The sequence below is a fragment of the Saccostrea echinata genome, unplaced genomic scaffold (genome assembly GCF_033153115.1).
Source record: "Saccostrea echinata isolate AGI-Se365-2 ecotype Australia unplaced genomic scaffold, CSIRO_AGI_Sech_v1 ptg000033l, whole genome shotgun sequence".
In the NCBI taxonomy this organism is placed as follows: Eukaryota; Metazoa; Mollusca; class Bivalvia; order Ostreida; family Ostreidae; genus Saccostrea; species Saccostrea echinata.
Window position 1 is genome coordinate 18,574,878 of NW_026889782.1, and position 126,504 is coordinate 18,701,381.

The 126,504-nt window shown below is 33.7% G+C and overlaps 2 protein-coding genes across 2 annotated transcripts; one reads left to right on the top strand and one right to left on the bottom strand.

Annotated features, from left to right (window-relative positions):
- Positions 1–660: 660 nt before the first annotated feature.
- Positions 661–36,513, bottom strand: LOC133199025 (transient receptor potential cation channel subfamily M member-like 2). Its single transcript, XM_061334913.1, has 5 exons — positions 36,256–36,513; positions 24,355–24,550; positions 17,155–17,314; positions 2,829–3,001; positions 661–1,098 (listed from the first exon to the last, which is right to left on the bottom strand). The coding sequence occupies exons 1-5, from the start codon at positions 36,328–36,330 to the stop codon at positions 959–961; spliced, it is 744 nt and encodes a 247-aa protein (XP_061190897.1). The 5' UTR covers positions 36,331–36,513; the 3' UTR covers positions 661–958.
- Positions 36,514–86,465: 49,952 nt separating this feature from the next.
- On the top strand, positions 86,466–88,151 carry LOC133198223 (submandibular gland secretory Glx-rich protein CB-like). Its single transcript, XM_061334348.1, has 4 exons — positions 86,466–86,488; positions 86,869–86,938; positions 87,043–87,108; positions 87,510–88,151. The coding sequence occupies exons 1-4, from the start codon at positions 86,466–86,468 to the stop codon at positions 88,149–88,151; spliced, it is 801 nt and encodes a 266-aa protein (XP_061190332.1).
- Positions 88,152–126,504: the final 38,353 nt, after the last annotated feature.

Genomic DNA, 126,504 nt, shown 5'->3' on the forward strand with positions numbered 1-126,504 from the left:
AATCCCACAGCACTCATTGCAGCTTTCATACTTCACAATAGGAACATTCTCAGCAGTTATCTCTCTATGCCCAATGGCATTCATTCTTATGTAAAGTTTAGGAATCTACCCCTCCACCCCAGCTCCACACTGGATGACATAGAGAACCAAACTTAACATCAAAATATGTCTTTCTGCCAATTCAACCAACATCCCAATTTGAACTTAACTGGTCAACTATAAAATAGGTTATTAGGAAAAAAACCCAGAAAATTTGTGAACGGGAGAATGACAGGGGGACAGAGTGATTACTATAGGGCACCCACAAATCCTTGCGGAGCCCTAAAAAATAATTCCCTTCAATTTTTTTCAGAGGTACATGCAAGAACCATCAGTTTTCAATTATGAAATTTAGATGTTATCAAACAGGAATAGCTCATTCATCCATGAATGCAAAAAGCCCACACCCATTTGATTCTTTATTCCATCACCTGGGAAACATATGTTTTTGTTTTTATTGATACAATTTTTATTAATACAGTTTTAGAAAACGAATCACGTATGTATTAGACAGCTAATTCTAATCTTATTGAAGAAATGTACATTTCAAGAAAACAACAACAACAAAAAAAACAAAACAAAACAAAAACAAACAGAAATAGTTGTCAATGCTGAATATTGTTTAAAATAAGACTTTTCTTGTTACTTGGTGAACTTCCCCTCTTGAAAGCAAATTAATCTATAAAGAAATCGTCTGATCATATAATATTTTCCATATGGATTTTGTTTTCCACTTCATTTCAATGCAATGTTCTTTCATCAGTCTTAGAAAAATATTAGTTCGTTGGTTAGTGTTTCATTATCAGCAACGACATCCTATTATGTTATTATTATTTTTTTTAATTCATTCAATTCCGAATTTTGTATTTGATCCAACATTTTAAACAACAAGGAATAACAGAAAGAAGAACATAGTATTTCAAATGTTATTTCTTTCAGCAGTTCTCATTACAGTTTTTGACTGTGCATAAACGACCCTCGTCGCCATGATTTTTTGAAATTTCATCAAGTTCTGCTTTTCCTCTTTCTTCTTACTTTCGGTTGTTTCCCTGTTCACAGCTGTGAAAAATAAAAAAAATTAAAGAAAAAAGTGTTCAAGAATATTCAGCATAGCCTGGACATCAATTTCAACAATAAAATGCTTTCTCTGTTTATCAATGCTGGGATAACGACTCGGAAAATCCAGAAACCAAGTTATGTTTATTTTTTCTGAAATGATAGCGACCTTCGTGTATATCCAAGCAGTAATAAACAAAGATTTTTCTGTTGTTTGTATCAAAACTTCATGTATTATTCGTATAGAGTGAATGAAAGCACAAAGAATGTTATATTCATTTTTATATTATACGTTCAATTTAAAAAAAAAACGTATTTCCTAAGATGTTTAAAAACAGATAGCTTACAAAATTTTTCTAACTTAGGAAGCCATATTATCGATAACTGATTGATAACGGATACGTTTTAATAGAAATGAAGGAGAAAATATTCCCAACATTTTTGTCTTAAAAAGCTTTTAAGCAAGGATTTACTGATTGTTTTCCCCAAGAGTGTGAGGCTTATTTTTCTTCATCACTAAATTGTTCCATGTATAGATCTCTAACAAATAAGTAATGCATGCAATCCTACTTAATGAAACCAATTTCAAAAACAAGTATATTCAATTGATTGCAAAATATAGATTAAGTGCACATTGATTAATGATTGAGAAAGGAAGATTTACTAATATTCCTAAAGAATAAATTATGTACTTTTTGTCAATTGGAGTTAAAGATGAGTACCATTAATATTTTATTTTGAAATGTTCACTTTATCATGAGTACAGGGAATTGTATATCAAGAAGTATTATTGGTATAGACCAATTATATATAAACCTTTACAACCATTATCAACTGAAAATGTAAGTGAACTAAGTAAAATAGGGAAATTCCCCCAGAAAGCAGAAGCACTTAAAAGAATCACGTCTGTAAACTGAAGGTTTTTTTGTAGTTGGAAATATTATTCACAAACAATATGTAAAAACAAGTTATGTAAATATTTTGCGAATATACCGTCTGTGTTATATATCCTTTATAGTGATATTGCCTAATAAATATGTAATCTGATCAGGGTTAGCCGGGAAATACAAGTGTTTGGAATTACCAGTGGTTAGTACCCCGGTATTGCCCGTCCCGGTAAATACTACAAATTTTCTTTTCATTGGGAAATACAAAGTTTTTTTTATTTCTTTAATCGATTCAAACTTATACAAAATTCAGACTGACTCCTATTTCACAAATTCAGAGTGTATCACTACTTCGGGTCCACTACCTATACACAGAACATAACTCAAACTGGATCTTTGGGTTCATTTCATTGACTCTTTTAAAATGCATCTGATTCAATCATGAAGCAATCAAATGACACTCATCATATTTGAATATACTGTTATGTGATTATCTAAAATTCAAGAAACCAGAAATTTTAATTCACGGACATTGATACCGGGTAGATATCTTAGCCAATAAGGTGTCTTACATGATTAAAATTATGAAATATGTAGCTATATATGCCGCTATTATTTATTTCCCAGTATTTCCAAAGAAGTATACTAGTAATTCCCACGAAATACCAGTATTTCCCACTGTCCTGGGAATTATGAGTATTTTCCTTGTTTTCTGCCAACCCTGAATGCGATAATTTAGCCATATGACTTATGGAAAAAATAGACAAACAAACAAACAAATATACAGCTTGTTACCACCCCCCCCCCCCCTCCCCCCGAATGTTTGTTAGTAGTTTGAATACTTACGGTTATTTGTCACTCTGTTCATGCATTTTTGAAACAGGCGATTGATGATATAACGTACAAAGCAAATTAAGTTTATCAAGGAAGGTTTTCGATTCTTGAAGTCGTTTATGACCACATAGCGCTCATACATCCAGAGTTTTTCGGAATTAGATTTGACTCTCCCGAAGGTGTAGCTAAAGAAAAAATATAGAAAAAAGTTGTGACATGGTTGCGTATGATCTAAAGCGCTGGGCAAGGTAAAATTAATTTTCATTGAATGAACCAAATTATGGTAAGATTAAACTAGGATAGTACTAGATGAAATCCCGCGCAAGCGCGGGGAATTGAATTTATAACCACTACCGACAGAGAATATATTGTAGCTTCTACTGACAGCATACAGGCTTACAGCAGGAAGAAATACTTTGTTCAAAATCCCGCATGAAGTAGATGTACGTCTCCAACCCCAACCCCCCTTTTTATAAAAATTTGAAAAATAACAATTTCATTAATTGACGTTTATTATGAAACCTGTTATACTATGTTATGGATATTGTACTTCAGGTGCTCTTATTTCATTTCTGTCAAGGATAAAAGCAGGAAATATGGACATTTTACCGATAATTTTTTTTTTTTGGGGGGGGGGGGGGTACTTGGGTCTTGGTTTATAAATACCTTATTGATATGTAAAAAAAATGTACTTTTTTTTTTTTACATATCAATAAGGTACATACATATTTATAAACCAAGACCCAAGTACCTGTGTGAAAATTAGCTTTTAATGCTCCATGAATAGGTCGAGTATTTGATATAGAAGACTGTATTCAGAAAGTCGCTCCGCCCTGATATATAAGGAATTAGAGCTCAAAATAGCTATTTAACGACAATTGCAAGAATTTGCAACAAATGTCCGTATTCTTGTGTTTAAATAAATTAGTAGTGATTTTCTCTTGTTTAGAACATCATATTGTTGAAATTGTTGAAATAATTCGCTTTTTTGTGTCGTTTGGCTGCACTCGGCTTCAGCCAAGCGCTTGCACTCAGTGACACGGAATGTTGTTTACATAACGGACGTGGCGACAGCAGCTGAGATTTGCGATGGAAAATACAACCAACAGGTAAATCTTTTAAAGGGATCAGTAATAAAGTAACAGATTTATGGTTTGTTTATCGATATTTAGAGAAATCATTGAGTGCTGGGGCTACTGCACCCCACCTCTCTACCCTGGGCAGCTGCAGGGTTTTTCATATTAGATTCGTATATTATGTACGCATAGGTATCAAGATTTCGACATACTGTTGTTAACATCAAAATGAAATAATCGAGTGTGAATGTATACATGTAGCAAGATGTATTGGCAGTGCCCAGGAGCTGTGTCTGTGCCCCCCCCCCCCCCCCCTTACACACACAAACATGGTATGAAGTTGCACACCAACAGTTTAATTTGCACTGAATATGCAATTCCTTGTCGTTCAACTAATTTTTGAGGGAATGCATGTATAATGGAGATCTGCAGTCATGCAAGTTTGCTGTTAAATTTATTTAAATTAATTATTGTTCTATTTCAATCATTGATAAAAGATTCACTGAACATGTACATGTAATTATGTTGACATACAATCATCTTAATATGTAATTTGAAAAGGAAAGCAGGATATCAAATGATAATTTAGCACATCCATAAAGTGTATATTTCTGTAAAGTGAAACTGTATTGTATATGTAACATACATGCATGTATGTATTTTATACCCCAGTCCTGTAAATCATAAATATAGGATAAAAGTTTCAATTTTCACCAGCTAGTGTTTCATATTTTAAAATTATTCTTAGCATCTGTATTACTAACCTCTAAATCTGTAGAATGATATTTCTAAATTTAAAATTGAATATCATGTTATTTTATTTTTCTAGTCTGAATACATGATGTACAATTCTTTCATCATTGTAGCTATCAGGTGCTGCATGCATATAACCCAGTGTTGCAGAAAAACAGAAAACATATGCAGAAACTTCTAAACATGGTTCACTATTAAAATATTTCACAATAATTTTATTGTATGCCAGTATAATAGTTTTTGTTTCAATTTTGAACAGATGCAAGAATTTCATTAATGAATTTGTTTCCTTTAATCAGTTATTTTCAAAGCTTAAATTGCTATTGCAAATGTCAGAGTTTTAAAATTCCCAGAAAAGTTTTGTTACAAAAGATTTAATGAATTTTAGAAAATATTATATTACTTGGTTTGTTTTGCATATTGCAATGCCATTCATTTAAAATATTATGTATTTGACTCATTATATTTTTGGTATATTTTATGTTACAGTAGCTGTTCACAAACAATTTGAACCATTCCAGTGTTGACACAGGGAGCATGTGTATGGACCAAGTAAAAAGGTATGCTTAATGATACCAACAACACACATATTCATGGCACTATTATTTTACAAGAGGCCCAAGGGCCTTAACGGTCACCTGAGTATAATACAACAATTTAGAGGATCCATAAAGTATAAATTGAAGTGAAAGGTGAAGCTTTGTTGCCCAAAAGCAAGAAAAATAGGGTGATCAGGATCAACAAAATAATTAGTCTAGTATTCATTAACAGTTCATAAATTAGGTTCTTATCTGTTTCCCATTTATCACTCTCACCAGACAGTACCATATATACTCGCTTATAAGTCGACGTCGGTTTCGTGGGAGTTAAACTTTGGTCCAAAACTCTTTATCCGACTTATACGCGAGATATAAAAAGAATGGTATTTTAGTGGGTCAATCCCTCTAATTTAAGCTTAAAAAATACAACCGACTTATAGGCGAGTATATACGGTATATTAACAAACTATCAGTGCTTCTGTACTCTTTTAATTCCTTGTGGAAATCTCTTACATTGGCCTGAGTAAGACTCTTGGTCTTTGATGAACATTTAAGGTACTGGTATTCCATTCCTAATAGCCTCAGTTTCAACGAATTTGAATACATAACAGCGCAGCTATGTTAAGGCTTCCCGAAGCTTTTAAACGCGCTCAAAACATAATATGTCATTGCGAGGTCGGTTTTGATTTTAATTTATAAGTATTGAACTTAAGTACTTCCAATTTATATAAAGGGTTTCCTCGGCTATATATTAACATATTTGTTATGGTATCACATGACTTTGTTGATCACGTGAAGGTCATTTATAATTTTTTGAAGTGTTCCATATAAATCGCTTCGGCGCAGGTGATTAACACAATAATTATTAACATTTTGTTATATAAATAACCTCATCGTATTCTTGTGTATCCGAAATGTGCTTGGGAAAAGTCATAGTATTACTTAGATACAAAATATTTCCTGAGAAATTCAACTTACCTACAAATTTGAGGGTATTTTCCACACAATATCGTAATCTGTATTAAAACAAAGCCAACACATATTTTTCCCAAGCAAGATTCAGTTAGAGAACAACCTCTTCTTACAGATTTCGACAAAAATTCTCAGATTAATCCTCATTAATCACCTGCGCCAGACTCTTTTATACACACAAAATAAATTCTACCTCCAACCACGGGTATAAAACAGAGTACATTTCAAAAGTATATTTTTCAAAAGCATTTTAAGCATGCTGAATTTCAATCAAGGGTACGTAAGCGGTGAATTTTTTAAATATTCGGACATATAAGACTTAAAAAACCTTTAACGACCCGTGAATTTTGCAATAGTTATCTAGCATTTTACATGCAGTTTGAAATAAAGTGTAAAGTTCATGACACTCTCCCCGTCATAACACCTCAAGTTTGCAGTGACTTGACGTCATTTTCCATTATGACGGTAGTTCAGAGATGTGAAGGCACAGAGTGCACTGTGATATTCTACGGGAAGCCTTAACCTACCTGCGAGATGTGTACGGGTGAAATACTCAGTATATTTAGACATAATTTCCATTTATTACTATTAGCACTTAAGAATGGAACATGTCCTAATTTATGACTTGACCTTTGTTGAAGAGTTATCTCCCTCTTTTTAAAAAATATTATGTATTTAAAAATAATATACGGTAAAAAAATTGTTTTTAATTGTCATTCTATATTTGATGCATCTTTCCATCACAGTATTTATTGATATTCTTATTATTTGAATTTTTATTTAAAAAAATCACTTGTCTCCATAGACTTCAATGCAATTTCTATTAATTAAATACTGCTTAGTTAATTACATTTTTGAAACTTTCACTTGGTAAATCCTTTTCTACTGTAAAGTTCTTTGAATTAATATCAGAGTATAATATACGTGATTGATATTTAAGGATAGAGAATTAGGTCCTATTAGGGATGGAAAACCTTAATAAGACAAGTCTACCTGATCATTAAAACTATGAAAGTACTTTTTGTATTATACAATAAAAGTTCTAACATAATTCTCTTATTCTATTAACCTTTCAAGTACATTATTTACAGTGATTAATTATCACAAGTAAATGGCAAAGGGGAGTAACTCCTCTCAGTAGAATACAAATTAATAGAGCCCTGGCCTGGACATCAGAACCTCTGATCCAGGGGTCATGAAATTCACAATTTTGGAAAAGGCATCCTTGCTTATCATAACCATGTATTTGTTTAAATAATACCCAGGAGAAGAGAAGAAGATTTTCAAAGAAATAATGCACTTTCACTGTATGATCTATATAGCCCCGCCCTAGCACCAGAACCCCTGACCCAGGGGCCATGAATTTCACAATTTTGGTAGAGTCACTCTTGCTTATCATAACTATGTATTCAATTTGTTTCAATAATACCCAGGAATAGAGAATAAGATTTTTCAAAGAATTAATGCATTTTCATTATATAATCAATAGAGCCTCGCCCTAGCACCAGAACCCCTGACCATGGGGCTATGAATTTCACAATTTTTGTAGAGTCACTCTTGCTTATTATAACTATGTATTCAATTTGTTTCAATAATACCCAGGAGTAGAGAAGACGATTTTCAAAGAAATAATGCACTTTCACTAAATGATCTATATAGCCCCGCCCTAGCACCAGAACCCTTGACCATGGGGGTATGAATTTCACAATTTTGGTAGAGTCACTCTTGCTTATCATAACTATGTATTCAATTTGTTTCAATAATACCCAAGAGTAGAGAAGAAGATTTTCAAAGAAATAATGCCATTTCACTATATGATCTATATAGCCCCGCCCTAGCACCAGAACCCCTGACCCTGGGGCCATGAATTTCACAATTTTGGTACAGGGCTCAATGCTTATTACAATCATGCCAACAGTTTGACTGCTTGATGTCCAGGAGTAAAGAAGAAAATTTTTAAAGATTGCATTAATTTTGATGGTTTTGGCTCCACTCCTCAGGCCCCAGGGCGGCAGGGGCCACGAATTTCATAATTTTTGTTCCCCTTCACCCATAGATGCAAAATGCCAAAATTGGTTGAAATTGGTTCACTGGTTCCAGAGAAGAAGCTGAAAATGTTCAAAAGTTTACGACCGACGGACGACGACGGACGAAAAGAGATAGCAATAGGTCACCTGAGTGACTCAGGTGACCTAATAAAAATAATTTTAATAAATAAAAATAGCAGAGTTACAGATATTTGATACATTTTTATGTGATTTCATTAGATTTTACTCATTCCATTGTTTAAGTTTTACTGTTTTAATCACCAGTGCACTTAATAATATTTCATTTTATTTTTAGAATTTTATCCCAGAGTACATGTCTTGATGGACAAACTATGCACCTGATCAGAATTACCCTCACAGTCTGGCTTTGTATGAGAGAAGCTGTAGTTATGAAATAAATTTACTAGATGAATAATACTTTAACTGTTATCTTTCACTGGCAACAGTGACACGAATGTCAGCTTTTAAGGCTGTAAAGATGTGAAAATCCAGACTTGCACGAAAATGGTGTTTTAGGTACATTGTACCAAATGAAGCCTAATATTGGCATAATTATATATTTATCATGATCACTTGTATCAAAGAAGTATCAATTTTCTGATAACATTTTTATATCATTTAGATTGGGTGCTTTCATTTTTTGTTGTTGAGAAAATATCAATCCTTAAGGTTTTATACACAAACAATTTTATCACAGGAAAAAGACCCCCCCCTTTCCAAAAAAAAGAAAAAAAAATGAAAGCACCCGCTCTAAATGAGATACAATGGTTATATCCTAATAAATAAAAACCATGATGTTTGCAAGTTAACAACGCCCAAGTATATATCATTGCCCTTTTATCAAGGGAGCTACATGTAAGAAGCAAACTATAAGGGGTTAAATATACAGAAAGGGCAAGGCGACATATGAAGAGGTGGGTTTTTTGTATTAAATTGTTTATTTTACTGCATACTTTTTTGAAAAGTAATGCTCATTTCTCTGAAATTCACTAAGTAATTTATTATTTAACATGAAATGTGGAAAGTACCCTATTTTTTCAATACCGGTCTTTGTTTTTACTGAATAACTAAATAATATCAGACATCTAACTGAATGAGCATTATTGTTGAGATAGGATAGATATTTGGGGACACATTGAAACCTTGTGCAGTGTAATTTTTCTTTGCCTTGCCCTTGAACTTTTTGGTTAAATTTGATATTTTATATCTTGAGCTAAAATAGGAGCCCACAGGACTACTAAGGGTCAGATGATGACAAAAAGATCGATATTAAAAGCGAAGGACACACTCTTTAAAAAGACACAAAGATTTTTTCAGTAGAGTCTTACGCTAGAAAATAAGACGGTTAAACTCCAAGTGTCTTGTTTTCAGTGTCTTTTTATAGAAAATGTTGCATTAACTGTAGTGCGTTATTCATTAATTTTCTCTTTCCATGTAAGCAAGTTTATTACGAAGTAAAATTGTACGTCGGGTTCGTTGCCACGATGCTCTCAGTAAGGAATATATAAAGATTTTACCAATAAATGTATTAGGAAAACCTACTACATATATGTAATAGTCTTTCGATATATAAATATATTCACAACTTATACTGTTATCAAATATTTACCATTATTTCATGTTATCAAATATTTACCATTATTTCAATGACCATTCATACAAAAGCTTTTTTTATGTTCATAATTGCCTTGTTTTTCTTTTTAACATCGGGCTCGATGCTATATGCTTCCATCAATAATAAGATCGGTGATTGACGAAAATAATTTCCACATCTCCCTTTAAAATCGGTTATTACAACTTATTTCTTTTATGTCATTTAAATCAAGTTTTGATTGAAGAATTCAGTGACGACGTTCTATGAAATAAATAAACAATTGCTTGTTGTCAGTTTCACAAAATTGCCAGTAACTTAGATCCGCCAACCGGAAACGCCACCGTACTCACGTTTATTTCATGGCTGTTTATAGACAATGAAGTAGACTTTTAATTAAATGTACGATACTTACTATGTGAGTGAAATCTAAATATAGCTTACGGACACCATCTTGTATATAGTGTATTGTTAGAGGAGTTAGTAAGAACTGTGGTGCACCTGTTTCGGAGTTTATTTGCAAAATGTTATCAATAAGTATAGAGAAGTACATCTACTTCATGCAGGAATTTTACAAAGTATCTCTTCCAGCTATAAACTTGTAAGAAGTCAGTAGAAACTAGTTATAATTGTAACGGGGACCGTTACAGATGTTCCCCAAACGCTCCCCAACACCCTTTTGGTGTCTTATTTCCTGTAAGCTTCATTAAATAAGGCAATGAAGTATATTGGTCGTTTTTTGCATTTCACGCGCGCGCACGTGCATGCATGGGCAGGATGACCATGTCATCCCGTCTATACTATTAATACATCTTTATATTCTCAGTGTCAAAACATTTCATCAAAAATACATAAGTTCCGGCTATATCAAGTATATTGGTCATCTTAGCATTGCGCGCACGCGCACCTACATGCATGTTCATAATGACCATGCCATCTTGTCTACACTTACAATTTGTCTGTTTATTCTTAGTATCAAAGCTTTTCATCAAAAAATATAAAAGTTACGGCTATATTAAGTATATTGGTCATTTAACACATTGCACGCGCGCGCATGTGCATGCATGTGCATGATGTTTACATCATCTTGTCTACACTTTTAATATATCTGTATATTCTTAATATCAAAGCTTTTTATCAAAAAATATAAAAATTACGGCTATATTAAGTATATTGGTCACTTAACAAATTGCACGCGCGCGCACGTGCATGCATATGCATGCATGTGCATGATGACCATGTCATCTTGTCTACACTTCTAATATATATAAATATTTTGAGTATCAAAGCATTTCATCAAAAAGTATAAAAGTTACGCTTATATCAAGTATATTGGTCATTTTACGCTTTGCGCGTGCGCGCACGTGCATGCATGTGCATGTTGACCATGTCACCTTGTTTACACTTTTATTATATCCTTATATTCTGAGTATCAAAGCATTTCATCAAAAAATATAAAAGTTACAGCTATATCAAGTATATTGGTCATTTTACGCAATGTACGCGCACGCACGTGCATGCGCGTGCGCGCAAAATGACCTTCGTTCCGCAAATCTACATAACATTCCTATTAACCCTAAAAAGGTTTCACCTCAATCGGATGTGTAGTTTCGGAGATCACTCACGGACAAAAAAGTACCCAGGAAGAAAAATAATAATAACTAGAAACTCATTGCGAGCAATGAGAGGTCTTCCGTCCGATTCTGAAAATAAAAACGAAAATTCAAGCTGAAAAAGTGATAAAAGAAATTCAGACACTGGAGATTTAACCCTAGTCGTCAGTGTGAAAATCCAACGTTCTAACCATTAACCATTCACTTTTTTGCATCACTTCCTGTCGAAACCGGAAGTAACGGCGACACACGATTTTCATACTATGCAAATAAACTGATGACGGATTATCAGTCCTGAAAGTTTCAGACTTCAGTCGTTTATTGTTGCCGAGGAATTGTGAGAACAAATTCTAATTTTGAAGACAGGAAAACCACGACCGGAAGTGAATTTTATAAAAAATCTCTAACGTGTCTCTAGACATTGCAGTATCTACAACATGTATTAAAACATTTCAATTCTTTTTCTATAAGCGATATTTATGAGAAACTTAAATATCGAAATAATGTATTTTATTTCCTAAATTCGGAAGTTGACGTTTTAGTTTCCGGAGGATTCTAACATATTTTAAAACAGCGAAAGAGATGCAATAAGGTGATGCAAGTTTTAACTTAAACAAGAAAAGTTGAATTTTTTCATTTCTTTGATCACTTCCTGTGACGACCGGAAGTGACGGCTGACAGTTTAACCCCAAATGTTTTTGCCTACTCTTCAAGGTCTATTACTCATATAAGTTTGTTGTCTTAATCTCTTACCGTTTCTGAGATCTCACTCAGATATTTTCTTACTTTGAGGACAGAAAAACACGCGACCGGAAGTGAATTTTGCAAAGATATTTGACGTTACTCTAGACATTTGCAATCTGAATAACATATCTAAAAATCATTTCAAATACTTTACCTATAAAAGATATTTATTGGAAAGTAAAATACTCAAATTTGAAGTTTTTCTCTTATAACCGGAAGTTGTCGTTTTTGTTTCCGGTGGGACCAACATATTTCGAAACTGCGAAAGAGTTGCAATAATGTGATGGAAGATTTAATTAAAAAAAGAAAAGTTGAAATTTTCGATTTCTTTGAACACTTCCGGTGACGACCGGAAGTACTGACGACGAAAACCAAGGCAATTTTGAACATCTAAAAGTCATGGTCTATCATCTTTAACAAGTCTCCAGTTCATATCTTTAGCCGTTTCTTAGATCCTTCGAGGACAAAATTTCATTTTAAAATCAGGAAATTGTCCATAACTTGGCACTGGAACCGAATTTACCAAAAAACGGAATTTTATATAAAATTCATATAAAGACCTTTTATCCCTGAAAATTTCAAAGAAATTCATTGAATAGTTTTCGAGAAATCGCGTGCACAAAATTTTGTCTAAAAAAAAAAGAATAATAATAATAAGAAACAATAGAATCACTATAAGGTCTTCCGTGGAGACGGAAGACCTTAATAATAATAATAAGAAACAGAGTAAAAACAATATGTTCCCAAACTTCGTTTGGGGAACATAACTACAATATATTTTCTGTCGGTAGTAGTATAAATTATTCCCCGCGCTTGCGCGGGATTTCATCTAGTTTATTGTTAATTGATAAAACGTCGTCGTTATATTTGAAGTCGAATTTCGCCCACGGTAAATGTTTGTAAGTTTTTGCATAAATTCTGCTTCATGGGAATACATGTATAAGAATAGGTCGAATAATAAAGGAGCACATAAATGCCGATCGGGATTCCCAAAAGTTTGATGGAAAACTTGGTCTCCGAAGACTAAATCAATGCTGTCAATGGGGAACTCCAGCATCCTTTTAATATCAACTTCAAAGTACTAGTGTGTAGAATCTGAGTGATTTTAACTAAGTAATTATGTTAATGACCAATCACAAGATGTGGAAATGTTCGAGTTCTGTTTTTATTGATTAAGTTGTTGTCTATGACGTCAAAAAGGCTAGTTTTTATCGTGAGGATTGGTTGTATAAACTAAAGTGTAGAAAATTGGTATTTTGGTAATATAAACTTTTTTCCTTTTCAGTTCTTTTTAAGGACCTACATCTGATTAATACCACTTTTAGAATATGCTGTAAAATTTTTGTGTGGCATTCCTCCTTAATTAAGCTGAAGCACAGTACGTCTGAAGTCTCTCCTTAACAGCAGTTAATATTTTGGTAAGGGGTAAAGATAGGGGCTTGGTAGACCATTTGCTGGACCCGGCAATGTATCTTTGTTTGTAAGGATTTTTATGAAGGAATCCAGTAAAGGTAGATTAGTTCGAACTAATCTTGGATGACTGGTATGTTAAAAGTACATTGTATTCAACACTGATTTTGAAGAACTAAGATACATTATTCTTTTTGTCGGTTTTTGATTTCGATGAACAGGGTTTCCATGTTTACTAAAAATGGAAATTTTCTGTTAAACACCTTAAAAATGCTACTCCTCCTTAGTTTTTGCCTGATTTCAGTATAACTTTGCACAAAAGTAGATTACACTAAGATATACAAGCTAACTCAGAGAATTTGTGTCCCCCAGCTTAAGAAAAAAAAGAGCATATGCGCAGATCTGGGGACCCCCCCCCCGATATTCAGAGTTAAATGTATATTCTGAAGGAAATAAAAAAAATGGCAAAATGGATATATAGATTTGACTACTTGTTCTTTAAAATGGAAACTGAGGATTCTTTTAATATAAAATATTTAACACACTATTATAATGATTTTATTAGATGGTTTGTACACGCTAGTCGTCATAACTTCTTCATTTCATATGTTGAATACTATCATTTAGTAAACCGAAAAAAACATTTTTTAAAAAATAGATCGTCCGGGATTTGAACCCGGGACCCCTTGCATCCAAAGCGAGAATCATACCCTTAGATCAACGAGGCGCTTGACACCGATACAAATCAAATGCAAACAGCAGGTCACATATACATATACATATATATATATTCACGTTCGATATTAATTGTCAAAATTTTAGACAAGACATGGTATTTCGATTATCCTTTACTAAACAGTTCTAATAGATGTTATTATTAGAATATAAAGTCCGCCGACAACCTGTATTATATGTAATAACTCTCCACATGCTCCTGTCCTAAATATAGTGTCACGCGACTTCTAATACAAACGAAGAGTAACTCTGAAACTTTGAGCGTGATCGATGCCAACAAATTTCCAACTGACTTAAAAAAAAAAAAAAAAAAAAAAAAAAAAAAAAAAAACAGGGTGGGACACTTTGGGAGGGGCGGGCGGGGCCATAGGGATGGTATAAAAATTCATTGCAGAAGCCCAGAAACTTCTTGAGATATCGCCCGAGACGAAGGTGTTGCACACAGACATACAATCTCCTATGCAGAGCTGTCGTTCGTTCCTCTCTCAGACACCTTTGCAATGGGCTTGCATCAAAATTTTTGACATAAGGTAGAAAACATGATATTCCATAGATTATTTCAAATTAAAATAAATGCTCTAGATCTTCTTAGTAGATATATACCTTAAAAGACAAACATTAGTGCAGGAATTTTAATTATAATGAATGAAAACAATCGCACTATTTCTTGTGCTTAATACTGTAATATACGCGAGCCAACGACAGAGGTGAATGTACGAGTCGATGGTAGAGAGTGACAGACATAATGTATGAATTTACAACCTTGACCTTTTGACTTCAAAATCTATAGGAGTCTTCCTTGGGCCACATGGAGTTATGTAAAAGCTCATAGGCTTCTCGAGATATCGCGCGGAAACGAGAGGCAGAAATACAGACGGACGGACAGACCCAACTTAATATCCCCCACTTTCAGTGAAAGTGACAATAATTCTGTTTATCGTTTTTTGATTTTGGGGATCGATGCTGCCATAGTTATTAAAAATAGAAATTTCTGTGAAAAACATCTGAAGTGTAACTCCTCCTACATTGTTGGTATGATTTCATTATAACTCGACACACTAGTAGATTGCACTAGGATACATAAATTTGTATATCGGTGTTGCCATGGGTACTACCAATTGAATTTTCTGAGAAATGCTTTCAAAACGCTACTTCTCCTACAGTTTTGGTCTGATTACAATATAACTTGGCACAAAAGTTCATTTTACTAAAATGCTTAATTATCTTTATCGATTTTTGATATTGATGAATGATGTTGACGTGGTTACTGAAATCGAAATTTCTGTAAAATTCTTTTGAAAGGCTACTCCTACAGTTTTCGTCTGATTGCATTAACTGCACAGTTTCAAGTCCCCATGCTACTTTTCTCTTCCTTTGTTACAAGTACAAACCATTAGAGCTACAAACTCATCAGAGACTTTTGGTTGTGGTCTGTTACCAATCCCTTTTGCTTTAAGAAGACTTTGTTAAGCTTTCAGAGACTGCTTGGTCCCTTTTATAATATACTCCGATGATTTCCTGTATAGAACTACTAAGTTTTTCCAAAACACTTTATGATGGCTACATGTATTTGTAGCCTTATATAACACTTTACATTATCGTCAACTATCATCATACATGAAGCAATAAAGACTTTCTTCATAGTGTTTTGATGTAGAAGAAATTCTTGATTGTCGGTTTCGCTTCGTGAAGGGGAGGCCCGGGTTCGATTCTAGTTCGCCGCGCCTGAGACAAAATAGACATAAACAAAGGCAATACTGTTTCTTCACCAAGTGCCCGGCACTAATAGTAAAAGTATATGGTCTTTCGAATGAGTTTCCGTGTCACAATAGGCGTTGGCACGATAAAGAATCCTCACTTTTTAATGGCCCTAAGTGCCGAATATAGGCCTTAATTTAAATCCCTTCAACTGTATGTGGTTACCTCTCTGTATGAGTGAAAAATGACCAAATCGGGATGTTTAACAAAATACTATCAATCAATTACTCTCGACACATCTGCTGTTGTACTGTTAAACTTTTTTTTACGATTTTCATAATTTCCCCAATATTCTTTTCCTATAGCACTTCCTTACACTTCACGTCTTGAAAAAATGTAAATGATGAACATTCGACGTATTTCTTTACTCGAAAGAGCAGCAAACTTCATAATTGAACATATCGTCATTAAATGCGTGATTGCGGGGAAACGGTATATGCGTGATTTTGCGTTAGAAATAGGAAATGGTATATGCGTTAAAATGCGTGACTGCGGGGAAGAGGGTTAAAAAAGAAGATTTTATAAAGATCTTCACAAACTTTTTTCACTGAAGCGTTGAAGCGAGGAACAGTGTCTAATGTATTTCGGCGAAAATTTATGTTTGATAAAGATTTATTTAAAGGGAAGTTCATAAATTGCAATCTATAGACTTGCAAAATGAATGTAAATACGACTCGTGACATCTAACAAAAGTTTATTGTTTAAATTTTATAAAGAGCCTCTTATTCTTAGTTTACTTACGATTGGATCTTTGTAATTTACTGTGTAAGAGCCATTTTTTGAATTGTTCTTTATAAATTTGACAAAGCGATGTCCTATAACATTACACAAACAATCTGAAAGTGCAATTTTAGTCCCCTAACTGAGGTATTGAATTGTTCTCCTAAAAATTAAAGGCGTATTCTCTTAAAAAAAATATTTGCAGGAAAAGGAGGTGAAACTTAAGGTAGAGTCTCACTCCAAAAAGACATTTGCAACCACTTAATTTAAAATCTGGAAAATAAAGTAAGACAGATTCACTGGCAGATATGGGTGCAGATGAAGAGAAAACCTTTTTGCTCATACGTTTTTTTTCGGTTGGAGTTAAAACAATACACACCTGAACATAGCTATTACTAGATTCACCAGCAAAAGGTTAGAGAATAACATGTAGAATGCAGCAATCAAAACAACCGTCCAGTCCTCGCGTGGGCACCGCTCTCGAGATAGGTCTGTTGTCCAAATAGACGTAATATTGGTACAGTCAGACTGGTCCTTTCCTGATTAGGTATAAAACAAAGTATTTCTCAGAATCGTTAATCAAATGAAAAACATTTGAAGCAACAACAGACGTTTTGTCCTCCATGTCTAAACTAAGGGTTCGACAATTTTCCTAAGTGTAAATCATGTTATCAGTCGGCTTTCTTATAGATTCAAAAATGGATTTTATGACCCTAAATTAGCTTAGAGCCCCAAGCTTCAGAATCCTGTGTGTAAACCAATGTGTGTGTATATATTTTCGAAATAAGGAGGAATTTAGTTACATACTTTACAGGGAATGAGTAGTTAAGCACTTGATCCCACTACCGAGCCAACCTCTGTACTTTTTGATCTCCATGTTTAATCTGCTCCCAATCTGTATTCAGTGAATGTTTGAGCTTGAATACTTTTCATTTATCTTCATATTTAACATTTTTTATGCCATGATCCCCCTAGTGTGTATAAACCTATACTTCAGAAACGCCTGCAAGGTGTATGTTTTGCGTGTACACCCAGCTACAACATACTGCGAGTCAAGGTTTCTGATATTACAAGATATGTTTATGAAAAGTGATGCCCCCGTATGGCAGCTCATGGCTAAGGTAACAGTTTCTCAAATGCTAGTCAAACTTTAAAGTCAACATCTAGAAAACAAGACATGTTTGTGAAACACTTATGCTCCCAAAATAAATGGAATTTTTCTAAGTCCAAGGGGCATAACTGTCAAAAATTGCTCGATCGTATCCAAAACAGAACTTGACCTAGATATTTTTATGACAAATCTGTATACAAAATTTCATATCACCTCTGCGAAGAAACTGAACGGAAACAGCAAATAATTTGAATTTTACTAAGTCCAAGGGACATAACTGTCAAAAATTGCTCGATCGTACCCAAATCGGAACGTAACCGAGATATTCTTACGATAAATCTGTACACCAAATGTCATATCAGTGTGTTCAACTTGTACGAAGAAAATGAACGGAAACTAAAAAAAAAAAAAAAACCAACGGGATTTTTTTTACAAAGTCAAAGGCATAACTCTATCAAAAATTGCTCGATCGTACCCAAAACATAACTATACCTAGATATTCTTACATGTATGAAAAATCTGTATACCGAATTACATTTCATTATGTGCAACCTCTGCGAAGAAAATGAACCAAAAATGTTGATGGGCAGACAGACAGACAGACCAACCGACAGACAGGAGCAGAGCAATATATGCCCTCCCTTCTTCCAAGGGGGGCCATAAAAAGAAATGATACCAATATATGTATAAATGTCTTGTCACAATAAAAACACATACAAAATTAGAAAGTCTTAGCAACAACCGTTCAAAAGTTATGACCAAGTTTAAAGATTTTTAAAATAGTATATTCCTTGTCATAAGGAATATACATATGGAAAATAAAAGGTCTAGCAATTACTATTCAAAAATCCTGGTCAAGGTTAATTTTTTTTAAAAATAAGCCAAACTCCTAGTTTAAGGTTAAAGGATCAAAATTTTTGGTACCCAAGGGATGGTCATGTTACAAGAAATAAACCTGTAAAACATTAAAGACTTGGCACTAACTTTTCAAAACTCATACATAGGTTTAAAATTTCTTTTTTTTAAAGTAGCTCAAACTCCAAAGTCAAAATATTTGTTTTATAGGAAACAATATATATGTGAAGTATAAAAGCCATATCACAAGCCATTCAAAAGTTATGGCCAGGGTTAAAGTTTAGTAAAAATGTGCAAAAAAGTCAAATACAAGGTCAGGATATCAATTATCTTTGTACCCAAACAAAGTTTTCTTTACAAGAAATACGACTGTAAATATGAAAGATATGGCTCCAACCAATCAAAAGTAGGATATAAGGCCATCATTAAAAATATCTTTGTTTCCCCTAACCCGACCCTAGTATCTCATGTTGGGTAGGTAGGTAGGTAAATATTTTTTTTTTTGACAGCAGTTTTGAAAATACATTCTGAAAAATTGAATAATATTCTTATAAATAAGAAAGAGCATAAAAAACATACAATTGAATTTCAAAAAGCAACATCATGGTACATTTATTCACAAATATTATTACTCCGAACTTGTGAAATATCTCACGCCAGAGTAAATCTATTGAAATCGAATATTCAACCTATTTTCATCTTCACGTTTATACAGGCAATGTAATTTTTCAAGGTCCTTGCGTGGCGCAGTCTTCTAACGCTTTTCGTTTTGGAGTCACTACATAATTTAGGAGCTTATTCCAAGTCACAGGTTCCTAAGTGGGATGTGAAGACCGGTCATTCGATTGAGACCGTAAAACGTAGATACAGTGTCGTAGTAGATGCTGGCACGAAAAAGAACCCTTTATGATCAGTGGTCATAAGCGCCGAGTAAAAGTCTAAATTTAAAGCCCCCACCAGGCAAATGTTGAAATGGTGTGGCCCAACAATTTTAAAGGGATTTCAAAGCAAAGAAACCACCTTATTTCTAAGGTCCTAACTAAAGAAAAATACACTTGACGTCTCAGGAAGCCGTACCATATGCATACAATTTCAAAACTATTTGGAAAGAGTACACAGTCATGTACATGTGCATCTGTATAAACAATATTTAATTCAACCAAACCATATCTAAAAAAAAATGATTAAAATGCTATATCCAATGTTATCTCCACGAAGTTTAACCTATGAATAAAAGGAATGAAGCAACAACGTCTGAATTATATTTATCAGGATGAAATAATTATGCAAAGACATATTACAACTGCTATGGTCCCACATAGTAAAAACAAGAAAACATTGATGTAACCATCAATTGTCGCCCGGGAAATAAATAAAGTAAACAATGGAAATGAGTCTTTATCATCAAAACGCTTCGATATGTGTGAAAAAGGCATGCGTCTAAATGATGGAGACGATAGTCGAGAATATTTTGAAACTTATAGTCGGATGAAAATCGAACAAAAACGATACCCTTTTAAACTTTATCAATTCCTCAAGTAAATGTTGGCTGCATAAAATATAATTTGAAACCAGACACATGAAATATCTTTCACTTTAAGAATATAAAACACGAACTGTGTAAAGTACATTTTTACGTTTTTATGCGATAAGTAAAATTCGATGTTCTAAAAAAAGGGACCTGTCGTTTTTTCGATAGTAAATGATAAGCAACTTTATATATTAAATATGAAAAACATATATATTTTACAGATTCACTTTATGGAAGTAAATATATTGTGTATCTCGTAATTTATAAAGGGAAAGAACATTCTGATTAACAATCTTTTTAATGTTTAGAAAACCTTTAATTTTGAATAACTTCTCCCACCTCAATCCCCATATACCAACACTTAAACTTATATGTATAGAACAGCCCGGTCCTCCGGGCTGCAATGAGATCATACATGAACTGGTAATTAGATCAAAACAAATGAAATACCGTGAAATGTATTGATATGTACACAAAACCGTCACAAGGTGTGCCCTTCATCTGCCCATGAGGCAGGCTTTGCCATGCTTACGACATATGTTAATTTGTAAAGACACATTTGTAAATACCATCGAAACACTCCTTAGATAGTCATGGTATATTAAATTAGCGAACTGTTTCAAGAGTGTAGGATTTTAATAAGTTAATGATATATAAAAGGTCGCCGTTTTTTTTTTCTAACACGAACTAGCCCTTTGTGACCACGTGTTGTGGAAGCCATTTTGTTTCCAACAAACGCTTGAATTCAGAGTAGAACAAAAGCAGCCGTTCTGATAAAAACGGATTTTGAAGAAATTGAATTTTAAAAAGCTGATAAATAAAAAAAAAATATTTGAATAATCTTATTAAAAAAAAACTTTTAAGTCGGCGCGATTTAAGTGGGTCGGTCGCGTTAGGGGAAACAAAGGTATTTTTTATTTTGGCCTAAGGTAATTTTTTTATGGTAAAGATACAGATAGACAGACAGAGGGACGAACAGAGCAAAAGCTACGTCCCCAAATCTTCTATTAAAGATAAAGAGGTACATTACGGTAATTTGATTTTTATTTCTGAAAAATATCTTTAATAAAGAGCTTTATGCTGTACCTTGACGAGAAAAAGTACCTTACTCTCGGCCCGGGATTTTGTTATGCTCCGCCATGAATATCAATCCCTATATGCCTATACGCACTGATGAGAGCTATTCAACTGCATCCACATACTTCATTTGACCTTGACCTCACCTTTTTAAATAATTTTAAGCTCTGTTATAAAGAAACTATGCAAGATTGTCCAAACAATCTAATATGCTGACACATGTACATGAAAATATTTTACACTGACCTTCCCTTTGATGTTGACTTCACTTATCACACAGAGTACAACTTTGCTGTTCGGTTAACTGAAAGGTAACTGAAAGTTTTTTAAAAGGTAATTTACCTACAGACATCTTCCATTTGGTCACCTTTTCAGACCTTTAAGAGACCATTTAGTTGACTAAAAGATGTTTTATCCTGAGTTTAGCTCAAATTCAAAGAGCCATCCTACATATTTTTTGTACGTATACCATCCTACATATTTTTTGTACGTTTATGTACTCATTCGTTTATGAACTGAAACTTTTATGCCCCCGTAATCGAAGATACGGGGTATATAGTTTTTGCCCTGGCCGTCCGTCTGTTTGTCCATTTATCTGTTTGTACGCAAAAACTTAAACATTACCCAAAACTTTTGATTGTTTGGAGCAATTTTCAGGTGTATACCTTGTGACACAACCTTCCTTTTGGTACCATCTTGTTTGACCTTGGAGTTTGATCCACTTTTGCAAAACTGAAACCAACTTTAATCTTGGCCATAACTTTTGAATTGGTGCTAGGGCTTTCATCCTTCACCTGAGTAATTCTTGTGACAAGACCTTCCTTCGGATACCAACAACTTTGACCTTTTGACCTTTGAGTTTGACCCAGTTTTACAAAACTTTAAACTTGGCCATTACTTTTGAACGGTTGAAGTTAGGGCTTTTATACTTTACATGTGTATTTCTTGTTCCTTAGGAAACCAACAAATTTGACCTTGACCTAGGAGTTTGACATACTTTTGAAAAACTTTAACCTTGACCATAACTTTTGAATTGTTGGTGCTGAGACTTTCATACTTCACAAATGTTATCCTGTCGCCCCCGTGGCGCAGTGGTTAGAGCGTTTGCTCTAAGTCGCGGAGTAAGGAGTTGATCCTTATGTCGCCGGTTTGAATCCAACTATGCGACGTGGAGACCGGTCCTTCGGATAAGACCGTATAAACCGAGGTGCCGTGTCGCAGTAGGTGCTGGCACGTAAAAGATCCCTCACTGCTCAATGGCCCCGAATGCCGAGTATAGGTCAAAATTTGCAGCTCTCCACTGGCAAGTGGTGGCGTCTCCATATGAGTGAAAAATTCTCGAGAGGGACGTTAAACAACAAAAAACAAATGTAATCCTTGTGACAAAACCTTTCTTTGGATACGAACAATTTTGACCTTGACGGTTGACCTACTTTTGGAAAACTTTAATCTTAGCCATGACTTTTGAACAGATGGTGCTTTCATAATTCACATGTGTATTTCTTTTGACAAGACCTTCTTTTAGATACCAACAATATATAGCCCATTGACCATGACTTTGGAGTTTGACGTACTCTTGAGACCTTTTAACATTGGCCATAACTTTTGAATAGTTGATGCTAAAACTTCAAATTTCACATATGTATCCTTGTCACAAGGCCTTACTTTGAATACCAACAACTTTGACATTTGACCTATGAGCAGTGATGGATCTTTATCGTGCCAACGCCTGCCGTGACACGGGGCCTCGATTTTTACGGTCTCATCCGAAGAACCCGCAACTCTCACTTCAAAGTGACCGTTCACGGTAGCTCAGTCGGTAGAGCGCTCGCTTCATGATCGGTAGGTCGTGAGTTCGAATCTCGGCCGCGACAGACCTAAGTCGATAAAAATGCGCCATGCGCTCGGCACTTTGAAGTGAAAGTTGCGGGTCCTTCGGATGAGATCTTAAAAACCGATGCCCCGTTTCACGGCAGGCGTTGGCACGATAAAGATCCCTCACTGCTCAATGGCCCTGAGTGCCGAGTAAAGGTCAAAATTTGAAGCCCTTCACCGGTATAAGGTGACGTCTCTATATGAGTGAAAAATTCTCGAATGGGACGTAAAACAACATACAATCAATCAATCACTTCAAAGTGCCGAGCGCATGGCGAAAGAACAGTTGCTACCCATTTTTTATCGACTTCGTCGCGGCTGAGATTCGAACTCACGACCTCCCGATCACGAAGCGAGCCATCTACCGACTGAGCCACCGTGAACGGTCAATCGTAAAAGAAAAGATGTTGACAAAAGTCGCTGATAAATTGAAAATAATGATGAAGAGAAAGTTTTTGACCATTTTAAAAAAAAATCATAACGGGTATTTCTGAAACGTTTTTCGTACCACATCTCATTTGATTGTTTGGAATTCAAGGTTTCAAACTTTAGGTTTTCTTTTCAGTGTCAAACGTGTTACCTTTAATCACAGGCCAGAACATTATACTATAATCACTAAGTTTCAGCTTACAATGCATATACTTAAACATGGCACTAAAAGAAATTTTCATATTTTCTTACAATCAAATAAAATAAACGTCGGTTTCGTGTTTAAAATATGTTGTGTAAATATGTTTTAAATAAACCTCTCTAACGTCACGAAAACATCTTTTGGGGCAATTATTGAAAACAGCAGTTTCAATATTTTATCATTTTTAAACTTAAAAACAATTTTTTACTTCTAAATTACACATATAAAAAGGTAATAAGGGTTTAAAATTTAAGACCGATACATCCCCTTAGTTCCAGAGCGAGACGGAGTGATCTTGCCCTTAGGGCGATGCAGCCCTTGCTCCTAGCAGCTGTCTCTGCAAGTCCAAAACACTTGTATGAGACTGATACACTACATATATGAAATTCACTTTTTTTCTTAATACAGATTTAACATTACAGCCAGTATAACTACCTATGCTACAACAGCATATGTTAAACAATGATAGAATTCTCTTGATCTATTAAATAAGATTTACCGCTGATGTATTCTTCGTTAGATTCACCATAAAGTTGCCAGTAGGGAAGGCTGATAATTCTCCAGATCCTCCATGATTCTATGGATCCGTCACCAAATATGTACAGGTGATCTGGCCAAAGATTGGCGTGGTAATATATGCCTACTCCAAATACCACAAATATTGCCAACCAAATGAAGGCAAGAAGGTCCTTCAACTATATAATTTTAAAAGAAATATTCTTTTAATCCTGTTCTCATTACAACATATTTGATGTAATTAATCAAATGTTTACAGTTTCTGACTATTGTAATTGTTACCAGGTTTCTCAACATCTTTTATTAAATCATTTTTCAAGGAAAAGGAATAACTGTCATATGTAACGCCACACGTTTTTGACTTATTACTATTAATAGTAGATTATTAAGCTGGAGTGGGAGTTTCTTTTTGGGAGGTGCAATTTTCAGTTAATAGGTTTATGAATTCCTTTAAAATAGTAGTTTTACATTCTTCTGTATCATTGCTTTCTTCCTCTTGTTTTTGATCAGGTACATTGTTATGGATGTTTTCATTCGGAAATGAACGGTTATTACATATAATGTTAGCTATTATAGTGTAGTGGAAATTAGACTCTTCAAAAGCGTTTAAAAACACGCTTTACTCCGAATGAACTGTTTTAATTTCAAAAATTCAAATTAGCCGATGTCTTTCCTTTTATGTCCATACAAATCAAATTGACATTCAATTTTCAATGATATGAAGTTGGTCAGACGTTCTTCCGTATGGAAAGCATTTGGAAAGTATAGCTCAATAATGCATTATTTTATTTGTTGCACGAAATATGAAAATAAGAAAAAAAGCAATTATTAAGATTTTTCTGGCTCCTCCGGAGTTAAAGGATTTGATCACATGACCAACTTCATGTCATATACAAATGAAACTCAAAAAATGAAACCTAAAAACAATATTATAATGAATAGCTTTCAAATCAGAAAAAAATGCTATATTGTAGCTCTACAAATACAATTTTAGTCAGAAAACAAGAGGAAAAGGTTGAGGAAAATTTTTTGTGAAGGTGGTTTCATGTTTAACACCTCACGAGTCAATGTCGGTTAACTAATCAGCGTTTTTCAGGACTAATCTTTACATCAGCGTTTTCTCTGAAACAAACTGTTCATTCTTTTCAATTTTCCTTTCTTACAGCAAAAACTTTCACCAGATATCTGGTAAAGGTGACTGACCGTCTTAGCAAAAATTAGTTTAGCAACTTTAAGCTGAAGGGCTATGTGAGCTTTAGAATCACATTTTTTCCGGAGTAAGTCAGCCTGTCTCTCCGCTGTTCGTTTTTCCGCCTTCAATTTTTCACATTTTCTACTTCCTTTCCAGAAGAGACCTAAAGTTTCCTTGCAAAATCATACAGAAACACTAAAATTATTACCTAAATATAAACAAGAAGTCTGTGAGCCAATGCTCACTAGTAAAACCCCCGCTTTAATGTGAATATACGCTCTTATGAATCCCACCATATGGCATGCCTTAACAAAGATTGTGCTAAAATTTCAAGCATCTGCCTTGAGTACCGGTAGTTGTTGAGAAAAGTGCAGCGAAAATTTGGTACGGACAGACGCACGGATAAACAAAAGTTGACATCGGATTTGTACCAAAAGAAACCCCACCATATGACATGCCTAGACAAAGAGTGTGCTTAAATTTCGAACATCTCTGATGATAAATTGCTGAGAAAACTGCGACGAAAATTTGTGACGGGCAGACAGACAGACACACAAAGGTGAAACAGTATACTCCCTCTCCTTCGAAGCTAAAAATGCAGCACAAATTTCTGACATTGCCTTCTGGTCCTCAAATCAATGTTTTAAGAAGGCAATTTAAATTTTCGAAATAAAATTTCATTGCAAAATCTCAATTTCATTTAAAGACAAAGTTTTAAAAAGCTTTTTTAAAATATAATGTGAAAAAAGGTGTAAAACACAGAATGTACGAATTTGTCGCACAAAAAAGCCCCTGGATTCGTGTGCATAAAAATTCTTAAGAATTTTCTTAAGTATATACTTAAATTTCTTAAGCTTATGCTTAGCTAAGTAAGATGCTTAGATTCCGTTGCATAAAACTTCTAAGCAACATATGCTAAGTGATTCTTAGCTAAGCATATCGGAATCTGCTAAGTACACTGCTGCCATGACAATAAAGTCACTTCCGCTTTCACTTTATTGTAAATATACACAAGTTTTAAAGGTGCTTGGACACAGATTTGAAGTTAATATTTTCTCAAATTTTCTGTATAATTTCATGACTTATATGTTGCTATAGCATTTCAAACTAAAATATAATAAAAATCTTATTTCATCTCGAAGTTATTAAAACTTCGAATTTCTGGACGCGTTGCATTGACACATTCTTGCGCTTTCACATATTTTAATTTTATTCTTAATACTTAAGAAAAGTTGCAATTTTGTTGTGTATTAATGAAAAATATTAAAACTATAACCCAGAAAATTCAGAGTAGAAATGTTCGAAAGCAAAACCCACACACAGTATTGTAAGTCCGTACTCGGTGGTGTGTGCAGAGTTTAACAATTGAACACACCCGGTGAATCGTAAACATTAACAATAACAGAGCTCGTGCCCTGTTTACGAAAACAGTTTACGTTTCACGGGTGTGTTCAATTTGTTAAACTCTGTCCACATCACAGAGCACGGACTGACAATACAAGTGAGTTGGTTTTGCTTTCGAACATTTCTACTCTGAATTTTCCGGAGTTTAGATGTAATATTTTTCATTAACACATAACAAAATCGCTTTTTTCTTAAATATTAACAATAAAGTTAAAATTTATGTAAGTGCAAAAATGTGTTAGTTAAGCACGTCCCGGAATTCGTAGTTCCAATAATTTCCAGATAAAATAAGTTTTTAATTATACTTTCGTGTGAAATGCTATTGCAATATATAAGTCGTGATATTATACAGAACATTTGAGAAAATATTAACTTCAAATCTGTGTCTAAGCACAATGGAGAAAAAAATAAAGAAATAAAATAATGAAAATATAATTCATATTAATTTAAGGATTTACCTTCCTGTTATAACTTTTAAGAGGATAGTGAATCAGACTTTAATTATAAGTTTTGAAATTGAAGTTATTTATAGAGAATAAAAGGACATAGTGTACACTTTTTTTTCCACGATGAACTTAGGTTTAATTCGTTTATATAATCACATGAGTAATATTTGGCACTTTTTCTGAATACAGTCATTAGAATCTCTCTCTCTCTCGTTACCTAATCAGTAGATTTGAGCTATTTATATTTTACTTTTTTATTTTTGATGTATTAGTTGATCTGCGATTGACGATTGAATGATTGTATAGATTACGTGTAATATAGGGTACATGTAAATCAAATTCTTTTGACGTAATGTAAACATAATTTAACATATCTAGAAGTACATCGCACTGGTGCATTAATTGGACTCGAAAAGGGGTGCATTGTCCCATGTGCTGGACGTTCACAAAACTACGCAACAATCAAATGACGTCATTTTTAAACCGTTTTGATAATAAATCGCTAGCGTTCGATAAAGTATGTAAATACCACATAATAAAGTAGATGCATATACATGTAGATTGTTATTTATTTCATTGATTTAATCTCTTCATTTTATTTTTATTTCATTTTTTGTACAATTCCTTTAATTATTTTTGTGTGATTAGCTCTTTGAAATATCTTAAGCAATATGCTTAAGAAGTTGAGACAGGTAAAGACCATGCTTAACTTTAAGCATAAACTGAGCATATACTTAAGAGTTGAGAAGTTTTATGCAACATTCTAAGCAAGATGCTAAGTATAATTCCAATCTGCTAAGTATAATTCCAATCTGCTAAGCAGGAAAATGGTACTTCAGTATATGCTTAAGGACTTAAGAATTTTTATGCATACGAACCCTGACCTTTTCACCTCAAACTCAAAAGGTTTCTTCTTTTTCTCATATGAGCTATGATATCAAATTTAATTGATTAAAGCTCAAGTAAAACTAATGTTTTCATCTGGAAACTGTTATTTGTAAGGTACAGAATTATTGACCTTTGACCTTCAGAACTAAAGAGATTTTTTTAAGCAAACGGAGTTCTTTTGTAAAAATTTCTTTACAAAAGCTCAAAACTTTTTAAAGATATTCCCCGTTTTAAATGAAAACATAATGCATGAATTTAGGATCTTAACCTTTTGCCTAAAAATAACGAGGTGTCTTCTCTGGGATTTGTGGTATAAAATTTTATTGCATTTTTTTAAAGATATAATCCGGAAAGGAAAGTGTAAAACACAGACAGAAGGTTTGAATTTCTGACCTTGACCTCAGAGTCAATATCATTGTTTCAGGCAATAGGGCGCTTTTGTATAACATTTCTTTCGTTACGTTAACATTTCAAAATGTATTTTGATCTCAAATTCAGGTTATTCTTTTATCAAAAATAAAATTCAAAATCTATAAACGTAAGTTTAAAGATGTAAAATGTTCGTTGGCCACACACTGGGAGTAATGGTTTTCACGTAATGACGTCACTTTAAAATTGACGTGGAAAATTTAATTCCATACCGTAACATTCAATGTTGAATAGATTTTCTTTTCATTTACTAGAATTTGTGTACTTAATTAAATTCATCCAGATGCTTGAAATACATAATATTATTAATTCTTAAAAGAAGAAAAAAAATCAACTAAGTATTTTTATCAAAAACTCTAGTGACGGTATGGAAAATCAGTATTTTCCCCTTTTAATTACTTCAAAATATGAAATAAAGCTTAAGTTACTCAAGACAGTAAAAATGCGTATATCATACAAAAAACCCCAGTGATGAATATTTCTTTAACATGCATCTCCACAAACAATATCCTGCTTTTTTTACAGACCGGTGATTAAAATATGCATCGTGACGGTAAGACATCCATAGTACGGTACGGAATGAATAGAATGGCAATACAGAATTTATTACAAATTTTATTATAAAAAGAATTGTCACTGAATACAACATCAAAATACAAAACAATTTCCTACCGAACAATTTAATAGAACAATACGTATGCTAATAATTTAAAAAATAATTAAAACTAACAATATCTCCCACCTATACATCCAAACGGTTTCATATTAGATCATCTAACAAACTCACACACTTGTAATCAATCAAGGTCCAATGATTTAACAATTTCTTGCCAGTGTGCACAAACAATTTCTACATGCCGTTTGGTTACATTTTTTGGTTCGCTTGTTAAAGAAATAACACTCTCGAACTTGTACCAAATAATATCTTCACAAAGCGGCCAGATATACCTATTTTTACCAACGCTGTGCATTGTTTTAACTTTGACAGAATCATGAGCTACATTCAGAATTATACCTGGATATGGGTTTCCATCATATTCCACGACACACCATTTCCTTATCAGTTCAGCATCTCCATCAGTGACCTTCATGATCTTGCTCCGAGAAACTGGTTCTACTGTTACCTTAACATTACTTTTTATGCTAGCATCATTAGACTGCTCTGGTTCATTTTCTTCCTCTCTTATCTCATGAAATTTATGTTCTGAAGGATAAAAGCAAAAAAAAATTGCTTGACATAAACATGAAAGACATCTTGTTCTGATCCAGTTCTCATTAACGTTTGACAACACCTGATGTAGTGTCATTGTCCCAGGGACTGGTAATATCATGTCCATGTCGTGATTAGTGTTTAGTTTTACAAGATACAAAGAACATTGAACTCCTCAAGAGCAATTTCTCGATACAGATCATCGCATTTTGATATATCCCTCCCATAACTATTCTATCAGCTGTTCTTTGTACTATAGCCCCAACACTATCCGGAGCCCCTTTGCCGTGTCCATCCTCCGTAAAATTCAATGTAGCATACTGAAAGCCATATTTTGAATGGATTTACTTCTTGAATAGGAAAAAAATCTTCTTGGATCCACAGGCCTTTAAATCGCTTTAATCCGACTTACAAAAATATGGGGTGTTAAAAAAAAATAAAGGTATTGAACTCATTTCATTGGGTACCCACTTCGCCAATAAAATACTTTTAAATCAAATGATCTAAAACTTTACTTTCTATTCATAACTATTCACATATAAACAATGTACATTACTACCAAAGTTCATTCCGAAATTCCATATACTTCCCGAGATACGCTAAAATAAAATCCAAATTGACCTTATTTTTTTACTCGACATTAGCTTGGGCCTCTGAATAGTTACATTAATTGTATAGCGGGAACGACGGGTCGAAATTTTCCCGGAATTTATTCTATACTCTCTAAATATTTGTTTATTTTGCACTCTGTCTCCACAAAAATTTATCTAATTTGATCATATGGTGTTACTAAAAGTTACAACCAACATTTTAGCGGTCAATTTTTTTTTTTAAATCAGAAGGTATATTATACATTCCGGGAAAATTCCGTTCAATCTTAGTTTATTTTACATTTATAAACAACATGGCTGTGCAGTTGTTGATTTGTTTGTATGTTGTTTAACGTCCCTCTCGAGAATTTTTCACTCATATGGAGACGCCACCACTTGTCGCTTGAGAGCTGCAAATTTTGTCCTATACTTGGCACTTACGCCATTGAGCAGAAAGGGATCTTTTTCGTGCTAGCACCTACTGCGATACGGGACCTCGGTTTATACGGTATCATCCGAAGGACCGGTCTCCACGTCCCACAGTGGGATTCGAACCCGCGACGTAAGGATCAACTCCTTACTTCGCGACTCTAGAGCAGACGCTCTAACCACTGCGCCACGCGGGCGACGTGCAGTTGTTGAAGCAGCCGTTTTCCAATTTCTTTTTCCGAAAGGAATTATTACTGACTTAATCTTACGATCTGGAGTAAAGAATCAAATTTAAAATGTTGAAAGATTGTGTAAATACTATGCAGCTATTAGCTGCAGTTCAAACACCGTCTGTGCACATGTGAATAACCAGGAGCCCAAGCTAATGTCGAGTTAAAAAAAAAGTAGGTCAACTCTGGAATTTATTTCAGCATATCTCAGGAAGTATGCAGAATTTCGGAATGAACTTTGGTAGTAATGTAGATTGATTATATATAAATAGATATGAATAAAAAGTAAATTTTAGAGCATTCGATTTAAAGGTATTTTATTAGCGAAAGTGGGTACCCTTTGTAAGGTACCTTTTTTTGGTCTTTCTTATACATCCCAGAAGAGTCCCATTCAACATCCCATTCAAGTAGGATTTTAGCGATCCAAAGGCCTGTGCTTGGATCTATACTGCGTTGTTGGAACATCGCTTAAAAAGTGAATTGTAGCCATTGCTGGATAGTTCTGTTTCAATTGATGAAGAACTGGGTCTAGATGTGCCCAAATCGCTGCAGCGTCTTGGCATATGCTTGGTGATAAAGTACAGATTGGCCTTGCTTCCATTTGTGTATAAACCATGCCTGTATGCAGAAAAACTTGCTGTCTTGATGCTCCAAAGTACATGCCCTGTACCTCCTATGCCAACTTACTGGCATAATTTTCAGAAAAATCAACATGAACCATGCATTCCGTTTCAGATAATACTGATTTCATTTCTTTGACTACAGTGTATTGATGACTTACGTTAAATACCTGTCTACAAAATTTTCTTTTCAACAGACTGTTTGTTTCCTGCATTAACTGATGTAATGTAAGTATTTCTTTTTTCCTTAACAGTTACCTGAACATTGATGCTTTGGAATTCACCATTTGGTTTCTCTATTTTCCGCTCTTCTGTTTTGTTCAATCATTTTGGAACAACTTTCTGTGAATTTGCGCTTTCTTCCATATCATTAGGAAACTCCATTTCTCTACCTTTACAATCTTGCATTCACCATACCTACACTGCTTTTCACCTGTGCTACAACAGACTCTTGCACACAACTTTATCAAGTCACATGTCTCAATTATGCCATTCTCTGCCAAACCTATTGACATATACTTCATGTTTTCGTGTAATTTACATGGACATGTGTCCCGTCCTGAACATTTGTGTTGAACAATGTAAAACGGTCTTAATCTACAAAATGACTAATATGACATTTTCAGTTAAGATAGACATTTCAGAGAGTCGCAAAGTAATCTTTTCTGCATCTTCTTTTTTACACTTTGTTACTGTATCCTTTTTTCCTGGCATCCATTTGCTATTGATATCTTCTTCAAAAAACTGAACAACATTCTATTTGACTTCTTATGCTATTATCGGCCCCTTTCTACTTTTGATTGCTCTCTCATTTCTGGAATACTGTCTGTGCCTCCATGCCGACACACCCAATCTTGATCCGGAAACGGACATAATGCGATCCTTTTTGATTATTTTGTCGGAGACAATATTAGATAACAAACGCTTTTCATCCATCATTCTTCTTATTTCTTAAATGACCACACTGTCAATTAACAATTTCTTTCTAACATTGTTAGGTATAGTAAAAAAAATTTAAAGATCTTTTTTAGTTCAGTTCTTGAACTGTTCATTTGTGAACAGGTTTGTTTTTGATTTTGTTTTGTTTTATTTTTGACAATCGTTGCCACCTTTTCCTATATTTATGAACTTCTTTCTTTGCTTTTCTTAATCCCTCTTCTAGCTTTTTATTTTTTCTATAAATTTTAAGTCGTTCATGCTTCGTCTTCTTCCTTCCTCTTTGTGTATTACCCTGCGTAGGGGACACAGGTGACGTCAAAAATTTGGAGTTTTTGCTGTTTTCTGTTTGTTTTTTTTTTTTATTCCTCCTTCCATTTTCTGCCCAGTTTCCTAGCAGCCCTCTCACTAAGGCTCTTAATGGACGGGCGCTCCCCTTTTCTTTCCTCTTCCGATATCTTAATATTTCTTTTTCTAGATATTCTGCATGCTTATTCGGATCCGATTTTAACCGCGCCCTGTATTCCCTTGCCCTCTCTGCTGCTGTCTTCCCCATCTTTACAAAAAAAATCATGCTTTCTTCAAAAGTTCTAATTTATCTTTAAAAAGTAAGTAGTCAGAGCTCTGTGTGTTTATCCACCTTGTCTCTGTCTTTTGTAGAATTCTAACATGTGCCACTGCACTAAGTTTAAGGTTTCTTCATGATGTTTATCAAAAAGGATTATTTCTTTTTCAGTTTTCAAAATTTCTTTTTTCAGCAAATCCATGTCATTCTATTAAAAGAAGAAATCATTCAAATTTAATGAGTTTGATTTTTTTTTTTAACTTAGAAACCTTTTAAGTCAATTTAAAGTATTTTATTCATAGAATTTCCGTACCGTCACACAGAGCTCCGTACCGCTGTTGTTACTGATATTCCAAAACGGAATGTGATCGTATTGAAATTTTTTGCATTGGCCCAGAATGTTTTTAAATCTTTTGTCCGAACATAAGGAATTTGTATAAATTAAGTAGCTTGTTAAATATTTAATAATATAACTGCTGGTTGTTTGGAGCTTAATACTCACATTCACGGAGAAAATAATGTTCGGTACAGATAAGTTTAATTGACTACATATGAAAATAGCTACTTACATGCAGTGTTTCTGTTTTCACTGGCAGCCATCATGAAGAACGTATTACATATGATCCACTCATGACATCAAAAGTTACATTGGCGGGAAATATGCAAATATGGTTCATGAGTGTATCATAAGTGCAGAAAATAGGTGTGTTGCGGTATGGAACACATTTTAAAGGACAGGACATTCTGATTCAAAAAAAAAAAAAAAAAAAAATCGGGAGTGGTGTTTTCACAACATACACGGTGTAATAAAACCTAAGTCATATACAATATTAATATGCACTTTGAATTTAGATTCATTAATACCATTTTTTATGAGATGTGTAAGTTCAAATCTGATCTTGAATAGGACATTAACGTCATTGTGATAAGTTAATCTGGTTTGTATTTTTCAACATTATTCTTCGTCATTTGAGTCTACACCAATTATTTCTTTTTCTAGATAGTATTTAATGCATAGATATAAGGACATGTGAAATCTTTAAGCCAGCTTGGTAAGGTTTTCATATAAATTTGATGAAACAACATCTTGCAAGTCTGTTAACATAACGAGAAAATTGCCCAATCTATGCTCAAAGGCTTATTGAAATATCATCAGAAATCAAAAGTGTTACACACAGAGAGAATGTGAAAGCCAGGGATTAAAATCATCTTTTCAGATCTGTAGAACAGAGCCATGATTAGTCATTTATATAGGGAAGCATTTGTAGGTAGTATAGATTTATGTTGTTCAAATCATAACCCTCAGGCTTGGGTAGAGCCACATTAAAAATATATGAGAAAATTTTAACAAATCTTCTCAAGTTCATTCATATGAATATGGAAGTATCGTTAGAAAGTTTAAATTCAAGTTTGTTCAAACCAACACACGTGGTAGGGTCAGGCACAACAGGGAATCAAATTTTTACTAAAGGAATGTTAAGGGGAAAATATCATGAAACAATATGTGTTTGTGAAACACTGATGCCCCCGTATGGCAGCTTATGGCGAAGTTTAAAGTTTCTAAAATGCAAGTCAAACTCAAGGACAAGAGATCGGAAATGTTGGTACCCAAAGAAAGGTCTTGTCTCGAGGAATATACCTGTGACATTTGAAAGCCCTAGCTCCAACTGTTCAAAATTTATGGCGAAGGTTAAAGTTTTTTAAAAGTAAGTAAAACGTCAAGGTCAAAGTAAAGTAGGGCCCCAAGGGAAGGTCTTGTCAAAAGTGATACACATGTTCGTGAAACGTGAAAGCCCTAGAACCAAATGTTCACATGTTATGGCTGAGGTTAAAGTATTTTTAAGAGGTCAAACTCCAAGGTCAATGCCAAAATTGTAGGTATCCAAAGGAAAGTCTTGTCCCAAGTAATGTACATGTGAAGTATGAAAGCCGAAGCACCAAACGTTTAAAAGGTATGGCCACTATAAAAGTTTTTTCAAAAGTAGGTAAAACTCCAAGGTCAAAGGGTCAAAGTGGTTGGTATCCAAAGGAAGGTCTTGTAACAAGGATAACAAATGTGAAATATGAAAATCCTAGCACCAACCATTCAAAATTTATGGCCAAGGTTAAAGTTTTTCGAAAGTAGGTCAAACTCCTCGGTCAAGGTCAAAGTGATTGGCATCTAAAGGAAGGTTTTGTCAGAAGGAATAGACTTGTTAAATATGAAAGCCCTAGCACCAACTATTCAAAAGTTAACCAAGGTTAAAATTTGTCAAAAGCAGGTCAAACTCCAAGGTCAAGGTCAAAATTCTTGGTATCTAAAGGAAAGTCTTGCCACAAGAAATAGACATGTGAAGTTTTAAATCCCAAGCACCACTTGTTCAAAAGTTATGGCCAAGGTTAAAGCCTCATAAAATTTTGCAAAAGTTGGTCAAACTCCAAGGTCAAGGTAAAAATGATGGTACTCAAAGAAAAGTCTTGTCACAAGGAATACACATGTGAAATATGAAAGTTATAGCTCCAACCTATTAAAAGTTATGGGCAAAGTTAAAGTTTTTGCGGACAAACCGACAGACAGACGGACGGACAGGGCAAAAACTATATACTCCGAATCGTCGATACGGGGGCATAAAGGCAGGGTAATATAGACACAGGTGAGCATTGAGTCCTTGAACATCTTGTTAAAGAGTTCATTAACAGACTTTAGTCAGTGTGTCTGTATCAAAACTGTTATCAATGCTCTTTTGCATGCCTCCAAGCGATATGCAAATCTGGTATTTCAGATTTTACTTCCATTTGTGTGTGTGTGAAATTGAAAGATATTTATGCATATTTTCACTGTAGGAGTGGGATATTTAAAAACAATACTGAAATGTCTTTTAAATGATACAAAAGCCTTCCAAAATAAAATAGTGGGCAAAAAATTTAGAATACATCATTTATAAGTCATTCTAATATATACATACCATTTCTTTAATCATGATTAGAGTTGCTCCAAATGTACGAATCATCATAAAAGCTTGGAGGAATCTAAGATACATTATCAACAAAGATACTGCAAATATTCTTCTGGAATATGTCAGATTTTCATAGTACCCCGCATGTCGGACAGTTAACGCAATTGCAAGACAAATGTAGGAGAGAAGGTCTATCGCATTCCAGAAGTCATTAAGCTGCAGCTTTAACTTGAAGAAAAATCTTCGGAACTTTCGTCGTGGAATGAATTTCAGGAGTTTCTGAAGATATATTCAAATTTATATCAACATTTTATCGTTTTTGATTCAAAATTGATAAACACTCTTTCATGATACTTCAGTATTGTGTTTATCATGAGACACGATACTGTTACAAATTACAATAATAGTTTACTTTAAAACTTTACTTTATCTCAGTCAGAGTCTAACCGTCGTTTGCACAGAGATGAACCATTAATGGGATAAGAAGCATTCAAAAAGATGTATAAGAAAACTAAGAAAATCATTAATTTATCCATTAAGCATTCGTTCGTTATCACAGACTTTGACATTGGACCAGGATTTGGGACTAAAAGAAAGTTTTATAATAGTATAAATATTAGAAAAACGTGTTTTAAAAAGCACAAGGTAAAATAAGCATTTGAAAAGACTGTTAATTTCGTTAGCTATTCTAAAATAAAACGGAATGGGGCACAAGGGGGCGTATGGACACGAAACTTGTTGATTAGTTATTCATGCATCTTTTTTTAAACTAGACATTTCGTGGATAAAAAGAATGGGCCCAGGTAAATCATACCTTGTTGATGCTAATTCCAAAATTCTCGTAGAAGTTTAAAATAGATTTCAGATACCAAATGCATACATGTATATAAAGATCTGTTTAAATGTTAAAATAGATCTGTTTAAATGTTAAAATAGTGATTCAATATTTATTTCTTTTCTGAAGTATATAAATAGTAGAGCATTCTTAATAGTATTTAATGAATCACCTCTATTGGTCATATCTTTGAATTTAAACAAAGCATGGTATAAAATTATTATTTGGAGGGTTGTTTTGATAACAATTTACAGCTGGGAGTTGAATGGGCAAAATGCAGGTCTTAATGACACATTTTATTGAAGTATCATATGCTCATATGCATTACTGACAACGATTGTAATTATCAGTATTTAATTTGGACGCACATTTTTTACAGATTTGTAATGAATGATCTCTCCCTCACTACTACAGCTAGTACACCACCATTCAATTCTTCAGACCAAACGACAACTCGCACATGCGCATCACACACGGTATCAAGTTAAGTCGCACCTGCAGACACTCATACCACACTACATTATTTTCTTCTTTTTTTAAATAATCAATTTGATAATTTTGATAATCAAGCAACAAAAATTTAAATGTGTCCATGTCTATACCAATGAGAGGTAAAACAAAATTTTTGATAAACATCAAACTAGATCTAGACTAAGTATTAATTCTTTATGTGCATTATAATTATAAAACAAACTAATATTTTTATAAATAAGCCAATATATCAAATTAATTTACTGAGATATGAAGAAAAAGTTAGAGATTTTGAAAAACAGAAGGGCTTTGAACAAATTAAATTATTAAACTGTAAAATGTGACTGTGTTGGAAATATTTTCCTATTTAATACACATAATATGTATTATATAAAGTAATTGAAATGTAATTGAAAGTAATAAAAATTACAGGGTATTTTTTCAATGTAATTAATCATATCCAATAACAAGTAATTGAAAAAATGGTCAATTACAAATTACTTCCAATTACTTTGAAAAATGTAATTAATTACAGTCAATTACAATTACTTTTTTCCATTACCCATCCCTGGTCTCCATATGAGTGAAAAATTCTCGAGAGGGACGTTTAACAACAAACAAACACAGCGACAGAATCCTAATATAAATAAATAACATTTATTTGTTTTCCTTCCTTACTTCATTTTAATTAGTTATTTATAATACTTTCTCGAGAAACAATAAATATCTTATTTCAATGCTCACTTCCCAATAAGTATCATTCTTCTGATGAGTAGCCAAGATTGATTGATTGATTGAATGTTGTTTTACGTCCCGTTCTCGAATTTTTAACTCGTATAGAGACGTCACCATATACCGGTGAAGGGTTTCAAATTTAGACCTTTACTCGGCACTCGGAACGATTGAGAAGTGGGGGTTCTTTATCGTGCCAACGCCTACCGTGACACGGGGCCTCGGTTTTTAAGGTCTCATCCGAAAGACCCGCAACTTTCTCTTCAAAGTGCCGACCGCTTTGCGACGGAACAGTTGCTACTTATTTTTGTCGACTTAGGGAAACACCAAGAAGATAAGGTAAAAAAAAAATCATGATGTTTTGTATAAAGTCCTAAAAAGGAAGATAATGAAATACCCCCCCCCCCCCAAAAAAAATGTACGGAGAAATTAATTCCTTGCCTTGTTTATAATTATGTTCTGTAGATATTAATGACATAGTCAGGCAAGATTTTGAAAAAGCTATTACTTGTACATGTAAAATGTATTCAAGCAAATACTAAATTGTTACATGCTTTGTTAGCTGGAACCAGTACAAAGTGGTTATAGAATCCATGAATTTTTTGTCATTTCTCACTTTGTCAATTTGAACAAATACATAATGGTTATATTATATATCCAAATTTTTTTCGCTTCTGAATTAATGAAAAAAGGGTAAGGATAAAAAGCATTACTCGATCTCATAAAAAAAACTTCAAACAATACAAATCCGTGAACAGGTCATAAACACGGACCCCTGGAAATTCCAGAGGTAGCATCAGGTGCCTGGGAGGAGAAAGGATCCCCTGTTAACCGGTCATATCTGCCATGAGCCTTATGTATTGATCAAGTACAAGGAACACTCCGTAGTCAGATTTAGTACGAAAAAAGGTCTAACAATTGGTATGAAACAAGTTAAGCAAAATACGAGGGTTGTCCCAGATAAACGCGAACATTTTCAATATTTTTTTTTCACTATTATTATAAAGTTATAAATTGGCATGCATTAAAATCAACATTATCTGAATAATTCACCGAAACTTCAGTAATATATCTCTTTAAATAACATTTTTCTCTTTGGTAAACGGATCATTCAAAAGGTGCAGGCGCAACAGCGACGACGTCAAACATAGCTCGTGGAATTTAGAAATCGTGCGTCTTCAAAAATTCGTTCGAAGCATAAATTCGAAAGTTCATTTTTTAGGTCACCTGAGTTACTCAGGTGACCTATTGCTATCTCTCTTCGTCCGTCGTCGTGCGCCGTTCGTAAACTTTTGAATAGTTTCAACTTTTTCTCTGGAACCAGTAAACCAATTTCAACCAATTTTGGCATATAGCATATATGGGTGAAGGGAACAGACATTGTGAAATTCATGGCCCCTGCCCTTCTTGGGCCTGAGGGGTTGGGCCAAAACCATGAAAATTAATGCAATCTTTAGAAATCTTCTTCTTTACTCCTGGACATCAAGCAGTTAAACTGTTGGAATGATTGTAATAAGCATTGAACCCTCAACCTAAATTGTGAAATTCATTGCCCCTGCGTCAGGGGTCCTGGTCCTAGGGTGGGGCTCTGTTGACTATATAGTGATAATAATGCATCATCCCTTAAATATCTTCTCCTCTGCCCATGGGTATTCAACAAACTAAATGCAGAGTTATGATGAGCAGGTGTGTCTCTTCCAAAATTGTGAATTTCATAGCCCCTGGGTCAGGGGTTCTGGTGTTAGGGCGGGGCTCTATTGATTATATAGTGAAAATGCATTAATTCTTTGAAAATCCTCTTCTCTGCTCCTTGGTATTTAACAAACTAACTGAGTACACTGTTATGATGAGCAAGGATGCTTCTTCCAAAATCTTGAATTTCATGGCCTCTGGGTTAGAGTGGAGCTCTATCAATTATATAGTGAAAATACATTAATTCTTTGAAAATCTTCTCCGCCCCTGGAGATTAATTACACAAAATTAGTGCATGATTATGATAGGAAAGAATGCCTCTTCAAAATTGTAAAATATATGGCCCCAGGGTTGGGGGTTCTGGTAGAAGGGGGTGGGCTCTATTGATTATATAGTGGAAAAGCATATCTTTGAAAATATTCTTTTCTGCTTCTGGTTATAAAGCAAAGAAACTAAGTGTATAGTTATGATAAGCAAGACTGCTTCTTCCAGAATTGTGAGTTTCATGGCCCCTGGGTCAGATGTTCTGGTGTAAGGGTGGGGCTCTATTGATAATAATATGCTGAAAATGCATAACTCCATTAATTAATCCTGTCTGCTCCTGAGTGTTGAGCAGATGAACAAATTGCATAGTTATGATGAACAAGGAGGCTTCTAACAATTTTTTTTAAAACCTTGTGGTCCCAGGAACAGGGGTTCTGGCATAACGGGGCGGGGGGTTGATAATATAGTGGAAATGTGTTAATTCTTGAAGTGCATACTTATGATGATAAAGGAAAATGCATTGTACCTGTGAAATTCTTCTCTGCTTCTGGGCATATCTGGGGCAAACTGAGTAAGAGTTTTAATAAGCAAGGGTATTTTTACCTGATTTTTGAACATCTGAACCATTTGATTAGGGATTCTGGACCTGGACAGGGCTTTATTAATTTGTATTTTACTGAGAGAAGTTATTCCCCCTTTCCATTCACCTTTGATTATTAATCACTGTAAATAATATATTTGAAAGGTTAATAGAATGAGATAATTATGCATGATTTTTTATTGAATAATACTAAAAGTACTTTCTAGTTTTAAAGATCAGGTAGACCTGTAAATAATAGATAAATAAAAATGAGACAAAAATAACTTATTAAATGTTCTTCAAAGACCAAGAGAGGTCAATCTGAAAGGTTATGTATGGGGTTAAAAATAGTACAGGAGCACTAAAAGTTTGTTAATAGTCTACATGGTGATAGTGATAAGTGGGGACAGATAAGAACTTAATTTATGAATTGATTCTGAATATTAGACTAATTATTTTGTTGATCCTGATCTTCCTACTTCTCTTGCTTTAGGGTAACAAAATTTCATCAGTTTATTTTATACTCTATGGTTCCTCTAAATTGTTGAATTATACTCAGGTGACCGTTAAGGCCCTAGGACCTCTTGTTTAGTTACCGAGTTATCCATTTCACAAGTTCTACAGTTAAGATCAATATCAAGGAATACATTCTTTTAATATGTGTGACCGCTCAGCAGGAGATGCTCACTCCTCTAAGGCACCTGATCCCACCTCTGATGTTTCAGAGGTCTGTATATGCTCTGCTCCAAATTTTGTATTGTTTAATGGACTTTTGAGCTTGAATACTGTTCGTTATCTCCAAAAATTTCATTCATTGACAATATCCAACCCCGATTATATACCTAACTGCCCGAATACTTAGTGGTGGTCTCCACGTATGACTTCCAGCTCTAGCCTTTTCAGCTTGTCATATTTGATGGTCTACCAAACGCTTCTTCCATCGGATAACCAGTCCATTCGTCTTTGAACCTTTTTTACTATGTATAAACCTGTGGCCATGTATTTGTGTCGTTCCCTCGTTCCCATCTCTTTTTCTGTATGAACAGGAGTCAAATCCCATTCCATACAACACTGAGTGATAATTTGTTGCGCCGCATTATCACTCGACGTCGCCATTTTTGGCAATATCTAATTTATAGTGTTTGTGCATATAACGCCATAGTTTTGTTATTTATGATTTCAGAGTATTGATTTCTTACACACGACTAGATGGTAGTACTCTAGATCATAAAGTTGCTGAGGATATATAATTTGTGTCAAATTGTATTTCCGTATAGCCTGGTAATAAAGAAAAATATTGCTGCAATGCCAATAGCCGTGTTTCGAGTTATGCTGGAACACCGTTTTTATTCCCCGTTTAGTCACGCCGATCACGTGATTTTTGGAAAATGTTCCACATGGTTACTTCCAGTTTACATTCGAGTCGGGTTGTTTACTTTATTACGTCTGAAATCGAGATTATGTACACCTGAAATGACCAAATCGTCTATTTATGTGTGTAATATAAAATGTTTACCATGAAAGTAGAAATATATTTTAATGTACGTTTATTTGAAATATCTAGGGTTCTCTTCTCCGAGTTAAACCAGTTCTTGTACATGTATCACGCGATATCAGTATCCGTTATGTAATTTATGAATTATTCATAGTAAAAACACTGTTAAACAAATAATTTGTTGTATTTTACTGTATAAGCTGTACATGTATTTTATTCTAGAACGTGTAGTTTCAATATGCGTTGTCGTGAATTGTCAAATGGGCGGAAGTGCAGCAACGTTAAAAAAAAAAGGGGGGGGTGAAAATGAGACTACATAATATTGTTGCGTCCTCTATAAACACACAAAGTTCTAAATGCATATACGATTCTTACACCTATTTTAACATTATTCCCATGTGTGATGAAATGGAAATTCATTGTAAAAAGCCTGACAATTGGGTATATCACCTCAAAAGTCATCATCACATGATTTGTTCATATTCTAAATTCCACGCACAAGATCAAGGTTTTTAAATGCTAGAATGTTGGGGGGGGGGCATGTTCGGTTTCTGAAACTGTATCGATATAAACATTTGAAATCCTTTAATTCAGTAAATCATTTGAAAAAAAATATCTTGCTACTGCTTGACACTAAAATTGTCAAAGATCTCCAATGATGTACGACTGAGGAAATACATGCACCTTGTATTAAGTGTATCAAACTTGACACTGGAATTCAAACTAAAGTTGAGTGTACTGCCTCAGTGATGGTCAAGATACAGCACAGAAAATCAACTGTGTAATATTTAAGCATCTACATACACTTGTAACCGGAAAGAAGAAAAATCTCATGGACCAGACCAGCATTCAAAACCCAGGCACTTGCATCACTAGTCAGGTCCTCTAGCAACTGATCTATCTGGCTACAAGCGACTGAACCTGCCTAATTGCGACACACTCAATAACCCTAAATGATGCAGTAATGCCACATACCAATATGCAGTTTTATCAATTTAAAAAAAAATCTCATGTACATACAGATATACAGTGAAAGTATAATTAATATTTTGAAAATATTTTTTTCTTAATAGGTTTAGAACGTTTTATTGAAAAAAAAACAAACACATTTAGCAACATACAAAACAGTTTTTCAATGTATTTAAAATTGTTTCATTCAGATACTAAGACCACCTTAAAGTATGTCCAACTGTTTTTGCAGTTTGATTTGCATGTTTAACGGCAGTCCAATATTTTTTTCTATGATAAGCTAAAAAATCATATCTTTGTTGACACGGTCGAGGAGTGCACAGTAAGTTTTAAGATTTAAGATACACAGCAAGCTTCTGATTGGCAGGACTTAATAAAGCTCTTCTCTCTAGAACATAAAAATGGGCATCAGCCTAAATAATCTTGCTTAAAATATGTGTACTCTATATAAAATTTAGTACAATAATTAACTACTTCATTTTATATCATCAAATTAAAACAAATTAAAGGTATGGATACTGTCTTGTATATTTACTGTCTAGTCCATAGCAATTTACTCAAACACTGAGAATACAAAGTATTATCATAAATCTCAGGTAAAATTGGCTACTCAAGGCAGGAAATGTATGTTTAAACCTTTGAAGTCTATGAAAAATGTGCATTTTAACTTTGTTACTTGTTTATCTTTGTTTGATACTTATGTAAGTATTATATTGAATTATGCAAGTGAAATATGGGGATTCCACAAAGGTGATGCTATAGAGAAAATACATTTAGAATATCTCAAAATTATGTTGAAAGTGAGAAAAAATACCTCGTCATTGATGATCTATAATGAACTTGGTCGCTTACCTCTTTTTATTCAAAGGAAAATTCGTATTATAAAGTTTTGGTTAAAATTATTGGAGTCAGAAAATTGTATATTGAAAAGTATTTACCAAGATATGCTTGAAAGTAGTGAGACAAGTTCTTGTACAAAATATAATTGGTTACTTAATGTAAAATATTTATTATTTTCATTAGGGTTTGGAGAAATTTGGTATTGTCAAAATATTACAAACAAAAATATATTTTTAAAAATTTTTAAACAAAGATTAACTGACCGTTTCCAACAAAAATGTGAGGCTTTCTTCGTCATCAAAGTGTTCTGTGTATAGATATTTAACAAATAAGCTGTGTATGCAATCCTACTTAATGAAACCTATTCCAACCAAGTATATTCAATTGATTACAAAATATAGACTAAGTGCACATTTATTAATGATTGATAAGGGAAGATTGACTAATATTCCTAGGGAGAATAGATTATGTTTTTGTTGTCAAATGGAGGTTGAAGATGAGTACCATTTTATATTAAAATGCTCACTTTATCATGAGTACAGGAAATTGTATATTAAAAAGTATTATTGGTATAGACCTAGTATGTATAAACTTTTACAATTATTGTCAACTGAAAATGTGAGTGAACTAAATAATATAGGGAAATTCCTCCAAAAAGCAGAAGCACTTAGAGATTTACATCTGTAAACTAAGGATTTTTTTGAATGTTTGGTTGGAAATATTGTATACAAACAATCGTATGTTAAAACAAGTATATGTAGATATTTTAGATATGTATATTTCTTCCGTGCTATACATTCTGTATTTGTAATGTTGTATTCTGATTATGTAATCTGATAAGCCATATGGCTTAAAGCTGAACACGACTCGTAAATAGGCATACGCCATTTTCGATATTACTATCTAAGATATTAGCACCAGGGTATACTCTTCGCATTCGTTACACCTGACTGCTTTATTGTCACGGGTATCGGCGTGGAATGGCGACCCGTGTTCGTGCTGGTTATCTTGCATTATCTTTGTTTACAATTTATTGCAGTTACTGACGTGTATTTGTGTTTGTTTGTATACTGCACTGATCTGTGCAACTGTTGTAAATCTCTTTGGTATCTTACTCTCCTGCATTAGAAGAAGCACACAGTTATTTTTGTCGCTACCAAGTGCTGTATAGCGTATGTTCGTCTACACCGGTGACAATTGATTACACTGAACAGTGGCCAAGTGAGCGGCTCTATATATAGGGACCCTCAGATATAGCTAGAGTCCAACCGAATATGGCGGACAGATTCTTTTTACGAAGCGTGTTCAGCTTTAAGGAATAAATAAACAAACAACTTGGTAATAAAAAAAAGAGTATATACATTACATTATGAGGATTTTATACAGCAGACATTCATGTTTCATTAGCAGGTATACATATTATCATATATATTATCTGTCATGTGGTACTCCAGCAACATCCTGTATGCAGAGCTTTTTCATTAACTATGGTAGAATTTTAGTGTTCTTTTCTATACTTCTTTTTGTCAGGGAATATACTTTCCTGGAAGCAGTGTAAAGCTATATGTACTATACTGATCAGATAAAAAAAAATGCCCATTTTTATACAAATCATAATTTGAAACATTTTTGCAATAGTTTTCCTTAAAAGATCTAGTATGACTTATCTCAATGATATTTGTAATGGACACAGTCAAGTTTCATGTATATAATATATAGTTATGCTTTAACTCTATCATTTAAATTTGTCAGTGTTTCTGTGTGGAGTTCCCTAAAATTCATTTACAACTAGTTAAGAACTGGAGCTGTCTGGGAAATAACATAAGGACAAACATCTCTGGTGTGTCAATGTCCTCATTTATTAAATTAATTGCAACTAAAATAGATGTTTTTAATTTTATTTTGTTCAACTCTGCATTAATTATTTATTTCTTAAAAATAGAAGTGAAATCTTAGCCCCCACCCCACCCCAGCCCCTCCTCCCGTGTAACACTTTCGAATTGCATTTCGTTTAAAGATACATGCATCATAGTACAAGTAACTTCTTAAGTTTTCCATTATTTTAAAATTATCATCCAATATGGTTGGCTCTACTTTCAATAAACCATTTGATTTCCGTACCTTTGCTCAGTCGCACCTGTAGATCTTCTGCAATTGACGTCTGGTCGAGTTTTTCTACCCGGACAACAAAAGTGGTGTGTGCAAATAAATTTTCTAGACAATTCCATGCTTCCAACTTAAAGGAAATTTGCATGACAGTAACAGAGTTAAGGATAAAAGATAAAAGTTTTCAATATAAACAAGTTATTGAATATTACCGGAAGTAACGTTGAGGAGAACATTTTTGATGCGACGTGACTAAACACGGAATAAAAACGGCGTTCCGGCAGAACTCGAAACACGGCTATTTTGAAAGTCAGGAAATTGTCCTGCGCCGACCACCTATATTTAACACCCTTTTAATGTTGTTAATAAATGCATATGACATTGAATCCTTATATTATTTAATCAAAATGACAAAAATATCCTTTTCCAACATTATGCCAAAATTGAATAATTTTTGTAAGGTTGTTTATGAAATATTTAAAAAGTTTGCGTTTTTCTGGGACAACCCTTGTACAACCCAGTGATAAGTTAAATTTGCTATTTAAGTCATTAAAACGACAGTAAAATTTACGAAATACTTACATTAATCAAATCCCAGTAATACCAACTAATGTGTGAGCAGCCTGTCTCAATTAAAAATTGTTCATACTCACAGCATGCTCTTGAGTAGCGAATAAATTGAGAGATAAACACCACATGCAGGTGATATCGGAATATTCCTATATGAATAAGGAGAGTTGACAATGGAAAAGCTGAAGTCGTCTCGTTTGTCAAACAATTTAGTTGGTAGTTAGACTTTGTCATAAAACATACAAATATGGAGCAGATATGACAGACTCTGTGGTGTCATTTATTTCAAGTTAACTGGGGTAAATCGAGTCGACGTATAAACGGAAGTAGTTTTTTGTTAAAATATCATCTATATATCCGAATGCCGAGTTGAAGGCCACGACAAGTGTTATCTTCTTCTCATGTGGACGCTTTTGAATTAATTCTGCTTCGTAGGAATATAAAAACATGTCAGCTACATGTCATAGAGGAGCACAATTAGTGCCCGTCAGGATTCCAACAGTTTGTTTGAATACATGATCTCCAAAGAATACATAAATGTTGTCAATGAATAAATCCAGCATCTTTTTAATTTTACCTTCAGAGTACTTGTGTGTATATTTGTGTACTTGTGTATACTGGTAAAGTATATTTAAAAAACTATTCTTCGATGTGGCTTCTTTTATAAAATCATATACCGCTATTAAACATGAACTCTATTGCTACATTTGAGAAAATCTCTTACAGCACGCCACTTAAAATGAAAAGAAATGTTCCGTTTAACTTTAATAAATCTTGTCTTTTTGCATAATTTCCAATTTCTTGCTTAAACAGGTAAACCATAAAAATGCATTTAATACAAGTGCAAAGAAGTTATACTAACCACAAGTGGACGATACTCTGCGATAAAATCTCCAAATCCCCATATATACACGGAATACTCCATTGCTCTAGCAACAACACGTGAATAGGAAGGATCGCTCACACTTGTCAATACGAATCCACTGTACAACACCAGTGCTACTAGGAACATCACCTAATATTGGGAAAAAATGCCTGAATCACAGTCCTACTTATTACCGTAGGAAGATGCGTTTATGCTTTATCATGCCTCATTTTTTTTAAATGCTGTTCAAAATATATTTGCTCAAAGTGATCTGGTGTCTGCGGAAGCCGGTAAGTGCCAGGTAGAAAAATATTTTATCTGGCGGCCGACAGATAAATTTATGGCGGCCGTCGGATAAGTTTCTGGCGGCCGCCAGATAAAATATTTTGTTTTTCTGCACCTACCGGCTTCCGTATGCGTCCAAGGTATTTTTAAATGCTGTTCGAAATATATTTGCTCGAAGTGATCTGTGTCTGCCGAAGCCGGTAGGTGCCATGTAGAAAAATATTGTATCTGGCGGCCGCCAGATAATTTTTTTTCTACCTGGCACCTACCGGCTTCCGTAGGTGTCCAAGGTATGTGTTTTCTTCAAAAATAACTACTAAACTTTTGTTACGGCACCTGAATAATTTTTAACCCCTGGATCATGGTTTATGGACTTGTGGCTTTATATATATATATATATATATATATATATATATATATATATATATATATATGATCTATGATTTGTGGTTGGATTTCATTTCCCGAGCCTTCGCATGGATTTGATAAAAAATCATATCCAACCAAATACCATGGAAGATTATTTTTTTATCACATGTTTTACACATACATATAGGTATTTCATGTTTTCCACAGTTTCATATAAGTAAATCCAAAATATTTGACTTCATCAAATCAGAGACATATAACAGAGGGACCGCTGACTCATTCGGGACGTCTCTAGACTTTTCACTTTAAGTTGGGTACTTTAATTCCGAATGAAAAATGATGTTCTGATTTCCGCGAGGGGGGGGGGGGCGGTTCCTACGGCCATGGAATATGTTATATATGTATACATTCATTAAAATTAAAATAAAAAAAAAAATGCTGAAATTAGCCCTGTTTAAAAATATCATAATGCTGTATATAAAATATATTGTTATATTTTTTTTTATTATAACATACCTAAAAACACAAAATACACCATCCTGAAACCAAGCATAGATTGTGACTTGTAATCTAATCGAGCAACTCATACATTGCATCATTTACTGCATTTTTTAAATATTGTTACAAGTGCCATTTTGTAAACAAAAAAAAAGTCAATTAAAGGCAGAGATTTTAGCACCGCCTTCAAAAATACCTGGTCTGTGTACCCTTGTCAATCACGTGCATTAAGGTACATCATTGGGTGCTAGAACTTGATTGACATTTACTTACTAGTTCCTGTGTATACCCTGTACACCTTGTTTGGCACTCGTGGTGACTTTGATCCTTTGATATTTACCACACGTGGTATAAACAATAGAGAAGATGTATTTCTATGGAATTTTTAGCTTGATAATATATTTTGATATACACACACCATTAATATTTGAAATAATTATGATATTCATTATGATAACATATATCAAAAATAGGTATAACTTTTTTTTCAAAGCTCAACAAATACTTTAAATAATAATTTTTTTTTAATGGGTGGGGATGCTTTGACACACATTCAATTACAAATTAATAAAAATTATTGAGATTAAACTTTATTTACGACTTTTTATTTCTAATTTAAAATCATCTCAAAATCCCAAGTATTCCCAACACAGGTAAAGTTTGACTTCTTGGGTATTCTACTGTGTATTAAATCACTTCCTGTGTATAGGGATTGGAAGACAAACGACCACGGTATACTGCTAGCCCTCATGGCATTCACACCTGTACAAAATAAGCCCCTCCCTCACCTGGAATTAACCACCCGGTAAAAAATCTCTGTCTTTAAGGGAAAAAACAACTAAATGATGCTGATCAAGAAAACCCCATCACAGTGCACGCGGTCTATGCAACTTAAGTAATGCTAATAGTTTTAGGAGCCTAGCTCTATTCATTGCACACCTTAGACTTCTTATGTAGTACTTACTTGCAGGAAGACTGACCTTCTGTTAGATCTACATTCAAATTAAAAATGAAATAAATTGAAATTTACAGTATATTCATTGATATTGATTAATTCAAGCATTCTTAACATTTACTGAGCCAAAGTAAGATTTAATGAATACTTTATTTACATGTACAGTCCCTGAAACGTTCTATGTTCCCATTTTTCCGTTCGCTCTCCGTTCACAGTTTTGAGTTCAGCGTTCACCGTGCGCTCGCGTTCACCGTTCACAAAGCGTTCAGCGTTCGCTCTTCGTTCGTTCACTTTGCGTTCAGCGTCCACGTATCGTTCAGTCTTTATTGTCATTCGGAACTCCGAATTGAAAGGACTAATCTTTTTGTAAGTAAGGATTTACAGGTTTTTTTAATTTAATAATTAACATATCGTGTTAAAAGAATTATTATTTCATGGGAAAAAAATATCTATAATATTTATTTTTATTATTCTAACTTAGCTGTAGGTTATTTATTGAATTTATCTGGAAAATAAATCTTGTTATAAGTATGTACCTATGTAGAACGATGCTGAAAAATTAAATTTAAATACGGGCAATATACAGACACTTCAAGCACTGCAACATTTTGTTGTTATGTTAAAGACGACAAGTCGTCAATGGATAGACAATAATCCAAGTCAATAAATTTACCAACTGCAGCAAAAATACGAAAAAATTCATTTCTAACACATTTTTTTCCCAAATAATACAGAAATACATGTTAGAACTAGTTCTGAGAATTATAAACGTATTGCGGATATCCAGCTAATTAAATATCTTAAGAGAGAATTAAACTGATAGTGTGGTTTAAAAAATATTTGTTTAAAATGTAATACATTACAGAATTTTTTTCTACTTTAAATATATAAAGTCTTTAATTAGAGAGAGAGAGATGCCTTTATAACACGATAACATTATAATATATCCAAGGTGATTCTTCAGTAATGATATTTTTCACCGTAACTTTATATGTTTGCCATTCGATATGATTAAGCCCCCCCCCCCCTTTCCCCTAAATCGGTTACCTAGTAAGTATTTCCAGTATATTTTAATTAACATTTAAAAAGAAGTTAATGTGTTTTGTAGCACAAAAATTTCAGTCTCAAAACAAACATGCATCTAAACAAAGTCATTAAACAATAGTAGTTCAGAATATACATGTGCCGGCGGTGATATTTTAAATTGGCAGGAAGTATGTTTTCAAATTTAAACAGCTTAATCATCCCAAGTGTTTACGCCCAATGTATTTTATTCATTTATTTTTTTTTTTAAAGAAATGTTGGAATCAGAGCTAGAAATTATAAGAAAAAAATGTTAAAACTTCTTGGAAATGCTAACACTTTGCCTTTGGTGTGACACTTTCACACCTGCACATTGTCGAATGATTTTGATTGAGAGGTCAAGCACGTGGACTTTGTGTGAACTTGAAGCAGGAAAAAAACCGATTATGACTGTCAAAGAAATGGATTTGTTGATAAAAAATGGTTACCTTCACGCCTGATATATTTATTTTTGTTTGATATAGGTACAAACATTTGAGATAAGAGGGGGAGGGGGGTTAAAACCGAATCTCTCTCTCTCTTATTTGTCTGTTTAATAAAAACTATGACAGCATATTACTTAAATATCAAGTTGTGAAAATTTAATTTGTAACAAATAATATGAATGCCTCTTCGTATCATCTTGTCCGAGTACAATCATGGCCGGGAAATGTCTACAAATACATGTAGAAGTCTGCTCAATAAATCATCATAGAAAATAAAATGACACATAAATATGTTTTTGCATTAAAATTTTAAAATACGTGTATTTATGCAATACGTCCACAAACCTTTGTAAAATTTTTCATTATTTTAGGCGGAATCGCCTTGGCACGGAAATATATGTATGGTTGTTACAACCGTTGTGATTCATGCTATAAGTCCGTAGTTTTGTCTTCTAAAATCCACATTATTTGTAATGGTTTTATATATCAAATAAGAATAAACATATTTAATTTACAACTAGATAAATTTTATCTTTTATACTACAGCGTTCGGTAACAATTAATGTTTTACAGCGATAAAAATCGTGTTATTAAAAAGTTGAATTTAAACATCATACATATGTGCAGAAAATATTGTAAGAAACTTAAATTAATAATTTTACTTAATGTGTATGTATCGTCTTTCTTAGGACAATTTTCATTGATTTGTTTATTTATTATTTATTTTTTAGCTCCAGGCATTAGAATACAATAGAATAGTTTCAATGCCAGGAAAAGATTAGAGGCATTCCGAATAAATCGTTCATCTTGCGTTCACCGTTCAATTTGCGCTCGCGTTTGCGCTCCGTTCGCGTTCTGCGTTCGCTCACCGTTCACATATCGTTCACCAAGTTGCGTTCAGCGTTCACACATCGTTCGCTCACCGTTCAGGTGGGAAAGTAGAACGTTTCAGGGACTGTATATCAGGCCATCAGTAAAAATATCTTTGTTTCCCCTAACCCGCCCCTAAAATATGAAGTTGGGTAGCTAGGTAGGTAAATAATTTTTTTTTCTGACAGCAGCTTTGAAAACACATTCTGAATTTCTTTAAAAAATGATACTTAACTACGTGTCTGCATACTGGCAAAATTATTTCCCCCTTGTTCACCGGTTCTTACGGGCCTGAGTCTACAATTATCATGATGATATAAGGAAACAACTTTTATACAAGACAAAATCTCAACTCAATTATATTGTATCGATGTGACCATGACTTCCGTGTCAACATCTGATCATCTAAAGTTCTACGTTTTTTTTTTTTAATTCTCTTTATAGCTGGAAAAATACACGTAAGATATCACCTTATGTAAATAGTAATTAACGTAGAGACTATATATAATAAAATATAGAATATATTCGCAATATTTACCCCAAAGGCTGTGAAGACAACACAGCAGCTGTTATGACAGGAAGTCTTTCTATGCCTCCAGGTGGGGGCGCTGCGAAAACAGGAAGATAATTTGGCGCGAAAATGAGTCAACGGTCCCTCTATTATATGTCTCTGATCAAATTCACGCAAAACCATTGTGACGTCAAAACCGTGGATATGAAAACAAATATCGTATGAGCTTATTCACTGTATAAAGGAGTAAACATGGAGATATATATATATATATATATATATATATATATATATATATATATATATATATATATATATATATAGATAAAGATATATATATATATATATATATATATATATATATATATATATATATATATATATATACGAGGACTGTCCCAGAAAAAACGCGAACATTTTAGAAATTTTTTTTTCACTTATATTATAAAGTTAAAATTTGGCATACATTTAAAATAAACATTTTTAGAATAATTCACAGAAATTTCAGTCTAATATCTCTACATGTATAAATAACATTTTTCTCTCTGGTAAACGAATCATTCAAAATAAAAGCCGGCGCAACACCGATGACGTCAAAACGTAGCTCGTGGAGTTTTTTAATTTGTCCAGGAATCGTGTCTTTAAAAATTCGTTCGAAGCATACGTTCGATACTGCATTTAATTTTCTTTTAGCTACCTAGTTATCCATTTCACTCGTACTACAGTTAAGAATAAATCAAGGAATAAGTTTTTTAATAGCCAATTCCCCAACCCCTATCATAAACCTAACTGCTTGAATACTTATCGGTGGTCTTCACGTATGACGTCCAGCTCTACCTTTTCAGTTTGTCGTCATTTTTGCTCTTCAATCGGATAACCAGTCCATTCATATTTGAACCTCTATTACTATGCATAAAGCTGTGATCGATACATGTATTTATGTCGTTCCCTCGTTCCCAGCTTTTTTCCGTATGAACAGTGTGTACAACGTCATATTTTGTCATTTATGATGTCAGAGTATTGATTTTTTTACGCACGAGTACTCTAAATCATACAGTTTCTAAGGATATAATTTTTGTCACATTATATATCCGTAAAGCCTGATAATGAAGATTGATTGATTGATTATTATTGTTTTACGCCGAGTCGGCAATATTTCAGCCATATTTCGGCGGTAGGAATTTAAATATAGGAACGGTTTTGAAAGTTTTGGGTTTCTTTGGCGGCCCCCAATGAGCCTACTCTTTTTCGAAAACCAGAGAAACGATCTTTAGCGTGCCAAGGGGGTTGCAATCCTTGACACGGGGCACCATTTAACGTCCCATCCGACGGACATGAAATTTAAAAATAAAATGAAAAGTTAAATTGAAAATTACAAAAATACTAATAAAAAATATGTACATTAAATCTTGTTGTAAAAATCAGTTTCTTGTAAGTATTGTATAATTGTACAAGGATTAATGTTTGTAAAAAGATCATGCATTGTTCGCACATTATTAAAAAGTCTCTTTCGTATAGGCGAAAAATCAGAACATTCCAAAAGAATATGGTGTATAGTTATTGCACATTCGCAAGATACACATTCAGGTTGATTTTCTTTGTCTAGAAGATATGAATGGGTAAATCTTGAATGTCCGATTCGTATTCTTGAAATAATGACTTCGTCCTGACGTTTCAGGCCGAAATCAGATGATTGATTAACTTTGTTTTGTATTGCATACAATTTATTATTATCACAAAAATCCCAAAATATCTGCCAAAGAGAATTTACATAAAGTTTGACTAAATACTTTAGATCGGTGGAAGGAATTTTAAAAGAAACGATTTCATATTGAAGAGCAGTTTTTGCAGAACTATCGACCTTGTTATTACCCGGAATACCAATATGACTCGGAATCCAACAAAATTCAACTTCTTTACCTTGTTGAGTCAGATGATAGAACTTAGTCAATATATCCAAAATGTATGGGTGATCTGTGTTCATATTGTGTATGGACTCTAAGCATGAGAGCGAGTCTGAAAATATTGTAAACGATTTTTCACTAGAAGTTGTCATATATTCAAAAGCTAGTTGTATAGCTTTTGCTTCGGCCGTAAAAATTGTTGCTTCGTTCGGAAGTCGAATAGAAAAAAAATCATTTTTGACCACTGCAGCGGCAGCAACCCTACCTCTGTCCTTAGAACCATCTGTGTAAATTTCTGTTGTAGGATGTTTAGATTTTATTTCAGCTAATTTCTGTTGAAAAATGAGGGGATTTGTTTCTGATTTCTTTAGTTCGGATAAGGATTTGTTAACTACTGGTTTAATTAATTTCCATGGTGGTATTTCAGAAAGAGTAGTAGGTTTGACAATATCCAATGGTAGTTCAGAATCTCTAATATGATTTGTAAATCGAAAACAAAGTGGTTTTATGCATTTCTTGTTTTTATCAAATAAATGTGCATTTTGTGGATGAAAAACACAGTCATGAGCAGGATTATCGGTGTTTGCTTTTAATTTAATTATATACTGTAAAGCAAGTTTAATTCTTCTTAAATCTAGAGGTGTTTCATTTGCCTCTACATATAAACTATCTTTAGGAGATGTCCGAAAAGCCCCCAAGCACAATCTAAGACCTTGATGATGGATTGCGTCGAGAGCTTTTATATAGGAAGTCCTAGCTGATCCATACACAATACACCCATAGTCTAGTTTCGATCTTACTAAAGAGCGATACAGTTTAAGTAGGGTACTTTTATCAGCTCCCCATTTCGTGTTTGCTATAACTTTAATAATATCTAGTGCCTTTAAGCATTTTTCCTTAAGCATCTTTATATGTGGAATAAAAGAGAGTTTATTATCAAAGATGACACCTAAAAACTTTATTTCTTTAACTACTTTTATTGGATTTCCATTTAATTGCAAATTTGGATCATCATGGGTTTTCCGTTTTAAACAAAAATGCACACACGCCGTTTTACTCATTGAAAATTTAAAACCATTATTATCGGCCCAATTTTGAATTTTGTTTAGACATGATTGTAACCGCCGCTCAATAAAATTCATATTTTGGGACTTATAACACAGAACAAAGTCATCAACATATAAACTACCATGCATATCATTTTTAAGTACTTCAGCCAAACTATTTATTTTAATGCTAAATAATGTGACTGAAAGAATACTTCCTTGTGGTACACCCATTTCTTGTTCAAAATTGTCTGAAACTGTAGATCCTAATCGCACTTTAAAAGTTCTATCATTTAAAAAGTTCTTAATAAAATTAGGTAAATTTCCTTTGAGACCAATATTGTAAAGATCTTTTAAAATACCATATTTCCATGTAGTATCGTACGCTTTTTCTAAGTCAAAAAATATAGATACAGCATGGTCTTTTTTAACAAAAGCATCTCTAATAAAGGTCTCCAGTCTTACTAACTGGTCAATAGTACTTCGGTTTTTTCTAAAACCACATTGTATATTTGTAAGAATGTTATTGGTTTCAAGAAACCATATTAATCGTTCATTGATCATCCGTTCCATGGTTTTACATAAGCAACTTGTTAACGCAATTCGTCGATAATTATTAGGGTCTGCATGGTCCTTTCCAGGTTTTGGAATAGGAATAATTGTGGCTTGAGTCCAGGAAGGTGGAAAATCCCCTCGTTTCCAGATAGTATTAAAAATTTGCAGAAGACACTCTTTACTCTCTCTAGGAAGATGTTTAATTAATTGATAGTGGATATGATCCGGTCCTACAGCTGTGTCGTGAGATTTATCTAGAGATTTTTGCAACTCTTCAAAAGTAAATGGTTCATTATAACATTCTTTGTTTTCGGATGTAAAATCTAATGTTTTCTTTTCTTGCGTATTTTTGTATGTTATAAAACTAGGACTTATGTTGTTTGTCGAGGAATTCTTGGAGATTGCATTGGCTATTTCATTAGATATTTCTTTCTTGTACCATAGGACTGGCGGTAAATTTAGATTTTGCTTTCATGTTGCTGTGGTGTATTTGCCAGAAGAATCACAGTTTTTTTTAAGTCACGCCCACCTTTTGGCATCAAGCCATACTGTGTCAAGACCTTGACTAATGAATGAATGATGTCAATTTCAAGACCAAGGCAATGGCTGATGAATGAATTAAGTCACCATTTTAAATTTCAAAAATACTAACATTATCTAGCTTGTCGGTGTCCGCTTCATAAATGGTTTTGTATGTTTTCTCCTTAATCAGTAAATGATACGTCCTATCTCGAATTCTCGTCATTTTCTTTCCCGTCTCCAAATACATAGAGCAATTTCACATCAGAAGTCCCCGCATTTTTTTTACTTCCAATACCATTTCAAACTTTCATTAAAATGTCACAAATCATTTCATTTTTTTCTGTACGCCGATTGCCATAAAGAAAAAGTTCAATGCCGATGTTTCCTATATCCATCCCCCCTTTTTTCAAAAAAAAAAAAAAAAAAAAAAACGATCTAGAAAGATAACTTTTCTTTCAGAGTTGACGGCTTGAACATAAAAGCCTACAATCGCTACCCCTATACCTGTACCTGACAAAAATCATGTTTTCTGCGTCTTCAACATTTCAAAGGTACAATATCTTCACACGTACCATGCAATTCCGATTTTTTTATCAACAACTTGTAGTAGCAGTGCCGCAGTAAAGTATGATCCTTGCAGATGGAGACAGCTATTTATACAGACTCCGGACCGTGTCTTGACACCTCGTAGTAGGCGGTGCTATTTATCAACTCGCTTTTCTCTCATTGGTCCTCTGGTACAAGTAACTTACACAATAGATATTAATTGGTTAGCTGTAAATACACTCACAGTTTTTATTCACTCGGGGCTCCGCCCCTCGTGAATGAAAAACTGTGAGTGTATTTACAGCTAACCAATTAATATCTATAGTGTAACTATAACTTATCAGTAATAATTTGATTTCCAATACTAAGATGTCGATATTTTTCAGGACCTTTTCCTTTTATTTTTCTTATTGCGTTCCAAACTTTATTTATTGGGGTATGTGAATTTAGATTTGAAACAAACTTTTTCCAAGATTTTCTTTTGCTAAAATTAATAGTTCTGCGAGCTTTTGCTCTAAATACACGAACATTGTTTAAGTTTGATGATGTAGGTAATCTATTAAATAATCTTTCTGCTTTTTTGCGAGCTTTTATCGCTTCATTGCATTCTTCTGTAAGCCATGGTTTTTTCGTTCTAGTAGAATTTGTCGAGGTTTTAGGTATACATTCGTTTGCGATATTTAATAGTATTTCAGTAAAATTTTGAGTAGGATCAGGATGGTTTTCAAATTTTTCAACAGAAATATTTTGTGAGCATAAGTATTCAAATTTATTCCAGTCAGCCTTGTTTAACTTCCAGTTTTTTTTTTTTTTTTTTTTTTTTTTTTTTTTTTTTAAATGATATATTTATTTTCAATAACATACAACAAAATATTGAGGCAAAACTTCCGCAGAAGCCCTCTGTATATACCTCACCTGGGGTGCCAGGAGCTCCCTGGATCGGTATTTTTATTATAATATTTAATTTACAAAATAATATACATTAGATGAGAAAAAAAAAAAATACATGTACGTATACATATCATTGCTGACATTTCATTTCTATACATATGCTTATATATCATTATATAATATTTTTTATAAATAAAATAAGTATCATAGATGAAATATCTTAATTTATATACTTCTCAAAATACATACACAAAGAAAATCATATTTGGTCAGCTAACTTTTTTAAAAGGTGGTAATTTAATTGAACACTTTTTGCATCCTTTGCTACTAAATAATACTGATATAATGATGATTTTAGAAAAGATAACATTGCATGTGCATTTACATTTTCATTTTGTAATCTACATTTCATTTTATACTTGTATATTTTGTAACCTACAATTGATATGACATTATTAAAAATTTTTGTTGTTTCGTTAAACTCATTAAAAAATCCTACAACAATATTTTTCCAGGATATATTTAATTTCAATATTTTTGATATTTTTTCCCATAATCTTTTTGAATCCGCACATTCTAAAATTAAATGTTCAATATATTCTACTTGTCCACAACTTGTACAATTTTTCCCCACCTCTTTATTCCATTTACTTACATTATAATTACAGTTCAGCTGATTATGTAAAAGTTTAAAATTGAATTCTGCTATCTGTTTATCAAATACATTTAATATCTTAGCTGTATAAATATTTTTCCATTGACCATTTGTTATATTGAATTCTTTTGACCACTTCGTTTCCATTATTGGCTTTTGCTTCTTTTTAGAAAGTAGAATTTTATAATAAAATCCTGATTTTTCAAATTCTGGGTTTCTACTTTTTCCTTGAAAATAAAAATAGGGTTTTTGTATATTAGTGTTTTTTACATTACAGTAATCTATATTTAGCTTTTTAATTGCTTTTTTCATTATTAGATATTCACATAAGTAATTACTTTTTGATTCAATGATCTCTTTTACATCCGTAATATCTTTCATACCTTCTGTTGTAAACAGATCTTTTACGTATAGAACACCACTTCTTGCCCAGTTTTTTAGATATAGTGGTTTATTGTCGTGTTTAATGAAACTGTTTAACCATAAGTTTTCTGTAATTTTATTACGCGGTGATAACGATTTACATTCGTTAAAACTACAGAAAATATTCTTGTAAAATTTCGAGAATTTGTTTAAAACGTTGAAATCATTCGGATTTATAATATTACTACGTAATAGGTATTCAAAGTTTATTCCATAACTTTTTAATGCGTTATCTAAAAAAATTCTAAGCGTAGAGTTCTCATTGTATAGCCTTTTGATCCATCCGGCTTTTACGCTTTTAAGTTTGCATTCGATATCTATTAAACCAAGACCACCCTCATTTATTGGCCTTATAAGTGCATTGCGTTTAATTCTCTCTCTCTTATTCCATAAAAAATTGTAAATAATTTTATTTATACTTTTAATGTATTCGATATCTGGATTTTCGAGAACTGTAAACACATATAATAATTTAGACACTATGAGTGAATTAATAACGGTACATTTTCCGAAAAAAGTTAAGCTTCTTGTTCTCCATGAATCTAATATTTTTTCAAATTCTTTAAGCTTATGCAACCAATTTTTTTCATTATTAGATATTTTGTCGTGTCCTAAGAAAATTCCGAGTGATTTAATAGGTTTATTTGTCATTTTAATTCCTTCTATATCTTCTCGTGTGTTTTTAAGGGGTCCCAAGAGAATACCCTCTGTTTTTTCTAAATTTAACTTAGTACCAGACATTTTCCCAAAAGATTGTATAACTTTAATAGACGCTTTTAAGGATTCAGTATTTTTCATTGGCAAAGTGCAATCATCTGCATGTTGTAAACATTTTATTTCGTCTGAGTGTCCAATTTTGAAACCTTGTATACTTTCAGAGGCATTTATTTTTAATACCATGATTTCAATAACAAAAAGAAAGAGCAATGCTGAGACGGGACATCCTTGCCTAATGCCTCTTGACATTGTACATTTTTTAGTTAACCAGTTATTATTTTTAACATGAAAATAAGGTTTTGTGTATAAAATTTTTATCCATCTTAGGAAATTTTCTCCAAAATTGAATTTTTTAAGAGTTTGAAACAAGAAGTTCCATTCAACTGAATCAAAAGCTTTTTGGAAATCGGCAAACAATAGTATTCCTTCTTCATTATTTTCTTCACAATAATCGTATATATCTAGTATTAACCTTGCATTTTCACCAATAAATCTTCCTTTGATATATCCAGTTTGATTTTTATTAATGAGTTTGTCCATAATCATTTGTAGTCTCTTTGCAAATACGAAGGCTATTATTTTATAGTCGCAATTTGTTAAACTAATAGGACGATAGTTATCAAGATTTATTAAGCTCCCTTTTTTGTGTATGAGTGATAGAACAGAAGATCTCTGCGTAAATGATAATTCGCCTACCTCGAAGGATCTCAATAGGCTTTCATATAAATAAACTTTTACATATTTCCAAAACATCTTATAAAATTCCACGGGAATTCCGTCTAATCCCGGTGATTTATTCAATTTCATATTATATACAGCTTCTGCACATTCTTCAATTTCAGGAATTTTATCGCAATTTTCTCTATCTTCATCAGATAGGTAATTAGTAAGTTCCGTTTCTTGCAAATATTGATTAATATCGTTTACTGATATATTGCTAGACGAATATAGTTTTTCATAGTAGGAACTTAGTGCATTTAAAATGTCTTGAGTTTCATAAACACAGTTATCTCCCACTGATAATTTATTTATGACATTATGTGATTGGTGTTTATTTTCTAATCTTAAGAAATAAGATGTGTTTTTTTCTCCGTCGTCAATCCAACGAGCTTTGGCTCTCACCCTGGCCCCCTTTGATTTATATGCATATAACTTATCTAGTTCTTTTTCCAAATTTCTTTTAAATATCATATTTATATCATCAGACTTAGACATTTCAATTTCTTCAATTTCTTTTTCTATTCGTTTAATTCTATTTTTTACGCTTTTGTTTTTCGATTTAGAATATTCAATGCTTAGCTCTTTTATTTGATATTTGATCATTTCCCATCTTATTTGTGGATCTGTTTGGTTGCTAATATTTTCAGGTAGATCTTCAAAGAAGTTTTTGATAATGTTACAAAATTCCACGTCTTGTAAAATCGACGTATTCATTTTCCAGTAACCATTACCTCTATTATTTTTCGATATAGTACAGTAAAAAATAAATGATCTATGGTCGCTCATTCTAGTATTTGGAACATCTGGAGGTTTTCTAAGTAATATCTTTTCAACCGGATAACATAAATTCTCCGAAGTGAATATGTAATCAATTCTACTTTTAGGTTTATTACTTGAATCGCACCATGTATTTCCTTCTTTTTCAGGATTAATTTTTTCCCATAAATCTATCAGCCGAAATTTAAACTTTAAATCATTAATCATTTTAGAACATTTGTTCTTTGCATTGTACAAGGAATTAAAATCCCCAACTAAAATTATGTTTTGTTCATTTAAACAATATTGAGAAACCCATGATGCAAGTTTTTTGAAAAATTTACATCTCTCATTTTCTGAATTTGGTGCATATATATTAACTAGAGTTATAACATTTTTTTCATACTCAATATTAATTAATATTCTCCTTCCATCGTCTGATTTGTGTACATTATGTACAGTGATAGGTAAACTTTCATGAAATAAAACAGATACCCCTCTACTATGAGATGAATTAGAAAAACAATGGTAGCTTGAACCATGCCATCTAGCATTGTAAATATTTTCTTTGTCAGTTACATAATGAGTTTCTTGTAGAAAAACAATTTTGCAATTAATATCATTAAGCCAATCATATAAAGTTTGCCTCTTAGAATAGTCATTAAGCCCGCGAGCATTTAACGACAGAAACTTTAAAACTGACATATACAGAAAAGTTCAATTTGTTCATTCATTTTAACTTATTAATTACCGTTTCTCTGTTGATCTTTTTTTCCTGCTTTTTTTTTTTTTTTTTTTTTTTTTTTTTTTTTTTTGAGGACGATTTTAAAACAGTTGCATATGATGTTAAATTTGGTCTAGGAACACTGTACATGTTGACTAGCTTCTTTGCTTCTGGGTACGGTATTCTTTTCTCAGATTTTACTTTTTGAATTTCTTTTTCTTTTTTCCATAAAGGACATTGTTTTGAAGAAGCCATATGGTTACCTTTACAGTTCTTGCATTTAGGTTCCTTTTGACAACCTTTGCCGTCATGTCCCTCTTCACCACACCTGAAACATGTTTCTGTGCCTTTGCAATTAGTTTGTCCATGCCCAAATCGCTGGCATTTGAAACACCGAAGCGGATTTGGGATGAACAGTTCAACTTTCATTTGGTACAACCCAACTTTGATGTTCGTAGGGAGGGTTGGCATTCCAAAGGTAAGAAGGTAAGTATTTGTAGGTTCAGTGTTATCGTTACGTTTTTTGGTGAACCGTTTCACAGAGACCACACCCTGGGACTCCAATTCAGATTGGATTTCCTGTTCAGGAATATCATCCAGGTCATGGTCTCTGTCAAATAGAATACCTTTACTTTGGTTGAGTCCACTGTGAACTTTTGCAAGTACAGGTATATCTGCAAGTTTTTTTTAGTGCCAACAAGGATGTTGAATGCTGTTTTTTGTCTACTTCAATGAGAAGAGCACCTGTTTTCATCTTTTTAACCGACTTCGGTGTACCAATAACCCCCTGTATACCTTTTTGTATTATAAAAGGCGATACTTTTGTCAAAGGCTTTGTATGTTGATCTGAAATCAGTGCTTCAAGTATGATTAAGCGGGGCCAGTGTTCCACAACAGAATTATTTTGTTCATCATTAAAAGATATTTCAAAACCTGATGGGTAAAAACGTTTTTTTGAAAGAGCCATGGTTAGTTGAGAAAAGTTTCAGAGTCCTTGCTCCCCGCCGCCTCGGAGCGCCAACAAGGGCGATATCTAGTCAAACGGACATCCAGTAAGACTGATACCAAGAGGATACAAAGAAACTATACTCAGACAGAATATGCCTGATTGACCCTAAGCCACCGCTTGATATATATATATATCAACATGGAAACGTCGGTGTATTGGAACATTGCAAAACGAAAAAGATATATAATTATAGAAAATGCAAAACATCAATACTAAGGCATGCAGCTATTATCAGCTCGGCATGACTAGCCGATTGATCAAGTCGGGCCAAACTTGACCTCCCGTCTAGATGAATATGGGGCCAAAGTGGAGTGTTGGTCATGTCAGGTGCGTTACACCCAGCACCTGCAGACCTCAGCCACCAGGATCCCCTTCTCCACCAACACAGGTCGCAACCCACGGCCAACAGGTTGCCCCATTTAGTCGCCTTTTACGACATGCAAGGGGGTGCCGGGGACCTATTCTTTTCACCCCGGGTCCCCACAGGGGTGATAATGAAGAAAATTGCCGTGCGCCGACCACCGATATTTAACACCCTTTAAATATTGTTTATTAATGCATATGCCATTGGAACCTTACATTAATTAGCCAAATGACAAAACTATCATTTCCCAACATTATGCCAAAAATGAATAATTTTGGTCAGGTAGTTCATGAAACATCTAAAATGTTTGCGTTTTTCTGGGACAACCCTCGTATAGATATATATTTTGGAAAAAGAACCCATCCCTGCTCTCAAGTATTCAGCTAAAGAAAAACATTGATATGCATATCATATTTAAATTTGTGTGATGTTTATATGTTTAAATGGTTGTAAATTTAAATTTACTCAAGTAGCTAAATCATGCCTTATGTATTCGCAATGCACGGGTACTGATACAGCTTGTGTGGCGTCAGCCCTTTCGCAAATGCCAAAAACTGTATTTATTATGGAGTATATAATAAATTCAAATAAGGAGTGAATTCCCGTAGGTATAAAATAAAAAAAATTTAGCCCTAATAATTTACATTTGGATTTGTAAATGTAATCTGTGTCTAACACGCATTAGTCCCGTTTGCCCGTTGAATGAAACAACTGTTGAACAAAAGGCTTAATATTAAGCATAGAAGCCTTTATTATGCTTTAAACTAAATATTAGTAGGCTTTGGCCATTCTATGGGCTTCTCAACATCATATATGGTATCGCGGTTTTCTTTGTAAAAAAAGATGAAATACTTACATAGTTGATACAGTAGTAAGTTTTAGGCGATAAATCACAAATGGAACACCAAGAGGGACAACATCCATCTTCTTCATTTTCATCTCTTTCAGTCTAGGCAAAAATATGTTTATTAAAGTAGATATCTTAACTGTTTGATGACGTGGTTTATTATCCGTTAAGATAGAAATTAAACCAAAAAAAAAAAATAATTCTGCTTTTTATAAAAATGTATGTATCAAAAGGACTGGTCTATCATGCATCCAAGATATCTATGTTATAGCTGTTACACACTTTTCGACCGTTTAGAGTTAAGCCTCACACCTATCAGAGAGATTAGGATTAGTTCACGCATTTAATAGTTATTCATTTGAAGCAACGAGACCTTGGCACCGCGCGGCATTGCAATATATTTACATTTCACAAGTATTTTGCTCATAAAATGTGTGGAAAGATATACGGCATTAAAAACACCATAACACGGAGAGGGGATCAAGAGGTTGAAGTATGCGTTTTATTTTGATGTCATAAACGTTCAAGGTCGTGCAAGTGCAACGTCATAAGGGAAAATCAAAATTCACGTTCGTATTGTACAGTTATGAGACAGCCTCTTTCAAAAAAAAAAATTAAAAAAATAACGATTCAATGCTTATATTTACATTTTTTTTTTACCTCTTTGCCTTCTCTACAAATGTGATCTATATTTCAAAATATCTATTATTCTTCGGGTAAGATGCAATTAATGGAAAAGCCAATGCAACAGCTTCTGTACAATACAATACGGAAGTGGGTATCCTTATAAAGAGATTTTCTTTGTGCTTTCTATATTAATATTTGTTCACTTTGCGCAGTTATGTTAGTTTAAGGGTTGTCCCACCAACGACACAAACAATTAAAAAATAGTTGTCGTTGGTCATTTTTAGTGTTTTGTAAAAATTATTCTAAGGACCTAGATTAAAGATTGAATGCGTTCCAAGTATTTGCAATTTTGCAAATCAACCACGGGTGAAGACTCAAACTCAGTAAATTTACTTTGAAGAATCCAAAATGTTCCGAAAATCAACATTGAATGTAATAAAAAGCGTTAACAAATTGTCAAATAATAATTTTAATTTGCGAGCAAGGTATCCAAAATTACAATAAGGATTGTTATGAGTAATTTGACTGTTGTTTTCCATTATTTTTCTCCAAAATCGTTTCGGAGCCATTCTGTAATATTTTGCTATATTTCGGGTACTTTGGAAGCATTTTCATTGTCCCAAATGAAAGCTAGATTTTTCCAACAGGAAAGAGGTTATAAGGTATACATGAAATTAATTAAGTACAAAATTTTTCGCTTTTTTATGAGATACTACCTTTTTGTGCCAAATGACGTCCATCCGACGTTGTGAACAGGGATGAGCTAGCACATCATACATCAGATTTTCATATGCAAATGTTAATGGATTCGTTTTAATTCCAAAAACAGTGACTTCTTCATCCATACTAGCCATTGCGTGTTTCTCATTCTCTTCATACATTACATCCAATAGCAGAATCGATCGTTTTTCAAATAATCTGAAAAGTGTTCTATGTATAAGAATATCCAAAAAACATTACATGGGACTTCTGAGAAAAATGTTTTTTGGTCTATAACCAACTCAGCTCACTAGCATTTGGAACCCTGGACCAGAATGTGATCGATCTAACAAACTGATAAATGATTTTGTTAATAACAACTTTGATTGGTGTTTTATTCTGCTGGATTAACATAGAATTTAAAAGATGTAATACATATCAGGTGTGTTATAAATGTGATTCAACTTTGGTACTTATTTGAGATATATATATATATATATATATATATATAATATATATATATATATATATATATATATATATATATATATATATATATATATATATATATATAGTGCACAAGCCAGCTTTTAAACTGTCAAACAAGAAATAAGATGTTTTAGATTTCAATGCATTTTTAATACCAGTATAACAAATTTAGTATTAATTCAAACAATATATTGCTTTCAATTGAATTTAAAAACAAAGAAACTTGTGCTGTACGAATACCACATAGTCTACGTATATGCCATTAAAAAATGTCTCCCCAAAACTGGAATCGTAAAATCCCTCTTCTAATCATACCTAGCTGAGTATTGTATACGGAAAGAAAAAACTTTCAAAATTTATATGACAAGTTTACAACTTTTCTTGACTTGGTTAAACGTGTTTCCCTACGAAAAAAAGCCCTCTAGCAGAATCACACTCAGTGGTTCTGGTAATAGTGGAGAGCAAAGCAGGCGTTGAGTAGACAACTCCGTAAAATAACGCCAATATTTGTGGTATAGTACCCACTTTAAACTTTCAAAAGTATGTTATAACTTTAGACTCTACAAAAAGCTATAAGACATTAAGCTGTAAAACATTATTGTTATTTATTGTTTGTTGGACATAATTTAAGGAGATGTCCGTGTAGTGCTCGTGAATAATGTTCATCAGTGTTCAGTGTAGTATAGTATTCAGATTACCAGTGCTTTAAAAACACTTTTCAAAAATGTCCGGCAGTCAAGGTCAAAAGGGCTAATGTGCTTCTGCAAATGTCAGTGTTAGTGATGATACAATCAGTGAAAAACGATCGGAACGGTCACCTGAGTACTATACAATTGAGAGGATCCATTAACTGTTAAATGAAGCTTTGTTGAACAAAAGCAAGAACAATTGTACAGTGTATGATTAGGATCAACAAAATAATTGGTCTAGTATCTATCTGTCTCCCATTTATCAATATTACCATGCAGACTATTAACAAAATGTCTATTTTTTAACTCCATATTATTACTTTTCATATTGGTATCTCTTGGCCTTTGAAGAACATTTAAAAGTTCTTTTTTTGTCTCATTTTTATTCATCTATTTTTTTTCCAAGTCTACCTGGTCATAAAAACTATGAAAGTCCTCTTTGTATTATACAATAAATATTCTTGCATAATTCTCTTATTCTATTAACCTTTCAAATACATTTTTTACAGTGATTAATTATCAAAGGGGAATAACTTTGCTCAGAAGAATACAAATTAATAAAAAGGCCCTGCCAAGACCAGAACACATGATCCAGGTGTTCAAAATACTGAAAAAATACCCTTCCATATTAAAACTTTTACTCTGTTTGCCTCCAATATGTCCAGAAGCTTAGACGATTTTCAAAGAAATGCATTTTCACTATATTATTAAATAAATAAAGCCCCACCCTTACACCAGAATATCTGACCCAGGGGCATGAACTTGAAATTCTGGAAGAAGCACCCTTGCTCATCAAAACTATACATTTGTTTCTTTGCTTTATGACCAGTAGTAGAAAAAATATTTTGAAAGAAATTATGCATTTTCACTATACAATCAATAGAGCTTAACCAGAACCCTAACCCGGGGCCATGAATTTCACAATTTTGGAAAAGGCATTCTTCCTTATGATAATATGCATTTCCTTTGTTTGAATAAACCCAGGAGCAACAATCAATGATCTGCTTGACCAACCCCTATTAATATTGAAACCATGCACATGCATTCCTGAAGGAATTTAGAAAAAAAAATATTCACAGCGATAGATGTAGATGTGGCGGGGAAGAGATTTTGTCGACATTTATAAATTTTGTTAAACGCCCATGCAGTATTTTTTTAATACTGTAAGCAAGTCGAACGCGTTGTTAGCAAATTAGAGAGAGGGAGATGTTAATTTCGTTAAATGTGAAAAAGTAGGAGAAGAGGTAAGTTGTATGTTTCACTAATAAAAGGGGAGGATTAGTCCCCCACTCGCCCCTCTTTAAAACATGCTAGTTGTTCGTTTGCCAATACCCCATGAGGGCCCCTGAATAGTGAATAATTTAACACGTACATCGTATGAATGAACTGGAAAAAAATCATCGCAAAAATTAAAGCATGAATTGTCAAAGTTCCAGTCGTACAACATTGGTTTGTCTAGATCTGCCCATGTTTATTTTCCCAAACGGCTTTAAAATCACCTATTATAGTTTTACTCCCACTCCCCCTTCTCTCTGTAAAAGATATAACATTCTTACTAATATCAGTTATTCAACTTAAAAAAAAAGGATTAAAAAAACAAATAAACCAAAACAAGGAATGAATCAGTTAACTTTAACTTCATATAAACGAGTGTTTGTATTAGTATTACGCCAATAACATCTATACTTATAAATTAATAAATTTTGCAAATAAACTCCGAAACCGATGCACCAGAGTTTTTACTTACTCCTCTAAGAATACACTAGATACAATATGATGTCCGTAAACTATATTTAGATTTCACTGGTACTGTAAGTATCGTACATTAATTTATTTTTTATAAAAAGCCATGAAATAGCAAAAACATGAGTACGGTGGCGTTTCCGGTTGGCGGATCTAAGTTTCTGGCAATTTTCAATGAAACTGACAACAATCAATCGTTTACTTATTTTATAAAACGTCATCACTGAATTATTAAATCAAAACTTGATTTAAATGACATAAAAGAAATAAGTTGTGATAACCGATTAAAAAGGGAAATGTGCAAATTATTTTTGTCATTCACCGATCTTTATATTGACGGAAGCTTCTAGAACATCATATAGCATCGAGCCCGATGTTAAAAAGAAAAACGAGACGGTTATAGCTGCAGGAACATAAAGAAGCTGATGTCATTGTGTGAATGGTCATTGAAATAATGTTAAATCATTGACAACACAATAAGTTGTGAATATATTTATATATCGAAAGACTATTACATATATGTAGTAGGTTTTCCTAATAAATTTATTGGTAAAATGTGTAATATATTCCTCACTGTGAGAGCATCGTGGCAACGAACCCGAAGTACAATTTCTACTTCGTAAGAAAACTGCTTACATGAAAAGAGAAATTTATGAATAAGATATTGCTCAAATACAATTAACCGATATATTTCATTTCTTTTTTCTGTATACAGTCTTTTGTATCAAATATTCGGCCTATTCATAGGGCGTTAAAAGCTAATTTTTACACAGGTACTTGCGTGTTGGTTTATATATATGTATGTAACTTATTAATATGTAAAAAAGGTAAAGTACATTTTTTACATATCAAAAAGGTACATACACCAAGACCCGAGTACCTGTGAATTTTTACCCCCCCCCCCCCCAAAAAAAAAAACTATCAGTAAAATGTGCATATTCGCTGCTTTTATCCTTGACGGAAATGAAATAAGAGCATCTGAAGTACAATATCCATAACATAGTATAACAGGTTTCACAATAAACATCAATTAATGAAATTGTTATTTTTTCAACTTTTTACAAAAGGGGAGGTTGGGTGGTTGGAAACGGATTTTGAACAAAGTATTTCTTCCTGCTATAAGCCTGTGGGCTGTCAGTAGAAAGTACAATATATTTTCTGTCGGTAGTGATATAAATTCAATTACCCGCAGTTGCGCGAGATTTCATCTAGTGATGAATAAAGGGGAAAAGTTACTGCATTGAGTATGACCGAATTATGACGTTCTCAGGATCGTCATGTGATCAAAACATGGCAGCGCCCATAAATAAGGTCAGAGCGTTGTGTGTATATCCAAATCTAAAGCTAAATGTTTTAGAATTTGCAGGTATAATACATGCTGTAAAAGCATGGATGAAGGCAATGAAAATTAATGCTATCACTGCAAAACTACCAAACCCATTAATTTTGTCTAGCACTCATATTCTTTCAAAGTGTAAGAAAGCAACAGTTTTATAAAATAATTAATTTTAATGATGTTGAATCCACTGGGAAAACAAGATGGAATGATATTTTTGATTAGGGGGGAATATGAATGGAATAACAATTAACTGCCATTTTAACATCAATTCTTTGTAAGGACCAAAAATGCTTGGCCACGCACTATTATGGAATTTTATTTTATCACTATAATATTAGAGAGTGCCCTATATAAAGACTATTGGTGGGTAAATTTTGGACAGTACCTCCTTGGTTTCCATAGCAACGACTTTGAAATATTTTGTTATGGCAAAACTGACCTGATTGTCATCACCATGTAAAATAATTCCGTGCTTCCTTAATGTAGGAAAGTTATCAACATAACATGGGTTTCATTTTATAGCTAAGTAATTAAAGTTTCTGTGCATCTAAATTTTATTCAATTTTTATATGATACAGATCAATTTACATGAATTTGTCATAAAAATGAATACAGAGGCAACTATTTCTTGATATGCATATTAATTTTTGCAGGCAATTGAAACTTAGAAAAAAGATATTTTTAGTAAGATCGAGCTTAGATCTAAAAGATGCAGAAAGATTTGAGGTGGGGAAATCAGTTAAAAGTCATATTCCAATCCCCTCAAATTATAACTTTTCCTAAAAATTAACCTAGAGTTATTTCCCTTTGCTGACTCTTTTGCACTGAAGACAAAAAATTAAACTGGTGTTATTTCCCTTTGTTGACTCTCCTGTATTGAAGTCTAAAGAAGTTTATAACAACATGTGGCAAAAACAGACGCCAGAAAAAATAAACATGAAACTATAACAGAAAAATGATGTGTTTTTCAACTTTTTAAAACGGAATTCAGGTGTGAATGACAAAGTAAGTCATCAAAAGAAGGACACACTGCTTTCTCAGCATTCAACTTGATAATGATGTACAGGTCTTTATTAATAATAGATTTTTAAAGTCAAATTCACTTTGCGAAATATTGAAACAAATTTTATGAAGTCTTACTTGCATTCCCATTGGGATTCCATGTACTCTCTAAAACCCATGAGAAAAATGCAAGATGCAGTCGGAGGAATACAACAAGCAGAAGATACGGCAGTCAGTGGGAATGGTTAGAACAACCCTAGGCACAGGTATAAATTCGAATTTTTTCAAATATTCATTTTGTATAAAAACTACATGTAAGAAGCTTTTTTAAATTGACATAATTTTTAAATTAAATAATTTTTTTTATATAATACATGTAGACTTAATTGGTCTATATTCAAAGATCACCATGTTAGCAGGACATTCAAGATATACATCTTAAACAAGTAATATTTTTGCATTATAGGAATTTGTGCTTGCTTCAGAAAGCAACTGACTTTGGCAAATCATAATTACAAAGTTTATCAAAAAGAGGAGAATGTTATAGAAGATGTAAGTTTGTATGTAATGAAAAATATACACAAGGCAATTTAATATAAAAAAATATATATTCTTGGTAACGTTGTACACAGTGGCGCAACCAGGAATCTTGAAAAGGGGGAGGGACCAGTTTGGTGTCGGGGTAGGGGCTCAAAGCCACACCAAAAAATTGATTTATTAAATCTGATGTATATTTTGGACACAAAAGGGGGTGGGGGGGTGGGGCCCCCCTCTAAATCCGCCAGTGGTACAGTTTAAAATCTGATTTGGCCAAAAAAGTAGTACCGGTAGGTGGTGGGTAAAAATTAGAGATGGTCGACTTAATGGAAACACATAGAAAAATTTTTTAGCCGAAAAAGAAGTCATATAATTCAGATTCACTGTAAAAGAAGAAAACATATTTAACTGTATTCTCTATTGAGAAGTTGATGGCTCGTTTTAATACTCCTCCTGAGAGGGAGTATTAAAACGAGCCATCAGCTTCTCAATAGAGAATAATTTAACTGCAGCTATAAATACACACTAATAAGATATAAATATAATATACCCATGTAAATGGATGTATTCATGACTGACAATTAGAATGAATTTCTTTAATTTAAAAAAAAATATTTTAAACATATTTTAGATGGTCTGGTGCTTTGAAAAAAAGAAGATGAAAAGATACCGGTACATAAAGAGAACCTTTATTCTTGTGTTTTTATCATCTCTATTTCAACACAAAGGCTAAATACCAGAAGCAGGAGGCAGTTACAAAATTAACTAATGGAGAAAGAAACCTTGCAATTGACCGTGAGAACTGAACATCGGACAGTATCTTAACTGAACAATATTCTTTTGGAGAAGATTCTGTTAGAGCATGGGGACAGCTTTTGGCGTAGGTGATGGTAAATTGTTTCAGTTACTTTTACCTTGCAATTGGGTACACTGAAAATACTGTATGTGTACATAAATTGGCGTATTCAAAATTTAGCACAATCACTGGGTATGGAGTGGTTGGCGTAATCATGAATTAGCGCTACATACGTCTGCGCCATGTATTGTATTTATTAATGGTTTATTTACGGTGTTCATTAATTAGCAAATTGTTGTCTGCGTTCAAGGCGATAAAATATGAAGAACAGGTGCTTGAGGATGGGACCCCCTCCCCCGCGTTCCGTATCCCAAGGGTTCTCCCCGACTTTTTTTAATAGAATATATTTCTATGACACATTCACAAAGTATTACAATTGAAAAATCCAAAATATAATTTAAGACTAACCTTTTTAAAAAATTCATACTTTCTGATACTAAAAGTTCTCTTTTAGTATCCAGGAGTATGAATTTTTATAAAAATAAATAAAACAATGAACTTCATGTGTATAAACTATAAAAGAAGATGGATTAACTGGAACCAGATATTTGAAAACATAAACATATAGATAAATTTATGTGATCTACATTATTATTTTAGTATATCTTGTGTATTCATATTTTTTTTAATTTCATGTTTATTCCTAAAAATCTGTATGTAACCATTCCAACCGTGGTGTACCTGTGTTTGTGTATGTGTATGTATGTTTGTTTATGTCTAAAGTCAATTAAAAAAAACAAAAAAAAAACTTTGGAAATGTCATAGAAAAATATTTTATATAAAAAAAAGGCGGGGAGAACCCTTGGGGTATGGAACGCAGGGGGGGGGGGGGGGGGGCGTTGGCACGTGATAGGAAGCCTGCTATTTAAAGTACACATGCAGGAATTTTGAGGCAATTTATTTGGAGGTGTAAATACTAACTACTAGCTTAGTATTATATACATTTTAATAAAAATAGATATGCTTATTTTCTTGTATTTGTTATCACATGAAAAATGTAGTAGATATTAAACAATTGATATTTTAATAGTAAATGTACATGTATGTTTTTTTTATTCCAGGGGAAAAGATGAAGATGATTATTTCAAGTTTCACTTTTCAAACCCATTTAAAATTCTTCTTCTTGACTGGTCAGACACAACACCACATAATGGCCAACCTCTGATGTAAAGAGAAATCATGGAAACATCAAGCCTACCTGTTTCTATTGTCTACAAAATTGCTATGTAGCAGTCATTTTCTACATTTTGTTTATCTCTAAATACACATTTTGGATAATGTTTAGATGTAGATTCTTGCTTGATTAATAATTTGAAAAAAAAAAAAAACAACTGTTTTTAAAAGTAACGATAAAATTATACATATACATATGAATATGTGTATGTTTTTTGATTGTAAGAATATACATTAATGGTTTTATTTTTAATGGGGTGTTAATTTATGGTCAGTCTAAATAATTCTAAATTTCTTTATCCAAATAAAATTGATATCTAAAGATTTGCATCTGGGAACAAGCAAAATTTAAATGGAGGAAATTAACATTAGCTTATCAAATTTCAAACCTGCTAAATTAATATCTACCTACCTATGCATGAAAAAGTAATAATTTATTATTTATTTATTTTTTCGGTTGAAAAGTATCATTAGAGTTTTTATCCATTATCTTTTTCCATTTTTTATGTAGTATTTGGAAATGTTGTTTACTGAAATAAGTTCCAGTGAAAAGTTGAATGGCTAACTTTCTTTAGATTTTGAGTTACCTTCCCTTTGTAAAGGATCATAGAGAAACAATAATAATTCATTTAATTTTGTTTTATCTTATTTATTATCTTTAATAATATTTAATTATCATTCCGTTTGTCTTATCTATTCGTGAGAAAAATGTTTGGAAAAGAAATTTTATAAAACAACCAGAGTCTAGTAACATTTTGGACAAAATATTATTTGGCAAAATGCCAATTTTCGAAGTTAAAAATACCAAAAACGAAAAAAATCCACACTCTACTTTTCATAAAAGTTAACCAATATTATTATGGTGTTTCTAAAATTTCAGGTGATTTTTTCTTGAATTGCCTGCATTTCTTGAAAGACTTCCTGAAATATAGGGTAAAAACGACCATTTTCAAAATGTAAGAATTTGGTCATCTTTGAGCCATCAATTGAAGAATTTGCAGTGACTTGTAGAATTTTTTTAATTGTGTTATATAGTGCTTCATTTGTTCTATTCATGTAATGTATGAATTATCTCAAAATAATAAAGATGATTAAACCACATGAAATCAAGTATATAGCATTTTTATGCTTGAATTGAGAGTAAATGGGGCAAAAATTTATATTAGCCCGTTACCATGGCAACCAAGGTAGTAACCTTAATTTTGAACGTTGATTATGTCATAATGTATGGGCATTAACCACCTGAAAAAGTTTCATGAAAATCGCTCATGGTGTGTGCCACAGCCCTACAGTAAAATTTTGGTCCTTACAGAGAATTGATGTTAAATTACAAAAAAAATAGTAAACTTCAATGATTTCAGTGTAGAATTTTAAACAAAATACTAGGTAGAAAATTCCAATCTATGTGAAATTAGGAAAAGAGATGATAAATTATGTTCTTTATTTTTGCAAAGTGGAAGAAGAAACAATAATACATGTTCTATGGGAATATGTGATAATATGCAGACTTTTCTCAACAATTTTGAAGTATATTGTTAGCAAAAGATAGGGTTGCAACTTTAATTCACTAAGCAAAGTTTTAATTTGGGGTTTCTTGGAAAAAAACAATGATGTTCATAACTTGTTGGCCTTCGTGGATAAAATCCTATATTTAAACAAAGAGATGTTTAGGGGAAAAAAATCAGATATCAGAACTGCAACGTCACCTACGTATTAAACATTTTATGAAACTCGGAAATGTTAATCATACAAAAATGAGGGCAAAGAGGTTTCTGATACCAACTACAATCAATGGAAATAATTTTTTTTTTTATAAAATGAGAATCAGTCTTATTCATGTAAATGAAATATGTGATAACATGCCATCTCTCTCTATCTCTCTCTCTTAAAAACCACAGTCTGTAAAAATGTTAAACTTTGTATTATGAGATAACAGTCTGTAATTTAAATAAAGAATTGGAAAAAAATGAAAATGAATAAGTTAGAACAACCTATCCAGATATTACATGACACTGTTTATTGAAGCATTGATTGATTGCATGTTGTTTAACGTCCCAAACGAAAAAATTTTCACCATATAGACATGAGAGGGGCTTCAGATTTAGACCTTTACTCGAAACTCAGGGCCATTGAGCAGTGAGGGATCTTTATCGTCCCGACGCCTACCCGTGACTCGGGGATTTTAAAGGATCATCCGAAGGACCCGAACACTTCACTTCAAAGTGCCAGGCACTTGGCGAAGGAACAGTTGCTACCCATTTTTTATCGACTTAGGTCACTCGCGGTTGGGGTTTGAATCCTCGGCCTTCCGATCACGGAGCGAGCGCTCCACCGACTGAGCTTCCATGACGGTTCGAAGCATTGACTTATTTGAAAGTATTTTTGGTCATTCGAGCGGATCTAAATCAAAATGGCGACCGTACCTGTCTAGTGTCATCTATTCCAAACTACTGCGTGGGGCAATTGTTTAGGCGTCTGGTCAAGAGTTGTGGAGTAAGAAGTTTATCGTAACGCTGCGGATTCAAACCCCACTGCGAAACGTAGAGGCCGTCCTTGGGTTTAGACCTATAAACCGAGAACCCTAGTACAATAGGTGCTGGAACGTTAACGATCCTTCATTGCTCAAAGGCCCTCAGTGCCGAGTAAAGGTCTAAATTTTCAGCCCCCAACTAGCAAGTGGCGGAGTCTCAATTTGAGTCCAAAATTCTCTAAGAGACGTTAATCAACAAACAAAAAAATAATAAACAAATAATCACTAAAGTACTAAAGAAAATTCAATAAAAAAATCTCATTAGTTGGGAACATTTTAAGCCAAGTTTGCATGCAGCTGTCAGTGCCTAGGAATTCTGTCGTTTATGCATACGCAAACGGCTACAATTGCAGGATGTCTCACATGAAATCAACTGAAATCAGCAGATGTACGCAACTCAGGTTAGACATTTCTTTATTTTTTCTGCAATGATTGCAACAGTTACTTTCTTATAACACAAGAAGGTACACACCTTATTGAATATAGGTTGTACTTTTTTAAAATTAATTACATCATTTGTACCAGGTGATATAAATTGTAGTAAAACAGTATAACTGATTCCCTCTTTCCACAGACTGAAGAGCCAAAATAATGTTCTTTACACGTCTTCCCTGTTTGGTGCTACAAATGGTTTGACAATAGATCTACATTTAATCGTTAAAGTTGGTGGAATTACAATAACAGCAGAGGAAAACTAGTTCTAATTGTAACTGAAACCCTTACAGATGTTCCCCAAACGCTCCCCAACTCCCCTATGGGCCTTAATCCCTATAAGCTTCATGAAAGTAAGCAATTGTTTTAATTACTATTTATTTTTAGAAGTATTTTATCGAAAAACAACGCAGGTATAGTTCTTTGAGTTTTAGCCAATCAGATTTTAGCGCACGTGCATGTCCATGTTTTCTAGATATTTTATTTTACATATCGTTCTCGTAAAGAGACTCGCTATGAATACGTATGTGTGAAATCTCAAAGATTCTCAGTGAAAACTATGAAAGATACAGCCAAATTAGCATTAGTCAATCAGAACCCAGCACACGTGTATGTCTGTTCTTTCATTCAATATTGATAGTTGCATAATGTAGGAACCCTTAATACCTATCTATATTCAAAGTTTTATTCTGTTTTGTTGAAAACTCGGAATGTTACGACCATTCAATGTTTATGCCAATCAAATTGCAGCACACGTACAAGCGCGTATTTTCACTTCATTTCAAATAAATCATATCGCAGAACATCCTTATATATGACTATGTTTTATATTTCGAAGTATTTCAACAAAAACAAGAAGTGTGTTGATAGTTTTGTTTCAGCCAACCAGAGCGTAGCACAGGTGCATACGCGTGGGTTCATGCTTATTTAGCACAGCCATCTTATGTACACTACTAAGATATATTTATATTCTGAGTTTCAAAGCATTTAATTAGAAAATAGGGAAGTTAAAGCTTTTATCAATTTTATCACTCATTTTACACATCGCACGGGCCAGCACGTGCATGCATGTGCGCCAAATGACCTTTGTTCCGCACATATATACAACATGCCTTTTAATCCTAAAAAAGTTTTTAACTAAATTGGATGAGTAGTTTCTGAGAACACTTGCGGACAAAAAGTATCGGAGAAGAAAGGGGAAGTTTCGATAAGGCCGCTTATCGGCCCACTTATTTTCATAAAAATAAATTTCGTTTTATTTTTTCAAAATTGGTTTAGAATTCAAGATATATATGTTAATTTTTGTTATTTATATTTCAAGAGTTTATATGAGATGAATTCACGCCGTAGTTGGCACATTCTTAGATGTACCCTCAAATGCTTTAACATTAGGCTAATGGGAAAATATAAGAGGGTGGCATTTATTAATCGATGGTTAGAATATGAAGTGCATGAGGGACACTCACCTAGTTTTGTTCAGTAATTAGATATACTCTGCACACTAATATCTTAAAATATGATGAGTGTCGCGTGTGCACTTCATACTCAAAAATTGAAAATTGTCTTAAATTTGCATATCTAAAATTAGAAGCTCCTGGTTACTTGATCTGACGCAGTGTTAAAATACAAAGCCAAAAGTAGCATATTTTTTTTCTAAACCAAAGAAAACTCTCGAAAATATTAACATAAGAAAACATAATCGTATCCTATCGTTATTTCCATACTTATTTCGTCGCCCGCGTATAACGTTAACGTCACATATTTAGCTCACCTACACGGAGTTGGGGGAGCTTTTGTAATACCATCGTTATAGGCGTTCCAGGTTATTAAGAGTTTTTAATCAATTTTTTCATATCATCAGAGTCGCCTGATCTAGTGTGTTTTCTTGTCATCTGTCGGGTTTCAGATGCTGCATTTTCAGTTAAAGAATGTCCAGGTTAATGTTTTTAAAGCATGTAGGTTAATGTTTATGGAGCAGTGCAGCTATAAGCACTTGTTGAGAAGACGTGCTTCATGATGCCTCTTCGGATGCACACTGTCTGACTTGCTTCAGATGCTAGATCTGACTTAAATTTTCTTGATGAATGCTCAGGGTATATATTTTGGAGCATGTCTCATTTTCATGTAACTATAATCCCTATCTTGAAGAAATATGCACCGATGATGCATTTAGGGTTACACATTACCAGAACTGTTACAGATGCCGGATCTTACATTTTCCAATGACTGACTGAACTAAAGAGAAGTTTGAGGATTAGTCCATTCATTAACGTTCTTTATCAAGGATATGGTTATAGCCATTCCTTTGAATAGAAACTCTCCTCGCTTCAATCTGTTAGAGAAGGTTCACATATAATTCCGTGTGGTCTACATGTAGGGAACGTAGATTACTTTTAAGACTGGATGTTGATTTGTACGTTTCTGCAGGATATGATTTAAAACATAAATACATTTGTAAATACATATTTACAAATGTATTTTAAATTGCGGCTATGGACTAGCAAATCTAATAGTGACTAGAGTTGGTGAAACAACATAAGCATTAAAAGGAAGTTGGGAAGCGCGAGGAATTACATGTAGGTCCTCGCTTGCCTGAATTGGCTCATTTTTGCTGAAAACATAATGCACCTCTATGTGCGTAAATACTTTTAAGTTTAAGAATAAATAGAAGACATGCACGCAATGTATTTTAGTTTTTTATCGTTTGGCTATTTATCCACGCATTCTGTAAGCACTGCATTAGCAATAATAGTCCACTATCGGCACACCAAGTATAACCTGGTTTCCATTAAAAATTGAAAATGCCCTATTTGAAAAATCACTGAAGCGGAAGAAAATGCAAACCTTGATCTATAACTCATCTGTACCAAAACAAAAATCAGCTCAATATATGCGATTTTTTTTTAGAAAAAAAAAAACAAAACAAAAAAAACACCGACCCCCCCCCTTTTTTTTTTAATTTGTAATATTCCGTCAGAAATAAATGAAGCAGAATTTAACGAAATTCAAACTTGAATTTCAAACTCTGTTTCTCATCAGGATACACTATAAATACCAAAGCCAGCTCAATATCTGCAAGCGTTTAGAGAAAAGTGCGAAAAACCAAGTGGAACAGACTGACAGATAGATAGAGGGACGGACGGACAAACAGGCGGACAGACGATCAGGAAACCTATAGACCCCTCCGGCTTCACCGGTATGGGACTAATAATTACTGTCTTGATAAAATATTTTGACTGATAGTAATACGCTTGGTATTATTAAATACAATGTACATTGCAGTATGATTCTTTTAAGTATACTTTAAAAATATAAATAGCTGAATTTTTTAATCGTACCGAATTCCGAAATCTGTTAATCTAAAGATTTTTTTTTTTAAATTCAATTTAATGATATTACGGTACATTTTATTAATACATGTACTATATTTAGCACAATAACTTTAGTTGATAAAAATGTGTTGCAAACAGTGTCAAACACCTGTCAATGACAGTTTATCTATCTCTTGTCTATATATCTTTTCATTTGCTTTTCTACGTACGGGAAAATGTTATGTATTGATTATTAAGTTTAAGTATAAACTGTCGATTAATTCATTTTTTGAAAATTCCTGTCTTTATTATTCATATACGTTTTATATGTTACATTCATCCTCTTTGAAAGAAGAGTTACAATTAAATACGAGAAAAATCTTGCACCTTAAAACGCATTCAAATAAAATAAATATCATTAATTTTCTGTAAAGAAAAATATTGAAATTGGTTATTTGATGTCTTTATTCACATTTGTAATATTTCATTTATGATTTTGACGTTAAATAAACTCCATTACCCCCTTTAAATATAACGCCTCCAAAAATATAGGGAAGAGAGTATACTTAAATTTTTAATTATCACGTGACCAGAAAATGTGCGGTATAATTTTTTTCATATTTTTAGGAAGATAACACTTTTATCTACAACATATCACAATTTCATTATATTTCTTGAGGGGCCGAAAAACAGCCTTATCGAAACTCCCCCTTTGAAAAAGAGAGTAGAAACAAAATGTTCCCAAACTTGATCTGGGGAACATAAAAATGTATTCAATGTAAAAATCACTAGCTTTTAACGCATGATTCTCAAGAATCGGACAGTCAATTGTTTTTGTACTAAAGGCAATATTTCATGCAGACATGAATAAATAATCCAATTGTTGTTTTTTTTTAATCTGGACATTGGTTAAATACAAAACCTTATCCTTAGTGTAAATAAGCAAAGATCTTGCTTGAAGGCGAATAATGTGCCAAACACGTTACCTGTAAAGCAGATACATAAATCCTATCCGAAGACTTAATATGCAGGGAAAACCTACTATTCTATAAAGTCACCTGATTCACTCAGGTGCCCTTTTGCTATCCGTTTTTAGCTCACCTGATCTGAAGGCTCAAGTTAGCTTTTCTGATCACATTTTGTCCGTCGTCGGTCTGTCTGTAAACCTTTCATATTTTTGACGTTTTCTCCAGAACCACTGGGTCAATTTCAACATAACTTGTTACACAGCACCCATGGTAAACGGGATTTAAATTTGTTCAAATGAAAGATGACGTCCACTTTCAAGGGGATATAATTAAGAATAAGTGAAAATTTGGTGACATCTTTTAAAAAAATTCTTCTCCTCAAGAACCACTGGGCCAAAAAACTTGAAACTTATATGGAACCTTCATTACATAGTGTAGATTCAAGTTTGTTCAATTAAGGATCAAAATTTTACATAAGAATAAATAGAATATGCAGGGAAAACCTACTATTTTATAAAGTCACCTGATTCACTCAGGTGCCCTTTTGCTATCCGTTTTTAGCTCAACTGATCTGAAAGCTCAAGTTAGCTTTTCTGATCACATTTTGTCCGTTGTCGGTCTGTCTGTAAACCTTTCATATTTTTGACTTTTTCTCCAGAACCACAGGGTCAATTTCAACATAACTTGTCACACAGCACCCATGGTAAACGGGATTTAAATTTGTTCAAGTGAAAGATGATGTCCACTTTCAAGGGGAGATAATTAAGAATAAGTGAAAATTTGGTGACATCTTTTAAAAAATTCTTCTCCTCAAGAACCACTGGGCCAAAAAACTTGAAACTTATATGGAACCTTCCTTACATAGTGTAGGTTCAAGTTTGTTCAATTAAGGATCAAAATTTTACATAAGAATAAATAGAAAACAATCTGTAAAATTCTTTCCATCAAGAACAGCAAAGCCATGATAAGTCATATTGATATGGAAGCATGCTTGGGTAGTGTTTGATTTAAGTTTGTTCAAATCATGACCCTTCGGGATAGGGTTGAGCCACAATGGCCGATCAAAGTTTTACATAGGATAAATATTTAAAAATTTTCTTCTCAAGAACAGCAATGCCATGAAAAGTCATATCGATATAGAAGCATCCTCAGATAGTGTTCAAATCAAGAACCCCCATGGGAGGGGAGGGGCCATAATGAGCAATCAACGTTTTTCATAGGAATAAATAGGAAGAATCTATAAAAATCTTTTCCAAAACAGCAAAGCCATGATTATTATACCCCACGCAACAAGTTGCGTGAGGTATAATGTTTTTGACCCGTCCGTCAGTCAGTCAGTCAGTCAGTGTGTCAGTCAGTCAGTCAGTCCGTCAGTCCTGTTTTTTTGTCAGCGCAACTCCTCATAAACCGCCGCACAGAATTTCGTCAAACTCTGCAGATATTTAGGACACAATGTGTAGATGTGCATATTACCAGGAAATTCCGATTCCTTTATTTTTTCTGGAAATTTCGGCTCTTTTCAACTTAGATTTTTGGCCATATCTTGAATATAGAGATGAACAGTTTGTCAGCGCAACTCCTCTTAAACCGCTGCACAGAATTTCGCCAAACTTTGCAGATATTTAGGACGCAATGTGTAGACATGCATATTACCAGGAAATTCGGATTCCATTATTTTTCTGGGAATTTCGGCACTTTTCAACTTAGATTTTTGGCCATATCTTGAATGTAGAGATGAACAGTTTGTCAGTGCAACTCCTCTTAAACCACTGCACAGAATTTGGTCAAACTTTGCAGATATTTAGGACACAGTGTGTAGATGTGCATATTACCAGGAAATTCCGATTCCATTATTTTTCTGGGAATTTCGGCACTTTTCAACTTAGATTTTTGGCCATATCTTGAATATAGAGATGAACAGTTTGTCAGCACAACTCCTCTTAAACCGTCGTACATAGTTACGTCAAGCTATGCAGATATTTAGGACATAGTGTGTAGTTGTGCATATTGCCAGGAAATTCAGATTCCATTATTTTTTCCATAAGAGTTTTGGCTATTATTCAAAGAAACTGTCCCCCCCCCCCCCATCAAATTAATGCTTTGTCTTAAATAAATAATTTCATAAGTTCAATATATAATCAAATTTATATGACTGCATCATAATTTTGTTTCCATCAATTATTTAAATGTGTAAATTGTCACACGCTGGACATAGACCACTCATAAACAAATCGAAATCATTGAGGAATGAGTTAACCAAGAAGAACGCACCGGAAATCAGTCTGGAAAGCTTCAGTGAGGAAAGTAACTTGGTAAGTAAGCAAATCAAATTCTGATATATGTCTAGATTTAGCTTATGTAGTTAAGTTTAAGTCATATACATATCTACTTTGTTTAGTCCTTAAAAATGTCGTATGCTTCAATGCATTCATTAACATGATTAAACAATGCGAACTAGTAACCCAAATTTCCTCTGTTTTATCTTTCATTAAAAATAGCCGTATAAATTGTTGTAGATTTTCAAATATATACTTGATAACATGTGCACATCTGTTTCATGGAGTGTTTTCTTTTTTATTTATCAATCCTTTAACCACATTTCATCAAAAAGAAAGATAGGAAATGGATAAGCATTAACCTTATTTTTTTCCGTCCTTTTCATTTGGATCCACATGATTTCTACATCAATTTTTGATGAGAGGCAGAGTTTTCACCGTGAATCTATATACAAAATATTGAATTTTTTTTTTACAATCAGACTAAAATGTGTTTATGTAACCTTTCTAAACTTTTAAACTAACAAATTAAACTTAGTCTTATGCATTTATCTTTAAGTAAATTTATAACTTCTAAATGAATGGTCAAAAATCAAATTGCTATGTTTTCTGAAAATGGAAAAAAAAATTCACTTCGTATTGATTTTATTTATATTATTTTAGTCAACTCCTTGAAATGACATACACATTTACTACTGTAGTGTATTAAAAAATGCATTCATAAAAAAAAAACCCCTGTCATTTTCACAATTTCCACAACAGGAGAACTTTTTCATGTCATTTTCACAATTTCCACAACAGGAGAACTTTTTCAGAGAAATTATTGCATCTTATAAATTACAAGATACGGAAATGGCATCCCCAAGACCATCTAAAATGACAAGCCCTGCTAAAATGGCATCTCCAAACCCTGCTAAGAAGCGACGTGTGGATAATTTAACAGACTTGATAACATCCACAGGAGATGACCTTGACACACAGATTACATCATGCTTATATCATTTGGGAAAAAGGGACATAACACAAGCCACGCGAATGCTAGAAAAAGTGAGGAGGTTAATGAAAGCAAGCAATTCAAAATATATAATAAAATTAAATGAGATTAACATGGAAATTTCTGCCCTTAACCAGAAAGTTAATGGACTAGAAAAAAGAGAGGCCTACCAATCAAGACATATTGCAGATTTACAGTGCAAAATTGAGAACTATAAGAGTTTCATATCATTTGATGAGGATTTTGCTCCTGATGAACCATCAGATTCATCAATCTCTTCACACAATATAGGATCCCAAGAATCTCAAGACTTGCCAGCCCAACCTAAAACAAGCAAAGCAGAGATGCCATGGACCTCTACCCAAGAGAACCCTTCCTCTCAGATTCTCATTAATGACAATTAATTACATAAACGAAATCTGAACATTTTAAAATTTAATTTAAAATTCTTCTTTTCCTAAAATTATTTCTTCCAATCATTTGTAAAATTACTATATAAATATATATATCCATACATATAATTACTATAATTATTTGCTTTTTCTCGAACAAGAAGATTCTTTTTTTGCAAACAGAGATATTTTATTTTAAAGCATAAGGCAGAAAGCTAGTTAAAAAAAAAAATTGAAATAATTATTGTATAATTAACATACATGTTTGTTGTGATGTTATGATTTTTTAAATTTATTTTTTGAAGTCAGACTATAGTTTTAATTGGAGTTTTAATATCATTCATTTGGACACTTTCAGATTTTTTTTATTATGGTTTACCAGATCCACTCTGTGTAGCTTCATAATAATAAATAAAAATGAGGGGCCAGCAAAGAAGGACAATTGAGACATATCAAGTTGTTTTTGAAAAAAATATCAATAAATTTTTTGAAACAAACTGAGATCTTGTTTAGGAAAAGATGATTTAGATTTATGTTATGAAAAAGTTCTCTTTAATCAATTGTACACTTTCAATTATATTCGATAATGGAGTAGGTAAAAATCCCGATTTCCCATCACTGTTTAAACATTATTGGTACTTCAACTTTGGATTGAGACAATGCAGATAAAGTGCCTTCTCTAAGAACACAACACACACCATCAAGTGTCCACAGTACAGTTTGAACATGGGACTTATTATTTACTGGCTAAACAACTATAACCACTGAGCTTTGCGCACAAAGTTAAAGAGAACATGGGAACTTACTGTGCAGATCCTTCTGTACCTTTCTATCAAACACGGCAATTATCACTCATCAAGTTTGATGTTTTAGCTCACCGAGCTAAAAGCTTTTCTGATCACCCATTGTCTGTCATCTGCCCGTCTTTCTGTAAACTTTTCTTCAGATTTTCAACTTCTTCTCAAGAACCATTGCGACAATTTTAACCAAAGTTAGTACAAAGAAGCCTTTGGTGAAAGGGAATTAAAATTGTTAAAATGAAGGGCCAAGCCCCCTTCCAAGGAGAAATAATCAAGAAAAGACAAAAATAGGGTGGGGTCATTAAAAAAATCTTCTCAGGAACCACTGGCCCAGAAAAGCTGAAACTTATATGGAAGCTTCCCGAGGTAGTGTAGATTCTAAATTATTCAAATCATAGCCCCCCCCCCCCCCCCCTTGGGTAGGGTGAGGCCACAATAAGGAATCAAAGTTTTACATTGAAATATATAGGAAAAATCTTTATAAATCCTCTTCACAATGACCACTGGGCCAGAAAAGCTGAAATTTATATGGAAGCTTCCTGAGGTAGAGCAGATTCTAATTGTTGAAATTATGACTCCCCGGGGTAGGGTGGGGCCACAATAAGTATTGCAAGGGGAAAATCTGGTGAAGAACAGCAGAGCCAAAGTTACTCAGGTCACTGTTGTGGCCCATGGGCCTCTAGTAATTATCAAGTGGTAAAGTTATTAATTTTTGAAATCTCTCAGATTTATGATCTTATTATTGCAAACACAGTGTATTGATACATATGTATTCCCAAATGGACCATGCCTGATACTTACACTGCTCACCCTACTATCATCAAATTGTCAGGATTATTTTCACCCACATAAGATGGAAAAAATAATTTTAAACAATTGCTTTCTTATTTCTTTCTTACTGGGTTTGTCCTGTACAAATAAATCTTTTACCAAATTTACTCTAGAACTATAATATCACCTATTTAGCACATAAAACGACAATAAAATTGTTTTAAAAATTGGAGGTACCAATAGATGACATATATTGCTTATGCAATACTTTTGGCATGATTGCTTCATAAGTAGTAAGAGTTTTAATAAATTTCATTGACATTACGTTACAGTGATGAAAAGAATTAAATAAAAAGTCATTGACATACTGTTACAATGATGCTTAGATTACATCATGTATCATTTGAAAAGAATTTTTTTTATTTAGTGGTTCATGATGCCAAGGAAACAAAACAAAGGATACAGATACAGTTTTGTTTTAAATTTTGTAGTTCAAGATGCCTAGAAAAGAAAACAAAGGGTACAGATACAGAAAAGAACAAATCAAATTAATTAAAGTCAAATCCAGGTAAGAACCCCCCCCCCCCCCCAACACACCAACACACACATACTTTTTCTTTATACAAATTGTATTCACTTTACACATGATATCTCCATGAATTTTCATTCGTGAAAACATCAGGTCATTCAGAGTTAAGAAAAATAATGTGTATATCATTTGGATATTCAATTATATATATTCAATGTAATAATTAATACTATAGAGGACTTTTATTTTTTCCCTTATAATGCATAGTTTTATAATGTTTTTCATTTTCATGTCTATAATAACAATACTTTGAATCTAATTTTCATATTCTTATTGTTGACTTAACAAATTACATGTATTATTTTTATCAGATTGCCCAGCAATGAGACCAAACTGCCTAGCAGTTCAGAACAACCAACAGATCACAACTCACAAGATAAGGTAAAGTGGTTGATGTTAACTTATTAAATAACACCATTCAAAAATAACACAACAATTGTTTAAATAATCATTTCTCTCAAGAAAATTTTATGTCTTATTAACAGATATCACCAGTAGATCTTGGCTTGAAAAGGAAAAGCACTGAGAATGCTAACGATGATCATAAGGAAGTGAAAAAATTAAAATTACAGCAACAATATACCAAAATTTTACCAAATACAACAAATACAGCAGCTGATACTTATAAATCAACACATAAAAATCAACCCAATTTAGACATGAACCAAGAAAAGCTATTTTCTCAGTTAGAGAAAGAAATACAAAATCAAATCAGCCTAATAGAGGAGAAAAAAAAAAAGACTTTCCAATGTTCAAACAACTGTCAATCTTCAAGCAGGTAATATTAATAAAAAACGATAAACAGTACACTAAGTAAAGCAAGGTGGAGATCAAAAAGAACTCCTGATCAAATCGCTGCAGACAGGGAGAGAAACAAAGTTCTACAACGTGAATTGAGATTACTAAACAAATTTGAAAATAAGAAAAAAGAAGCATTATCAAAACAAAACAGACGATTAAAAAGGACCCCAGCTCAAGTGTAGGCAGACAAGGAAGTGAACAGGAAACTTCAACAGAAAATCAGATCAAAGAGAACTCCAGCTCAAAAGGACACAGACAAGGAAGTGAACAGGAAACTTCAACAGAAAATCAGATCAAAGAGAACTCCAGCTCAAAAGAAGGCAGACAAGGAAGTGAACAGGAAACTTCAACAGAAAATCAGATCAAAGAGAACTCCAGCTCAAAAGGACACAGACAAGGAAGGGAACAGGAAACTTCAACAGAAAATCAGATCAAAGAGAACTCCAGCTCAAAAGAAGGCAGACAAGGAAGTGAACACGAAACTTCAACAGAAAATCAGATCAAAGAGAACTCCAGCTCAAAAGGACACAGACAAGAAAGTGAACAGGAAACTTCAACAGAAAATCAGATCAAAGAGAACTCCAGCTCAAAAGGAGGCAGACAAGAAAGTGAGCAGGAAACTTCAGCAGAAAATCAGATCAAAGAGAACTCCAGCTCAAAAGGAGGCAGACAAGGAAGTGAACACGAAACTTCAACAGAAAATCAGATCAAAGAGAACTCCAGCTCAAGTGAAAGCAGACAGAGAATTGAACACCAGTTTACAAAAGGAAATCAGATCGAAACGAACACATGAAAAAATTTCATTGGATAGACAAAAGGATAAAATTTGTAAAAATCTGAAAAGACAGCATCAACGTGAAGTATTCTCAAACATTTTGAAAGAGTTTCAGAAAGCCATTCAAGATGGACCAACCTACACATGTACATGCTGTCACAGACTGCTTTATAAGCAATCTGTTCAACATGTGATGTCATGTAATTACTTGAAGTGCACAAAAGAAATATTAATTCAATGTTTGACAGGTGAGGACACGATTTGTAAAACATGTCATAGATCTTTACAACAGGGGCACATTCCAGCTATGGCATCAGTTAACAAACTTCAAGTCAAACCTCTTCCTCCAGAATTAGAATGCCTTTCAGAACTGGAGGCTAGATTGATAGCAAAGAGAATACCATTTATGAAACTACTTAATTTACCAAGCGGAAAACAGAAGGCGGTTATTGGATCAGTTGTCAATGTCCCTGTTGATGTCACCCAAACATGTGCTTCATTGCCAAGGTCATCAACATCAGATATGGGATTCATTCCACTGAAACTGAAAAGAAAAATGAAATACACTGGACATGTCCAATATCAGATGATTAGACCTTCTGCAGTAGAGAAAGCACTATGCTACCTTAAACAGAACCACAAGTTATACAGAGATATTGATATAAATGCTATGTGGCAACAAGAATTTGAAAATGACAATGAGGAATTATGGCAAGCATTAACTGCAACACAAGATAACTTGGAAGAAAGATCAGAGGACAAACTGGAGAATGGTGCAGATCATAATAACAACGAAGAACAAAACGATATTAATATCTTTACAGATGTTAGACAACAGGTTAGCCATACCATCCTTCAACATGAAAAAAACCCAACTCAGACTTTTCAAGACCAAGATCAGGTTAGTAAACATCAAAAAAAAAAAATCTTAACTAGGACACATGTTTCAAAATGTTTTAAGTTCAATAAATTTTAAATAAAATTATAGTGTATATCATACATGTAAAAATTACATGAGGTAGACATACATGCAAAATACTAAACCCAAACAACTCAATTTCAGTTCTATTAGTTGTTCTTTAAACAAAAATCATAAAAATATGTTAAATGTTATATGTATGAACTACTCCAACAATAACTGTCTTTTTGCTCTGCAGTATCATTCTACAGAAGAAGCAATGCATGATAATGGGCAAGAGTCATTAACATTATCTTCTGAGCACAGCACTGTATTAAATTCTAATGAAGTTGATGAATCAAATGAAGAAAGTGATGAAAGTGAGCTTAGAGGACTGACATATGATTCATGCTTACAACCTGAAAACATTGCTGCTTCTGCCTCTGGTAACAAAATCTTCAGTATTGCACCTGGCGAAGGAAGACTTCCAACCCAGATTTTACAAGACCAGAACAATGAGGTATGTGCTAAAGATAGGATACATAGTTACAGTGTAAATAAATAAACATGTGGTTCAAGCAGTAACCTCTGATTAATAGCATTAGAAACAAAGCATTAGCAACCAAATGAAACATAATACATTACAGCATGGGAATAGTAGATTAAAAGATAAAAATAGAACAATTTTCATTCATGAATAAATACTCCAACTTTTTCATTACAGGTGCTAACATTTCCACATCTTTTTCCGACTGGAGAATTTGGTTTTGATGTTGAAAGAAACAATAAACTCACACTCAGAAAATACTTCATGACCAGATTGTGCAACAAAGACAATAGATATGCAACAAATGTTGAATACCTTTTTTATGCTCAGTTTTTAACAGATTTCAAACAAGTGTCTGATAGCATAAACATTGCACTTAGAAAGGCAACTAATCAGTCCTCTACTGCTGTCACTGCTGGACAAGTTAAGAATGATGAATACCGAAAACAGCTGATTCAGACAGACAAAGGCTACCAATTCTCCAAACTATACGTGGATCACCAGCATACTGTAAAAAAATTCTGTATGATTTACTGGGGATGATTAAACAGTTAGGACCATTTACATGGTTCCTCACTTTATCAGCAGCAGATCTACGCTGGCCTGAAACCATCTGTATAATAGCAGATCAATTCAAGGTTAAACTAACAAATGAAGATGTTGAGGCTTTGACTTGGGAGGAGAGATGCTCTTGGATTCGAAAAAATCCAATCACAGCAGCTCGTCAATTTGACTACAGAGTGCAGCAATTCATCAGGCTAATAATTAAAGGTGAAGTCCTTGGGAACATAACCGATTTCTACTACAGAGTGGAGTTCCAGCAGAGGGGCTCCCCTCACATCCATATGGTGTTATGGTCATCAGATGCTCCAGACTTTGAATCAGCTGAGGAACATGTTATTACTAATTTCATAGATTCATACATCTCTTGTAATCTTCCTGAGGAAGATGAGGATAAAGAGCTATATTCCTTGGTTAATACTTTGCAAAGACATGTCCATTCACACACGTGTCGTAAAACAGGAAAAAAATGTAGGTTTCATTATCCAAGACCTCCATCAGATGCAACTGTTATTTGTAGAATTAGCTCCCAGGGAGAAATTAGAGAGAATATCAAGCCAACTGAAATATTGCATACCGTGTTTGATACCATCACAAATGAAGACGTGGCTGGTTTAACTTTGAAAGAGGTCTTGACTTTAGCCAATATTCCATATAATAACTACATGTATGCTCTGCAACATTTCAAGTCCACAAACGGAGTTGTCCACAAAAGGGAACCAAAGGATGTGTACATAAACAACTACAATCCAAATATTCTCAGAGCTTGGCAGGCTAACACTGACCTTCAGTACATCACTGACCCCTATGCTTGTGTGATGTATATTGCATCATACATGACAAAACCTGAACATGAATTGGGTGAGCTGCTTACAGCAGCATCCAAACAAGCAGCTAATATGGATCTTCGTTCACAACTTAAAAAAGTTGGCAGCAAGTTTCTCAGTTCCCGAGAAGTGTCTGCACAAGAAGCAGCATATCGTATTTTGTCACTGCCTTTGAAAAGGTCCACCAGAGAAGTTATATATGTTCCAACAGATGTGTCTGAAGAACGAGTTCGAATGCTTAAGCCGATGAATATTATACAACATCTTGATGATGAAGATGAGGATATTTACATGGAGGGTATGGTAGATAGATATATATATAGACCAAAAGAACTAGAGAATATATGCTTAGCAGATTTTATCTCGTCATATAGACTACATTACAAGAAGCCTAAGGACAATGAAGAGTCTGATGATGTTGATATTCTTGACAATGATGACCAACCCACAATTGTTCTTAAGTTACAGGACAATAAAGGATACATCACAAAACGGAAAAAAAATGCTGTCATAAGGACACATCATTATTCAAAAGATCACAATCCAGAAAAATACTTCCATTCCCAACTAATGTTGTATGTTCCGTACAGAAAAGAGAAACAGCTCTTGGATGATGATGGCTCTTACAACACTACATTCAGAAAGAAAAACAAAGTAGTGCTTAGCAACAAAACCAAATTTGAGAAACATGCAGAAGTCATTGAGATGGCATATGAACAGCTTGAAGAAAATGGTCCACCTGAGGATGCATGGGCCCAAATAGCAGGAGAAATTGAACATCAGAGGCATATGCAACAAGAGGAGGGATCCACACCTGCTGAAGAATATGCAATTTTTGATCCAGCTAACCATCCTGAATCTTAACATTATGAAGCCTTTAAGTCACAACTTCCTATAACATCAGAGCGTCAAGAGTCAATAATGCCAGACACAGAATATCTACCATTTATAAGATCTCTCAATGTAGAACAGCGATTCATTTTCAATAAAATTTATGAGTGGTGTTTCCAAAAGTTGACATGTGTATCAACAGGAAAAGAACCAGATCAGATACTGACATTCATCACAGGAGGAGCCGGATCTGGTAAAAGCCACTTAATCAAAGCATTGTACCAAATGATCACTAAACTGTTGAGATCACAAGTGGATAATCCAGAAGAAATAGTATGTCTCTTAACAGCACCTACTGGAACTGCAGCAAGGAATATTCATGGACAAACTGTTCACTCAGCCTTTAGTATAATGCCAGGATTAGACTCTTGTTCCCACAAAACTCTCTCATCCCTACGAGTAAAGTTCGCTAATCTTAAATGCATCATCATCGATGAAGTATCAATGTTGGGATGTGAAGGTCTAGTGACTGTACATAATCGTTTAACAGAGATTATTGGAAAACCAAAATCAGACAGTCTCTTTGGGGGTGTATTAGTTATAGTTTTTGGTGACCTTTACCAACTCCCACCTGTTGGTCAAAGTCAAGTGTTTGCATTGCCGAAGAGCCCTAAGATGCGATTGTATGGATCTCTATGGCAACATTTTCATATAGCAACACTTTCCAAGATTATGCGACAGAGAGATGACGTAGAATTTGCAGAGCTCTTAAATCGAATCAGAACTAACATACAAAACAAAGATGATATTGAACTCCTAAGGACTAGACAAGTTTCACCAAATGACCCACAATATCCTGCAAATGCTCTACATGTTTACACAACAAATAAAAAAAGTAGACCAACACAATCAAAACCATCTTGCTGCAACTGATTATCCTGTATACACCATTAAAGCTCAGGACATGAACACAGAGCATCATACTGGTCAATTCCAAGTTCAGATGCCAGATAATCCAAATCGCACTGGAGGTTTGCGTCAGTATATTCAGTTATCAAAAAATGCTCGTGTAATGATAACCAAAAATATTGATACATCAGATGGCCTGGTAAATGGAGCTCAAGGCACTATTGTTGGTTTTTATCCACCACCTCCAGAAAATTCATCAAACTACATCCCAGTATTTGTATTGCTTGAAATGGATGACCCAACTATTGGTTCCAATGCCAGGGATACTTTTAAAACAGTAATTCCTCCACATTCCAAAGCTGTACCAATACATCAAGAAGAAGTACGATTTACTGTTGGAAGATACAAAGTGGCACAGGTTTCTCGTCGGCAATTTCCCCTCACTTTGTCATGGGCATGTATCATTCACAAAGTACAGGGTCAAACACTGGATAAAATTGTAATATCTTGTGAAGGTCGCTACCAACCAGGTCAATTTTATGTAGCTGTTAGTAGAGTAACTAAACTCTCAGGATTATTTTTTCTGGATTTTAATGAAAAATGTATTTCTTGTAACAATGATGTGACTACAGAAATAAAAAGAATGACAACAGAACAGCCATTCAAAATCCTACCATTATGGACTCCAGATCAGTCTACAATCACTATTGCTCATTTGAACATCAACTCCTTGGCTGCTCATATCAAAGATTTGAAGGCAGATCTCATTCTTTCTACATCTGACATCATATGTATCACTGAAACATGGTTGACATCTAGACATTCAGATTCATCCATGAAGATTGATTCATTCAACATTCTCAGAGTTGACAGAGAATTATGCTACAACAGTGATCAGATAGACAGGAGTAAACTTTCATATGGGGGTGTTTGTTCTTATATTTCAGTTGAATGGACATTACAGCCATTGCATAATCAAAACCAAACCAAAGGAATTGAATATGAACTTTTCAAAGCAGAGGGAAATTCACACTCAATTCTTATTCTTCATGTGTATCGTCCTCCATGGCTTTCTCTTCAAGATTTCACCAAACACCTTATCAAAATTATGGATAAAATGGATAATCTTCCTACTCTAGTCTTAGGTGACTTTAACATCAATACTTTAAAACAACCAAACAACTTACTTTTACTTGCATTAGATGCAAAAAATTTCCAGCAAGTTGTGTGCCAACCAACGCATGTTTCTGGATCCTGTATTGACCACCTTTATATCCAAAAGGAGTTATTATCAGTATATAATATAAGAGTATTACCAGTTCCTTATTCTCAACATGCTGCCTTTCAAATAAATATAAAGATATAAAGGTATTAAACATTCAAGATGTTATGAATGACAGATTTTCTCTTCTTTTCTCTATGAAATAAAAAGGGATCAATTTTTTAGCTCTACTGGTCACAGATCAAAAGACCTTATGTGATCTACTTATGCAATAATAGGTGTCCATCCATCTGTCTAGCTGTCTGTCCGTCCGTTCGTAAACATTTTTTTCAAAACGCTACTCCTCCTGCAGTTTTGCTTTGATTTCAGTATAACTTGGCACACAAGTAGACTCTACTAAGATACATAATTCTATGCTTCGGTTTTTGATTTCAATGAAAGGTGTTGCCATGCTTACTAAAAATAGAAATTTCTGTGAAAAACTTTCAAAACGATACTCCTCCTACAGTTTTGATCTGCTTTGAATGGTGTTGCCATGGTTACAATAAATAGGAATTTCAGGCTCCGGGGCCATAAAACTTAGATGAGCTCACTTTGATCTCATTCTCACTTTTCTACTATTAATTCCTGAGGTAAAAGTGAGACTGAGATCTTAGCTGGTCTAAGTTAGCTGGTCTAAGTTTTCTTGCCCCCAAGCCTGGTCTGATTTCAATATAACTTGGCACACAAGTAGACTACACTTTCTCATGATTATGATTACATTACCATTAAATAACAGTTTGTCAGCAAAACTCCTGCACTGAATATCTTGAAACTTTGTAGGTATTTCAGACATAATATGTGGATTTGTATATTATCAAGAAATTTTTATTCCATTATTTATCTAGAAACTTCATCCCAGATTTGAATGTCCTCATATGCAGGAAGTTTTGATGTGATGATTTTTTGCAAATAATGCCCTTTTTGATTTACACTGTACTTAAAGTGCACTGTGCCATTCATTATGTGTTGCATTGTCAAGTTTTGCGGGAGCGTGGGGTATGTGAGCTTGCTCACTTTTTCTTTCATTCATATTAAAATGAAAGCAAAATCAGGTAGTGTAGATTAAATTTTGTTCCAATCACGACCCCTTGAAGTAGGGTGGGGCCACAATGGCTGATCAAATTTACATAGGAATGCATAGCAAAATCTTCATCTCAGGAACAGCAAGGCCATGATTAGTTGTATTTATATGGAACGTCCTCAGGTAGTGTAGATTCAAGTTTGTTAAAATTATGACCTCCTCCCCTACCACTCGGGGGGGGGGACTTATATATCAAAACTGAACTGCTTTCTGCTCTTCTCTAGCCAAAGAGCTCACATGAGCGAAATGGCCCATGGCCCTCTTGTTGTCTGTCCGTTAACATTTGAACATTTTCAACTTCTTCTTTAGAACCGCAGAACCAATTTCAACCAATTTTGGCATATGGCATCTATGAGTGAAGGGGAAAAACTTGTGCATGTCATGAACCCTGCCCCCAAGGATCTCTGAGATTGGGCTAAAACCACCAAAATTAATGCAATCTTTAAAAAATCTTCTTTTTTCCTTGACATCAAGCAGTAAAACTGTTGGCATGATTGTAATACGCATTGAGTCCTCTACCAAAATTGTGATATTCATGGCCCAAGGGCCAGGGAATCTTGTGCTGGGGTGGGGCTCTGTTGAATATATAGTGAAAATACATTATTTATTTTAAAAAATCTCCTCCTCTGCTCCTGGATATTAAACAAACAAACAAATTGCAAAGTTATGATGAGCAAGGAAGCATCTTCCAAAATTGAGGATTTCATGGCCCCTGGGTCAGGTTCTGGTGTCAGGGCGAGGCTCTAGTGATTATGTAGTAAAAATGCATTAATTCTTTGAAAATTTTCTCTTCTGGTCCTGGGTATTAAACCGATAAACTGAGTGCATGATTTTGATGAAGAGGGGTGTCTCTTCCAATATTGTGAATTTCATGGCCCCTGGCTCAGGGGTTCTGGTGTTAAGGCGAGACCCTAATGATTATATAGTGAAAATGCATTATCCTTTAAAAAATTTCTCCTCTGCTCCTGGGTATTGGGCCGATTAACTAAGTAAATAGTTATGATGAGGAAGACCGTTCTAGCAAATGCTTCTTCAAATATTGTGAATTTCATGGCCCCTGGGTCAGGGGATCTGGTGTAAGGACGGGTCTTTTATTATATAGTGAAAATGCATTAATTCTTTGGAAAATTTCTCCTCTGCAGCTGCGTAGTAAACCGATAAACTAAGTGCATTGTTATGATGGAGAAGGATGTCTATTCACAAATTGTGAATTTCATGGCCCCAGGGTCAGGGGTTCCGTTTGGATGAAGGGCTTATATATATATATATTAAAAATGAATTAATGGTTTGAAAGTATACTTCTCTGCTCCTTGGTATTAAGCAAAAAAATAAATGCATAGTTACGATGAGCAGGGATGCCTCTTAAATTGTGTGTTTCAGGGGTTCTGGTGTTTGGGCGGGGCTCTATTGATTATATAGCAAAAATGCATTAATGCTATGAAAATCTTCTCCCCTGCCCCTGAGTATTAAGCAAACAAACTAATGATGTAAATGTATGAATATAAACTGGCCTTTTATCTGCTCCTCGGTATCTCAAGTACAAAACTGTAATAAGTGAGGCAAATGAGAGTTACTCCCATTTGCTAAATTATTTTAATCAAGAAATCATTGTGTATAATTTAATTAACAGGTTATTTGATTGATTGAGAATACAAGAAAGAATGTTATTACATATAGAAACAAAATAAAGATGAATGTTTAGTTTAAATGAGCAAAGAATGCTAAATGTCAGATTCTTACCTGTAAAGCAGTATTAAAGATTGACAGAAAGATTACTTATGTAGCAAAAGGGCCAATTATTTTCAGGATATGTATACTGTGGTGTCCAGTTTGGCAATTGATGATATATTGTCAGGTAAGTCTTGGTATGCAAGAGACTGCATGAAGTTGATTTATTCTTTATCAAGTTGAACAGGTGATCACCGATGGCCAGACTAGGGGACATGTTGTAGTTAGTGACAAATAGCTAGGTGTCTCTTTGTGTACTTAATTGTAGCACTAGGGAAGTGAAAAAAAAAAGAAAATACTTTACACACTAGGCAGGTGCCCATTGTATTTGTATATTTTGCAGTCATTATCATCCCTGGAAGACCAATTACGATCACAAGGATATCTCTCGGGTCTCCCAAATTACAATAAGCTAGGATATGTTTACCAGATTTTTTCAAATTCTCAGCAGCACTGCTTCATCTATCAGTTATTTTTATACTTCTATTGATCTTTTACAGTGTTGTATTATACTAGGTGACCTTTAGGACCATTGGGCTTCTTATTTCGAGTTAGAGTTTGCTTTGTCTGGTAACATTATATATATACATGTACAAACAATGTGCAAAGAGAGTTTAATCAAGTAGTATAAAACAGCATTTTGTGGTATAGCATGACTTTCTTGTTTCCGTTACGGCCAATAAAAAATTTTAATTTTCCCAAATGTTGCACACAAATTGCATCAGTACCAGTATTAAAAAACTGCTATAGTTAACTATAGTTTACTATAGTTAACGATAGTGATAACTTTGACACTAAGAAAACTATAGTTAACTATAGTGATAACTTTGACACTTTGATTTCCTATACTGATAACTTTGAAAACTTTGATTTACTATAGTGATCACTATGACACTGTAGTGATAACTATGAAACTTTTAATTATTTTACTATAAAGACTTTGATTTACTGTAGTGAAAACTTTGATTTCCTATAGTGAAAACTTTATTAACTTTTAATAACTTTGATTTACTATAGTGATAACTATGACACTATGCTGATCACTTTGAAAACTTTGATTTACTTTAGTGATCACTATGACACTATAGCGATCACTTTGCAAACTTTGATTTACTTTAGTGATAACTTTGACACTTTAATTTACTATAGTTATCTTTAGTAAACTATAGTTAAGTGTAGTGTTGTTTTTTTTTTGTTAGGGATGACAATATGCTCCTAGCGGGTGTGACAAGTCGACAAGGGATGCTTACTTCTCCATGGCACCTGATCCCATCTCTGATGTTTTGAGAGATTCGAGGTTGCTTTGCCTCCAATCTGTAGTGTTCCAATGGCCTTTTGAGCTCGATAACCGTTCATCATCTTCATATTTAAACCTACTGTTTTTCATTGTTTAAATAGAAGAGAAAGGATATTGCAAACGTCTACCATTATGTCATCACACTGAAGCTAAGAAAAACTAGAACTGTCCAAAAGGGACATATACCCCCCGCTGGGTTTTTTTTAGAGAAGGTGCCAAATTACTAATATTTTATGGATCTAAGTGGTTATATTCACAATTTTCTTTTAAACATTTAGAGTAAAAATATAATTGATCATTATATTTTTTAAATGAATGAAACTAAAGTGCCACCTAATAAAATAGCAACACTAATACATTGTAATTACTTTGTTTTTTTAAATACATTGCAACTATTTTTCATCTTTGTGGGACATGACACTGAAATTGATTGTTGAAAAAAAAAACAACTTACATGTATTATACAAAATCAAATTAATCTTGATAACTTTATATCAAATTTATTTTAAAAATAAAAGGCTTGTCAGTACTTTGACAGACAATAAATTACAATTAACAGAATTAGAGAACAGAAATCTTTAATTCATTTGCCAAATTCCCAGGAGATATAGATAACACCTGCTTGATCAGAGATGCCCTAACAACTTCCCACACTGAACTCATTAATTAATCTTTAACTGGATGCATGTCCACTCATTACTCCCAAGGGACAAATGGATTTACACTATCTGCTGTGTAATGTAAAAACTGTTTTTAATACCTGGTGATGTTTTTTTTTTAGTTTTAATGAGTAGTTTTAAGCTGTGGTTCACATTTTTGTACACTTCAGATGTTCTAGATTCTATGTCTCAAACCTTAGACATTTATAAACCCATAATGACTAAGTCAATAAAAATGAAAAAAAAAGTCTGTAAAATGCAGAAAAATTATCAAATAATGTTTAAAAACCAGGTGTACATCTTCATATGGTAAATAATGAGTGTACAAATTTTCATACAAATCTGTGCATTAGCCTCTGAAAACAGGTCCGGACAAAACCACACAATAAAAATGAAAAAAAAAACACCTGTAAAATGCAAAAAAAATTATCCAATCATGATGAAAAAAACAGGTGCACACCTTCATATGGTGAATAATAAGTTTACAAATTTTCAGACAAATCCTTGCAATAGTTTCCGAGAAACGGCCTGGACAAAATCTCGTCTACAGACAGACGGACATGGTGATTCCAATATACCCCCCCTCCTAAACTTCGTTTGCGGGGGGAATAACAATCAAAGTACCTGAATTCAACTTGAACGTAAAAGTTCTACGTGTAAACTGAAAGGAATATAAAATTTGACACTTTCCACCACATGCAAGCTCAATTTTGCAGTGACTTGCATCAAATGCGATTATGACATCATATCTAAAAAAAAATCGGAGAAGTTGCTACGTAAGGATGGATTCTTCTCACATTTCTTATAATGGGAGAATCTTGATTTTCTGAATACTCAATATTCAGACTGTATGCACCATTTTAACATCCAAAAACGTTGGTGTCATCAGCCTCGATTTTCAGTCAAGATCATTTGAAAGTAAGTCCTAAAAATAGTACTACGCAGGGAAGTTTTGAAATTTGTGCACATGATTAAATTTTGATGACTGAAAAAAATATCTTTCACCATAAAATTAAAGTTGTTCATTATTTTTTATCACTAATTAATATGAAATGAGCTGGTGAAAAGAAAACATAAAATCCTTTATATTCAATAAATACATTTAATCCGAATTTCCTCGATATTTTGTCAAAATTCTCAGTGTTCATGAATTCACATGAAATTTCATCTCAATTTTTACAATTGACGATATAATGTATAATATTTAGATTTTTGATGAATATTCAGAGGTTCAAGATTAATTTACAAGGTAAAGAAGAAATGGTAATCAGGCAAATTATAGGGAAAAAAATTAGCCCGAATTTACTCTACACTTTCTGAAATCTTCAATTTACAGAGTGTTTTTAAAATCTATAAGTAAGATTTAAATCCCCAGAAATATAGCAATTTGATGTAATTGTGAATATACATTCATTTCTACCAGTTATACATTTCATTTTTATGGTATTTTACACTAATGATATTTAAAATATTCATTTCGAATTTCCTCTTGTCATTTTATTCTGATGAATAAGTTATGTTTGACAATTTTACATACATCAACTTTCTGGTGGCAATTACAGAAATTATCACATACATTCTTCACATGGACAAATTCAAAGCAATTTAACCTTCGATATAGCCAGGAATAATTAATAAACCTTCCAAAAAATTATGAGAAAATCATACTTAAAATTTTCATAGACTAGAAAAGATTTCAATACATTATATATGACATAAACATGAAATCAATATACATGTATGTAGACATTCAATACTTCATATATGAAAATCAGAGTGACTAATACATGTCTATATACATGTATATGTAGTTAAACACATATATAGGTCCCTAGTATTATATTATTGTATATTTCACATTTGTCGACCAAGTTTTGAAATCAATAATTACCTACACACATTTATGAGTAAAAGTATATAGTTTGTTCAGCACAAATAAAAAAAAACTCCTCAATGTGATCATATATTGCATAAAATTTGCTGGAGTTTTAAGATAACAAAAAAGCCATTATCAGTGACAATCAAATGCACTTTGACATCTTTGCCTGAAAACGACATCCTTTGAACTTTGTAACAATGATATTCATGCAGCTATCAAACTTAATTTCACATTTAAGTGCAAAATACGTATTCAAAGATGAAATTTCTTTTTGAGAATTTGTAACAAAAAACATTTATTTATCAGAGTCAATAACTTGTTTTGAAATTGAATTAAAAGTTACCTGTTGAGTGTTTCTACTGCAAGTATACGTAGTTCATTTGCAAAAATCTAAATTTTAACCCGGCACTACCTGCAATTTTTTTTCTGCATGCTCTTGCTTAAAATCACCCTTTAACTAAATGATCTAAAGCAGGCGCATTTTTATGCATCTCAGAACTGTATTTTAAGTTTTTAACTGTATTTGAAAATGTAAAGCAACTGAATACATAGAGCTAGATATATATCATTTACAAGTTGTTTTAATGCCAGTGCATGTAAATCTTCACACTGTAATCTAATGAAAGATAATGCTTGAAAAATTCACTCTAGGAGTAAGATTTCAAATTTGAATCAAAGATTTTGTAAAGTAATAACATTGTACAAAGCATGCATTGTACCGGGTACTTGGGATTTTTTTTCCACAAACTTCAATACATTTTAAAGAGGATCTCTACACCTATGAAGTATAAATGATTTTTGTTTCATGCATTTGTTTCTAATAATAGACTCAATATCCAATAAAATAAAGCTCCAAAGTATTTAACTTTATTTTTTGGAAATATTTAAAATATTTAATTTATTTTGTAGAACCCCCTTGATTCTTTATTTTTAAAAGCCATATGCTTTAATTTTTTATTCAAAGTTTAATTTCAAAAAATCTTGAAATGAAAATCAACAAAGTTATAAATGAAATCTACATAAGTTTTATTTGAATTTACAATAATAGACAATAGAAAAACTAAAACAGCATTTTCAAGAGAAGAACTGGTCGGATTTCCTGCAAAATCTGAAAATAAATATAATATCAAAGGGTTAAAAGGATGAAAAATAAAAGAAATTGAATGAAATTGAAAAATTGATGAAAATTTTTACAATCACAAAAAATTTAGGTGTCAAAGATCCTTTTAGAGAGTGGGCCCAAATATCTTGGGCTCAAACATATTTAATCTAATTCTTCTAAAACTTGCACAGGTATTGAAAAAAGGAATTAATAGGTACATGCCAAACTAGGACATCGATTGATTGATTGATGTTGTTTTACGTCCCATTCGAGAATTTTTCACTAATATATACCGGTGAAGGGCTTTAAATTTTGACCTTTACTCGGCACTCAGGGCCATTGAGCAGTGAGGGATCTTTATCGTGCCAACGCCTGCCGTGACACGGGGCCTCGGTTTTTAAGGTCTCATCCGAAGGACCCGCAACTTTCACTTTAAAGTGCCGAGTGCATGGCGAAAGAACAGTTGCTACCCATTTTATATCGACTTCGGTCAGTCGCGGCCGAGATTCGAACTCACGACCTCCCGATCACGGAGCGAGCGCTTTACCGACTGAGCTACAGTGAACGGTAACTAGGACATCGAAAAAAGTTCGTATTGTATTGTTTGTGAATGAATTTAAGCGAAGACCCACAAGTTTCTAGTCAAAACATGTAAAAGGGAATTCATAGTATTGAGAAAGGCAGATTTACTTACCGTTTTCATCCAACTTGTATGTATATGTATTATCCTGTGCTACGGATGACATGACACGTACATGGTCAAAAGCGGGTAAAAGAAATTCGTATAACCAAATTCCTACTTTGTTTCAAATCTGCACGTTTTCGATACAAAAAGCTAATAATCGATGTTGATCAAGCGTTTTGGTGATTTCACGAAAAGTTTCAATTTCACCAGGTATAACTACACATGCGGGGTGTATACTTGTTGGGAACAGGGTGTCTGCTCTAGGCGATGGGAAGGTGAAACATATGCTTTATCTGTTTAAATTTTCATTTTTGGATATATTTCGCTGGAAAGCATACGCTCTTGGAGAGAAGCATCAATTTAGGACTTTCTGGAAACGTATGAGTGGGTTTGACACGCAATGATCAAATATCATGTGACAAGGCATTGGTTTATTATATTAACTTTTTATTACTTATAATCACATTTTATTTTAATAAATTATATTGTTTGTGAATTAATAATTCGAAATTGAATATATTGACAAACAATTCATGTTTAATGAAAGGCTACATTGGCCACTCTCGTCGCCTCGAGGGGATAGATTCCATTCACAATAGAGCCAGTATATCGCAAGTTATGTTAAACCCGGTGATTTATCGGTGTTCAAGGAATTTGTTTAGGACAGAATCAGTTCACTTCGGACCAAAATGGCGTTTCAAACGGACGTACGCCATGTTGTGACGTTGTAGAGAGCCCCCTTAAAATAAGGGAAGTCAAATAATTAAACATTATATGATTATAAATAAAACTACTTTTGACTGAAACTGTGAAAAAAAAAATCAAGAATAGAATCATGCAACAAGCAGCAGTGATTTTGTTAGCATGCACTGACTTCATATTTCTACAAAACATAATCTCTGATCAGATAAATATATTATTCCTGCTTCTGACATGATATAGTCTGAGAAAATCTCTTTTCCACAGACAGCCATCATTCACTTGATGTGAGAATTTCTTGCTGAACATGTGTCCACCTGGCGAAAGTCCAAGTTTTTTGTTTTTCTTCCTCTTCCTTTAGAGTGAAGGGCCGCTGCTGTGGCATTTACTCACTTTGATTAAAAACGTGTGCGGGAGGGGGAGTCCACGCATCTTTTTACAATTTGAAAACTGATAAAAACATCTGCATTCCTTTAAGGTGCTTTATATCCCTGGATCCTGGTCTTAAAGGACTCCAGGGAAATGGTCATGATGCTGTCTTCGGGTAGGTGGTTCCATTTCATGATGGTAGTAGGAAAGAGTGACTCCTTGTAGATGTTGGTGCGGCAGGATGGGATCCTGTATCGGTGTTGGTGTACTCTTGTGGCTGCTCTTGTTTGGCTGAATTGGGGAGGCAGGTCTATGGCAATAAGAAAATGGACAACACAGTACATCATAATAGACTTTGCTTTGATTCTGCGTTGGTGTAAACTCTCCCATTCTAGCCTGTCGATCATTCTTGTGACACTACTGGTGGTGCTGTAGTTATTAGGCAGGAACCTAGCTGCCCTTCTTTGCACCGCTTCTAATTTATCAATGTTTTTCTTTGTGAGAGGGTCCCAGACGGTGGATGCATATTCTACCTGGGGTCTGACCAAAGTCTTACAACATTTGTCCTTGATGTTGCTTGGACAGGACGAGAGGTTTCTCCGTAAGAAGGCGGTAGTGTTGTTTGCCTTCTAACAAACACTATCGATATGATGGTTCCACGATAGGTTGTTGGAGATGTTGATCCCTAGGTTCTTGGCCTTGTTGACCTACAATTTAAAAAAAGTAATATATTTTACATAGCACCACAGATGCTGCATTACATGATAATTAGATAAAGTTGTGTCCATATCTCTTATACATGTACCTCAATAGGCCATCTGCCAGCACTTGCTCAATCATCCTGCATTCTGACCTCCAATCTTTTCTAGTCTAGGGTAAAGTAGGGTTGTTTTTCTCCTATAGAAGAATTAAACATGAACATCCCTTAGATTATTTTTTTTAATTAATGGAAATTGATTATAAGATTAAACAACTAATCTCATCTGTATTTCATTTACTGACTTATGAATGAAAATACATGTACTGTAATAGATTCTACCACATGTATAACATCTTATATTATAGTGTATTAGACATAAATAAATAAACATTTTTTATCCTAAAATACAGAAAAGGAAAAATCAATTATATAAATAGTTTTTGTACAATTATGTTTCATTTTGCTCTATTTATTAGACAATTGTATGTTTCAATATTATTGGTATGTCCACATACAATATCAAGTTATTTTTTCCGTTTGATTTGTACCCAAGCGGAACACCTTACTTTTCTAATACCTTGATTATTATAGTGTCTTAAACAAATGAGGCTAGTTAGAAATAAAATTTGTTGTAATGATATACAATTTTTTTTTTGTGAATTATTATTCATAAAACTGACGAACACGCGGAAATAATAATTATATCCTCTTTAAATGTTGACAAGTCGCGGGAATAAGCAGACGAAATATATTGATAATAGATCTATAATTCCTGTGCGAATTCCCATAAATCAATAAAAACCAGCATGCAATTCATTTTCAAAATTATAAAAATCTTCAGACACATATAACTAACTTACATGCTCACTGCACATGACATGACATCAGACGAGGCAACGTGGATCTGCAATCTCGCAGGTGTTTGTGACCTTCAAGTTCAAGCTTTCCGTTGGCTGATCGGAATGCCCCGGACATAAATAACTATGATTTAAATTGTCATAACTATCCTTAGGCTTCTGCAATGCTTCGATAATGTTCACAGTTTGTAGATTTTTCAAAACGACCCTCACAGGAATTTCTACGGGAAATGACATTCGCTACCGAACTGCGAATTTTATGGCGATTGTCGCAAATCAAAGAAAAATTTACGAAATATTTATTTATTTAAATAGAAATAGATTCAATATTGCTTAGATTAATAAATTAACTAAAAGTTTTTCCTTCAGTGCAATTAAATATGAATTTAGCATTTTACGACCTACATAATTTATGGAGACCCATTGACGACGTAAAATGCTGACAAGAATCCATCTTTAATCATGTTCAGCATGTTAGTCGAGGGGTTTGGGTAAAAAACTTTAAATATATAAACCAAAAGTCGCTGATGAGACTGTAGCTCTACTGGTTTATACATTTAACAAAGAAAAGTAGCACTCGGATTTGAAACTTTGCAACATGCAGCAATTTACAGAATTACGTATCTTTATGTAGTCTATTTGTGTGCCAAGTTTTATTAAAATCAAACAAAAACTGTAGGAGGAGTAGCATTTTCAAAGTATTTCACAAAAATTTCTCATTCGGCAAACCTTGGCTGATTCCCTTACCTTCATCATACCTCGGCTGTACGGGAAACTTGATATGCGTCTCCGCTTAACATTTGTGATAAGGCTGCCTGTTTACCGCTTAGAGAAAACGTAACGCTTTGAAAGAGATAATAAACATGCATCTAACATACGATAAAAATTTTAAGATGAGGTACGAATCGGCCGAAGGTGAATGAAAAATTTCTATTTTAAGTATCCATGGCAACACCATTTACTGAAATCAAAAACCGATATACACTACTATGTATGCAGTGTAGTCTAATAGATTGAAATCAGACTAAAACTGTAGAAGGAGTAATGTTTTAAAGACATTTTACAGAAATTTCTATTTTTAGTAATCACGGCAAAACCATTCATCAAAATCAAAAAATCAATTCATTAAATTATGTATCTTAGTGTGGTCTACATGTGTGCTAAGTTATATTGAAATCAGATTAGAACTCTAGGAGGAGGAATTTAGTTTTTAAGGAATTTCACAGATATTTCTGTTTTTAGTAACCATGACTACACTGTTCATCAAAATCAAATACAGATGCAATTAATTATGTATCTTAGTGTAGTCTACTTGTATGCCAAAATATATTAAAATCAGACCAAAACTGTAGCATGAGTAGCATTTTAAGGTAGAACCTATTGTCGGTAAAGTCTTTGTCGCAAGATTTTCAAACTTTTCAAAATGATAAATTAGCACTCGCTTATCAATCAGTTAAAAATATATGGTATATTTCCTTGTTATTAAATGTAGTGCAGCCTATGCAACTTGGTATGATAATTTTACACTGCGCCATAAAGAGAATACAGAAAATCACAAAAATACTTCTTCAAACATCGTCGTCTATAGACTTTATTTACTGAACCGTGTTAAGCAATGTTATTCAAGAATAAATTCTTTTTTATTCAATTGACATAAAAGATGAAGTCCACATTTCAACGATTATAGGCAAATGTGCTCAATATTTTTTCAGTCAATTTACCACCTAAATTTGTAAATATTTTTCAAAAGTCTTCGTCAGAATGCTTTCAATCATTAACATGATGAAGAACATACCCAGATAATTAAAAAAAGTGATTAAAATATATACCTTTCACCGCAAACGAATGAGAGACACTCTAATTATCAATACTTCTTTTGTTGACCTTTTTGCACTTACACAGGATTTAATTATTTAATGACTGTTTTGGGGTAACGTTCAGATTACAATGTGAATATTTATCAAAAAATGTGATTTATTTATTAAAAAAAGATGATATTTTAAGGAAACATTATTATTATACACCAACCATTACGAATAATAAACAAAATTATGAAAGGGAATACACGTCATTTCATGATAGATATTATTACAAAATTTACACATAATTTTTAACAGATCTTTGACTCAGACACATTTTATAAAGATATTGTACTATTTAGATTTCTTAGGATTTTTGATTTCCTTTAAAATAGTTGCATGCTATTCACATTATCACAGTTGTGTAACTTCCTTACATGAGACAGCCTTGGAGAAAGTACGGGAAAAAGTAACATTAAATTACTTATGACGTCATAATGGATCTGGCACCAAAAAGACGGTCTAAACTTATTTACATGATATGACGTCATACGACGTAGGTTCTGCGTAAAAGGAATTTCACAGAAATTTATATTTTTAGTAACCATGGCAACACCATTCATCGAAATCAAAAACCGATGCACTAAATTATGTACCTTAGTGTAGTCTACTTGTGTGTCAAGTTATTTCGAAATCAAACAAAAACTGAAGGAGGAATAGTGTTTTAAAGGAAATTTCATAGATATTTCTATTTTTAGTATCAAAGGCACCGCTGTTATTCGAAATCAAAAACCGATGCACTAAATTATGTGTCTTAATGTATTCTACTTGTGTGCCAAGTTATATTGAAATCAGACCAACACGGTAGGAGGAGTAGCATTTTAAAAGAAATTTTACAGAAATTTCTATTTTTAGTAACCATGGCAAAACTGTTCATTGAAATCAAAAACAGATGCTAAACTAGTATTAATTGTAACGGGGACCGTTACAGATGTTCCCCAAACGCTCCCCAACTTCCTTTTGTGTCTTATTCCCTGTAAGCATCATTAAATAAGGCAATCAAGTATATTTTTTTTACGCATTACACGCGCGCGCACTGGCATGCATGTACAAAATGACCATGTCAACTTGTCTACACTTTTAATACATCTTTATATTCAAATTTCATCAAAAGATAAAAAAAATTTGGCTATATTAAGTATATCTGTCATTTAACGCTTTGCAAGCGCGCGCACGTGCATGCATATCCATGATGACCGTGTCATCTTATCTATACTATTAGTATATATCTACATATTTTGAGTTCAAAGCATTTCATCAAAAAGTATAAAAGTTACAGCTATATCAAGTATATTGGTCATTTTAGCATTGCATGCGTGCGCACGTGCATGCATGTGCATGTTGACAATGTCGTCTTGTCTACATTAATAATATGTCTTTTTATTCTGAGTATCAAAGCATTACATCAAAAAATGTAAAAGTTATGGTTATATCAAGTATATTGGTAATTTTACTCATTGCACGCGTACGCACGTGCATGTATGTGTGCGCTGACCATGTCATCTTGTCTACACTTCTAATATATATATTTATATTCTGAGAATCAAAGCAATTCATCAAAAAATGTACAAGTTAAGTCTATATCTTTTTTATTGGTTATTTCAATCATTGCGCATGCGCACACGTGCATGCATGTGCATTCTGACCGTGTCATCTTGTCTACACTTTTAATATATCCTGATATAATGAGTATCAAAGCATTTCATTAAAAAATATGAAAGTTATGGCTATATCAAGTATATCTGTCATTTTACTCATTGCACGCGCGCGCACGTGCATGCATGTGTGCGCTGATCAAGTCTTCTTGCCTACACTTCTAATATATACTAATATTCTGAGTTTCAAAGCAATTCATCAAAAAATGTACAAGTTAAGTCTATATCAATTGTATTGGTTATTTCAATCAATGCGCATGCGCGCACGTGCATGCATGCGCATTCTGACCATGTCATCTTGTCTACACTATTAATATATCCTTATATTCTGAGTATCAAAGTATTTCATCAAAAGATATGAAAGTCATGGCTATATCAAGTATATTGGTCATTTTACTCATTGCACGCGCACGCACGTGCATGCACGTGCGCGCAAAATGACCTTTGTTCCGCAAATCTACATAACATTCCTATTAACCCTAAAAAGGTTTCACCTCAATCGGATGTGTAGTTTCGGAGATCACTCACGGACAAAAAAGTGCCCAGGAAGAAAAATAATAATAACTAGATGCGTTTCTTGTTGCTAGGGCAACAAGTGGTCTTCCGACCGAACTTTTCTCCAGAACGCTATGCTATCTCACTTTATTTAATACTTTACTGAGGGTATTTTTTGTTTGCGTTTATGTAACACAGTCTTTCAACATAGATCATAAATATTAAAGGTTTTCTGTAGAATCTCTGTTAACAAAGCTTTAAAAAATAAGCAAAAACTATCATACATGTCTTCACGGAGAAAAACATTATTTATAACTGAAAAAAGAGAGAAACAATCTCCCGCCCCAGCAGGATTCGAACCCGCAACATACGAGAAAGTTTGGATCGGTCATATCTTTGCAATAAATGCATCAATCAAAATGATGAAACTATACATAGAATTCTTGGAAGACTTTCTATTAACCCTGTAAATATCAAAGAAAAATATTGAAAAACAAAAAAGTTGCAAATTTAACATTTTTGAATTCACTTCCGTTCGCGACCGGAAGTCCGAACGACGACAAATATAGGTCGATCACCATATCTCCATTTGATGCTCTATCACGTCAGTGAATTTCAATCTCATATCTTTCGCCGTTCTCGAGAAAATTAACGGACAAAATTCCATTTAAAAAAAACAAATTTCCCCAAAAACCGCGAACGGAAGTGATTTTTCAAAAAATGAAAAACACGTCTGGAGATATTCTCACGATGCATCTTCCCTGAAAAAATCTTTGAAATCCGTCCACTCACAGCTGAGATATCGGCCGCACTATGAAAAAAGAATAATAATAATAATAGATAACAGACGGAAAACAATAAGGTATTCCGAAGGAAGTCGAAGGTTAAATCTTTTATCACTTTTTCAGCTTGCATTTCCGTGAAGTCGGAAGACCTTAACTAGAATCTCATTGCGAGCAATGAGAGGTGAAAAAGTGATAAAAGATTTAACCCTAGTCGTCAGCGTGAAAATCCAACGTGCTTATTTATCATTAACCATTCCCTTTATTAAATCACTTCATGTCACGACCGAAAGTAACGGCAATACAAGATTTTCTCACGATTCAAATAAACTAATGACTGACTATCAATCCTGAAAGTTTTAGTCTTCAGTCGTTTACTGTTGCCGAGCAATATTGTGAGAACAAATTCAATTTTGAGGACAGTTAAACACGCGACCGGAAGTGAAATTTATAAAAATCTCTGACTTATCTCTAGACATTTGCATTATCTAAAACATACATAAAATCATTTCAGGTACTTTATTGATAAGCAATATTTATGAGAAGTTAGATATCAAAATAACGTAGATTATCTCCTAAACCGGAATTTTTTTTTGTTTCCGGTGGAATCTAACATATTTCAAAACAGCGAAAGAGATGCAATATTGTGATGCAAGTTTTAATTTAAAAAAGAAAAGTTTAAATTTTTGATTTCTTTGATCACTTCCTGTGACAAGCGGGAGTGGCGACTGACGCGTTGAACCCAAATGGTTTTGCCTACTCCTCAACGTCAATTACTCATACAAGTTTTGGTGTTTTAATCTTTTTCCTGTTTTTGAGATCTCTCTCAGACAACTTCTCATTTTGAGGACAGAAAAACACGCGACCGGAAGTGAATTTTTGAAAGATATTTAAGGATACTCTATACATTTGCACTCTGAATAACATATTTAAAATTCATTTCAAATACTTTATCTACAAAATATATTAATAGGAAAGAAAAATACTAAAATTATGTTGTTTTTCTCTTATTACCGGAAGTTGAAGTTTTTGTTTCCTGTGGGACCAACATCTTTCGAATCTGCGAAAAAGATGCAATAAAGTGATGCAATTTTTAATTAAAAAAAGAAAAGTTGAAATGTTCGATTTCTTTGATGACTTCCTGTGACGACCGGAAGTGACGGCTGACGCTCTGAACCCAAATGATTTCGCCTACATTTTAAGGTCTGTTGCTCATATAACTTTGGTGTCTTAATCTCTTACTGTTTCCAAGATCTTGCTCAGGCAACTTCTCATTTTGAGAACAGAAAAACACGCGACCGGAAGTGTATTTTAGAAAGATATTTGACGTTACTCTAGACATTTGCAGTCTGAATAACATTTAAAATTCAATTTCAAATACTTTATCTACAAAAGATATTAATGGGAAAGAAAAATACTCAAATTATGTCGTTTTTCTCTCATAACCGGAAGTTGACGTTTTTGTTTCCGGCGGGACCAACATATTTCGAAACTACAAAACAAATACAATAATGTGATTTAAGTATTGATTTAAAAAAGGAATGTTGAAATTTTACGATTTCTTTATTCACTTCCGTAAGCGACCGGAAGTGCCGACGACGAACGAAAAGTAGCGACCCGGCTAGTATCTATCACGAACTATATTCCCTGTATGTTTGACGTTGATATCTCCTGTCGTTCTTGAGATTATCCGCGGACAAAATGTCATTTTGAAATCAGAAAATGGTCTGTAACATGGCACCGGAAGGGAATTTCCAAATTTTCGCTCAGATAGATCAAGTTCATGTTACAACACACTATTCCTGAAAATTTCATGTAAATCCATCCAATAGTCTTTGAGAAATCGCGTGCACAAAATTAGAATGTCAAAAAAATAATAATAATAAGAAACAGTAGAATCACTATAGGTCTTCCGTTGAAAACGGAAGACCTGATAATAATAATAAGAAACACAGTAAAAACAATATGTTCCCAAACTTCGTTTGGGGAACATAATTATGTATCTTAGTGTAGTCTACTTGTGTGACAGGATATATTGAAATCAGACTAAAACTGTACCGGAGTAGTGTTTTAAAGGCAATTCACAGAAAATTATATTTTAAGTAACCATTGCAACACCGTTCATCGGAATCAAAAACCGATGCACTAAATTATGAATCTTAATGTAGTCTACTTGTGTGCCAAGTTATATTGAAATCAGACCAAAACTGTAGGAGGAGTAGTGTTTTAAAGGAATTTCAAAGAAATTTCTTTTTTAAGTAACTACGGCAACACCGTTCATCGAAATCATAAACTGATGCATTGAATTATGTATCTTAGTATAGTCTACTATTGTGCCAAGTTATATTGAAATCTGACCAAAACCGTAGGAGGAGTAGCATTCAGAAAAATTGTTTACAGACAGACGGACAGATAGACAGACAGACAGACGGACGGACGGACGCCCGACACCTTACTATCGCACAAGCTCTTCTGGTCTCTGACCAGCAGAGCTAATGAAAACGTCTGGGTTTGTTTTAGTGTCAGATGGGATCTCCGTGATGATTTAAAGAGGACCAAGCATTAAAACTTTTGAAAGTTGCCCTAATATATGCCAAGGCCAATAAACAAGTCATTTTTAAGTATGTTAAATAAGGATCAGAATAAGGACAGAAGATTTATATTTAAATAAAAACAAATTTTAAAAATGTACGTAATACCTTGAATGGTTTTCAAACCCTCTTGAAAGATTATATTCCTTTTGATCAGCAGATAACTCAGAAAGTTTTCTCAACAGTACCGTACAAAGCAGACTGGAAACTGAAAAATAAACAAATACTTAATGAACACCAGGATCAAGGGATAAAACACTTTTCTTCCTTTAGTGCTAACGTCATTCTTATCTCATTTGATGTGAGACTAACCGAATTTCCTTATTTTTGTATTTATTGCTAGATTGCGTATTCTTTAAAGCAGGGACATTCTCACTCATAAAAAAAGAAAGAAAAAGATTAGGTTATATATGGGTACAGTAAAAATGCTGATGTCTAATTTTCACTTAAGTATTGTTTTGAGTTCTAACATTAATAGTGAAACTACACATTTATGGTTCCAAACGACACGCGATTTTTTGCTGGTTACTTCATATATTCCTATACTAAAACCTTGTTAGTTATCCGAAACCAGATACAACAGACTATGAAATATAATATTGCGTTGATACCAGAGCAACAATATGTATATAAAATAAAAAAAATAGATTAGTACTATCTAGGGGATGAAGGACACATGGTCATATGACCGTTTAAATCATAGTCTTCGATAAGCGCAAAACATTATTTAAATCATTAGTACTTGTATATGTTTTTGACAAATTGTTTTACTTCTTAAATATTGCGTAAAAACAGGTCAAAATCATCACATGGTGAGGTACTTGTGAATCAGAAAGCATCAATTAATTTTGCTTGGCTGATGGCAGAATTTCAATATAAATATACCTTATTTCGCCAATTTCAAACATGATTTTTTCCGCTTTAATGCGGAATTCCGCGTTTGAAATTTGCTCGATCAGTTTTTAAATTTGTATTCCGTTTTCTTTTAAGGAAGCTCATTACACCCACAGTTTATTTTAGATTTCATTACAGCACCACTTATTATGAAGATTTCAAATATCAAAATGGAAATTAGGATTCGATAAATATTTTTAAAAGACATTTTAATCTTTTTTTTCCGACTTTGGTTTATTGTTTCATTTCAAGTTTCTGACTGATAGTATTGCAGAAATCTCAGTGTCAAGTGATGGGTATCATCTTCAATTATGTAAGCAATATAATAACACTTCATAATATTCAATATTATTTTCATTACAAAAAATAATTTTTTCTACTAAAAGAGAATTAATGTGATTTTTTTCTTAATTTTTGCATGAATAATTTGGAAAATCAGTTATAAAGAGACAAGAATATATATTAATAAATAACAAGCGAAAAATTTAATAAAAATATTTTAAGGAAATGAAAATTCCAATTTAAAAAAGAGTTTTGACCAACCCAAGATGTCATCGCCAATATAACATACTATCAAAAAGTTCGATCGCCACATTTTTGCGTGGAATTTTCAGGTTAATACACGTAGTCGAAAAACAAATCTGGATATATGTCAGAATTAATTTTTATTTAAAGCATTTTCCCATTTCATTTGCTTTATTCACTGAAACCTGCAGGTAAAACATGTTACCTGGAATTTACACATAAAGCCCAGTTTAATCTTTTTTTAAAAAATACTAAGTCCGTGCATGCGTGTTCATCCCAGTTTTTTTTTTTAAGAAACACTATACATTCCTTGCCATGGTCTCGTTATCTAGACTGACGTCTTTCTATACGTTCGTTATTTACTCTAAAAATTTGAAAATTTCGATCAAGTATTGTCATCACACGTGCATAGGTAAAAACTAATGCTGTGTATATTGAACCGTATCTAATCCCGTTAGTCCAGATATCCAGTATTCACACGTGTATAAACAATTTTCTATCTTAACCAGTAAGTCTACAACAAAGAAACAGTTTTAATCAGCAGATAAACAGAATTTCATGTGCAGTCAGCTTTTCTTCTAGATCTTCAATAAAACAAGATGTGTTTGTGGAACACTACCCCAGTATGGCAGCTTACGGCAAAGGTTAAAGTTTCTCAAATGCAAGTCAAACTCCAGGTCAAGAGATCAGAAATGTTAGTACCCAAAGAAAGGTCTTGTCTCGAGGAATACCCTGTGAAATTTGAAAGCCCTAGCACCAACTGTTCAAAGGTTATGGCGAAGTTTAAAGTTTTTTTAAAAGTAAGTAAAGTGTCATTGTCAACGCCAAATTGGACCCCAAGGGAAGGTCTTCTCACAAGTGATACATATGTTCATGAAATGTGAGAGCCCTAGAACCAAACGTTTACATGTTATGGCCAAGGTTAAAGTTTTTTAAAAGTATGTCAAACTCCAAGGTCAAAGTCAATACCAAAATTGTTGGTATTCAAGGAAAAACTTGTCACAAGGAATGCATATGTGAAGTTTAAAAGCCTTAGAACCAAAAGTTATAACAAAGTTAAAGTTTCTTCAAAAATAAGTCAAACATCAACGTTAAAGAGTCAAAGGTATCCAAAGAAAGGTCTTGTCTCGAGGAATATACCTGTGAAATTTGAAAGCCCTAGCACCAACTGTTCAAAAGTTATGGCGAAGGTTAAAGTTTTTTAAAGTAAGTAAAGCGTCAAGGTCAAATTGGGCTCCAAGGGAAGGTCTTGTCGCAAGTGATACACATGTTCATGAAATATGAAAGCCCTAGAACCAAACGTTCACGTTATGGCCAAGGTTAAAGTATTTTAACAGAAGCCAAGGTCAATTCCATAATTGTTAAAGTTTCAAATGTAGGTCAAGGTCAAAGCGTCAAAGTTGTTGGTATCTAAAGGAATGCCTTGTCACAAGGAATGCATATGTGAAGCATGAAAGACCTAACACAAACTGTTCAAATTGTTAAAAACTAGGTCAAACTCCAAGCTCAAGGTCAAAGTTGTTGTATCTGAAGGAAGTGTTGTCACAAGGAATGCATATGTGAAGTATGAAGACCTAACACCAACTGTTCAAAAGTTATGGCCAAGGTTAAAGTTTTTCAAAAGTACGCCAAACTCCAAAGTCAAGATCAAAGGGTAAAGTTGTTGGTATCTTAAGGAAGGCCTTCTCACAAGGAATGCATATGTAAGGTATGAAAACCCTAGCATTAAAGGACTTATCGCATGTTTCTAAATTATTTGAAATTAAAAGCGTAAAACATTCCTTATGACTACAGTTTATATAAATTTTGTGTTTTTACTGCGGATAAACCGCGGTAATTTACCAATTATTGACTCAAATGAAAACCCCTGAATTAAAAATCTAAGTTAATTAGACAGCGATCACGTGACCCTTTGACGTCAAAGGCGACAATGGCTGATCAGCTCTTCACGTAAATCTTACTAAAGTATATGCGATACAACCTGAATTTTCTGCGTTATGGACGACCAAATCACTGATTTTATCGATATGAAATTTAATATCCAACCTTATATTTCAGAATTGTCAGCAAGAAATAATCTGAAAAATCCGTTAACATTGTAAAAATAGCAGCGACGATAGCGAGGGAGACGCGCCGAAGACGAAGAAACTCGCCATCTCAATACAATTTGATTTGTCCTTTTATCACATGTATTAACTTATTTGAATCACAAATTTAATATTACATAACTCTGTTATTCTTCGTTTTAAACAAGATATTAATTTATGCAAGTTTGCTTTCATATGTTTTGTAAAGGATGGCGGTTTTGAAAAATAATTTTCCGATCACGAAACATTGTCGTAAACAGACCTACAGATTCTAAATGTTTGGAATAAAAAACGAAAATATCTCAAAATTCTTAACCTTAGAACTAGTTAATGTTTCTAGAGTAATTGAAAATCACGTTAGGAATTAATTTTTTCAGCATTTTTCATAATTAAGCTGCATTTGTTGTTGATAACTTCGTAAATAGTGTGCAACTTCTCATCTCTTCATCACTGAATTGTCGCCTATGACGTCAGAGCAGTATTTCGCCGAAATCCTACTGAAATATGCATATTGCCGTATTTGAATTTCAACTCTCAATATCTCTTAAAATATGCTTTCAACAACGTTTATTGTATTCAGAATTTTAATAAACAAGGTTGCAGATAATATTTTTCATAAAATTAAGATTTTTGAAAAATCATGCGATAAGTCCTTTAACTGTTCAAAAGTTAAAGCCAATGATAAAATATCTAAAATGAAGTAGGTCAAACTCCAAGGTCAAAGGTCAAAGTTGTTGGTATCCAAAGAAAGGCCTTGTCACAAGAAGTAACCATGCGAAGTATGAAAGACTTAGCTCCATCTGTTCAAAAGTTATCGTCAAGGTTAAAGTTTTTCAACAGTAGGTCAAACTCCAAGGTCAAAGATGTGGGTATCCGAAGGAAGGTCTTGTCAAAAGGAATACACATGTGAAGTTTGAAAGCCCAAGCAGCAACTGTTCAAAAGTCATGGTCAAGGTTAAAGTCTCATAAAATTTTGCAAAAGTGGGTTAAACATCAAGGTCAAGGTCAAATATGATGGTACCCAAAGAAAGGTCTTTCACAGGGAATGCACATGTGAAATAAGACAGTCATAGCTCCAACCAATCAAACGTTATGGGCAAGGTTAAAGTGTTTGCGGACAAACAGATAGACGTACGGACAGAGCAAAAACTATATGACCCCGAATCTACGATTACTGGGGCATAAAATGCAGAAAGGCCTTTATGGCGACGTAACCCAAAATATTTTTATCCTTGTTATACAGTTATTGAACCATAAGGCGATGGTGTACAAAATAAGATAATCAATAGACAACTCAATTTTTTTTTTTAAATGAAAGTAGTTTATACAGAAAGTAGAAAAAAAATTACAGTTAATAAGACGACTAGTTCCATGTAATAACGAAGATACAGATGTAAAAAGGAAATATTTACAACAGCTCTAACTTAAGAACAACTTATTAAAAATGCTTGCGACACCGCCCTTCCCTTTATATAAATAAAGAGATTATAATAAAGAAATAAACAACTTTATGAAGTAGCCAGTCATAAACTAAAGCGTAGGCTCCGCCCACTTAATTTACATACCGTTCACCAAAGCGTACTTCACAAAATGAACCGTTCCGTGCAAGAAGCGTATCTTACTGTGCACAAAGCGAACCGTACCGTACTCAAAAAGAACAGTTCCGTGCAAGAAGCGTACCGTATACCGTGCACATAGCGAACCGTACCGTTCACAAAGCGAACCGTGCCGTTCACAAGGCGTACCGTTCCGTGCAAGAAGCGTACACAAAACGAAACGAACCGAACCGTGAAAGTGGTGTAGTAGCACGTTTTAGGGTCTGTAGTTTACGGACATCATCTCGTATCTAGTGTATTCATTTAGGAGTTAGTGAGAACTCTGTAGCACCCGTTTCAGGTTGTTTTTTTTTTGTTTTTGCAAAATTTGTTAATTTATAAGTATTGATTTTTAGAACGTTTTAAAGATTTAGATCATCAGCTAAGCAAACCTGTACAATTTGTCCCCAGGAGAAAACGGTCGAAACAATGGAGGTTTATTTTTCTTGTAGTACGTCATCAAAAGGTGGTGTAATGAGCCTCCTTAAGTCTCCGATTATACCGTTTTTGCTCGATAAATCTGTTTGGCTCCATATTATACCTACTTTATTAATTCAATATGAAAGGCAATTTCATTGGCTCTTCCACTTAAGAGATATAAACTGAGCCAATCGTTGGAGGTTTTAACTAGAGACATCGATCGCAGTAATGAATGTGAAAGTCCTGCAACGTGAAATTAGAATTTTTTTTTTAAAATGTCATTAAAAATATATACTACGCCAGTTGATGAGAATTTTATGGGAAACATTGATTGTTGTAAAAGATGAGAGATTTTGTAGCGTGACTTAATTAAGTAAAGTGTAAAATACGTCGATAAAGAGTAGAAAACACGTAATATTTTTTTTAATCCTTTAAAAAAGAATGATTTCAGAGTGAAAATTAAGTGCCCGGAAATGCTTAGAATGCAGGATTTTACACCGTTTACCTCCAGAGCCCACGCCTATTTCGGGTCATGTTTACATCCACTTTTATTATTAGAATTCTGAATCATGTCTGTTATTTAGCTAACGTGTGACGTCATAGTTGGTTTCCAAGTACTCAAAATGTAGACATGACACGGTTTATCATGTGTACGTGTTGTTTAACGATGCCCTGTGTAATAATTTGGTAATTTTCTCCTTTTCATTCGAGATTTTGTTTGATAGTCATTCCATAAAAAGAAGGACTTGCGTTTCAAGTTCCTTAATTTTCAAATATTTAGCGATAGATTATCTTCTAAATTTGTTTTTTTTTTTTTTGGTTTTTTGTTTTTGTTTTTTTTTTTGGTTTTTTTTTTTTGCTGATAAAGTTGAATTAAAAAAGTACGCAATTTTCCCTACCTACGTATGTCCATTTCGATATTTTTCATGTATACCTAAACATTTCCAATTATGGACAGATAGGCCCGTAAACATTGGTTATCAAAGCTCCACATAGACAATTTAGGGCATGGTCAATGTCTCTAAGATAAAATTGAACTGCTTCAAGATATAAATGTATGGGGCATACTAAAATAGTAATATGACAAAAACAGAATGAAATTTTTTTTAAAACTCACTGTCCTTCTCCCCCTTACAGATTGTAAATTTTCATCCAAAAAATATAACAAAAAACACACACACAAAAAAACCACTTACACAGGACGGAAAATGCCTTTACCTAAATGGTCTTGTCCATGCAACCAAAAATACTCCGCTATTTCCTCTCGATTGGCAAAAACAGCCCAAAGTAATATGTCCATGTGAACCTGATCTTTTGTGTAACCTTTATCTTCTGATGGTTTTCCCTTTGTTGTTTCCTCAGGATCTGTTTAAATATTCATAAAATAAGGGGGGGGGGGCTCATATATTTTTGAAACAGTCTGTCCTTGCCTCGTCCTGCTGCCCCACCCCCTTCCGAACCGAGTTTTTTTGGATTTCCTTTACACCTTTTCCATTAAAGAAAAATGAATTATCTGTTCTCGATCATCGTGAAAATAAATAATCTATGCTACGCTTACATGAAAATGTATTAAAAAAACTTTCCCCCGCCCCCTTTTCATATTGAAATTGTTGTCCCGTGAAATGAATGGTAAGTTCTATGATGAAAAAGGGATAAACTTATTGGGACATCGGGTTAGGAGTATTTCAGCCATTTGATCGACGAAACGGGGAACAAGATAGTATAATAATAGAATTTAGGCATTGGGAGAAATATCATTCTATTATATCATTCTATTATTATTTTTATTAGTTTGAAGAATTTTTTAAACTCCATTTTTTTCTCTATCATATTTTTCTTGTTTTGTTTAAGCTAAACTCGATTTACCTTGCCTTTTAATCAGAAAACCAATTAGTTATTACTGTGTTTATCGTGTTTTGAGCCCCATCTTTAATTGTAACCTCCTGAGGCTTTGGCGATGAACACGCATGTCTCATACATGTTGAATCTTCTCCAAACCCCTGGACTTGGGAGATTGTGTGGTTTTAACGTCCCATCTGATTGAGTGTATGTTGTTTTACGTCTCTTTCGACTATTTTTCACTCATATAGAGACGTCACCATATGCTGGTGAAGGGCTTCAAATTTAGAACTTTCCTCGGCACCCAGGGCCATTGAGCAGTGAGGGATCTTTATCGTGCCAACGCCTGCCGTGACACAGGACCTCGGTTTTCAAGGTCTCATCTGAAGGACCCGCAACTTTCACTTCAAAGTGCCGAGCGCTTGCTACCCATTGTTTTATCGACTTAGGTCAGTTGCGACCGTGATTCGAACACACGACCTTCCGAACGCCCCATTTGAGAATTTTTCACTCATTAAGAGACGTCACCATGAATCTAAGATGGGCTTCAAATTATACATTCTCTCGGCACTCAGGTGCCAGTGAGCCGTGAGGGATCGTTATCGTGCCTACCGTGACACGGAGCATTGGTTTCTAATTCCTCGTCTTAAAGACCCGCAACTTTGAAAGTTCCCTGAAGCTTTAATCGACTTAGGCCTATCACCCCCAGGACTCGAATCCAGGACCTCTCAAACAAGAATATCCCACTTCCTTGTCGGAGATTCGTTTTAAATACGAATAATTCATATATATTTTACTTCTTTAAAGGAAGAACTGGAAAACATGACCAGAATATTAAGTTGAAGCAAAGCATGAGAATGAAACAGTTAGAATCAACAATTTAGTCAAGTTAGGTTTGAAATAACTTGGCAACAGATATGCATTCCTTGGTCCAAACATGTTTTTACTAAAGAATTCGACTTAAAATTAAAAAAAAAAGAAGAAAATTTTGAAGTACGTACCGTCGTGGTGCATTAAAAAGCAACACAGTTTTCGGACATCTTTTGATATAGCCATGTACTGATTTCTTTTCTGTGTCTTTTTTTCTTTAGTTTCCATACTTCCAAAATTATGGTTTTCTTCAACCAATAGTTTATTCGTAAAACACAGGACTGCATCAGAGCAGATCTTTATTTTCTATAATAAAACGTTTATCAACATTTGTTCAGATTATTACTCTCCCTCCCTCTCTCTCTCTCTCTATATATATATGTGTATATGTATGTATACTTGCCACATATTGGTTCTCTTGGTAAATATGCTTAGATTCATCATTTACTGGGAAGGTCTGGATAAAGAGAAAGAAAAATGATCTTTGAAGTTATCTTTATTATTCATATTAAATATAAATCAAAAATAAGATGATTGCATGTTTCGAACAAACAAACCTCCTTGTAAAGCTTTGCGAGATATGTTGATTTGAACTTCACTCCTTCGGAAACAAGAACTTTGACATAATCACATCTATTTGTTTTTAGAGCTTCAAACTGTAAAATCTGTTTTAAGATAAAAACCAGGTAGAAGTTTATCACATTAATCTCACTATGAGTTCGAATTGTGAACAGAGCAGCCAGCTTACTTACAAACACCCGAAAAACAAATGAAAAAATATTTAGATCGTGTCTGTATGTTTGTATGTGTTGTGTTGTTCTGTTATTTGTTTTCTTTTCTTTAATGATTTTTTATTCCTGTCGGGACACCCACAGGATGAACCTTGGACCATCCTTCCTGAATGGTCCCTAAATGGTCTGGAAAGGTCACTGAAAGGCAGAGTTTCCTCTTGTGACCCGCCAGTGGAAGCTACAAATGTAGATCTGTATGCATTCATTGCTACTTTAAAGAGAGTACCCGCTTTTTGTACATTGTATTGATATGTTATCATTAAAAGCTGCAATATTCTAGCCCTCTCCGATATTTTCTGTTTGGGGGGGGGGGGGGTTGTTAACACCTCCATAGAATCTCCGTAATGATGCACGTTTGGGAGTGATTCACTCCGCAAAGATTCTGAATCAAATCATCAGTAAAAGGCTGTTTTATTAACATTACTTACCTTAGCTCCTAAATATATTTATGTAAGACAAATTGATCCAAAAAAATAATGCAGAATAATCCGTTTCGTGCATGTCAACTGTCCGTGCTCTAGACACTCATAATAAAAACACGTCTGTTCAGTTAAATGCTTTAATACTAACTACATAAATAAGAAATTTCACAAACTGCGTGGCGTGGCTGAGGCTGTCAACATCAATTACTGATTTAATATTAAACATGTAGCATGCTGCTGATAGAGCACATTCCTATACGTGGGAAATATTATATCTGAATGAACTATATAAGATATAGACATTACATCCCTCTTCACCTTAGACAGAAAACAATCTTTACAAAATTTCATCTTTATATAAAATCAGAAAAAAGTTAAAGTCTTATAATAAAAAGTCAGTTTTTTTCTCTAGTGGTCACATAGTCCTTTAGATATACAGGTGGCTTGCCTTCCCGGATGGGTCTTACGGTATCTGTGCCAGAACTGTCTTTATCCAATTCATCTCCGGAATCTTCTGCTCTGATTTCCGGGTTATGCGATTCTGTTTTATTATCGTCATTCGATATGAATTTCTTTATAGCTGTGCAGTTTCGCGTTATTAACGATCCATTTTCATCCTCGAGATTCGCTGCATTCCTACATTTCTCCCTCACAATAAACTTTTCCGTCGCGAACTCGGTTGATAGCCTTTCGCGCTTAGGTTGACGTTGTACAACCGTGTCGCCAATTTCAATTTCGGCGCCTCTCATCCGGTTTTCTTTTGAAGTTACTTTTTGTCTTGCGTCCGTTTCTCGTGACTCTGAATCGAGATCGATCCTTTTACTCAACTCTGGTAATTTCGTATGAATTTTCAGATTATACAGCAATTGTGCGAGGCTTTTTCCAGTAGTAGAATGCGGGGTCGCGCGGTACGCAAGTAAGAACTTGTGTAGTTCTTGTCTCCAATCTTTATCTTCTGCGTTTGCAGCTTTAATAGCTTTGAGTAATGTTTGGTTTGGCCTTTCTACCTCCTCATTCCCTTTCGTCTAGTATGATGTTGTCCGAATGTTTGATAAAATTTGAATCCAGGTATCCCTTAAATTCCTCTGACTCAAACTGTGATCAATTATCGCTTCCCATTCTGTAAGGTAAGCCGTGCCTCGCGAATATAATTCCAAGTTGGGAAATGATCTCACTAGTTATTTTCATAATCATAGCTATTTCCTGGAATCGGGAGAAATAGTCTATAACGACTAGCAGATATTCCCCAGAGGGAAACGATCCCATATGGTCTATAGCCAGATCCTGCCATGGCCCGTCAGGTTATACCGTTGTTCGAACTGGTCCGGGTCTATTGTTCGACAAAAGTTGGCTTTGATGGCATTCTCTTACAAATCGTTCGGCTTCCGTATGTATGTCTGGCCACCATACTTTTTCTCTTAATCTTTATTTCGAGCGTACGATGCCCTAATGTCTTTCATGGGCCAAAGATATTGTTTGCTGCCTCAGACATTTAGGCAGTATGAAGCGCGGTCCATGTAATACTATTCTGTAAACGACTGAAAGTTCCGCTTCCACAGTATGAATTTTAGGATCCAGACGGCCCTGCCCCTTTTTATCCTTATCACAATCTCGACGAGTTGTCGGTCCTCATGTTTTCTGATGAACTTTTTGAATGAAATATGTGGAGATGACGAACAGTATTCGAGCTCAAAAATCCATTAAACATTACAAAATAGGAGCAGAGCAAACATGGACCTCTAAGACATCAGAGGTGGGATCAGGTGCCATGGAGGAGTGAGCATCCCCTGCCGACCGGTCAAAACGCCGTGTGCTCCTTGTCATGATCGGGAAATAACGGGAAAATCCGTCGACAAATCAGTGTATAAAAAGTGACCTAACAATAAGTATGAAAAAAGTCCAGCAGCATTTGACTTAATGAAAGATTGTATTTCCTGACAAGGTCATTGTATCGACCATAGAACTTAACGAAATGATAACCGAGACTGCTGATATTTTTGTTTCATCAATTTGTTTGTCAATAATTTACCTCGTTTTAGAAATTGTTCATACGTAGAGCATGCTCTTGTAATGCTTTCAGCACAGCAATGTCATTAAACAATAGTATTTCAAAATATACACGTCAGCGGTGGTATTTTAAATTGGCAGGGAGTATGCTTAAATTCACTCCAAGTACTAGTGTTTATGCCCAATGTATTTTATTTATTAATTTTTTCTTAGAAAAGTTGGAATCAAATCTAGATATATTTTTTTTAACTTCTTGGAAATACTACAGTATAAGCACTTCTCCTTAGGTATGACGAGACTTTCACACCTGCACAGTGTCGAATGATTTTGATTGACAGGACAAACATGTGGACTTCGTTTGAACTTGAAGCAGGAAAATAAAAACCGATTATGACTGTTAAACAATTAGATTTGTTGATAAAAAATGGTTACTTTTACTGCCTGATATATTAAGAAAGAATAGAAGGGGGGGCTAAAACGAAATCTCTCTCTCTCTCTCTCTCATCTGTCCGTTTAACCAAAACTGACAGCATACTACTTATATATCAAGTTCTGAAATTTTAATCTATAACAAATAATATGAATGTTTCTTTGTATCATCTTGACCGAGTATAATAACAGGGAATTGCCTACAGATACATGTAGATGTCTGCTTAATAAATCATCATAAAAAAAATGAGAAAGAAAAAAACGCATAAATATATTATTGCATTAAATTTTTAGAATACGAATATGCAATACGTCCAAAGACCTTTGTAAAATATTTTTAATTTTTTTATGCCCCGCCATGAATATGGCCGGGGCATATAGTATTTGTCATGTCCGTCTTCCGTCTGTCTTTCCGTCACACTTTGAGTTTGGCTCTGTTCAAAGCTCAGTTTTAAGAAACTATCCAAGATATTTTTATCAAACTTCATATACTGATAGATATTGATGAGAGCAATTCAACTGCGTCAACATATTTTGACCTTGACCTTTCATTTGACCTTGACCTCACTTTTCTTATAGTAGAGTTTAGCTCAGTTTTAAAGATACCATTCAAGATAATGTAATCAAACTTCATATGTTGATACATACTGATGTAAGCTATTCAACTGCATCAACATTTTTTGACCTTGACCATTTCTTTGACCTTGACCTCACTTTTCTTAAATTAGTGTTTAGCTCAGTTTTAATGAAATCATTCAAGATATTTTTATCAAACTTTATATGCTGATACATAATGATGAGAGCTTTTCAAGTGCATCAATATTTTTTGACCTTGACCTTTCATTTAACCTTGACCTCACTTTTCTTAAATTAGTGTTAAACTTTCCTATGACCTTGACCTCACTTTTCTTAGATTTGCATTTTGCTTAATTGTAAAGAAACCATTTAAGATATATTTATGTAAGTTTATGCACTTGTACATAATTTGGCGAGAATTTATCATTTATATCCAACTTTTTAAATTTCAATTTTAAAGAAACTATTCAAGATATTCTCATCAAATTTCATACACTAATACAAATATTCATGTTGCAGTACTATTATACCCTCGGCGGGGCTTTCATGTCCTATGGACATATTTCTAGTTTCCTCATTATTTTACACGGAATCGCCTTGACAGGGAAATACATGTATGGTTGTTACAACCGTTGTAATTCATTCTACGGGTCATCAGTATTAATGGTTTTATATATCAAATAAGAATGAACATATTTATTTTACAACTAGAATAATTTTATCTTTTAAACTACAGCGTTCGGTTACAAATACAATGTTTTACAGCGATAAAAATCGTGTGATTAAACAGCTGAATTTAAACATCATACATATGTGCAGAAAATATTGTAAGAAACATAATTAATAGTTTTACTTTATGTGCATGTTTCATCTTTCTTAGGAGAATTTTGGAATATTTATGATGTTAATATTTATGAATTAATTATTTTTTTTGCACCTGAAATTAGAATACAATAGAATAGATACAATGTAAGGAAAAGATCAGAGGCATTCCGAATAAATCCTTCATTTTGCGTTCAGCGTTCATTGACCGTTCACTTTGTGCTCGCGTTCTGCGTTCGCTCACCTTTCACCAATTTGCGTTCAGGGTTCTTACATCGTTCACTTACTGTTCGCTCTGCTTTCGTTCACCGTTCAAGTGGGAAAGTAGAACGTTTCAGAGACTGTACATGTGGATTTTTTCATACACGACACCCAGCGCTTAGTCTGCGGGTATCTTTGCTTAACGTCGGTCAGAGAGCGACTTGAATATGCTAATGGTTTAAACAATCCATCTGGTTGTTTCTGTGCTGAAATAACTCCAAGTCCTAAGGGACTTGCATCAACGATTATCCTTGCCTCGGCTTTTGGATTGTAATATGCTAGTGCTTCGGCACTTACGAGCGCTCTTTACAGCATGTCAAACGCATCCTGATGTCTTTTCGTCCGCTTCTAGTGCGTGTTCTGTCTTGTTTGCTCGCGTAGTGGGGCAGCTATCGTTGAAAAATTCGGTATGAAACGGCTACAGTAGTCTGCTAGCCCCAGGAAACTCCTAATTTCAGAACTGTTGGTCGGTGTCCTGGTCTCTGATACTGCTTGGACCTTTTCCTGATCAGGCCGAATCCCTTGTGATTTCCTGATGAAATCACGTGTCCGAGGAAT

What these genes read in the sequence shown, in the direction of transcription:
- LOC133199025 (XM_061334913.1), bottom strand. Translation starts at nt 36,330, where the DNA reads ATGTATCTTAGATTCCTCCAAGCTTTTATGATGATTCGTACATTTGGA. An exon ending in TAATCATGATTAAAGAAATG is followed by an intron (nt 24,551 to 36,255) that starts GTATGTATATAT and finishes AAAATTATATAG; the next exon opens with TTGAAGGACCTTCTTGCCTT. An exon ending in GAACAGAGTGACAAATAACC is followed by an intron (nt 1,099 to 2,828) that starts GTAAGTATTCAA and finishes TATTTTTCACAG; the next exon opens with CTGTGAACAGGGAAACAACC.
- LOC133198223 (XM_061334348.1), top strand. Translation starts at nt 86,466, where the DNA reads ATGCCTAGAAAAGAAAACAAAGG. An exon ending in ATCACAACTCACAAGATAAG is followed by an intron (nt 86,939 to 87,042) that starts GTAAAGTGGTTG and finishes TCTTATTAACAG; the next exon opens with ATATCACCAGTAGATCTTGG. An exon ending in CTAACGATGATCATAAGGAA is followed by an intron (nt 87,109 to 87,509) that starts GTGAAAAAATTA and finishes AAAACAAAACAG; the next exon opens with ACGATTAAAAAGGACCCCAG.